Source organism: Semicossyphus pulcher, unplaced genomic scaffold (genome assembly GCF_022749685.1).
Source record: "Semicossyphus pulcher isolate SPU_LCO1_2020_fin unplaced genomic scaffold, fSemPul1.0.p SCAF_16, whole genome shotgun sequence".
NCBI lineage: Eukaryota > Metazoa > Chordata > Actinopteri > Labriformes > Labridae > Semicossyphus > Semicossyphus pulcher.
Window position 1 is genome coordinate 13,560,801 of NW_027211670.1, and position 143,222 is coordinate 13,704,022.

A 143,222-nucleotide genomic window follows, 5' to 3' on the forward strand; every position below is an offset into this window, starting at 1 on the left:
GGAAATATTTATCACCACTTTTTTAACAACTTTTAAATACCTACTTGTGTTTCTACTGTGCAGAATCCCATCTGCATTTCTTTGTTGGATTTGAGGACGTTATTTCACTCTTTATCAATTTAGTTTGTAAAAACTACTTTAAGCAACTGTAAGGAACATTCTTTTGTGCTGATTTTGGAGCCCCTTTTGAGAAAGTGGTATGGATGGATGGTCCTGTCTTATACAGGTGTGTGTTGTATTATTTCTACTTTCTATAAGCTTTTTAAAAAGGTACTGCTAACTGTGAATCTTTACAGTGGAAAATGTCAACAAAAGCTCTTTGAATCAGCGTGCTGTGAACCACTTCATAGGAATCCAACCCAGTGGCAGCAATGTCAGGCATTAAAATATCATCGTCAATCATTTTGAGGCATCAGTATTCATTTAAGTCTGTTTCATAACCAGTTAAAAACTCCTCTCAGTACATTTAAAATAAACACTTTGCTCGGTGTGTAGAGCAGGTGCCCCATGTATAGACGCTACAGTCCTCGATGCAGCGTCCGCAGGTTCGACTCCCGTCCTTGGCCCTTTGCTGCATGTCATCCCCCACTCTCTTCCTCCCATATTTCCTGTCTATCTCCAGCTTTCCTGTCAATACAGGCAAAAAAGGCCCAAAAATAATCTTAAATAAAGACTTTGGCGAAGCTTCTGTGAACTTAAGGTTCTACTAGGCTCAGTTTGAAGTTTTTATAAAGAAGTATCACTTTACACCTTACAAGGACTCACATTTTTTTCCCAAAACACAAATCATTAAAATCACCAACACACTCATATTTCCACACTGATAACGATAAGCAGCATGAGATATTCTGACAGGCAGTACAGGGTATCTGTTGGTGAATTCATTTCCTGCCAAATCAAATATTCCTCATGAAATGTTGTGTTCAGTGTCAGTGCTCAGTGTCCAGGAAGTGCACTCAGCTATCGGCCTGGATGTTGTCCCAGACTCTGACTACATCTGGACAGTCATTGAGGGCTTCTATCAGCGTTGAAGCAGCATCCAGCTGGTCCTGGTCAAGAGACGAGAGGGTCCGAGGAACAAACTCCAACCCTGCAGATGTGATCTGCATCCCCAGCTCTGCCAACGAGGCCCGCACCTTTCTCATGTCCGCCATGTCACAAATAAACTGCAAAGAGAGAAGATATAACCTTTAAAGCTGCAAATTTGTGCTTTTTTGCAAAACATAGTTGGATTATATTTTTGTTATTTTGTGCAATTAGACATCTAAATTTCATGATTTCATGATGCCTCTACACATGAAACTTTTCCATCACTGCTGCTATTTGCATCTACACATACTCTCATATGTCTGCTCTGCTCTCCTTTGACAACATGCTTCTTCATATCTGACCTGCAGGAGGGGCTGCTCCTCCTCATCCTCAGTCTCTTTGACGTCCTCTGCCCCCGCTTCGATGGCCAGCTCCAGGGCTCGCTCCATCGACATGTTCTGACCCGGCACCACCACCACCCCCCTCCTGTTGAAGTTGTGGCGAGCTCCGTCCGACAGCATCCCCCTGTGGAGGAGTGAAGAATTACACCTCTGTAGAATAATGTTCTTATGCAATAAACAAGATGTGTAGTGTAATGTACTCTACCACAAACAATAACACAAACTTTCAACTTGCAGGATTCTTCATGACAAGCTGATCAGACTGACCATCGGAAGATTACAGAAAGTCGGCCCCTACCCATTCCTACTAAGCAGACGTCTGATGTCTTGTTGGCTGCGTGAGTTGCTGTCGGTCAGGATCTCGATGAGCAGCAGACACCCACCTGGCCCCCGAGCTTCAACCATGTGCTGGGACGCTGGTTTCGCTTTTTCCTGCAGGGCCAAGAGAAATCATGAGTTGTAGCATCAAATTACATCAGCACAGAATTGCAAGTCTGAATCATGATACCATTCTTTTTATGAGTCATATGGTGATCTTAAGACCTGCTTCATGTGCAGAAAGGAGAATTAATAGATAGTTTTAGCAATCGGGTGTGTTTTGGTTGTAAAACACCTTACAAATAAACTTTATGTTGTCTTTTTACTCATTTGTCAGCCTTTTGTCTGTAACAGTGTGTTGTCAACCTACCGCACTCTTGACTGCAGCCTCTATGGCGGCTTTGGGCATGTTCTTGCCTCTGCACTGCTCCAGTATGTGTGCTAAGTTTAAATTCATTTCAGGGTTGGATCCACCCTCTGCAAATGAAAACACATTTTAAGTTAGCGGACAAGAAAACACCAACACTTAAAATAAAGTGGATGGTTTCATTGATCTCACCTTTCACAGCTATCCTTATCATCATACCAAACTTCATAAACATCCTGCCCCTCGCTTCATCCTTAGGTCCTTTAATGTTCTTCACCTTTGACCATTTGTTGTGTCCTGCACACAGGGCGCAGCTCAGCTGCAGCGTCCTCACAGGACAGGACCTCCACGGCGGGTACAACACACATGAAGCCGGTTGGAGGATGAACTCCACCGGGACCGGAAGCCTGCTTGAGGCCGGTGCCAGAGTCTGGGGGCGCAGGGTCCGGAGAGCCCTCAACACCGTCGCCCCCGCCATGCCCTTCATACACACAACCAGAGCGTTAATGGATACAGTGTTACAGTGACTTGCTGTCCATGTGGAGCAAAAAAGGTGTTAAAGCGTAAACCTCCGTCTGCAGGTGAGCGTTTTGACTTAACATATAAAAAAATCATTAATTTGCATATCGATAAATAAGTTAAACAGCCTTAAGTGGCCAAGCTTACAGTTTTGACAAGTCAGGAGAACACGCAGCTGCTACTGTCCTTGTTGTGAGACCGGCACTTCCTGGTTGCGATGACGTCGGGAAATTGACCTTTCAAAATAAAAGCTCAGTCGAGCCACTTGGAATGTACTGTATACAGCATACTGTAGTATTTTACTTGGTAACTTATGAGCCAAAGCGACTTTTTTTATTCTTAAAGTGTATGTTCGCTTTATTGGAATTTTGAATTAGAATTTCAATTTTTGCACAAATTTACAACACACAAAAAGACAAGGTAACATGTAACAATATACAGTGCAGGGAGACAAACCAGACCCAGTGGGGTTATTAAAAGTCTCCACCTAAATAATGCGAAACATTTCAAAATTTTATAGAGAACACCAAATGAACACAAGAAAAATAAAATAACAACAAAAAAGTGACGGCAAACCAAGAACAAATACAGTATTTACAACAACAATACAGTATCAAATTAAAAATGGTTAAAACCATTTTGAGTATAATGGTTTTAACCATTTGATTATAAAAAGCCAATTTTTTTAATGAAAAATGACTTGTTGCCTATCTCTGTTTTATATAATTAAATATACATTCAACAATACTACTTTATCATCCATTATATTTGAATGATATCTTAGGATTAGTATTTCCCTCTAAATTGTAATAATGAATCACATGATGGTTGATAAAGAAAAAGTAATGTATTAAAAAAATAGCTTGTCATTTACATCGATCTACAGGTTTATTCTCACACATTAATTTCTCACTATGAATTTTACTGAATGAGGAAATTGTGTCCTGAAACATGGGAACCTGGAATCTGATTCGGGACCCCTGGGTGTTTCTGGTTGAGATTTTGAAACCACTGCAGAATGTCAGCATCAACACAAGTTCAACAACTGGTCTAAAAAACAACAACATGCAGCAAAATATACATTTTCCCATTTATTGTGTGTACAATAACTGTGTGTCAGGGAGGTCAAAACTAGAGATAATAGCTGCTAGCTAATTGCCACAGACTGTAGACAGTGTGAGTCTGGTCTGTATCAAAATGTCCCAGCGTGGGAACTGAAAACATAACGCTGGTCTGCTGCCATGAGACCAAAGTTTATTAAGTCATACTGCTTCTATTTATGATGATGGGATATCATAATAATAGGCAGCTGAACCAGTTTTTTTAGAATCCAAAGAACATTTTGCAGATTATAAAAACTGGGTTAAAAACAGACAGATGACCACAGCAGAGGAGCACAAAGAGTTAAGTGAGATGTCAGCCGCAGCCAATCAGGTCCAACCCATCTCTGATACACACCAGTCCAAACAAGTGTGAAAGGAGGATCTCCTCCACAGTGCTCCTCTCTCTCTCTCTCTCTCTCTCCTCACAGCACACACTGACGGCTTCACAGTCTCTTAAACCTGATCAGTGATGTCTCCAGAAGAAGACTTGAGAGAGGAGACGTTTTTAAAGGAGCCAAAGCTCAAGGGCTGACGGGACAATAGAGAAGAAGAGTCCTTAACTTTGGGATACGAGTCTTTTCAATGCACCCCGAGGAGTATTAGAGGATAATTAAACGTCCTGTTTAAGTGGACAGTTTGAAAAACGACATGTTGTCTGCACAGGGAACTGCTGCTCTGGCTCTTTTCCATTGTGTTGTAATAGTGACTGCACTGGTAAGTCCACTCATCTTGAGTATGTTAATCATTGTAGTATTGTTTTTGTTTCATAGTTTTGGGGTAAAGAAGTTATTTTTACTTTAAGTGCCTTATAAATAAACAACAAAACCTGAGCAATTTTTCTACTTCATTTCATAGCTTGTGCAAACATGGGTTCCGCTTGGTTTTATTTCACTTCTATGATAATAAGCTTCTTCTATTTGTGCTGACGGGTTTGATTTTCTAACTTCAGTTGCACAAACTCAGCAGAAAAGTAAATTCTCAGTCTCTAAGCTTCGTGCGAACGCCAACAAAGGAAGCTTTTTATGTTCCAAATTTAAACTTTTCACACCTCTGCATCATATCTGACACTCTGATATGACCCCGAGTCAGAAATAACACTTCTGTCCTGCTGCACTTTGGGCCAAATATAGAAAATTTCATGTAGCTGTGACTCTCTTTGATAGTCTGAGCTTTGGACTTTGATTTATACCTGGTGCTTAGGGAAACATTCACCTGAGAAAACTGAGCGTAGACTTTTAAGTGCCGCTTACAAAGGTGTATTTTTCAATATTTATCTATTTTATTTCTTCTATTTTCTATTTTATTACAAGATGAAGTCAAATAATGTGACTCTGGCCTCTTCGTGTAGATTGAATGCAAAAGAAGAGGCATCAGAAGTAATTGTGTGAGAATAATTGCCTACAATTAAAGAATCAATTTAATCAGTTGGTTCAATCCAGCAAGAACCTTTATTAACAACGACAGCAAATAAACTATAATATTTTTAAAAAACTAATTACCAATTACTAACAAAATTATTTTGCTAATTTCCCTCCAAAATCCAACGACCAACAATGACTTTTATTTTGAAATAATGTTCGGAAATGCTCAAAAATATCTTACACTCAATAAGCAAAGAGTTAGTCCTTCTGAAAATAGTCAACACTTTCAAACCATCACAACAGCACAACAGCACAACAACACAGCAGGGACTTCAAAATAAAAGCCCTGAATCTCCACCATCACAAGTCACCTGTGGTCCAAACCTCCATCACCTCCGACCCGCTTGACCTTTCACCCACTGAAGCTCGACCCTCCTGCATCTCCGCCGCTGACCGGCTTCTTCATATTCCCCCTCGGGTCGATTTCTGAGCGTCGTCTTGTGGCAGACTTACAACCTCCTGCTCAGTCAGCCTGAAAATCACTTTTACATGAAGCGGAGGCCTCGGAGAGCAAATTCAATTACGAGACAAAGGGCGCGGAGACGTGCGAGGCTAATTGTTTTGCTAACACTTCCTGTCCGTCAGCAGAAAAACCCACCCCTACAAAGAACAAGTGAAAGACTTCTCAGTATTGAATTATGCTGCAAACTGATGAATCTCTGACTGTTTTGTGGGACTTTGTTTGACGTAAAACTTGATCATGTCTAATTATCCTGATCAATAATCAACATGTGTTTTCTTAAAAAGGGTTTCAGACAAAGAGCCAGAGACAAACACAGCAGGAGTGCGTCCACAGCTCACTCTGTCTGTGTTGACTCTGGCCGAGAGTCTCCTTCCAAAACAAGGGAATGATTGCCGTTCATAATTCTGAGAGCTACAATAGTGGGAACATTTATTTTAACGTCTCGTGCCAAGAATGTTAGTTATCACATATCTATTGACGTGGACGATTCCAGTCAGGCTTTTAGCCTGCTTAGGAAGAGGGAGAAGTTTTCTTTAGCTTTTGAATAGGATGAAGTGTTGGACTAAGTATAATCAAGTAAAAGTACCAATAAAAGGAGTTTCATTGGCCCCTTATCAAACAATATGAAAACACAGGCTGCACGGTGCTGTAGTGGTTAGCGCTGTGGCCTCACAGCTAGAAGGTCCTTGGTTTGAACCCCGTTTCGGACGTAGTGGGCCTTTGCATGTTCTCCGCGTGCATGCGTGGGTTCCCTCCGGGTACTCCGGCTTCCTTCCACAGTCCAAAGACATGCTGGTTAGATTCAATGGTGTGAATGTGAGTGTAAAAGGTCGTCTGTCTCTGTGTGTCAGCATTGACAGGCGATCAGTCCAGGGTGTACCCCGCCTCTCGCCCAATGACAGCTGGGATAGGGTCCAGCCCCCGTGACTCTGAACAGGATAAGCGGTATAGATAACGGATGGATGGAATTTGAAATCGCTTTCTTGCTCTGATAAAAACATCTGAAGTTCGTTCGGATTTAAATGTCTAGCGTGATAAAAAATTATGAACACATATTTAAGATCCTACTGAGTTTACTTTTCCTCTTGCGCAGTTTCCCTCTGTTTTTTGAAATGTCGCAACAGCTGCTTGAAGGATCGTCAGAACAAACATTTATTTTTCCTTCAAAATAAAATGCAACAACTTGTGTGTACCCCAGAAGTACAACCTTATAGATGTCCTCTCTTTACTGCAGACTCTGTGTCATGTCCATAAAGGGTTTCAGGCCATACAGTTTGCAAAAAGTATAGTTTGACTACGTAATTTATTTTATATGAGCGTTAACTACAGTATAAGTTTTGTCACTAATTTGGTGGAGAAAAAAGTATAATATTCCTCTTGGCTTTTGGCAAAGAATTACAAAATTGCTCAAAACAGACATATTAAAGTACAGCATTTGAGTAAGAGATTAAAAGCGTAACTCATTCCTCTGGTTGTGTTTCTCTCCCCTAACCCACGATTTCTCAGATATTTATGTCAAACCTTTCTGCCTTACCCTCTCTCTCTGTCAAACAATCCTCACGTGACTTTTCAAGTCGCTACTTTTCCTGCTGTGTTGTGAAATGCAGCAGGAAGACAAAGCTGCCTGTGTAGACTATAACTCTCACCAGCGTGGCTGAGGTCCTGAGTACAAGACCCCCATGTGGAAAGTGGTCGCCCCGCTTAGGAAACAAAAATAAATAAAAAGTGGGGGGGGGGGGCGTTGTTATAGAGGGATCATGACATACCACACCCTAATGCAACTATTTCACAACACAGAGAGGCAGCAAATCAGATCCTGGGAGTGTTTGATGACAGATCACTAAAGCTGGAAACTTCTGAGAGGCTTTTATTGTGAAATGTCTTAATGTCTGTGGCCACCTTTAAAGATTATGAAAATGCATGGAGAATAGCTGACCCAAAGCTGCCTTATGTGTCTTGGACAAATATCAAACACCACTATAGATACACTGTAGCTTAGTTTTTAAGCCATTTACTACAAAACATGGCTAGTTAGCATCATGGCTAACCGTTATGGTATTTTCAGATTCATTTCTTATGCCTGCGAATAAAATTTGACTAATAAAAAAATTACAGTGAAAAGTAAAATAAGACAAAATAAACTCCAGAGATAAAATACTGTAAAACACGGTCAGATAAAAATAGATAACAATGATGACATACTGTATAATATGTCTTATTTGACATCTCTCTTTTGTCCGCCTGCTGCAGATAGACTCTGATGATGTCATCACTCGAGATGAGCAGATCTACGTTCTGATTGGTGCTCATGCCAAGTGTGAAAGGAGCATCAAGGCACAAGCGGCCCTGGTTAAAGGTATGTGTGCTGCTTTTGATCATTTTATTCATTGAATCGGTTCCATGATTTTATTGTGTCATTGATCACAACGCCTGACCTATTCATCAATTAGAATATAAACCTTTACTTAAGTAAAAGTCAACATTGGCAATAATAAGAGGTCATGGAGGTCATTGGGTTCATGTCTGATTATTTAATCAGAAACAGTTTTTAATACATCAACTATTTATGAGGGATCAGATAGAACACCCATCTAATATCCTGCTGACCGCATCTCTGTCGTTACACAGCTGAATTCAGGTGCAGACAATAGAAGTGCATGTCTCATTCAGATGATGACACAGAGGCTGATAATAAATTGCTTCAGTGATCTATTCAAGGAGGAATTTTATAAGTCGCAGCCCCGGTCTGAAAACGAAAGAAGAGAGGCACAGTGAACAGCTCTGACATACGGTGCAGAAACCAAAGTTGAACTCTTTTATAAATACTTTATCATCATTTTTATAATGAACTAAAATGCGCTACACATTGCATACATTTTGAGTCTTCTTTCTGTGGTGTTTTGAAACACTGAAGTTCTGTTGTTGAAACTTTGCTGGAGTCAAAGAAAGACTTTCTAATATGTAAACCACATGCCACAGCAGATCCAAACTGCCACTGTACACAGATCACTTACAAAACACTTAATACTCTACTAGCATTCTGTATGATATATATCATTATTTAGATAGGAAACAATCAAAAGAAGCCTTTTAATTGCCTTCACTAATGTCAGTGTAAGGTTCAATTCTGATTAAGTTTATTTGCTTTATACGACGGAGTATAAGGGCTACATCAAAGGGAAAAAATAAGAGATTAGGAAAATAAAGTCATAATATTACGAGAATTAAGTTGGAAAAGAGGAAAGTCCTAATATTACAAGAATAAAGTTGTAATAATACGAGAAAAAAGTTGTTATTTTATGAGAATATAGTCTTTTTAGGCTATTGTCAGCCTTTATGTTATTATGAAGTGGAATATCAGAAGAGCAGCCAGCCGCCTGCCAGATTCAACCAAAACACATGATCAGTCTTTGATGATACACCATTACAGATTTAAAACACCAAATTTTAGTAAACCTTGACCTTGTACCACATTGACCAGTATTACAGTAAATAGCTAATCACACATTAAATGCCTCACACTCTGAATGGAGTCATTATGTATATGTATATATGTATACACCTTTAGTATATTTTGCTACTTATTTTATAAATCTATTCCTATGCCTATGTGGTGCAAAAAAGTATGAAAAAAGCTCAAACTATACTTTCAAATAGCAGCATAACAGTTGTTTTCTGTTATTTGTGTGAAGAAGGTGAGTGTAACCCGGAGTGGGACGGGATCATCTGCTGGCCTCGGAGCAGAGCGGGTCAGCTGGTGTCGGTGCTGTGTCCCGAGTACATCTACGACTTCAACCACAGAGGTGGGACAGCTCAGCCGTCACTAACAAAACATTAAATTTGTCCTCATGTGTAGTGTCTGTACATTTCTACTTTATCTGTTGTGCTAACACTGTAACTGTGTCCTTCTCTCCTGACCTTTAACCTAGGCCGAGCCTACCGGCAGTGTGATGCTTCAGGGAGCTGGGAGCAGGTTCCCAGTATCAACCGCACGTGGGCCAACTACACCGAGTGCACCACATACTTGACCTCCAACCACAGGAGACAGGAGGAGGTGCGTACATGTCTACAATGTGTGGTCTCTGGGTCTCTCTGTATCATGCCAATCTATTTTATACGATATGAATATTTTGTTGTATAAACCTGGTGTTTTTCAGATGAGCAAAGTCTCTCTGTGCATTGTGGCGCATACACACTCTTAGTATGTTTTTGTTTGTTTCAGAAGGTGTTTGAGAGGCTTCATCTCATGTACACCGTTGGCTACTCCATTTCTCTAGCGTCACTGTTGGTCGCCGTCTCCATCCTCTGCTATTTCAAGTAAGAAGCAAAAAAATAATTTGTCGAAAAACTTGAGAAAGGATTCATGGCATGGCAATAATTCAAAGAATGATTTGATGAGCATCAGTTGAAGACGATATGATTTTATTCTCTCACGTTTCAGACGTCTCCACTGCACACGCAATTACATCCACATCCACCTCTTCACCTCCTTCATCTGTCGAGCTGTCAGCATTTTCGTGAAGGACGCAGTGCTCTACACCATATCTGATGACAGCAACAGTGACCTGGACTTCACTGCAGAGAAGCCCCATATGGTAAACTCTATGCTGTTTTGTATTCAGTCGCATTCATCTACTTGTATTTTTGTTATCTTTGCAACAGTTAGCAAAGTAACAGTCAACATTTCTTTGCATTACTTTCTTGTGGGTTATGAAATTAAATTTAGAGTGCATCTTAGTGCAAAAGTTTATCAATAGCTTAGTTTAGCTTAGGATAAACACTGGAAACAGGGGGAAACAGCTAGCCTCGTTCTATCCAAAATGATCAAGGGAGCTGATAGACAAAGTAAAAGATCTAATTAAAGGTTAAAACTCAGCTGCTTTTCAAAAACAAAAGTGTAAAGGCAACAGGAAGCAGTAAGCTAACTTCCTGGGGCAACTAAACCTGCCATTGTCAAACGGCAAATTGTGACTTTAATATTTTGGTTTTAACAAAAGAGATATAATGTGCTAACTGTTGTTTTGAGATGCTGCTAGGCAGATTGTGGTACGTTTGGACAGTGCTAGCTGTTTTCATGTTTGTCCAGTCTGTATGCTAGTCTTAGCTAACTGGCTGCTAGCTCGTATCCACTGCATAGAAACTAACTTCTCATTCTTTTACAACATGTCGTCGTTATTTACACATAGCTTGTACACTCCCCGGCATTATAAGGCCTGTTTGAATATTTCCTTTGTCTCTGTGTCCTCAGGCCGGCTGTAAAGTTGCTGTCACTTTCTTCCTTTATTTCCTGGCGACAAATCATTACTGGATCCTGGTGGAGGGATTGTACCTACACAGTCTCATCTTCATGGCCTTCCTCTCTGACAAGAACTACCTGTGGGCCCTCACTATCATTGGCTGGGGTACGCAGCTAAGCACATGTCACATGCTAAGCTAACAGCTCATACACGGACTGACATTTCCCTCTGCTGATTTCAGGTGTTCCTGCTGTGTTTGTGTCCATCTGGGTCAGTGCACGAGCATCGCTTGCAGACACACAGTGAGTCATGTGATGCGTTCACCTGTCTAATAGTTACATGACACCTGTAACACACTTTAAGTCTTCTGTCTCTAACTTTCAGATGTTGGGATATCAGTGCAGGAAACCTTAAGTGGATATATCAAGTTCCCATTCTGGCAGCCATCGTTGTAAGAAGAGAAATTATCACATTTAAATACAAAACACAAAGAATGAAAATTTGACACTTTATAGCCTAACTATAAACCTGTGTCCCTGCAGGTGAATTTCCTCCTGTTCCTCAACATAATACGTGTTCTGGCCTCAAAACTGTGGGAAACAAACACTGGTAAATTGGATCCTCGGCAACAATACGGGTAACTGTTCATTAATCCCTTGTAGAATCATAAGCTTAAAATACGGGCTGTAACTTAAACGATATTACAATGTTTACATCATGTTGCGTTTGTCTGCAGGAAGCTCCTGAAGTCCACACTCGTCCTCATGCCGTTGTTTGGAGTTCACTACATGGTGTTCATGGCTCTGCCCTACACCGAGGTCACCGGGCTGCTGTGGCAGGTGCAGATGCATTATGAGATGTTCTTCAATTCATCACAGGTCAGAATACTTCACAAAAACCACAATTATTATAAACTTTTTTTAAGCACAAAATGTAGAAAAACATTTTCAGTGTACATAAATAGGAGTTGAAGATTGAAGACATGAATAGGAGAAGATTAATGAGGACAGCCGGGAAGGATGACAAAGAGATAGGAGCATAGTTAACTAGCTCTCCCTAGTCGGTTAAGATCAACCCCCAAAATATGAGCTGGGGGGAACAGGTGAAGTAGCTGGAAAAGCAAGACAAAGTTGAAGAACAAGTACCCGAACACAGGGCCTGATAACACGAGGATCACACCAAGACACTGAGAGTTGGGCATGCTACTATAAGCAAGCAAAATAAAGAGCTCAATCAAGACTTAGAACACAAACTAACTGACGAGAGAAGAGAGAGATGAGGGAAGACATTACTTTGATAGATTTGAAGATTGATACTCTCCTGTTTAAAGGCTAACTACGAGGCTAGCTTAAATATGAACAGCCAAGAGCCGGTTAGCTTAGCCTAGCTTAAAGACTTGAAACAGCTGCTAAACCACAACGGGTCATTTTTACACTTCTTTTCTTTGACAGATGAAATTAATGAGACTTCATATGTAAATTAAAGTGCTTTAGAGTGGATTGCTATTTATTAGCTTTTACAAAGCCAGGCTAGCTGTCTCCCCCTCTTCCCAGACTCTAGGCTAAGCTAAGTTAGCCATCAGCAAGGAAGCTAATAACCCTTTTTTTGAAGTGTTCTTTAATTGTTCTTCTAGGTGACAGAATACAGTTACTTTTTCACTTGATATACTAAATTTTAAATAATGTTGTGTATTTCTTTTTTACTGAATCTTCTTTTTTTCAGGGCTTTTTTGTGGCATTTATTTACTGTTTCTGCAATGGGGAGGTAAGAGAGCTAAAGTTAGTTATATCAGTGTTTTCTTGTCTGACAAATATAACATCATGTTTGTCTCCCTCTTCCTGTCCTCAGGTGCAGGCAGAGGTAAAGAAGGCGTGGTTAAGACGCAGCCTCGCTCTGGACCTAAAACAGAAAGCGAGGATGACCAGCAGCGGCGGCGGAGGCAGCTGCTACTACGGCGGCATGATGTCTCACACCACCACCTACAGCGTCAGCCTGTCTGCTGCCAACCCCAGAGCTCTCTCCTTCACTGGAGCAGTGGTGGGCTCAGGTGGAGTTACTGCTGGTGGAGGGTCAGGGGTCAGGCCGCCACGCCTCTGCTCTCTGCAACCACCACACAGCCTGCCTGGATATGTGCTCGGTGATGCTGAGACGTGTGGAGCAAAACAGGAGAAAGCTGTGAGGAAGCCAGGGGAGTGTGGAGTTATCGCCCGGCATGTCAGAGCCAGCAGGGGGAATGATGACTCCAAAAGTCATGGAGCATCTCCAGCCCACAGCTCGAAGCCAGAAGACCCAAAGAGCTGCTCGTCTCTGAAAGAGCTGGAGACCATCTTGTGACTGTTGTGTAGATGTTCAGAGGAGAATACAGACTTACATGACTCATGCAGAGTGAAGCAAACGGCAGAAATGTTAACCGTATCAAACCTCTATGGTGATTTGCATTTGCAGATGCAAGACTGAAGACCTTCCAAACAAGACATTTCAAGGATTTAGGATGTTGAGATCGGTTTTCAACTTCCTGCAAGGTTGAGAAAGAACTTTTAGTCTCAGCTTTTGAACCAACATGGACCATATTTTGGCAATGGGACCAACTCTGTCGGACGATTTCCTGATAGGTTCATTTTAGATGTATTTAATTTGTCAGTGTACACAAATTGTGCACATTCTGATGTACTTTAAATGTATATATGAGACATGTGAAGAGGTAAATGAGGCAAAATAATCTGTAAAGATGCTGCAGAGGATTTAGAAAAGTTTTAGTAGAGACCTGGATTGTCCACTGTGTGTAGTTTATGACCTACATTCATATTCGCCACTCTTTTACAAAGCTTAAAGCATGACCCAGTTGTTTTCTACCGAGCTAACAGTCAGACACATTGTCTAGACAGGTCGGACTTTTCCATGTACTTTTGTTTTTGTCCATGTTGTCTGCTCAGCCTGACAGGACCCTGAGGGCTGCAGACAAACCTTTTGCCCTCCTCTCTCCGTGTAACCTCTGCCCCCCGACCGTCCTCACAACACCATCCAGAATTTCACACGCTCCCCTCAGGCCTCGGCTCGGAGCCACAGACTCCTGAGCTGCTTGTGGACCTCGACCGTGAGTGACAAACCTGCAGCATAAGTCTCCAGTTTTTACAAGATAAACAGACAGGAAACTGTGCCTGTAAATGTTTCAGGGCTGTTTGTGTGACAAAGAGAAAACTGTTCTGTGTTTATAGTATTTGTACAGTGTGATATAACTCGGATTATTTAATAAACGTTTTGGGAGAAAGATCAAGTGAATCAAATAAAAAAAAAACTTTTTTTTAACCCGCTAAGTCTTATTGAAGTTTGAAACCACCTTTACGAAGACAGTCGGGTCAAAACAATCACATTATAAAAAATAAAACATCCTGAAAACAAATAATGATAATAATGATAATAATAACAATTTACTCAGACAACTCATGTCTGTAATAGTTTGAAATGTTTACTTCATAGCTTGTGTTTGGCGTCCAGGCTCCGACCTCATCGCTTGGAGCCTGCAGGTGGATGCTGGGGCTGAAAGTCAGAGCGCAGTACTGGTGCGAGGCAGCGGTGGCAATGACAGAGCAGAGGGAGAGACAGAACTCTTGGGAGGAAGAGTTTGACAGAAGATTGAGGAGAATGACACATGTCAAAAGCCTGAACTAGCTCGTTTAAATATAAGATTTAAAGTAGATTAAGCTATCCAATATTACATTTGGTTTTATACTTATGCTGTATTTATAATACTGCCTGTATAATGTACTACATGTTATCCCTTGAAAACACTCACAATACGCACATCATTTAATTTCATAATGCAAAAGAAGTTCTGAAATTATTTGCTTTTAAACTTGAGCAGAGCTATTTTATCACTACATACTATACTATATTACTATTTTTTTTATTTGTAATTTTTAAAAGGGGAATCCATTAATTGGACTACTAATCATAGTGTACTGTCAAAACAGGTGTATAATGTATTCTGTGGCTCCGCACTATAAAAAGCATCCTATAGAATCTACTCAATAAAATTGAGGTAAATTTGAGTTTGAGTCTTTTGAGTTAAGAGTCCCTAAATCTAACTATGACACACTAAATTTTACTTAACATTTCTCATTAGACACAACAAATTACGAAAAATTAGTAACAATAACTCTTGTCACATAGAGACAGACAACTTTTCACGCTCACACCCACACCCATGGGCAATTCAGAGTCACCAGTGAACCTAACGAGCATGTCTGTGGACTGTGGGAGGAAGCCGGAGTACCCGGAGAGAACCCACGCATGCACGGGGAGAACATGCAAACTCCACACAGAAAGGCCCACTTTGTCCAAACCGGGATTCGAACCAGGAACTTTCTAGCTGTGAGGCAACAGAACTAACCACTGCACCACCGTGCAGCCGTTTGCGAATTCAAGATGCTCAAGTAAAAATAAATTATAATCAACAACATTAGCCTGCTCGTTTAATTTACTTACTAATATTTAGGAAAGTCAGCCAGTGTAACCGCCAAGAGATTTAAATATGTCATAATCAGACACACCAACTACAAATCGTCTGGTATATCTAACTAATAAATATATAAACGCTTTCATTCATTCAATGATACACAGCAAAATGTTTAACAGGAATCTTCAACCCCAGTGGCACACCGACACTGGCCTGCAGCCAAGAAAAATCGTTTACACACTTTGCAGGACGGGCCCAAAATCTTTGGGTAGACTTTATCATGTTATTTTGGGTTGCACTGGTTACTGTTGGAAATTGGGTAATGCAGGTAAACGTCACACATTTCAATTAATTCACATGCTGACTTACATACCTTCCTTTTTTACAGTGTGGAGGAGCTATAACAATAAACCTGATGGTGTCTTTTGGGTTAAATTACAGGTGAGGGGAATCTGAAAGGTTTCAGGCTGCATCTGCTCTTCTTGTTAGTCCCTAAATGTAGTGAACTAAGTGAGCAGGACAGAAAAAACTCTGCCCCCTGCTGCAAAAATGAAAACACTGCAGGTTGACTCACTGGTCATTGCCTCATGGAAAGTCAAAGAAATGGAACTGATTATTAATCAATAGTCTGTCATTCTTGTGAGCTTAGTCTCGGACCATTAAGACTTTAAGAACACAGGGAGAAGTCCGGAGGAGAGAAAGAACAGTCAACTAAACAATCATCCAATAAAAAGTAATAAAACATAAAACAGTCTTGATCTTTAAGCTCCACTAAATCTAATTTAATGATCACTTTAAAGCTTTTTCTCTTTCAAATTATGAGGTATTGTTTTCTCTGCTGATTACATCTGTTTATTCGTAAATCTCAGTTTAAATAACGGAATATTTCACAGCCCTGATGTCGTCCAAACGGAAATATGAAGCATCCAAACATAAGGAGCAGTGGACACGGATATGCATGAGTGATTGCTCCGAAGCTGGACAAAAAACCTCAACCCCCACCCAGCAACGTATGGTGGCAACCAGCTGTCGCCTCATTAGAGAGAGGAAAGGTTGGAGACCAAAGTGTCGCCATCTGATGACACTTTACAGCTGATTCAGGCTCCTGATACATGGAAAAAGAAGAGAGGGAGGAGGGTGAAGAGGAGGCTGATCGGAAATTACACAAGGAGGAAATGAACCAGCATGATGACTGGGGTGATGATATCACTCTTATTGTAAAGCCTTCATTCAGCAGCTGATGTTGAATAGGAAATGTAATGACATTTCTGTCACATTTAACCAAACTGGACAGAGACACATGACCTTCATGATGTAAGTGCGGCATAAAAAAAACATTATGATCAATTTTAAAACAGTGAGGTTTATTGAAATATTAGCAATTTTCTTTCCAATACAGGGCAGTATATCATCATTATTTACGATTATTATTACGATAGCACCTATCGTCTTATATTTAGATAAATATTAACAATATAGAAAAATAAATAAAGCTTATCCTTAGAAATAGTAAGCAACCATAATTTGTGTATATACATTTTTTCGTTGTGACACACTGCCTTAGAGTAATTTATGTAATGTATCATGTGGTTTCAGTTCTTTATTGAAGATATATCCTGTGAAAAAAACACTTTTTTCTAAATTTAAATATTTTTTTGCATAATTTTATTCATTTTCCCGCAATAATTAGGAACAATTTAGTTGTTTATAAAAATTGGAGCTTTGGGTGCAGTTTTTTTGTCGTTAGTGGTTGTCAATAAAGTTTCAGGTTTTTTTTATAGTGGGTCAATTCAGCAAGGTAGTGCTAATTTTTAGCAGTTGGTTATTAAACGTAATGTCTTGGTCAATGTATTGGATGTTTATCAAAGCTATAAGTAACATATTATGATATATTATCTAATAGTTAATTCCCACAATATTGGAGTCCTTTTAGGCTCATTAAAAACGATAAAACCCCGTTGTAAAACAGGACACCGCTCATGTCACTCAGGCCGCTGAGGTGATTCGTCATGTTCAGTCTGCGTAATGAGAGCCGGTCCAGTGACGTCATGATGAAGTCCAAAAGTAGGCGGGGAGAGAAAGAAGGAGAGCGAGAGAGAGAGAGAGCAGATTTGATCCATTCCTCCTCTGTGTGTGTATAACAGTAATAATACAAACACCCCATCACTCCGCATGTTCCGGTGTGCCTGATGCCTCCTCCGCCCTGAGACGAAGCTCTGCTGCGGGCTGTCAGCGAGCTTTGATGCAGGGAGGCAGCATCCTCTCTCGGGCATCCAGAAGAAGTGAATGAGGAGGGCCGGTGGCCTGCAGGGAGGGGTCCTTTGATATCAGGGCTGCCTCCTCCTGGATGGAGCCCGGCTGTGTGCAGGCAGCGATGGCCATGGGAGATGTCTCGAAAAAAGCGTCGACTCGGAACGTGGCGGTGGAGCGAAAAAACCTCATCACCGTCTGCAGGTAGGTTTAAATGCTGTATGTATATGTATTTAAGTGCATGAGCTCTAATATAAGTGGATATTTTTAAGGCATAGATGCTGCATTCATTTTAAGTTATCTTGTTGTTATATTGGGTCTGTTTTATGACAACAAACTGGTCCTGGCAGCTTTATTATCAGGCTTCCACAAATATCCTACAGTCAGTCATATTTTGACATCCACGCTTACGTCATCCTCGTAATAAGTCCTTATTATGAACTCTGTGGGCCTGCACGGACACGAAGCCTGTCTGAGCATTAACGACCTTTCATTACTAATTTTCCAACACACAAAATCAGATGATCCTCAGACAGAATGGCTTCTCTGTGTGAGTTTAGCTTTGTCATCTTTGTCAGGACGATTTATTTTCACCCCGCTGATGGCGTGGTTGCTATGACGACAACCTTCCAAGGGGCAAGGACTAGCTGGCACCCCAGGGACTCGGGGCAGGGAGGTAGTATGAGGCCTGTACACCAGGTCCTGTTTGGACGAGGTGGGGGGTTTGGATGGAGGCTTGCACTTAAATACCCTTTGACTGAGCTTAAACACATACACACATATTATAGGATACATGCATGCATGTCTAGGCTACATGTATGTTGTACATGTGTAGGCTTCACAAATGCTAGTTACTGTTTATGAAGGGATTCAGAAGACATTAACTTATTTTCCATTTTTCTTGAAGCCCCTGATGCAATGAAAGATTCAATTTCCATTAATCCATAGTTGACTTTGACCTCTGTTTTACAATGTAAACACCCACAGTTACAGTTATTAGAAGCTAATTTAAAGCTGATACAATCAATATTTTAGAACAACTGACAATGTGACATGTGAAAGGAGACTTAACTGTTTTTGTTCACTTTAACAGTTCACTATTTTCAGCTTAAGAGCTCTAAAACCCGACTGTATAAACCTGTTTAGCACCAAATAGCAGACAAACTCAGCTAGCAATTAGCAACTAAACATAAAGTGTAACATTTAGCATCACAATGGCCAGATATTTCCCTTAGGGGTTGGTGGTGACCAAAACCTGAGCAAAAAGAATAGCAAATGACACCAGTCTCATGGTCAGAGACACTACTCTCTATTTTATGCTAGTAATTCGTATTTACTGGGTGCAGCTCTGTGCTAAAAAGTGTTCCATATACACTCAAAAGGTCTATGTTGTGTTTACAGCTCGTTTCTGCTGCCCCTTGCTTGGGTAGAAAACTTGCCTGGGTCTAAATAACCTTTCATCGTAAAAGTCATGAAATGAAGTAGAGCTATGCTTTTGTGCTACTGATCTTTGCACCAAAATACACACAGCATTTAACTCAGATTAAAATGCATCTTTGCATGTGACAATCATCAATGAAAGCAACTAAACAATCCCTGTCTTTTCCCTCTGCCCCTCTCTCCCTCTCTGTGCAGATTAACCGTCAGTATTTAATTAGATCTTGCCATGATGATATTATCACTCATTCAAAACACAGCACTCCATGTTAACGCCTGCTTCGTGACTACTCTGTGTTTGAATATGCGGCTTGTTCTGCCAAGACTCAAGTTATTGATGTTAAAGCCAAAGTCAAGTTGGAATCAGAGTCTAAAGACATCAAATATTTGTTTGATGGGTCTGTTTTGAACCCAGGCCATGTGACTACAGTCCACAGACATCCATCCGCAGTTATATTACTTGTCTTACAGATTGCCTATAATAACAAATCTCTGCAGGTGAACTAGGCTGCACCTCTGCTGAGCCGATGACAAGCCTATCTGGGTCATGTCATGTCCCGCTGTCCCTAATACAGTGAAAACACGGGGTCTGTGCTCGTTTTGAGGATAGTCAGCCAATTATTGTCCAGTATCTTGCCACAGTCAGAGCAGCTCAATGAGACATTGTTTATTTGGAACAATGGAGGGTGAAGTCACTTGCTTGATTGGCCTGTGTAAGGATACGCATTGTCTTTTGGATGCACTCGCTCCACACAAACTGACCGTGCATACTGTAAAATGCTCTGATATATTTGTTTTCTAAAATCAGTTTAGATTTGGCCCCTAAAACACAAATTCTGTGAATCCAGAGTCAGCAAAAACATGGCCGACATCCATCAGAAATTATTCCTCCCCATCTACTGCAGAGGCCTTGTTTACTAAGGCGTCTTTGGCCCATATGTCCCCTTTCACGCCACAGCATATCGCTGTGTCACTATACAAACAGCATGGCAGGTGTTGTTGCAGCAAATAGACCCGCTGAATTATTTAGTCTCCAGGAAAATATTTAGGGGTGGTCATTTCAGGAGAAGGTTAATGCAGCCTGAAATAAACTTAACACAGCTTCGGGGGGGTTAGCATGATCTGTGAGTGTTTGTATTATGTAAGAAAGTTACACTAGTTTAATCTTACATTGTCACACTAGAATCTATATAGGTTACGAAACAAATTTGCTATGCATTCATGGTACCCAGAGGATGAATCATTGATGACTTTTGGCTTAGTGCCATGGGTTTGACATGGTTTTAAGTGGACTGCCATAAAATCAGCTGGAGAAGCAATTTTATTGGCTAATGTACACATGCTCTTAACTTAACCCCCATTTGTCATAACTGGTTTGTGTACCCAACCAAACGCAAAATGCCTTCATGTTTAGAGCTAATTAAGACCTGTTAGCATGCTAACACACTAAACTAAGATAGCAAGCACGAACATTACCTGCTAACATTAGCTTCTTGGGGTTCCCAGGGTCCCAAGTTCACACTTGAAGTGATTGGTAAGAGCTTTCTTTGCAATTTAATTTCTAATAAAACCTAGTTTTAGGGAGTAAATTTCAAGGAGTATAACATCCGAATGCTACAAGCTGTAGGTGGTGAATTTCAACATGTTGACTCAGAGAAACATACATTTAAAGTTTGACAAAGAGAAAAAAACATCGCTAAGAACATTTTGAATGGTCTCCTTATTATGTAATATTGAGAAGATATTTTGCTGGGGAGGATAGCATTGAACTCTGGGAACATAGATAATCTCTCAACTTTTAGCACTGTCATTCTTAGCATGCTAGCATGAGCATGCTTAGCCCTTAGCTCAAAGCACTTATGTGCCTAAGCACAGCATCACAAACAAGCTAGCATGGTTGTTTTCTTTACTAGCTAAGTTTACGTTATTAGTTTTACTCAAAACATTTTGTAAACTTTTACCACCTAATTTCGTGCTGGAAATTACATGGATTTTTAACCCATAGTGCTTCTTTTACCTTCCTAATTTTTAATACCTATTTCCTGACTGCAGCTATGCTTAACAGTTTTCCCCGGGTATTTGGCTGAAATTATTTTCAAAATGTATTTACATACTCAGAATTTAGGTTTTACAGGCTACAGCCCATCGTGGACATCACAAGCAGGCCTCTTTTCAGAGCTAAATGTATTACATCAGACTAGAGACATAAATTTGAGCTGTCAAGTGGGAAGTAAATTGAGTTGTTGGAGCTTCCTGAAAGCTCTCCATAAATGTCTTCCTCTCAGTAATAGGGTGACATCAGGTGGGAGGGTGGAAATAAGAGTAAGCTAGAGAAATGTGTTCATGGAATATATGGGATGAGCATTTAGTGCATGATATCTTGTTTTTTTAACAAGTAGAGATTTCAAAAAGTCCCATTTTAATGTAACATATGACGTGTTCCACCGACAGTAAACTGTTACAAAGAAAGCAGTAATCCAATAATCTCCTGACTAATCTATTCCCATGATGACTTCATTACTGGCATCCAGACTCTGTCTTAAACTTCTCTTTCTCTTTCACACACAGGTTTTCAGTGAAGACGCTATTAGAGAAATACACAGCCGAGCCCATAGATGATTCATCTGAAGAGTTCATCAATTTCGCCGCCATCCTTGAACACATCCTCAGCCATCGTTTCAAAGGTAATGAGCCTACCAGGAATTGTCGTTATTGAGTGGATTTTCAGACATTACAAGTATGCCTCTGTTCACTGTTTAAATATACATTATGCATGACCCTTAAGTGAAGATATTGATGAGGAAAAAGCCTCCGATATTCATGTTACTCTCTCTTTCCAGGCTCAGGGAGCTGGTTTGATGGCCAGAGAAGTTTCTGGGACTACATCCGCCTGGCCTGTGCGAAAGTCCCCAACAGCTGCATCAGCAGCATCGAGAGCATGGAGAATATCAGCACATCAAGAGCAAAGGCAAGGCCCATAAACAGTTTATAATAATGGAAAACACACAAATATTTCATCAAGGTGGAGCAGACTTTTTTCCTTTATTTTTCTCTACTTTGTGCTTGTTGGTTTCTTGACATTTGAACATTAGTCTTTCATATTGATTGCACAGATTTCAAACACTTCTCCTTGTTAATATAAAAGCCAGTTATGAATCTGCACGTTCGTTTTCATAATTATCATAAAAGAAAAAGAGCCAATTTATCAGCTAATGAAGGAGAAAAAATAAAGAGTTGCGTTAAAGACTTTAGTCATGCCATTGAAAGCTCCACTGACTTTTCTGCTATTCTGATTTTGCATATTTTCCTCTTTAATGAGACTATTTTGTATTCATTTCTAAACCTTTGGTGACTCCTCCAGGGCCGAGCCTGGATGCGAGTAGCCCTGATGGAGAAGAGGCTGTCCGAATACCTCGCCACTGCTCTGAGGGACAGCAGAACGACCAGGTGAGAGGCCCCACACTCCTGACTATACAGTAGCATCAATCCAACCATACTAGAACTATGTTCTTACCTGGCTGTGTCTATTGTCCTTATTTTTAAGGAGGTTCTATGCAGAAGGAGCCATTGTGTTAAGAGAGGAAGCCACAGTGCTAACAGGGATGCTCATAGGACTTGGAGCCATAGACTTTAGGTGAGGAGCCTTGACCTTTCACATTTTATGAATCAAACAGACCAGTTTAGATGTGTGTATGTAAGTTTTTGTCTTATTTTTATGTTTTTTCTTCCTTAGTTTCTGTCTGAAAGGGGAGGCCTTTGATGGGAAATGTTCTGCCGTGATCGACTACACACCGTACTTGAAATTTACACAAAGGTATGTGCATTGACACGGTGTAAAGGAAGTTTTGTCACTGCAAAATTTGCCTCCTCACATCTCAAGCACTTTAAATAAACTGTAACATACATTAGTGTTGTTCTGTTACAGTTACCAGTATCAAAAATGCCTTCGATACAGCCTAAAACGTTGAATCGGGTATATCGGCAAGTAAGCTAGTCAGTGCATCAAGCTGATACCATCATTTATAAGTATCTTTAAAAGATCTGCTCGTTACTTCCCAGATAGACACCTACGTAACAATAATACATGTTAAGGCTGTCACTCATAACTACTGTTTGAAACAGCAGAGAACAACTGGTATATGATCATGTGGCGATAGAAAACAACAACATGCTAACGGAGAGGTTAGCTACAAAACTGTTAGCAACCATGTTTTCCTCTCATTGTTTTTAAAGTAAAGATAATTCAACCAGGTAGAATACAAAAGCAGTTTCACAACAAAAAACAGTGTCTTTCTGACTGACCCAGGGATTGATGGGCGATTGCTAGCCAAGATACTGCTAATGCTAGCTAAGCTTGTTTTTATGTGCTAAGCTTAGGTTTCTTTTAGTGTACTGGGAAGGCCATCCACAAAAAATAGTTATCATTTCATTGCTTTAGTATTGTTCAGATGTAAAGTAAAGCTGTGTTGTGTCGGTGCAGCTCTTTTCAGTCTATCACTTTAACATCATAGCTAAGTGTTGTGCCACACCAGAGACATGCTACATTTCTTTTGTGATCTTGCTTGTATGTCTCTTTCATAGCAGACAATTTGTGTTCTGGCTTGTGTTTACAGCTATGATTATCTGAGTGACGATGACGACAGACAGAGTGTTGACAGCAGCACGAGTGATGACAGCGTCCCCGAGCATCCCTACATCCCGCTGGTCACTGATGAGGAGAGCTGGAGCACAAAGTGTCGCAAGATGGAGCAGAGGTTTAAGATCGTCAACGCTCAAAAGGTGTGCAGCATTTTTGTTTTATTTTAAGGATTGTGTTAAGACATAATTTGTTTTGTTTTTTGCTTTGTGGCAAGAGTCATATCTGAAGTTTGATTCCACTAACAAATCTTGTAGTGGAAAATATCAAACTACAGCCAACAGCTGGTTAGCTTAGCTTAGAATGAAGACTGAAACAGAGGAAACAGCTTGCCTGGCTAAATTAAGCAAAATTAACAATATAAACAGGATGTAGTTTTTTTAAACAGACTGCTTCTTCCCTGGAGGTTTCTCATATTTAGAAAGACTCAAGCTAGCAGTTTCCCTGTGTTTCAAATGTTGCTGTATGCTAAGCTAATAGCTTGTGGTTAATGAGGGAGATATCACTGTTTTATTAGCTAGAAAATAAATTATTGTATTATTGTAAATCTATTGCTTTAAATATCAGCTGGTTTAAGTATTGCTGTGTAAAGCATTTTCAGCTTAAAGGGCCAGTTTTGCAGATTTTTAACCTCAGTCCTATAATGCTATTATGGGAAGCTAATGGTGTTATGGTAGGAAAAAAATGCAATTTCACTCTGAAACATGTCATCTGGCGGAGGCCAGGAGGCTTGCTAAACCACACTTCCTCAATCTAGGACGCCGCCTCCGATGTCACGTCTCATTCAAAATCGTCAGGTTTGAAATGTAGACTGCAGACCTGAAGATTTTGTAAACGATCCACTGGTATATTCTCATCGTATTTCGGATTCTGTACCGCTCTGAGCCATTGCCTGCAGCGATCAATGTCCTCGACGGCAGTATCTGACTCCAGCGTCTCTCGCTGGGCCGTTCCTTTTCGGAGGGAGGTGCGCAATGCATGCTGGGTGTTGTAGGAATGTAGAATGGGCGAAACCACGAGCTGTTTTTACAACTGTCTCCACAGCTATGGTGCCAATTTCAAATAATATTGCTTCTGTCAGCAGAGAACACCAGCTTTGACCGACTCTTTCATTAATAAAATAATATGCCATTTAAACTTTAAGTGTTTTTGTACCCCATATGGCTCATGTCTAATATGAATACTCAGTAGGGTTGATATATCCTTTCACTCATTGTTTTCAGGGTTACCTGGAGGAGCTTGTGCGTCTGCGTGAGTCCCAGCTGAAGAACACAGAAACAGAAAACAAGAAGCTGAAGGTCCGACTGGAGGAGCTACAGAACCACAGCCAACAGGAGAAGAAGGACCTGGAGGCCATCGTGCTCGAGCTTCAGGAGCAACTGTGAGTGACGTAGGCAGAATGTGGAGTCCAGGTTTCACACACATGACTCGGTATCACATTTTCAACCCCTAAAGGCGCTGACAGTCTTTTTTATTGTTTTAGTTGAAAGTTAAAATTTTGTTCAAAATGTATGAAAGTATTGTATCCTCATGTTCGACAGGACAAGCTTGATTCCATGTGACTCCAACCACCTGGCCAAAAACCTCTCAATCCCTTTGGTCAACCAGTGGCCGACGCTGCAGCCATACAACAGCCAGGACGACATCAAGCTGTTCCGCAGGTTTGACCGAGCGTTTACATGCTGCACCAGTTATTCTCTATATGGCAATACCTGAAAAGAGAAACACAAAAACATCAACAAGCAAGTGTCATAGATGAGAAAAATTTAATTACATTGACAATGACATGACATGCAATACTGGTAATCCCAGCACTTTTATAATTTATGAGTAGGAATTTAAACAAAGCAACCAAATGCAACTGATGTTTTTTTACTGATTAATCTGTAGACAGTTTTTCCATTTATTATTTAATTATTTTGTATACAAAATGTTGAAAACAGTTAAAAAATGCCCGTTACAATCAAAACCTGGCCTGCCTGAAGGCACTCTGTATTGTTAACTCTTATTTCCTGTTGACCCACAGGAGGAGCTTCCCCAGCACAGAGCTGCTGTCAGTGGAGATCAGCCTGGATTCAGACTCTCAAAGGGGGGAGGGGAAACAAAACGGAGGAGCCTGGTGCACAGGTGACTTTTTTACACACGTTCTTGAAATATAACAAGAGAGTAAACGCACCACATACTTGTATTGACGCTCCCTTTGCTTATCTACCCCGCCCCTCCAGAAAAGGACTACACCCCCTCCATGATGGGCCTCTGCGGGTCCTTGGCCTCCCTCCCGAGCTGCAAGTCTCTGGCCAGCCTCAAGTCCAGTGAGTGCCTGGTCAACATCAGCACAGAAAACAGTCCTGCCCTCTCTCCCAGCTAGGGGGCGCCAAAGAAACACTGCCAACCACTTCACAGAGACAATTCAACATGAAAACAGAAGAGACTACTTTTAGGAGGGGGAACAAATGCCCTCTTTCGTGGCCCTAACCCAAGTCCCTTTACGCTCGAGCCCTGCACTCTATCAACTTCCACCTTTTCAGCGTTTGTGAAAGAGGAATCTCCATGTCTGGGACTGTTTAACTAAGATGCAGGAATAGCTGCTGTACTGCCCGTCGGCCTCCTTCGGTTTCACTGTCTTTCATTGTCTTCATATTAAGCCTCCTGAAATGCAAACAACTGGTTCAAGTTTGACCTCTCATACGTCACATTGCTTGTTTTTGTGCGATTACAGTCATGTATCTGTACTGGTCACATTCATCCAAACTCATCGTAGGATTGTTCTGTATGTATTTGTCCATTCGTCTGTGTGTTATCAGTCTGTCAGTGTATCTTGTTCTGCCTCTTGCATAATCCTGGCAGTGCAGGATTGATGAGCTGTTATAACCTTTTGGGAACAAAACAATGTTTGCCATATTATTATATTACACTATTACAAGAGACATAAAAAGAGAGGCTCGATTAAAGAGGCAAGACAGTTTTATGATGAAGATTATTTAACAGATGCAGCGTCAAGATATAAGATGAATGAAGTTTGGGCCTCATTCAATCATAAAGTAGACTAGATACAGAGTTTAGGATGTTACATAAAAAGACCTGTCAGGCTACCAAGGTTTGCAGAGCCTACACAATGTGAACATAAAAAAACAGGCAAAGATCTAATGCATACAAATGCAGAGTGCATTTTGACTATGCAGAATGAATGTTTTCATTGTCCTTTTCTACAGACCTTGCTTGATAGAGAGTAGTTTGAGCAGAGAGAAATAGTGAATGTGTAAACGTGGGTATGTGTGTTATCTTTTTTTTTGCCTTTATTTTCATTTTCTTACGTTCTGTTCTTTTTATGTTTTAATTGATTTCATAATTTACTTAATTATATAATTTATCATCATGTAAATTGCAACCTCATGCAGTTTTGAGAGTTGGGATACATTGTGTTATTTACAATTGCAATAAAATTGCCTTTTCTTTTGAACATTAGTGCTTGTATGTAATGAATGTGTATTTCTTTATTTTTTTTGTATCATACAGTACATCCCCCAATTTGGTCAAGACTGAAACATCAACATCGCCATTAAATTTTGTCATTCAAGTTCCCCAAAGAACGTAGAATAAGGCTACTGACTTAATAGCAGGTTTTCACTTATCCAGTCATTAAACAAAAAATCTACAAGACAGATGGGTACAGAACTACAGAATTGTTTTGGTTCAAAATACCAATTAAATTTAGAACATCTCCATTATATCTAGCAACATTTTGCATGCAAATGCTTAACTATTATGGCAAGCACAGTAAAGATTATTGCTGTGTGTGTGCATGTTGGCACTGTCTGTGTGAGCATGTTAGCATGATGACATTAGCATTAAGTCATAAACACTGCCAGGCTTAACTACAGCCTCACAGAGCGGCTAGCTCGGCTAACGCTCACTTAATGTTCATATTGATAAGGAATTGCTTTCAAGTTTACATTCAAAAGAATCCCTTTTCTACAATCATGTTGGTTGCCATTTTTTATTCTCAGCCAAAGCTAACTCTGTAGCTACTGTAGGGCCTACAGTGTAGGCCCATAAACCCAACACATGCTCTTTTTCCTTGGCCTGTAGGTCACTTTTTGTTTTCATGTCTTCTCTTTGTAGCTTAACTTTGTGAAGCCTGACATCGTCTCTCTACAAATAGGTTTTCAATAGCCACTTAAGGTCATAGGTTAGGATCATTCATTCATTAACACAGACAAATACAAAGAGCTAAACAAACAGAAGCTGGAGGTCCTTTGGTAAACGTTAGAAAGGCATTATGGAGGAGATACATTCCAGATTGACATACAGTCCAATTAACTGCTTGGATGTAAAATTAATGGCTACCGAGGGGTCGAGAAAAGTTGGGTTTAGTTATCTGGCTTTGTCTTTGGCTGTTTGTCAAAGTGACATCAATTGTTGGGTGGAGTTGCACCCGATAGATGAGCAGGCTGCTGGATACATGGTTCAGCAGATCACCCTTGTGTGATAAAGCACATTCACTCCCATTGTTGGGGACCCGAGACACTGACACGTGTACGTTATCTAAGAGTGAGTTGGGGTCTCGTGTAAGAAAGTGTACATTTAGGTTCAGTTTGGTTTGGGTGAGATGACACTGGCAGCCTTATCACTAGTCTAGGATCTGCCCTTAAATTTGCATGCCATGTTATCTCTACCCCCTTGTCTTGTCCCACCATTGGCACTCCCTTTTACTCTGAGAAAGGACATTTATCTCCCACAATGCACACTTTCCAATCCACCCAAATTGCGCACACACACCCAGCTGGGCCGTATCAATAGCCCTCAGAAATGTAGAAGAAATAATAAGCCTAAAATAAACTAATGATTGGATAAAGAAGACCATACTAGTGGTTTTACATGTTAAAGTGTATGCCATATATTTTGCAGCTAACTATTCTGCAACCACAATGTTATTTATCCAATGGTTCACTTTAATTTTATAGCGACACTATGGGGTATTATTATTTAAAGGCCTCTTGGAGCTTGCTTTGTGTGATCCATCACAGTGAACATTTAATCTACATTAATATTTGTCAAATCACATTATTGGTACAATGAGGTAATGCAATGCAGACCTTTCAGATCAATCTGCTCTTATATTGCATCACCAATAAAAAAATATCAAAAATGAATGTGGACTGGGCGCTCACTAAGAAGGATTATAGACGTTTGAGGAGGAAAGTCCGCTATTGTACTTGTATGATTACAAACCATTGTGTTGACCAGGAAAGGTAGGAGAAATACATCCTAATTTTATACCGTGCATTTCCAAATTCTCATTCAAACATGGGCAGCAAGGACAGAATATGCCAGTACATGTAAAATGGTTCACTACAGTAACTTAAAGCATTAATGCAGTTTTAAAAAGAAGTAGAACTGCATGTATTTTTCAGTATAACAGTTAAAGGCTATCTCAATTTTCAGGCTTAAAAAGCTTAAATGCTGTATTTTAACTTTATTTAAACGTTTAAAAAGTAGTCCATGTATTTTTATTGGTTTATGACTCCATTCTTATACTTTCAGAAGCTTAAATGTAGTATTTCGACACGAGTTTAATGGCGAAAATCAGTTAATATGAGATATGAATTGTGGGCGGTGACAACAAACCTCATTGTTCAACGTTTGACGGATTGATGGTAGATTGTCCAATAACGTACAAGTCGAGGCCGCCACCAACCAATCAAAAGTGACATCTCGACTTTGGCCCGCCTACTACATAATTAAATCCACACCAGCGTGCGTCGTGGTTTAAGTGTTTGGAGTTTGCGTTAAAACAAGAACGCGGAGGTGGAAAATAACTCTGACCACCTCGAAACTTTCTGGGAGCTCCAAACACGCTCCAGCCCGAGAAAATATAATGAATCACACCTCCAGCTTTCCTCAGAAGACGCAAGAGTTGGCGTTAAAGTGACTTTTTGAAGCTGGAGCTGCTTCCTTGTTCGACAACGGGGTGAAATATCTGCACATCCTCACAAAGAAACTTTGCCTGCTAGGCTGCTAACTGGACCAAAACCAGACAAAAAGTATGATCACCGCTGACGAATTGATCTGCGGCTGAAATTCACGACTCATCTGTCGAGTTAAAAGTTGTTGGTACTTGTATTTACTTGGAAATGGCTGTCTAAATGACTCAAGACTGAATTTTGTAACGGTTTTGAGTAGTCATCATCATCATCACCACCAGTGGAGGAAGGGTTACAGCTGGTAACTCAGCCACACAGCGCCCCCAGACCTCCACCAGGCAGGACACCCACTGCTTCTGTAGAGTCCAGGGTCTGGAAAGATGTCAGGCCGGAGTGGAGTTGCTCAGATCCGGGGAGCTGCTTTGGGTCCACAGCCCTTAAAAGCCACTGTTCCCTACCAGCTGTCTAGCAAGCCAAGACCACAACGCAGAGATGGAAAATCAGGTATGAGTAACACCTGTCCCACTGTATGAAACATTTACCTATGTGTGTACACTTAAATATGATGCTGTGATAGAAAATATGCTCACTACTTATAGCCTAACAAGCTTTCAGACCAACTTTCACCATCATTACGTTTGTTAAGAAAGTACTTGCTTAGTTATTAACTCCTAAATTAAAACGTTTCATATTTTAGATGGCCCCATAAATCAAGAACGTTCAGGAAACTTAGCAAAATTAGCTTTTCAACTTAAAACAATGAAATATCCATTCATTGTTAAAGGGCTTAAATGTTCTGTTTCCTGTATATGAAGCTGTGTGTGTCTTCGCCTCTCATTGGATTTGAATAATGAAACTGTACTACACAAAATATAAATAATATTACAATATTATATAGATATAAGTTAATGTGAATTATACACCCTAGCATCTCCACTATATAAATGTTTATGGCTGTCAAAAAAAGCTTTTATGTTCTCTATTAATTGTGTTAATCAATTAATGAACTGTTTGATCAATGAAATATTATAATCTAGTGAACAATGAAAGTAATACGTATCCAAATCCTGAGATATTATTCTTAAATTGCAAGAAATAAGATCAAAGATAAAAAGTTCACAATAGCAACAGAGAAACTAAACAGGAAATGTTCATATTTAAAAGACTGTTGCCATCAAATAGTTGGTATTTTTTTAATAAAGAAATGATCAATACTATTAAGTTAATAACAATTTTGCCAGTGAATTTTCAGTCAATGTTGTAATCATAATAATCCATGAATTATTTCAGCTCTACGTGCTGTTAATGACATAGTGTAGCTTAAAGCTAGTACATCTGGTGTATGAGTCATTATTTACAAAAGCAGTATCATTGGTTGTTTCTGATATGTAGTTTATAATAATGATGTAAAATAGGAGCACAAAGCTTAAACATACTCCTAAGTCAACATTTCTTCCACCAACTGATGCAAACTCTAAAAAAAAAAACAGCAGGATAATTGAATGTTTAGCTGAAAGTCAAATAAAAAGTCGTCTACGTCTGACAGCTGGGAAGTCCAAACCGCAGCAGCTGAGCCCCGGCATGAGGCGGACGGTGTCTCTGGACGCCATCATTGGGCCGTACCTGCAGGGACACTGGCCGAAAGAACCCGAGGGCCAGAGCAGTCTGTGTCGCAAGGACAAATCCACCCAGGTCAGCTGCAGATCAACACTGTTACGAAGTGCGAACACAATAATGCAGAACAAGTTGGGCTGAAATGAAAGGAATGCATTAATTTCCCACAGATGTTTCCATATTAAGAGTGTTATATTTGAAATGTGTCTTTGCTGTTGTGTTTCGAGGGGCAGATGTGGTTGGTTCGTGTTAGGAGATTAGTTAGCAGTTTTTTGCAGATAGATACGTTTCTAGAAGACAGAGGGAGTGTCCTCTGCTTGCACAGTGAGAACCACAGCCATGAGAACAGTCCCTGAAGTCAGCTGATGAGGCCGTTTTGGCTGCACCCATCCTCTCTGCTCTGTGTGCAGACACTCGCCACTGCTCTTCGGTTGCCCACATCCTCCCCCCTCTCTCTCTTTGTTTTTCAGTTTCTCCTGCTCTTTCGCTCTTCTACAAGTGTGAAGAGAGAATCTGTGGGTGTGGAGGGTGTAATGTGTGTGCACATCAGCCTTTGAGCACGAAACCGTTGCGTTTTAGTGTGGAACTTTTAATAAATTATGTGTGAAGTCCTGATGTAATGCGTGGCTTAAACGTTTCCAGACTTTGATTTAGGCAACTTCAGGGTAAAACTTGAATGAATATGCTTATCTAAGAGTCAAATGTGATCTTATTTAAAGAGCACTGGCTCTTACGGTTGCTTTCCTTCTCCCCAGACCCCGGACTCATGGTCGGATAAATCCCAGAGCAGGAGAGGCAGCAGCAGCCACAAACGATCGGCGTCATGGGGCAGCGCTGAGCATCTGCGAGAGGTGAATCTCAGCCTGTGTTGCTCAACATGTGTGTTTGCTAAACTTTTTGTATTTGTATTTCTATCAGAACGCTTCTGATGAAGGTCTGACTCAATAAGTGTGACCGCATTGAGCAACAGGAGACCAAATGACCTCATCTGCAAAGAAACTTCCCTTTCCTGGCCAAAGCTCCCTCCTCATCATATCTTGTATCTAAACTGTCACAGAATCAGATTATCAGAGCTGACAAAAGCCCTCCACACGCCTCTGAAGGGTTGTTGCGTGTTTGTGTACATCTGTGTGTTTGTGTGCGTGAGCTGATTGACTGACAATATTATTCTGTTCGTTGCAGATCGCTAAACTCAAACAACAGCTGCAGCAGAGAAGCAAACCTGCAGTCTCAGGGGGGCATGACAAAGACCGCCAGCGTGGATATCCTCAGGGGAGCAGTAGCCTAGGAACCACTCAGGTACCCTAGCATCATCCTCTCACACAAACACACCACTGCTTACTTTATACACGCATGTGTGTGGGGACTTTAAAGGCAGTGGTGACAGCAGACAACAGGGCGTTCTCAGTCCTCAGAGTGAACTAAACTGTGCAGGAAGTGAGTGAACTAAAGCACTGAAGCAACAGGAAGACCACTACATCATGTCGGCTTCTGCTTTTCGGTGCAAAATACGTAGTTCTGCTTTTGAGCACAGCTGGTCTGCGCCTTCTCGTTGTGTGCGACACTCTGACGGGCTGAGGCGCTTCAAAGATCAGAGTGTGGTGACACAACAAACCAACACAAGCTGATTTAGACCTGCAGGTGTTAATACGATATGTTAATGAGGACCTGCACTCATTAATAACTTGATCTACAGCTCCTGTTGCTTTCATACTTGAAGAATGTATTTTGCATATATATCGTAAGTGCTTCAAAATAGAAGATTTGAATTTGAAGATGCAAATGGCACAATGCCAAACTTACGGTAACTCCACTTCTTCACAATAAGAGGAAATCAAAAAACTGACGAAGGAGCTCAGAATCTTGTTTTTCTCAACTGAGTGAAACCTGTGGCGTCTTCAGCACTCATTTCTTTGGATGTTTACAGCTGGCGCTTTATACACAGGCTGCAGAGATGTAAAGAACACTGAAATGTTCTACTCAGGTAAAAGTAAAAAGTAACTTGAAGGGGCCATATCTTTTTGAATGGATATTCTCATACAGTTTTTTAATGTTCACAGTAAAAAAAGCGTAAACTTTAAAAAGGGGGCCTCTGAAATGGGCCGTTCAGAACAGCTGCAGGTTTCTACGTACAACCTTGCTTTCGCTGAAATCGACCAATCGTCATTCACCGTCATTCTCCTCTGGCGGCCTTCTTGCACTCGCTTGTCGTTGTCAAGATTTCAGCCTACCATTCTGATACCTCCTGGTGATTCTGGCTCGTACACATAAGGCCGAATAACTGATCCTAGAGCAGCCATGTTTTCTACAACTTTGGAGTCACAGTGCAGTGCGGCCGCACCCCCACGTGGAGGGAGGGGCTAAGCAGTCACTCCAAATACTGTCAGCCAATCGTGGCTAAGGTCTAACTTTTGAATGCCGAAACGGCTTGTTGGTTTCAGGAGGAAGGAGACGCGCCGAGAAATAATAATAAAACAAACTCTACCAACATGATTCAAAAACACATTAGAACAATAGAAAATTGATTGCATAGCTAAAATACATGTATGACCCCTTTTTAAAGTAAAAGTTACTTTTTTATTTAATAAACTAATGTTGCCATGGTTACCTCACACATGCATCGTATGCAATGAACTACAAAGGCAGAGGGGAAATGATTGCACAGTTGGAACATTGTAAAGGTCTATGTAGTTAAAGTAATAGGTGTTCCAACTAATGCCATGAATGGCTTCATAAAGCAGGTTATGAAAGCTCATTGTGTGACCTGCAGCCCTCAGCTCCCAGTTATAATTAAAATGACACTTTGTTCTATTCCAACCTGGGCCCTGTGTTTACATGTTTTGGTGTCAAAAGGACGAGAGATGCACCTTTTGTCAAAGAGTAAGCTCCTTTGTTTAACCAGAAACAGCAGTTAGAAAGCTCTCTTCATTGCCACCAGACTCCATTGACAAAAACAGTCATTTCACCTCGCAGAAAGAACACAGGAGTTGCTGATGGTCTACCGCTGCCTCGATCAGTTAGTTTGTTTGTGTAATCAATAAATAATTTACTCTGTAACGGATGGATGTACAAATGTAGTAAATTACTTAATTTAAAACATACTTGAGTAAAAGTAAAATAACTACAAGTACATGAAAAAGCTACTCAATTACAGTAACATGTGTACCTCTGTATGCAGGGTTTAATACTACGCTCCCCTCATAAACCGCCAGCCAACTCGGTTGACCTATTTCCTGACATCTAAAGGTATTATGTCTAGCCTCTACAACCTGATTTCAAAGTTGCACTGCTTCTCAACTCTTTGCGACGTCACAAAGTGCAGCCTCAGCAGGCTTCAGAGAGCTGGCCAATCAGAAGAAAGTGGGCTTGTAGGGGCGGGGTTTCTTAAAGGCACAGAGCTGACTGAGTCGTTTCAGGCAAAGGCTGTATGAGGGCCTGCACAGAGCACCAGTGTTAGATTTTTTTAAACTGTAAATTATGCTAAGCTACTCCACAGGTATCACAGAGTGAAATATAAAGCATGAAATTAGCATAAATCCTGGACATTATTCTTCCAAACTATCTCAGAAATACGTCACCTGCATTTGAACCAAACCCTTTAACATATCTTTAGGGCGGGTTCACACCAGCCTCATGTAGTCCGATTGGACCGAACCGTGGAGCGTTTGTCCCCTCGGTGAGGCTCGTTTAGGTGATCTGAACGCTGGAATGAAGCTCTGGTGCGGTCCAGTTTGATTCTGGTGAGAACGTAAACGGACTTAAAGCAGGAAACAAACCATAGAACCGTGCGTTGTAGTATGTTTTTACGGGTGCTGACATTTCCAGAGGCACGCAGCGAGATGAGTAGAGGACAGACGTGGAGGAGCAATGAGGAAATAGAAATATGGGCTGAGCAAACAATTTCACAAATGCTTTTCAGTTTCCCCGCACATCAAAACTTTTGGTCCGCTGGTAAAAGCTGCCATGTGAACACAAACCAAACTCGAGGCAAACTGCAACTTTGTAACGATTTGGTCTTTGATTCGGACCAAACACACGGGCTTAGATTTGGACTCACCGAAAGCAAAAGTTGTGTTTGCTTTTATGTCTTTGCTGGCTCAGCGGGCCATCTTATCTAAGTGGAAGGATCCTTCCCCTCCCATCCTATTCTGCTACCTCAATACTACCGCTTGTTTTTCAGTTCCTATGAAGAAGTGTAGTCTCTTTGTAATGTTAACTTTACTACCCTTTTATAATTCAGAACATGTCTTCTGTCATCAGTTGTGGTTATCTGGTTTGTTTTATGTTCGGATGTTTTGTGACATGGAGTGTTGTTGTTTTTGGGCGGGTTTAAGTGTTTTTCTTTGCTGACTATCAACAAAAAGACCTTTTTGAAAGAAAGAAAACTGATGCAGCCTGAACTTGTTTTCGTGTCCTCAGACTCAGCCAATTCCCATCCCCCTCTCTCCCCTGTCTACGCTCGTCCCCCGACTGCGATGCAGCGTGGAGGGCCTCAACCAGGAGCTGGAAGGCATGTTCATCTGCCAGCCTCCTCATCCTCAGCCCAGGGTAACTCTCACCGACCCTCCACAAAGCACACACATGTGAAAAGACTCAAACGTTATGAGGAAAGGAAGGATTAACATTATAGTTTCTGTCTCGTCAGCTCCTCGAGGTTCCAGACGGTCACCGGGCTCCCGTCCCCCCGCAGAGCTGCAGCAGCGGATCTCAGAGCGACCCCACCACCACACCCCTGTCCACATCTTCCTCCTCCTCCTCACCCAGCTCCCCTCCCATCTACATCTCCACTTCTCCGACCATCTCTGAAGATGCGCTCACGGAGCTGCACCAGGGTTAGTATCATATATTGTCTCACAGTCTCTGTGAACTGTAGCAAGCCATGTGCCTTCAATCATGCACCTGGTAGTTCCTGTGTTAACCCACATGTCAACACATAACTCTAAAAACAGCTTGATTATTAGTTGCATGAAGAATTAGCAGAAAACAAAAGGGAAAGTCTTTGTGACAGTCACACTGGTCAGAAATCACAAAACCACTCACATGAGAAATCACACAGGCAACTGTCTGAGATGCACGCAAACACACTTCAGCTGCATCATGATGCTAAACGGGATTACATGTCTAAGATCCTTTTTGCAGTGGTCGTGTAGCAGTTCAAGACTGGATTACTTAGTCAAGCCATGACCATATATGGGCGCATTGAAAACACAGTTTGTAGAACTTAATCTATTTATTTATGATCTCCTTTAAACAACCTTCTTACTCTAGTGCGACCCGTTAAGGCAGAATAAGACTTTTTTGTGGTTTATTTTCTTCTGAGACCTATCACGCAAAAATCCAAAATGAACCCTCCCCCTCCCTAATCGTATCATATCAGAGGATTTATCAGTTGCTGTCGTGCATTTTCCTTCAGTATTTTTTCCAACTTTTTTGAAAATTTGCAAAAATCAATCCCGGGTCCCGTCTGCTACAGCCTGAGACGATACAGCCTCTAGGGAGACCGGTGAACGTGCCGCGCGGTAAGCGATGATCGACTTCCTGTCAAGACTTCCTTTTCCGCGCGCTGCATTGTTACAGAAAGAGACAACGTTTTCGTGTGATTCACTTGTTATTAACGGGTCTTAAGTTTGCCGAAATTTCGTTTAAAATGCTCGTTTGTTGAACGGAGGTCTGATCGATCTGATGCATTCGAGGAAGTCGGGAAATCTGAACGCTGACCAGCTTCGTGACACAGCGTCAAGGAAATTCATCTCAAGTAAAATTTGAGATCTAGAACAGATTGAACTTACTGTTTATAGAGATGAATAAGAAGCTAAATCGTCGTCAGATCACGCTGATGTCATTACGCCGCACACAGACTGTTTTTCCTGCATACGCCGCAGCTGCTGATACGTGATTGGTCAATATTACTTCGACTACAAGCGTAGTTCAAACAGAACACTTGCCTTCCCGGAAATCCACGTCCCTGCTTACAGATAATACCCATCTATGTAGAATTTGTAAATGGAGATTAAGCAAAAATCAAATTCGGCAAAAACAAATACCGTAAAATCAAGAATATAGGTCGCAGTTTTAGGGTGTACCCCACAGCGAAAAAGGTTTTCTATAGCTATTTATCAATAATACTAATAAGTTATTTCAACACTATTTCAATTTATTTTCATTTGAAACACATTCAAAACACACACAAATTACAGCCATCTGTTCTCTCCATGGCGAGTTTGCAGTCTTGCTAGCTACTGGTGCGGTAGTTAAGCTCAGCCTACAGTAACGTTGATTGTTGTGAGGGTGGCGGCTGCACTCGTGATCATGACGCCGCATGTTCATGACGAAGCTTTAGCTAGATTATAGCACCATCGTCTGAGTAACATAAAATACCTCTCACTGCATTGTATACTGGTATATATAGGCCACACTGGTATATAGGACGCAGCCCACTTTTTAGATGAAAAAAAAAATGCGTCTAATACACTTTAATCTTTTTTTAATCAAGGAAAAATCGAAATAAAACGGGGTGTACGTCTTTAACCAGGATTTTCTTTTTTTTATTATAAACAGCAGAGCATTCAAGCGGATACAGTTTAGTTCATGTTGACGGACTGCTAAACTTTAAGCACTGTTTAAGACTGCAGTAACACGTTACAACTACATGAAAAAGACGAATCTGAAAAATTGCGCTTCGACTTTTTAAATATTATCTGAAGTACATGAACTTTGAAAAGGATTAAATGTAATTTGATGATGGAGTCATATCTCAGCTGTGGATGTATTTTTGTGTTGAAATCAAACTTAGACTTCTAATGAAGCAAATCGCCATACTCTTGATGTAACTCCTGATTTTAATGCTTAAAAACAGGCGAAATTATTTCATTCATAAAGAACAATTGAGAACAACTAATCATCTCAAAAAGTAATCTTCGCACATTGCCTCAAATCTTATTAAAATAATTTTGTTCATACAATCTTTGACTATAATACCTTATTTTTCCAGGTTTGACGGACAGCGCAGAGATGTGCCTCCTGTCTCCGTTCTCGTCCCAGAACGAGGCCGACCTCCCCCTGCCTCTGCCGATGTCGTCCTCCCCGGGGCCGAACAAGAGCTGCTGCTTCCAGAGAGAGCCTCCGGAGGGCTGCGAGAAGGTCCGAGTGTGGGAAGAGACCAGGTTCGTCTGTAGTACCTTACTCTTTTATTCTACCCTACATAACCCACAATGCAAGTTGTTTGTCTAGACTACTTACCTAATCTATTTTTATTTTATGGTGCCTTTTTTTTTTACCTTTCTATGTATCATAATCATGTATAATAATAGTTTGTTTACGCCCCCTAGAGGTGATTTCCTAGTGTCCTCTTACAGCCAAGTATTCATTCTTGATTTATACTTTATTTAGACATTTCCAGACATTTAATTTATCTGCATTAGTTGACATTTAAAACTAACAACGTAAACAAATCAAGTTTTAAATCTTAAAGACGTACCACTTTTTCTGACAGGTTTAAGTTGTGTCATTAGTTTCTTACAGCCTCTCTCCTCTTATGTTTCTTAGCGTTTCACACCAGCTCAAACCGACCCTCATCTCCTCCTGCCCGGACCCCAACAAGGTAAACTTCACCCCCCACGGGGGCTCGGCCTTCTGCCCCGTCAGCCTCCTGAAGCCCCTGCTCCCCTCCATGGACCTGCTGTTCCGCAGCCTCGCCGTCTCTCCCGCGGGCAGCTGCTCGAGCCAGGGAACGAGCTCCTGCCAGGCGACGTCCTCCGGCAACCAGGCCGCTCCTCCCGATCCTCCTTCCTCCACCAACACGGCCGCTGTGGTGGGAGAAAGCTCGGGGGAGGGGCTGGCTTTCTGATCGCATATTTCTTCTGTGGAAATTTGGTTTATTTTAAGGAAGAATCATTCCTTTTCCGTACAGGTAAAAAAAAAAGTGCTTTGAATTTCAGTGCAGAGTGGCTTCAAATTTAAGGCCTTTTTTGGTTCTTTCATTTTACAATCCAAAGATGTATTCTGGGCCAAAGGGTGTGAGAGTCTTACGTCAGACTTCTCACTTTCTGCTCTCTTAACTCTATAAAACGCTGCACATTTGTTCCCCAAAGAAGCCATGACAAACACTTCTTTCTCAATATTGTTTTTCTTACTCGGCCCAAACTGTTCGGCGTCCGGGTCGAGTCAGAAAACACATCTGGAATAAGTTTGTTTTTAAAGTATTCAAAGATATTTATCAGCAACTCACCTTTAATTCTTCTTACCTAACCTGACCTCGCACCTGTTGCCGGTGTACAAAGCACGACAAATCAGTTGGGTACTTCTTATTTACCTGAAAACAAAAACATGACACAATGAATTAGATAATTGTAGACTGAAGGGAATTTTCCAGATGTTGGACTTGGGTAGCTTTAATACCTAAAGGCTTCAGCTCATTCATTCCTGCTTTAAACGTTGTACAGCTGTTCTATTTGTGTTGTCATCCTGTTTAATTTGTGCATGTAAATACAAACACTGCTCTGCCTTGATGTGTGCTCGATGGTATGTGTATAGTTTTGAGGTTTCACAGCCTAGTTTACTACCTAACCAGTTTTAGTGGTGTAGATTGTTTCTTCTGACAAGTTTGATGTTCAAATAGTTTTATTTTCTGGTAGACATGTTTGCACAAAATCGAACAGCTACTTTTGAGTCGCAATTATTTTTATATTCACTTTTTGTACTTTAAGAGTAGTAATGTGTATTTTCTACATCTTTTTTCAATTACCTGCAACATAAGCTAAAAAAAAAAAAGAACCTGTTACTTGTAGTTTTGTTCTGTCGGTGTAATCGAGGCAGGTGTTACATGAGATACTGTATCGGGTGGATTTTTATGCACTTCCAGGAGAGGGATTCTTCCGTACGTTGGTCCTGGGTTTATCGTTGCTGACAGGAGTTTTGTTTGTGTGTGTGCACGTGGATGGAAAGTTATCTAGTCTGATTTTTTTGACTTCTCATAGTTTTAGTATCCTGGTGAAAATACTGATGAACTGAAACATTGTTTTTTTTTTTCCAAATAAGCCTCAATTTCAATGTTTTAAGAGTCGGTGTGGATGCTGGGGACGTGCCGTTTTCTCAGGTTCTGTGTTCTGTCCACATAAATATATGATTGATAATATGATGTGTTTGTGATTCATTAAACTAGTCTCACTGTTGTATTCATGCTTAGGCTCTGGTTTGACTTTCTAATGCCTGCAGAAGGGCGCAAAAACTTTAGTTCGAAATTTGTATCGTTAAGACCCTAAAATGTCTTTGAAAAAACAGCAACATTTTTTCAATGTCTCCAAGTGCTGTCATGTCCTCTAGCCTTTATTTTCTCTTCTTCTGGGTCAGATTTTTAGTCATTACATCTGTCTTCTCTCCATTTTGCAATGTTATTTACTTTACTTATTTCTAAGTTGTCTTGTCAACAGTTAAAATAATCCAATCAATTACCCTGTTTGAGTCATTTAAAATGGGTTTCCTTCAAGAGCTATTTAGTTTTGAAGTTGCTAGAAGACAGAAACCAGGCTCCATTAGACCTGGAGGTAAATTTAGGCTAAGGTTCAGAACAGATGAACAGTCAAGATGTATTAAGTAGCTCTTCTACAGCTTTCGATCACAGCACATTTGCTTCATCAGTAGATAGTTTTTTTTTTACTGGACAATTATTTTGGAAAGTCTTCGACATGCTCAGTAATAACAGATTTTTACACCTACAACTTCAGGACAACTATGGTCGAAAGCTCCAGAACAGCGACATACTTAAAGCTCCTGTGAGGAACTTTACGTTTGTGTTGATTTTGGCACCCACTGTGGAAAAAGCTGCACCTCTTACCTCTTTGCTGATTTTGTCATGTACATGCTTAAGTGGTGGTTATTAACAACACATCTTCATCCTGCTGTCTTTAACAGCCATATGTATCACTCACTTTAATTTTTTTGGAGAATGTAAACAAAGGCAGCGGGCAGTTAATCACTTTGTCTGACACCTACCCCCAATCAGCAGTTTTAGGCATCAAAAATGGCTGCATAGAAATAATCAATCTTGTCGCTGATGATCTGGTTTGCTTTTTTAGGTCATATAGAGGCATCAGATTTAATTTCAGTCTTTTTCATAACCAGTTAAAAACTCCACAGGAGCTTTAATGGTCCTTTTGAAGCGAGTAGCGGGACAGTATTAGCTAAGTTTTAGATTGCACTAGCTAGGTTTATTTTGCTAGCTGAAGACTTAAATTAGCTAAATGACCCCTTTCTCCTTTTTCAAAATAGTGAATTAATATTTAAATATGTCTTGTTTCTTTTAATGTTAATCATTTATTTCTGGTTCATGAAGAATGTTATGTTTTCAGTTTTCTTTAAGACCTGCCCTCTCTCCCACACATGATGTACAGTACATTGGCAGGGTACAAATATACAGCTGTTGTCGTTGCATTGTGGGATTGGCTGTCAGCAGAGGGGGGGTGTGTGAACACTTCACTGTACGTGCAGGCCTGTAGGAAGCCCGCACGAGCTCCTCCAGAAGAAGAAGCGCGCATTTTTCCACCCGCAGTTTTTCTGCTTTAACGGACTCCGTCAGCGGGAGGATTGTTCAACATGTCCATGTTTGGGGTCGTCGCCAAACAGCTCAAGAGCCACCCAGCTGTAAGTAATTTACACTGTATTGTTTTAACGTGTGAACGACCCGGTGACATTGAAAGCGCTGAGGAGGACGCACGTTCACTAAAATTACACCCTAATAATGAGATGTGTTATCACTTGTATTTATGTCATTTATGAGAAGAAATCCAGTCTGTTTTCCCCCATTGAAGCAACGTTTTGTTAAATTTTTTTATGCGGAAACGGAAGATGAAATAAAAAATAACTGCTGGCATGTCTCATTGTGATAAAAAAAAAGGAAGAAAAAGGAATTTTAACGAGAATAAATGCGAATTATAGCCGAAATGTATCTTCCTCGTCCTCCCTTTCTCGTCACTATTTTGTTAGTTAGCTATTTTGTCACTGTTTTCATCCCTTCCTCTTTTAGCGGCTCCTTTCTGCTCCGTCAGCCTCCAAGCTTCGTGACTGGCTTATTTTCTTTCTCGGCAGCTCTTAACAATGAAGCCACCTGCTCCTCATATATGACAACGGTAGCAAAATATGATAAATAGGTTGTTTAAGGGGTGAAATCTGGATATTGATAGGGGAGAGAAAATAGCGTGGTATATTATAGCGTGCTCTCATGTCCTCAGCCATGTATGTAGGGCTCTGCAGCACGTACACTGTACAGTATGGTCTCCATACTGGCACAGAGATTGTGTTTATTCAAGGACGAGGGGGTGAGACAGTATGCTTTACGGCAGAGTCCATATTAATAGATCAGTGGGTAGGCTACCAATGTTTTTGTCCCCTACCAAACTGTGAAAGCTCTCCTTTAGCATATTTGTCTTTAAATGATCAATTATTGAGACATATAGTATATTGATATTGTTGTACTTATAGCCTACTGTAAATCCACTCATAAGCTACACACTGGCTCTACTTACCGGAATGAAATATGGAGTCGGGCCCCCAAGTAGGGGTCAAAACAAATGTGAAGGGTCAAAATATGATAAACTATATTATGATACTTTAAATTTAAATAGTTTTTACAAATTATCTTAATATTGATTTTTAAAATATTTTTCTCTGCTCTCTAGCTCATCCCCCTCTTCGTCTTCATCGGTGGAGGGGCGACCATGAGCATTATGTACTTGGGCCGGCTGGCTCTGAAGAACCCTGATGTCTCGTAAGTCACACATGAGAAAGTAGACACTCATAGACATGAGGCATCTAATCTTGTTAACCTTCTTTCAAAACTTTATTAAACCTCAGTTTTTGTTTGATTATTAAGTTTTATTTTAAAAACAAAGATATCCTCTAGTTTTTTCTTATTTTTTTTGTCCTCAGGTGGGATCGCAAGAACAACCCAGAGCCCTGGAACAAAATGGAGGTGGACCAGCAGTACAAAGTATGAGCCTTTATGAACATTTAAATTACACCATTCTGATGCTTGTTGATCATTTTTGATCTTTATAAGGCTGCTTAGTTAGATTTAAAAGGTAGCATGTTTCTGTTGAGGACATGCCATATCAGTCCTGTTATCTGGAATCAAGGTCCAAACTGATAATGTACATGTGTCTGTGTCTGTGTCTGTGTGTTTCCAGCTTTTCAAAGTTAACATGGACTACTCCAAGCTGAAGAAGGACCGGCCAGATTTCTAAATATCTTTACACCTCCGTCTCTGACGCTGTGGTCAGTGTGAGGAGCCTTTGCACTTTTTGTCAAACACAAAGAAGCCGCTGAACGAAGGTTGCATCAAACTCACCGTGCTCATTCAGTCTGTTCATTTCCAGTGTGAGGGGGAGAGGGATAATTCACTTATCTGTGAATGTACAAATAAAACAGGCAACCACCTGTTTTACTAATGAATGACTTTATTTTTGACTTTGTTGTAAATTATTAAATCCATATAAATCACACTTTTCACTCGTATGTGTCTTTTTTTTTTTTACAAAGTCAAACGTCAAATTTAAGTATTTGAGACTTAATAGAAGATCAAATGGCATAAAAGGTGTTTCTTAATATACGTACATAGCCTCCCAACAAAAGTTGGGAAAAAACAACCTGGTTGTATATCTGCTTGTCCACTTCTACATGTATATCCGTAGTGTGTCTAATTTATAATCATTAAACCTATGATAACATTTTATAACTAGTAATTATCCATGGAGGTTAGCAGAGAAATCAAGGAACATTTTTCAGATGGACTGATAACAAATAACAGTGAGTAGTAAAAGACAGTAAATCAGTAACGGTATGCTTCTGCGATTCAATAGAAAGCAAAGTGTGTATGTACAACGTAATATTGAGAAACCATTCTAGCAAATGAGCTCTGCACTCTGGGACATTGAGTCATTTCCTGTCACGTACTGATGTTCTTAAGTCATTAAAGAAAACATCCGTGATAGAGAGCACAGTCTGTTGTAGATGATTATTTAGTGCCCCCACAGCAGGTTTAGGAGGGGTAACAAAAAAAATTCCCTGTTACAATAAATTAATTTTGTTTCCCAAATTGCAAACACCCATACACACCAAGACACTACACCTTTAACAGGAAAAGCTTTATTGACAAGGATATAAAGTATCTTTTAGGAGATATATTCACATTTTATACATAATGACAATCCAGATTTTAAAAAGTTAAGCAGTGTTTTTATATTCTCCAGTCTTAAATGTTTTGAATTTCAGGTGGCTGTTGTTCATTTATTTTACCACCAGAGTGCGCTGTTACACCCACAAATGGATTATCTTGAGGGAAATACATTTACAGTATACTGCAGGGACATTAACTTACTTTGAATGGACAAGAAATTAAAAAATATATGCAAAACTATAAGATCAATTTTATGTTTTGTGTTATTCAAATAAATCTGGAGCATGACAAAATTTCCATTTATCAGAATCAGGATTTATTGCCAAGTAGGTTTACACATAAGAGGAATTTGTTTTGGTGCTTTGGTGCAGAACAATTGTAACAGAACTGGAATTAAAATAATTAAAAAACTTAAATAGAACAAGATTAAAAAAAAGGCAAAAAGAGTAAAAATGTAAAAAGCAATACGTATAATACATATAAAATATATGTATTTTAACATGTCAAAAGTAAAACTGGTCTTCGTTTCAGCACACGCCTGGGTCAGAAAAACGAGCAGGTTGTGAACTGCAAAACAGCACATATGATTCTCAATATAATTGCTAAGAACATTGAACTCCATGTTATCCCTAGACTTGTCAATAGGCGGTGGTAGTGCTTTGCTTTGTGGAAAACCGCGGTTTAATTAACACAAGAGAAGAAGAAACTCGTGTTCTCGCGAGATTTACTCAAAAATAATGCGGGACAGTTTGAGGTATGAATCCGTTGACGAAGAAGAAACATCCACGGCTAAAAAACACAGACAGTGGTAGAAAGTCAACAAAGGGTAAAGGATGTTAAACTAGAGGAAACGATATTAAATGTCCTCTGTTCTCATTTCAGTTGCGTGTTAGGCTCAAGAGGATCCGTTAAAATCGCTTTTTATAAAAAGCCGCACAGATTTAACTCCTCTGTTTACCGTTTGAAAGGTTTATCGGCTAGCTAACATCAGCTAACCAGCTGACTGTCTTCTGTCTGTCTAAATGGATCATACTGAGGATTTGTCTGCTCGGGTGCTGCTCAAACACATTCTCACAACCGAGCCACCGAGGACTCCCATCACCCGAAGGTACTTAAACATCACTTTAACCTTAATTTAGTTTTTCTGTCAAAAAAACTAGCTTGAATAGAGTCACATTTAGGTGATTCAAGCGTTAAATAACTAAAGTTAAAGCTAGCTATGGTCATGTTTAACTTTACCCATCCTCGATCTGGCTTTATGGTTGTTTGTGTTGAACAGTTAACTAATAAGCTTGAACAGAGTAACACGCCAATAATTATTTTCCACACACAAAAGTTAGCACACGTGACACAGAAAATGGGGCAAATTTGTAAAGTAACTTGATTTTCACATTGTTTACGTTACAAATGACTTGTATCCAATGTTGTTTTAAGTCTGACCGTGCGTAATTTCTTGTCTTTAGTGCCTCCGCAGCAGAAGTGAGTACCAGTGGGACCAGGCGCAGCAGTAGACTGGGCAACAAAGATGCTGGAGCCCAAACCCCTCAGAACATCCTGCGGCGCAGCCTCAAACATAAAATGCGTGAGGTGAGGAAGTTAAGCAGAGTTCATTGCTCAAAATGGACATATTTTTAATCTCCTAAAGTTGCTGTGAGGAACTTTCGGTTTGTGTTGATTTTGGCGCCCCCTGTGGACAAAGCCGTACCTCTCATCTCTTTTCCTGTTCATGCTTAAGTGGTGGTTTTTAACAAAAAACCTGCTTTCTTTAACAGTCATATGTAACACTCACTTTAAATGTTTGCCCTGGAAAATGTAAACAAAGGCAGCTTTCCTGACACCTCCGCCTGACACCTACCCCCTGCCAGCAGTTTTAGGCATTTAAAATAACTATATAGAAATAATCAATCATGTCGCTGATGGTTTGCTTTTGTAGGTGGTATAGACTAATAAGAATACATTTCAGTCTGTTCATAACCATCAAAAAACTCCTCACAGGGGCTTTAAAGCTCAACCATCTACCTTCTTTCCAGAGTATAACCAGGAAATCCCTGCCGGCTCCTAAAAGGAGGACTGCCTCAGTCGTGCTCAGAAGGATAGAGACGCCTGCCCCGGCCTCCATGCTGTTTGATGATGGAGACACACCGAGACATATACTCAGGAACATCCTGCTGACAGGTATGTGCCCCAGTTCTCTTTTATTCGCTGCAGCTGTTTGTTGTCCTTTTAACCGTGTCTTTTGTTATATGATTCAGAGCCCGCGAGGTCCCCTGTAGTTCATGAGAAAGCTGGGTCAGAAGAGCCGCAGCCGTTTTCAGCCAACTCCAGCATTGCCAGCAAGCGTCCAAGGTGAGCAGTTTCATGTTGAATACTCGAGCATGTTATCTGATGTTAATTATGAGGAATCAATTTATATATAATTCTTAGGCTTCTTCTGACTGTCTCTAAAGCAGTGTTTACTGTTAGTATTCATCTGACTTAATCATGTTATGTATTTTTGCTTTTTCTTTCAGCATTGAACTGTCAGGGTTTGACTTGCCTGATTTAACTATTAGCAATGCAGTAAGTACTGCAAAAGGACTGAGCAGAAAGAGGCCACGTCGGAGCCTGAATGTAACGGCTTTTGAAAAACGGCTTGCAGATGGAGATGGTAAGATTAAAGCCACTATTCCTAACACTTGTTTGATTTAGACACAATAACTTTGGCGTATTCTCAGTGCACTCCCACTCCTATTGTGTAAAAGCATGTGATCTGTATCAGTGAAAACCTGTCGTGTATATTTTGTTCATAAGCGTATGGATGCGTGTGCTTACAGATGTTGAAGAGCAAAATGAAGAATCCATACGTGACCAGTCGTCCCTTTCTTTGTCAAGGTAACTTGCAAAAAAACGACAATGTTTATTATTTTTTGTAAGATAAAGGATTGTCTCTGATTTGCAATGAGCAACCTTATTTAGTTAATCTCTTTTTACAACCACTGGATTGATGTTTACAATGTTAATGAGTTTATAGAAACCTCATTGGGCTGTCAAATCTGTTCTCCAGTTCCTCTTCTCTGAGCCTGAAAACCCCCTTTGCGGACGTTCGCACTGAGAAGAGAGGTCTGCAGAGACGCGTTCCCAACCGTCGAAAAATCTCGGAGGAAGAATTTGGAGCTGCTGTAAATAAAAGGCACATGGGAGGTAATTATGATTAAAATGCTCTTCGGAAACATACCTTTGTCCTTTTTGTTCCATGTCGATGAGATCACTGATTCAATTGTTTTTTATTTATTGATATTAACCATTTAAACTTTAATGTACCAAAAACACCGACTAGTATTCAGTTGAACATATATTTTTTTAATATGTCAGAGGAGAGTCATTTGCAGCCGCTCTATCTCGGATCCCATCAGCTGTAGTCTGAGGACGATATAGCCTCTGGGGACAACGCTGAACATGTCCCTTTAGCCAGCGGTTAGCAAACAGGACTTCCAGTCAAGACTTCCTTTTCCGTGTGCTGCATTGTTTACAGAAAAAGAACCCGCTTTTCCTGTGATTTACTTTAATTAACAGGTCTGACCTTTGCCGAAATTTCAACATCATGATGATTTGTAAAAAATAAAAATGAAGCTTTGTCAGGTCTGTCCTCAAGAGGAGAAGAAAACAACTTTTTAAATGCTCATTTATTGAACGGAGATCGGATCGTTCATTTCTGATGCATCCGAGAAATGTTTTAAAATTGACAAAAATAAGTACAAAGTATAAATATTATGTGAGTTACGCAAAGACGTCTTTTTTCTGCTTGAAATGAAATTCACATTTTTATAGAGAAGCTTTAAACTTAGATATTTAATTCCAGCCCAGCTGCATTAGCATGCATGTAGACAGAAGCAGATACAGTGGATACATCATAGAAGTGCAGAGAAAAACTAATGAACAATGTGTGAAAAGCATTGTGTCAATTGCTCCCTTAATGCTTCTCTCCTTCCTGTCCTGTCTCCCAGGAGTGAGCAGCTTTGTATTGGAGCGGGGTCACAATGAGACCGCCTTCTCTGAGGGCTTCACTTTGGGCCTGAGCAAACTCAGTGAGCCTGATATCACCGCTGACATCGTCCACTGTGACACAGCTCTGTACCCTCAGCCAGATGCAATGACCTCCAACATCTCCATTGTTGCGACTCAGGACAAACCCACAGTGATGGCATCTCAGCTGCAGAGACAGATATCAGAGATGGAGCAGAGCGAACTGGGGGAGGAGAAATCAATGTACGCTTTTCCAACTGAAGAAGAGGCTGTGGCAGAACCTCGGGACTCTCAGACAGCTGATGGTCAACATGAAGGTGCTGTAGCCACGTCGAAATCTGAGGAAGAGGAAGGTACTGCTGAATCTCAGACTAGTGTTGGAGGTGAATCAGCTGAGTCTGAGAAAGAGGAGAACAAAGTAGAAGCTCAAACAGAAGAGGAAGCAGCAGCTGATTCTCAAACTGAAGAAGAAGAAGATCCTGGTGAAGTTGATTCCAAGTGTGTGGAGAGTGTTGCAACCAGTTTTCAGTCTGAGGAAGAGGAGGTTCCACCAGAATCTGAAATCCAAGAAGAAGAAGAGGAAGCAGCTGACCCTCAAACTGAGGAAGACGCTGTTGATTCTTTGCCTGAGGAGGAAGAGGAGGCTCCAGACTCTCAAACCCGAGAAGAGGAAGATGAGGAGGCTGCTGACTCTCAAACTGAAGAAGAAGAGGAAGCAGCTGACTCTCAAACTGAAGAAGATGTCATTGATTCTGTGCCTGAGGAGGAAGTGGAGGACGAGGAGGAAGTTGCAGATGATGAAAGTGATCAAGAGGATCCTGCAGAGGTTGGTTTGTCTGATTCGAAACCTGAAGTTGAGCATGATGGAGAGCCGCAGGAGGAGGACAATGATGAGCAGGCCTCAGGTCAGCTGGAAGGTGACCTTGAACACATCAGTCGAAGGGCTCCTCGCTCTGAAGGTGGACTCGTTGTGCCGGTTATAGAAGCACAGGGAGATTTGTCCTCATCAGGTGAGGACATACAAATATAATCTCACTGTGGATTTAAGGGAAAGTACTGCTGATATTTTTAAGGACTGGCCTCATGGACCCTTACATTTGGTGGCCCTTGCAGATTTTTGGCAGCCCAAACATAAACTGTAAGCCGGAAAAAATACCAAAATGTGCAGATTTAATAAGTTCCTCCGATCAGAGGTGACATCACTACCTCAGTTCAAAGTGTCAATGATGGGGTCAGCTGTTGCACAAGCAGGAGCTCTTCAATGACCGAGTGTATCAGTGTCCACTGGCTCAGCTAATGCTAGCACCAAGGAAAAGGGATGTTTGTGGAACCTAAATGAGAAGGCTCGAGCAGTATGGGCACTAAATTACAAAGGGCCACATTTATTCAATATTTGGTAGCCAAAGAGCGACAATTTGTGGCCACCGTCCAATCAGGTCAAAGCCTGTTTTATTGTTGGTAAATCTGTAAACCTTCTTTTTTATATTGGCTGCTTTATAAGGCTAATAGTTCTTTAAAAAACGATGTAATTAATTATTAAAGGGTCTAAATTCCCACTTTTTTCAAGCTCTGATATGCGTCTGAAAGTTTTTCTTCTTTTCATAACTGGGTCTTTGTTTGTAGGGTGCTCCGACAGAAAGTCCAAAACACACGCTACTTTCGATCTACACAACAGCCTGGAGGTGGAAAGCCACGAGAGCGGTCCGCTTCCTGCCGGGCCCCCCGACTCGGCCGAGTCCTCAATCCGCGAACGGACCGATGATTCCCTCGAGGCTGAGCTTGATGACGATAAAGAAAACTCCTTTCATCTCCCAGAGGTGGCCGATGATACCGAAGAAGACGGACACCTGAATGACGAGCAGCCTGAAGAAGAAGCTGCCGCTGCTCAGGAGGAAGAGTGGGAGGATGAAGAAGATGATGATGAAGAGATTGAAGGTCTTGCAGCTGCGCTTATTATGTTTGAGATTTTAGAAATTTAGAATTAAGACTAAAATGTGTTTTGTTTTGTTTGCTTAAATCCTCAGAAGTCCCGAGCAAGACTCCAGCATTTGTCAGAGAGAAAAGGAACCTGTTTCGCCCCGATCCTCCGGCCTCGCCCTCTGTTTTTAAGAATATTCAAGCCAGGCAAGTTGCACTAAAACATCTCGTCCACTTTTAAGAAATACTTCCTGCATCTTCTACATCGTTTACATACATATTAAATGGTCCCCGGCTTACAAGCTATTGTCCTTCTGGTGCAGAATGTCAGACTTTAAATATAGTCTCTTTCTGGAAGGAATATGAAGTTAAATTTAGCGATGCACGTTATCGGTATCTGCAGATTATGGCTTGTAAATGACATATCGGCCTCGGCCGATATGTCATTTTTCTGCCGATATTTTCTGCCAATAAAACAAGACTTTAATTCTGCCTTAATGCTCGATGATTCCCAAAAAACGCTTGACGTAATGCTACGACATTAACTCTGCCTGCACCACACCTCTTCCATCTAAGGCGTGAAGAAGGGTGCAAGATGTCTCCGAAATGCGATGGTTGCTCAGTCATGCGAGGAGGGGCCAAATCTCATTCATTCAACACTACAAATATAATTGCATATAATTACAATCTGCCAGTGGGCCACGACAATAAGAGAAGGCATGACATCAGTTCCACTACAGGGGAGACTCGATGTTCTCTGCAATTAGGTGGGAAAAAAACGTGCCTAATATATCGATATCAAAATCCGCAATCGGAAAAAATGGTCGGAAAATATCGGCAAAAAATCTTGCTTGTTAAATTGAATATGCAGGTTTTATTGATGCGTCAATATGTTTTGCCAACAGTAGCACAAGTGATGGGGAAGGTTTGCCTGCATCTAAACCGAAGCAGGTGAGGAAGAAGAGAGCAGGGCCGACGAGAAAGCAAGGAAGCCTTCCTAAGAGCTACCTCATGGGCGTCTTCAAGCACTTTGCCAAAACAAAGGTCTCTGCAGATGTTTACCCTGTCCTGCAAGAAATGTAAGTAACTCTGAGAGAACTTTAGTTGGGCACAATAATATAGTGACAAGATTTCTCCTGTACAGTAAACACACTCACTTTATAAATACACTGGTTTTAACAGAATGGATAAATTCTTCGAGCGGGTGGCGGAGGACTTGGAGACGTTCGCCGTCCATGCAAAGAGAAAAACCATAGATGTTGAAGATGCTGAGCTCCTGTTGAGAAGGTAGGCGTGTTGTGTGCTACAGTGTTTGTGCACATAGTTTTCATCAGTCTAAACAAAAGTATTATAGAGCAGCTTCAATGCTGTTGGATATATAAACCAGAGTTGTATTGACCTCTAGATGGCAAGCTTGAGCTCCATGTTTAGAGATATGAAACGGTACCCATGAACCAGCCTGACACTTTTCTCACGTTTGACCTGACTGATGTGTTGCAGGCAGGGTCACGTGAGCGACAAGGTGCCGGTGGAAGTGCTGATCGAAAAATATCTTCGTATGGACCAGCGCAGGCTCCTGATCCCCATAGCAACCAGTGGGAATGTTGTTGTCCCTAAAAAGCGGAGATGAGCGTATGATGTTGTCTCCTCCACTGCTACACATTTAATGAACACTGCATTTGACTTGGGCAAGGGATTGACGCTAACCAGAATATAAAGGTTTCTGTAAATGTGTAAATATCTTTTAACATTCTTTAATATTGTCAAGTTTTTCATGTGATCTCTGTCTGTCTGTTTTCTGTCTTTATCTATTTCTGTGCAGCGTGTGAGATTATATCCGTGCTCAGTGTAAACTTTGGCTTATTGACATCATTGCTCTTTATCAGTTAAGATTACACGAGTACAACTACGTGTCAACTTTCTCCATTTATCTGTTTTTGTTTACTTTCTTTTCTGTCACTGTGACCCAAAGGAAAAGGGGCAGACTTCTGAAATTAACACATATTGAAATAAAGTTCTCTGTGTCATATTTCTGTTATGATTAGAACCTATTTGAAGATTTTACACCTTTTTAACTGCAGTATTTCTCCTGCTGAACTTAAAACAGCATTCCTCTCTACGACTTAACGGCCACCATGCTGTTCTTAACACTTGTAGGAGAGAAAGAAGAAGCACTTAAATCAACTTATGCAGTATGGAATTTGATTGTTATAAAATATTTGTGTTTCTATTGCCGCATTCTGTTCTCTTTGCAATTGTATATACACACACAGGGCCATCATATAATAAGCTTGTATAAATACTTAAATATAAATAAATATAGAGAACATTTTCTATGTCTAATTATAGTTGTTTCTATTGACACTAATAAAAAGGCTGCACAGACGCGAACATTAAATTACACTAAAACTTTTTCCCTCTTATTTACACACATATGGGGAGCAATAAGACAACTTTATTTATTCAATATTTTATGGGAAAATAATCATCCAACCTTCTGCACAATAACAGCTACAGTGATAACTTCACCACCCTAAATATAAAGCCTGCTCCCATAAGACCAGCTGTCTGTAATGTGATGCAAAATATGGTCTGGAAAATATTCTGAGAAGTATTTAATAGTATTTGAAGGGCAAATTCATAACAAACACAATCAGTCAAACTGGTGCAAGCTAATTATTGTAATGGCTTAGAATTAGCAGTTTGTTTTGCAGTTTATCTCAAAATAACCCTCACTACAAGGGTTGTGAACGATAGAGGTTAACGATGTATCAAAGACACCTTCAGGGTGAGACAATAAATCCAGAGATTAATTTGGTGCACATGTAATTAAATATCGCTTTTAACGGTTGGTATCCATTAATCTTGGACCCCTGTGTTAATAAACTTGGCAATATCTCAAACAGTCTGCTGATTAAATTAAGATAAATTATATTTTTATTTTCTATCTAACCCCCATCTTTTTTCTTCTTTCTTTCACAGTTATTCTTTGTTTAGTTTTTTGTTGTTTTGACCCATACTTGTATAGAGAACAACACACTTATTTTCTGAAAAACTGCTGAATACATAATGTATATATATATAAAAAATAAAAAATACAGATAAAACTAAAACTAAATTAAAACGGTGTTAAAATTTAACAGTTGCCCCTGAACCCACATGAATGAACCAGACAAATTCTCGTACAAATAGGCATCAAATAAAATCAAAGACAGATATATAGAGAAATGTAAACTTTGATCATACTATAGAAGTCATAGTGCTCGTGAGCCGTGAAATTCCTCCACGGCAGCAGGGGGCGCTCTGTTCGAGAGACTCAAGCTCTGCCACTTCTACAGAGAGCTAGCCTGTTAGCAAACAACAACAGAAGATCCCGGACAAGAAGCGTTATAATTATAACCCAACACTAAGGTAAGTCCACCGGTAAATTAAATAGAAAGCAGAAAAACGGACTTTGAATTCTTTAAATTAAACAATGAAGGCTATTTTGTCGTATTTTTAATCGGAGTTTTTCGTCAATTTCCCCGACCTTTTTGTTTGGCTTAGGTTAGCTGCTACATTGAGAGGGCTAGCTAATCAACTAGCTTCTTCGTGTTAGCTCTCCTGCTAACGTCAGATTGTCTGGATTATTTGTAGTTTATTTTTCAATTTTAACGGTATCAGACGTTGTGAATGGTTTATGGGATTTTTTTGTCTTTATGGAGACAACGGTGTTCACACGAGGCTACAGTAAAGAGCCAATTCAAAATAAAGATATAATTATCGGTTATCTGTATTAGCAGGTTAACTACCTGCTCCTGTCACCGCCTACATTAAAGTCCGAGCTTCAGCTCCCAACGTTAAATGCCACAATACAAAGCTTAGATAGTAGAATAATTTAACAGAAAAACCTTGAATATTTTTTTTTTTTAAGCCTCGGATCAAAGATAATAAATGTATTTGTGGGACTAAGATGAATAATGTCATGGGCCTTTATAATATTGTTTAATTAGAACAATTTAATGTTCTGTAGTGGATAATTTAATGTATAATGTTAAGCCTTAGAAAGTCTATTTTCTGTAGTATTTTTTTCCATGCTGCTCAGAAACTCATAGTTGACATGCTGTCGTTTATGATTGTTTGGGTAGAAAGGGATAAGATAGAGATTAGTATGACCCTGAGGATGTGGACAGTGTTATCCTTTAATACTGGTGTATCAGTTCATGCACGGAGCTGTGTGTGAGTCAGTGTCACTGGAACCAGACCAACACCAAGACACTTATATACTGGAAGGAGGTTTTGTGTATCTCTCATGTAGCCAGGCAGGTTGTAAAAACAATGACAGCATTGTTATCTTCATACAGATTTTTTGTTTGAAGGATGGGTTGGTTCGGCTTTACACAAAATCTTTTGGCCATAGTTTCTGATGTTGTAAGTGATAAATTGATATTGTAAGTAAGTATTCATCCTGGCTGTAGGCAAATACGAATATCCCTGACTAGGTAAAAATGTTTTAAAATGTAATATTGGAACACAAGTGTAACCAAGGGCTGGGCAATATGACAATATGCATTGTCAAAACGATATGAAAATGTCTATCGTATGTGTTTTTCTATATCTTCCCTATCATGATAAAAAACAGCAGCTGAACTGCTTTATGTTCTAATCCTTGCGCAGAGCGAACCATATAGGGAGGCGTTGTTTATTAACATGGACATTAACGTGCAGAAAAGGACTCAAGCGCAAACGGAAACTCAGTCAGTACTTTTTATTTGTTTTATTTGTTTTATTTCATTCACACAGGATTATCCAAAAATAGGCTTTACCATGTGGTTATTTCATATGGACTAATTATTTGTTAAATTACTAGAAAACATGATATATCATTATCAAGATATGAAAAATTCTGTATCGTAATATAGGATTTTGGCCCTAGTGTAACCTTTGAGATGAAGCTTTCTTGTAGTACTTTGGTCTAATTTTTGCTGCTTTTTGTCAAATGGAGTGAAGGTGCTGCCACACTGCAGATTTAAAATAGCCTCTAAGTGTTTCTTGAGGGTCTGAACCTCTTTGCTTTCTCGATAGACTGAGTGCTCATAACTCAGTTTAGCTGAGCTCACCTTCAGTGTCATGACTCACTGTGGTTGCACTCTCTATTTTCAAAAGTCCCAAAAAAAAGAAATGAAATTAGGAAAATGATGAAGTACGACTTTTAAGTTTCACCTCAACAATGCATGTGACCAAATTTCTGCGTCATGAAAGTGGATCACAAACTTTCCCTTGTATCAAATGTCTCATCCATGTTTTTCAGTCGTCATAAGACCTTTATTTTATTAGCTCTCTAGATTGGCCTTATCACGTTAACAATATAAAGAGCAATGTGATCGCTGCATAAACAAACCAGTGTTTGAGATGTCCTCTGTTGGGGCTGGCTTGTGTCAACATATTCACTTTTTAAACAGACTCCTCATTAGACTTTACCAATAAATTAGTGGATAAAGTGTCAGAGCCTTTTGTAATGTGGACATTGAAATGCTACAGCTGCTTCTTAAATTCCAAAAAAAGAAAGCCACAAGAAACGTTTCCTCTCCTGGTGTCACTACAGTAGTGTCTGCCACACACGGTAGATTCATGATTTTAAATCAAACATAGTAAAATGTTGTGTACTTTTTTATATTGCTGCTCAATTAATGGGCATGGATGCCTTGAAAATTTGGGCACACCAGATTATTTTCTAAGGTCAGTAAGCACTTGATTTAGGAAATAACAGCGCTTCTGTCAGTTTATTTATAATGTCTGTTTTCAGAAGCTAATTTTCCGTTGCAACTTCCAAGGAAAGTAAAAACCACCGCTTCATGAAAAAACGCTCAAATTCCCCCCAAAAAGTAGCTCCACTGCTCCTCGGATACCCTAATTAAACCTATGATAACTGGACTTCACGCTGTGCTCTGCAGCCTGCAGGAGTGTCTGCCCTTGGAGGTCAACATGTCAAATGTAGCTGTTGGTGAAGGTATGAACAAGGTGACAGGAGACATTAGATATGCATTGAGCTCCCTCCTCCCTCTAACCTCCCCTGCCTGGAGATGTGAGGAGGGTCTTAGCGAGGAAGTGCAGGCAGGAGGTGAAGCCTAGGTGCTAATGCTTTTTTAGCCCTGTCAAATCCCCCTCAGTGTAATTGTGGGTCTGCACAAAGCCAGGGATGAGAGCGAGGTGAGCCGATCGCTGTAGCGAAATCAATAGTTCATACCTCCCCGAGATTGAGTTTTTAGGAACGGAGGAGCCCCGTGACCGAGGGCAGAATATGAAATCGCTGCCACAGAGGCCCAACACGCGGCGTGCAATCGATCCCGGGTCCCTGTACCAATTATACTTTTAAGGTTTGTCTGTGGCTTACTGCAGTCCTCAAAGACCGCAGCTTTGGAAATAGACATTGTGTTCACTGACACTTCGACAAGGGTTGCAGTTTTTGTCATCCCCCTTGGATATTGCTGTCTGAAATGCCTCCATTCCTTCAGTCTTTAATTTAGCGCAGAGATTGATTTCTGGCTTTCCTCGTGGTGGTGGAGTGAAATGTCAGCAGAAACAGTGTGGTCACGATGCCGCCTTAGGTATCATATCTCCACAAATATACATTCATACAATTTAATTCTGTGTTTAAGATTTCATTCTAGGAAAAGCTTAACGTACTTCTCACTAAGACTGAAATTATTGAAAGGTTTGAAGGTTTAGCTGTTAAAGACTTTGCAATTATATTTCCAATAACTGCATTGATTGTCTGGTTAAATTCTGCTGACAACTGTTGTGATTTATCACCTTGCTTTGACTCCTGCTGGTGCCAGCTTGTGTTTTGTTCTTTGGAAACTGAAGAGTCTGTGATCGGTGCATGTTTGGGCAGCGTAGCTTAATGAGAAGTTTGAGGTGTGCAACCTGTCACTTTAAGCTAATCTGCTCACCATAAAGTGCAAAATATGACCCTAGTATCTTTTTCTGAGACACATTTTTGAGTAATGATCACAGTCAGAGCAAGTAGATTAAAGTAGATACAAGTATATTTTGTTCCTCTAGCTACTTCAAAAGAAAAGCCACCTCATGTTTTGCCTGTTAAAGTATTTCACTGTGGACCTGCTGCAGCATTATGAAATGTTCCGTTAGCGTTAGCTTGAAACAGCTCTGCAACAGTGTTACAGTATGCAGTGAAGCTGGATTAAATGCATGCATAGTTTTCCTGAACTATCCACCATGATAAAACAGTGCAGAACTCTTCAGCTTCCAAAAGAAACGCCTACATTTTGGTCAGATAATTACTGAACGGCTATAACAGAACCAATGCAGAACGTGAAATGTATTTTAAATGAGTTTGATGAGGAGGAAATTGGAGCACACAAACTGTGTAAAAGGCGCTGGGACAGTTTAAATGCAGCGTGCGTCTTCGTCTGCGTTCACCTGTCTGAGAGCCTGTATTTGATTCCTCTCTCATACCTCTGTTTGATTTTCTTTTGTCTCCATCTAACCGCTTTTTGTGGCAATTTATCTCTTCGACTGGTCCCGCAGACGGTGGCCTATCTTTCATTCCCCACCTGTTTTTCCATTTATCCTTCTCTATCACTTTACTTTTCATTTTCTCTCCCTGTACCCCCTTCCTTTATCTCCGTCTCACTCCATCTCACCAGATGCTGTTGTTTAAGAGTCAAGAAGATTGGTTGGCTCTTCTTCATTGGAACTGGGCTGAACCGAGCTCTTTATGTGGGAGCGTTTTTGTTGGCTTTACTTAGCAGCGTTATCGGAGCTGAGGAGTAAATCAGTAAGAAAGACGTAACTTTCTTCTGATATACTTCATTAGTTACACTCCCTTTTTTACCTCATAATAGAGTTTTAACAGGGTATTATTCATGCCACGAACATCTTGTCCAATCCAAAAAGGTGTTTTATTGGTTAGGACCTTTGCTGGCAATTATACTACTCTGTTACTGTGATGAACATATCACAGAAAAACAGACGTGTTCATACTTAATCACAGACGAGAAGCTTCGTACCAGATTGAAATTAAAGCTACTTTCCAGGGCGGGGGGGATTAAATTATTTATTTTAATTCATAAATCTGTCTTCAACGATTATGAAAGCAAAATAATAATGATAAAAACGTCATTCTGATTTGCACCCTTCTCTACAGCCGTGTGCTGAAAGTCCGAACCTCTGCATCCACACGAGTTAGACAGCAAACAGACACACCTTCTGGAAGGCAGAGGAAGAACCAACAGTTGGCAAAATCATTAGCTTTTTGATGCCAAGATTTCTTGTGCCAAGATCTCCTCTCCGCTATGTAACATCCGTCGTAAACTCCCTCACATAGAGGTCAACAAAATTATTTAAATCAGTGACTTAATGTGACGCTCTGCCGGCCTCAGCTGCTTTTTCTATCCTGCTCTTGTCCACTTAAGCGACATGTGTGCCGTCTGCCTGAGTTTATGTGAATGCAGAATCGCTCTCTGTGTGGATGCGGCATGTTTAGTTCAGCTAAAAGCTAGGGTGATAAATTAATCATGTTAAATTATCATGGTTTCAATATTGACCGAAGTATTTGTGTTGATGATTTCTGCCATCACAGAGCAGCCCTGCTACTTTCCACTCAGTGGGAAGGTCGATGTTCTTCTCCCAGTCGGTATCGATTAGGGAGTCCCAGGGTAACTCACGATACGTGATGTGTGACCCACGATAATATCCCGATACAGCGATTCTGCAATAATTGATATATTGCTTGACAATCACGATATCTGATTTACTGAAGAATCCAAAGGATTACTGTATTATTCACTGCAATTTGGCGTCAGTTTCACAGAATTTGACACAAATTGAGATAAAACCATGATGCAGTGACTCAAACTGGCAGGGAGATCTGTTCAGAGCGCTAAAAAATAAAAATATTGATATTTGGCTCCAGCAATACGATGATTCTATCACACCAGTCGGGAGGATGATATATTGCAATATCGATATTTTGTCCCCCCCTTAGTATCGATACATAACTTTTAAGTGTTGTAACAGAAATTAATTCAAGTCTTGTTTTGAAAAGGAGAAGAGGAAAACGTGGAGAAACCAAAATAAATATTATGCATATATATGATCCCTCTAAATGTTGTCCAGAGTTTAAATTATTGCGGCTTCTCCAAATTATTTGCATTAAATTGTGAGTTAAAGTTTGATCACCCTGCAATAGTCTACTTCAGCAGTTTACTCTTAAATCTTAAAACAATATAAACATTTTGTATCATGACTGTCACAGCAGCTTTTTTTGTTAGCGATAGACCGATTAATTACATTTTGACATAATCGGCGTCGGCCGATATCTGCGCTCACACGGCCGATTAAACAAAATATGTCTGCATACGCAGGCAGCCTCGTCTGTGTGACTGGCTTGAAGCATGCACCTCACGCAGTCGGCCGCAGGTACTTTCTCTACACAGTCTACACTCACTTCCCATAGCAAACCTGCCAGACGTCACATGTATCACACATACGGCCACCGTTCTTAAAGGGGAAGTCTCCACCGTTAAACAATAACTACAATAATGTTGTTAAATAATTTTTTAATTGTAATTTAAATTGTAAATTTTCGTTCTCTCCCAAGTGCACTAAAACTTTATTTTTCATTCACGTATACTAATTAATTTTTTTAAAATTTTTATTGTTAAGTGTACTGCAGAAGGAATGCAGATCTACTTGCAGATAATTCAGACAACAGTGTTAAACAAATGTTAAGTTTAGCAATTTTGTGTCAAATTTTTTTTGTATTTTATCAAATGCAAAAACAGGCAACAACATGATATCGGCCTCATATCGGCCATCGGCCGCCCTGCCCTCCAAATATTGGCATCAGCCATTGAAAAACCCATATCAGTCGACCACTAATTTTTGTATCCATAAAAAGTGACATTATTGGATTGTTAGCAGAAAGTAGAGAAGACAACATCCTCAGATTTCAGATGATGACATTTTGATTTAAGAGATTTGTGGTGGCTTTAAACATAAAAAATCAACATACCTCTACCAGTCTGTTATGCTGGGGTTAAGGATCTCTCTCTCTCTCAGGCCGGGCTGGGCTTTGAATTCTCCGCCATCAATCCCACACGGTAGTTGCTCCTTGTTTCAGCTAAAGGTAATTATTAACGTATCATGGTATTAAGTGATGTTGTGTGCATTGAAAGACGCTCCACAACCAAGAGAGTGCGCGAGAGGACATGCAAGAACACGCGAGAGCTTGCATAATTTTAATAATCAAATATTTGTATGTTTTTTTATTACATATCGGTTATAAATTCAAATTTAGAATATTTTGTCGACAGCCCTGTTGTGAAGTCTCATAGCCTTTGAGCAGCATCACTGTCCATGTACAGTATCACCTTCATTCAGTGTGATCAACAGGAGCAGAACGCTCAGCTCCCAGCTATCACAAATGTTACACTGTGTTTTTACCCAAACTGAATTGTGGATGAAAACATTAAACACTCTGAATGTGAGATGAAGGCTTATAGGCAACAGAAAATATTGAACCGTGGGAGGAAACAGCTACAGATGAATAGTTTGAGGGTCCTGGTCCCGAAGCTGACTTCTGTTATACAGCAGAGAAAACCCTGTTCAGCACTGACCTTGCAGCAAGATGACGAAAGCTTTTGAATCTGGCACCGAGTCAAGATTGGCTCCTGTGCCGCTCGGGTAATTTGTCCTTATCTTCTTCATTATGTGCAGAATTGAGGGCAGTACAATACCTGCACACCTTTATCACATAATTAACCACTCACACTGACCTGTGCGTCTCCTAGTCTGGTACGAACCACCGCGTTTGTCCTTGTTGTCGTCACTACCAATGAAAGCTTGTGTGCTCGGCTTTTTGCGGTGGTTTCATGTATTCTCTCCTTCACCAGGTTGTGACGCTTTACCCTGTACGAGTCGAGGAGAAGAGTCTGTTCATGCAGCTAATACAGGGTCACTACTTTCTTTAAATCAGTTAAATCAATTGGGTTGAACAAACCTTTTAGTTCAGCACCAGACTGTTTTCTGTGGTGGATTCATTCACTCTGATACTTGGGTGAAGACTACTGGAAGCAGGAAGGTGTATAAGAGAAGAGAGACAGGCTCATGTAACTCAGTGTGGCTCATTGTTTGTAGTCACTTTTGGTCAACAACAGAAGGATGTGGCAGAGAGGAGTAATCAGTTTTTGACTACACAGGATTATATTGTTTGTTTTGACTTTACATGGGATTAACTGACTCTAACAGTGATGTATTATATCAGCAGGCCTATCCTTTCCTTTCTGTGTGCTGCTTGCAGTTATGAGGTCTCAGTCATGCTAGACTACTTTAATTCCAAGTCGTAACCAATGGCTGTAGATATACATGGACGACGCGTCTCCATCTGCTCTCATTGTATGGAATTGATGTCAAAATAGCCCCTGTGATAGGCGCTGCCATCGTGCGATGGTGATGTCATTTGGAGCCAGAGTCTGCGCAGTAGCGAGCGGCGGCTGGAGCGGCCGTAGCCACTTCCACTAACCAGAACACGCACGTAACTTACCAAATAAACAGCAAAGATCCCGCACGTCGGTGTGTTTAACAGCAGAACAGCTTCTTGTGTTGGTCTGAAGCAGACACAGAAACTTCAATGACCTCTCCTCTCACCGTTCCTCCTCTACTCTGCCAATCCGGACAGATCGGCTGCAGGAGCCGTATTTGTCAACAGAGCTGTCAATCATCCTCTTTACAGCATAAAATAACTAATTAAAACTAAACTTGTAAGAAAAATGAACACTTCAGCAAGATAAGAACTTACTATAATGACAGAAACCATGTTTGAGAAAAATGTATTTGATGTGTATTTTGATTTTATAGTTTGACTCATGTCCCTGTCGTGTCATAAGGGCCTGATGAGGCCTGGGCCTCTCCAAACACTGACAATTTAAAGTCTGTACGCATCTAAAATCTGGATACAAAAACCTATTAAAAGTAACTGAAGTCCCTCCAAAATGAGATGAGAAAAAACAGGATCTGATGCAACAAGGTTTATTGAGTCCAAAAACAGACCCACAATACAACCAGAATCTAAGGCCGAGCAACAGAGACTGAATAAAAATTCACAGAGCACGATCTTATGTTCCCGAAGGATGCCCCGCCTGATGCAGAAACTCCCATTTTTTATTATTACGTCTCATCTCTGATTATTTTTAACCGTGTAAACGAAACTGACCTTTTAGCCATTAGCTGGTTGGTTTCGGTGTAAAAAACCCTGCTATCTGGAAAACAGCTAACTCGTGACAGTTATCTCTGATCTCAAAGGTCAGAGTGTATTTTTAAAACAATAAGTAAAACAAATCACTTTTTAGCATAAAGCACATCGATGTCTAACATTCATTCTACTTGATATATGTTCCTCACACAGGTTTGAAGTTTTTCATTCTGGTAATATAGTTCACTTTCACCCTCAAGATGGTTATACAGGCTCCAACATCCCATCTGTTAACATGGAGGAGGCGGGCTTTATGACCTATACAGCAGTAATTGTTTTGGCTTCACTTTCAGGGAGCTGTCATGTCATCCATCTTTTCATACAGTGTATAGTCGAAGCCATGACCAGACTTTTCCTTTATTTTTTATTTCAAAGACCAAAAAAACAAATGTCTGCCGACGCCAACTTTCCCTTTCACAAATCTTTATTCAAATGTTTAAAGTCCTACGCTATCCTGCGATTTGATGCTGTTTGAATTAAAGTTAAAGATGCTGTATTGCAGATGTGGACTGCAAAGGAGATGAAAAAAGTCTTTAGGAATAAGTTGAATCGCCTTCATGCAGTATGCGATCATGCTGGTAAAGTTAGTTAGAGTCTGTATTTGGAGGAGGAGCAGGAGTGCACACAAATCTGCCACACATGTGCCTTAAAGCTAATTGTGGGAACTTGTATTTTGGCCTCTCAGTAGCTCCGACCCCCGCCACAGTCCCGAGAGGCAGCTTGTTTATTTACAGTTCATTTTTGAGACTTAATTGCGATTGCGGCGGGTATTGATCTCAGAACAGACTCGGGCCATCGATCTCCTGCTGTCCCCCAGTGGGTCAGGGACAATTCATCGTGCCCCCAACAGCACCACAGACCAGGCAGCGTGGCCGCATGCATGAAACGATATTCAATCTTAACCGGATCAGTGAAAGAATCAGAGCCTGTGTTGCATCCAAATGAGCTGAGCTCTGTTGTAAAAATGGCTTCCTGTGTAATGTGTGTGATTCCTGCATCTTTGTAAGAAATTCAAGGAGGATTTAATTTCTCATCTGATCAATTATCACTCTCACATTGTGTCCGCTTCTAGGGGGCAAACTGCTTCCATCTGGCGTGCACTGATGCAGATGGACGTCAGGACTGAACATTGACGAGTGGCAGCGACAGATTCCTCCGCCTCCTCACCCTCTTGCCCCCGACACCTTCTGTCACGCTGGCAATGTCAAGAGTCCCGAGTCCCCCTCCCCCTGCGGAAATGTCCAGCGGGCCTGTGGCCGAGAGCTGGTGTTACACTCAGGTACAATGAGCAGAACAGACTCCGTAACGCTCTGATCAGTCAAATGAATCAAGTTCTTTACTGAATATGTTTCCTTCGTCAGATCAAAGTGGTGAAGTTCTCTTACATGTGGACCATCAACAACTTCAGCTTCTGTCGTGAGGAGATGGGTGAGGTCATCAAGAGCTCCACCTTCTCTTCTGGGGCCAATGACAAGCTGAAATGGTGGGTTTAAGTTGTTACTGCATTGTTCAGGAGACTCTTCAGAAACATCTAGAAAGTCCAACATGAAGGTTATGACTGGCCCTCTTTTCTACTTTCTACATAGATCTTGTTAATCTACATTTTTCATCCCTTTATCAACCAAAAAACTAAGAAATCAGACCCACAATGCAACATTTCACTTAGTGTGATCCTCAAACACGGGCGTATTTATTATACAGTATCCCAACAATAATAAAAATGCAGATTTCTACCTGCACTGGTCATGAATTCATCGAAAAAAAGTGCAAAAGCTAACATAACAGCTCTACAAGTGTATTAAAGGAGCAGTTCGCCCCTGGATGGAGCCAGACTGTCAATCACAGCTGGTGTTCTCTGTAAGCGACAGAAGCAATAACATTTGAAACTGGCGCCACAGCTGTGGAGAAAGTTGAACAAACAGCTCGTGGTTTCGCCCATTCTGCATTCCTACAACACCCAGCATGCATTGCGCCCCTCCCTCTGAAAGGAACGGTCCAGCGAGAGACGCTGGAGTGAAATACTACCGTTTTCGCTGCAGGCGATGTCTCAGAGCGGTACAGAATCCGAAATACGACGAGAATATACCGGTGGATCGTCTAAAAAATCTTCAGGTCTGCAGGCTACATTTCAAACCTGACGATTTTGAGCGAGACATGACATCGGAGGCGGCGTCTTAGATTGAGGAAGTGTAGATTAACAAGCTCCCATACTACGTAAAACGCTTCATCTGGAGGAGGTTTTCCAGGGCCCGCTTGGGAAGAGGATGGCGTCCTTCAAAGGCACAGAGCCAAATTGCATTTTTTCTACCATAATGGCATTAGCTCCCCTTTATAGCATGATAGGACTGAGGTTTAAAATCGGTGAACTGGCCCTTTAACACTATTAATGATTATTAAATACATTATGACCTCCATCCCCTTTACTAGAGAGCTTAACTGTTTAACCCTCCTCCACCTCCAGGTGTTTGCGAGTGAATCCGAAGGGCCTGGATGAGGAGAGCAAAGACTACCTGTCTCTCTACCTGCTGCTGGTCAGCTGTCCGAAGGCCGAGGTGCGCGCCAAGTTCAAGTTCTCCATCCTCAACGCCAAGGGAGAGGAGACTAAAGCCATGGGTGAGTCAGCCGGGTCACACAAACTATTAACTGCAGCAGAAAAGAGTCCAATGCTGGATGTTACATCGTAAATTGGAGTGTGTTTTAAAGCTCTTGTGACTTTGTGTCCTGCAGAAAGCCAGAGGGCGTATCGCTTCGTCCAGGGGAAAGACTGGGGCTTTAAGAAGTTCATCCGGAGAGACTTCCTCCTAGATGAGGCCAACGGTCTTCTACCTGACGACAAGCTCACGCTCTTCTGCGAGGTAAGCCGCCTGCTCTTCTTGGCTCGTACCTTTTCAGATTACAGAGTGAAGTGAAGCACACGCTTTTGGAGTATTTCAGTCCATTCAATTTCCGTCCCTCAGGTGAGTGTGGTGCAGGACTCGGTCAACATATCCGGGCAGAACACCATGAACATGGTGAAGGTGCCTGACTGCAGGCTAGCAGATGAGCTGGGAGGTCTGTGGGAGAACTCGCGCTTCACGGACTGTTCGCTGTGCGTGGCCGGTCAGGAGTTTCAGGCCCACAAAGCCATCCTTGCAGGTACGGATATGAGACTGTGGACAGTATTTTTGTTCTTCCACATTTTAAGGTCTTTGTATTTAGTCGTTCGCCCTCTGTCTGTTTGATCTGCTTGATTATTGCCATATTATCTCTGCTGTCCTCCTGATCTCTCTCTGCGTCTCTGTTCCAGCACGGTCCCCTGTATTCAGCGCCATGTTCGAGCACGAGATGGAGGAGAGCAAAAAGGTGAGCCGAAGCTCCCAGAGCTGTTTTTTTCCTTCTTAGTAATAAATTCATTTTGTTCCTCGGTGGTTTTCCCTGCCGTGTGGAAGCTTAAAGTGAGTGAGGGATTGTGTGCTGTCAAACGGCTGCAGCACTGTTTGGTGAAACTGAACGATAGCGCACCTGAAATGAAATTGTCCTGCCGTACTTGAGGGTCAGGATTCATCCTTCACTGACAAAGCTGCAGAAGCAGAGAATTGCTTTTTTTTTTCATTCGTGCACGTGACTGTGAGAAATGAAATTGTGGGAGAGGCTGCCCAGATGTTGCTTTTTTTAAACCAAGGCCATTTGAGATTTCATGTTGGAAACTTTTCAGATCTGATATTTCACTCATCAACATTTAAATGGAAAGATAAAATACAGGGCGTTTGCTGCAGAGTCTTGACTCAGAAGCATTAATCATGTAGTTTAACTTTCATTTCCGTCACATTGTTGGCACTAAAGGTTGACCGTGTTACTTTTCCCAACAAGTCTCTGCATATCGCACTCCTAAAATCTTGCAAGGTGATCTTGTTTGCAGGCCTGACAGCCGCCACAAATACCCTAAAGGAAGTGAAGCTGCATGATGAACAGGGAAGCTCACATAAAAAAAGATTTGATCCTGTTTGAATAAGGATACGATTCAGAATCAGGTTTATTGCCAAGTGATTATTACATCACAAAGAATTTGTCTTTATCTGATGGTGCTCCGAATAAAGAGAAACACGTGAAGTAAACATTGAAATTATAGAGACAGCGTGATTTCACCTCTGCAGCTGAAACCTACAGCGCGATAAAAAGAAGATTCCAACATTATCCTGAGGATTCACATTTTTTAACCATAAACAAATGTTTTTATGGCATTGGGAAAAAACCTGATTAGATTATTGACAGGCATTAAAAAGAATTAGAAAAAGCAGTGACTGTATATAAAGATGGAAGCGTCTCCGTCTGCTCTCACTGTACCAAGTTGAAGCCAAAACAGCCCCTGTGATAGGCGCTTCCGTCTTGCAATGGTGACGTCATTTGGAGCCAGAGCTGCGCAGAAGAGATCGGCGGGTGGAGCCGCCGTAGCCACTTCCGCTAACCAAAACACACACTTCACTTACCAGAAAAAAAACAGCAAAGATCCCGAACATCGGCGTGTTTAACAGCAGAACAGCTTCTTTGTGTTGGTCTGAAGCAGACGTAGACGTCTTCGTTACGTCTCCTCTCACCGTTCCTCCTCTTCTCTGCTGATCAGGAACAGATCGGCTGCAGGAGCCGGATTTGTCAACAGAGCTGTCAATCATCATTTTGACAGCATCAAATAGCTGATTAAAAATAAACTTGTCAGAAAAATGAACACTTGGACATAAATCAGCTTGATAAGAACTAACTATAATGACAGAAACCGTGTTTGAGAAACATTTATTTGACGTGTATTTTAGAGCTTCTGTTTTGAAAATCATTAATGCGACCTTATTCCTCGTCTGTTTTACATCAGAACCGCGTGGAGATCAATGACGTGGAGCCCGAGGTTTTCAAAGAGATGATGTGCTTCATCTACACAGACAAAGCTCCCAACCTGGACAAGATGGCTGACGACCTGCTGGCAGCAGCAGACAAGGTGAATATAACAAAAGAGACTTAAGTTCATCAATATCTTTGGACATTTTGAGACATGGCTGCCTGATGAATCGGCAGGTTTCCTGTTTGTTGAAGTATTTAAAATCTGTTGATTTGAGCAGTTTAGGGATTTTAATTTAACTGATTATTGGCTTATACTGGCTGTTTTTAATGTGATTAGAATTATTTTGTTGCAGAATGTACCTTCAGATGTTTTCACAGGTAAAGGTAATGAGATGCATTATAACCTGAGACGACACAACTGCACAGTTTCCATTAGCACAGTAAGCCAACGGGATTTGTAGAGACAGTTGGATGATTTCACGCTGATGTTGCTCCTACATGACACAAAATTGGAAACTTGACTTTGGGAAACAGTTTTTCTTTGAGGTCGAGCAGCGAAATGTTTATTTAACGTTGGTTTTATCGTATTTATATCTTAAAGAACGGATGAATTGTCGTCTTTCTTTAGTCTTTGTTTGAGGCTTGACATCGCAGACTGATGTTTCAGTGTACTTTGTAACGCTGAAATCATCATCACTGAAATGTGGCAGCGGGTTCCTCATGAATACTGATGCTGTGTCCTCTCTTGTCAGTACGCTCTGGAGAGACTGAAGGTCATGTGCGAGGACGCTCTGTGCACCAGTCTGTCCGTGGAAAACGCAGCCGAGATCCTCATCCTGGCTGACCTGCACAGCGCCGACCAGCTCAAAACGCAGGCCGTCGACTTCATCAACTAGTGAGTTCACACGCAGACAAAAGGCTTGTCGTCACTTATAATTAGGTCTCACACGTCCCGAAGAGTCGACTGAACATTTTGTCTCTGTTGTTGTGTTACTTTACCACTTTGTGTGTCAGCCTCTCGCCTCATCTCGTGGTGTGACAGTCAGTAATTTAATTTCACATGTCCCCTAATGTAGAGGTCTGTCTGATACACGCTGAGGCTTTCAGAGGGATCGGGGCAGCCTGACTCCTCACCATGTGTGCTGTCACCTCCTGTTCACGGGGATAAAAGTGTGATGATAAGTGCAGTTTGTCTGCACTGATGTTCAGCCTGAATATATTCCTTCTGACTTTTCTGTAAGCGTCGCACAATTCATCATTTTGACTTTTGGAAGTGAAACAAAGAGTTGATTATTAATTATTAGAGATTCAGATTTAGCTTTAAGTCATAATCTCAGATTTTCATGTAAATAAATGTCTGTTAAGTCCCTGTCTATCGCAGAATGAGGTAACACAATGGTTACTGAGCCTATGGCCCGCTGATGAAAGCCTTTGCATTCGCAGTATTACAGACTGTGTCAGTGGCGACTTTCGCAGACAAAAATCCCAAGCGGCGCCCCGTTAGTGACGCCTTTTCCATCACCCAGCAGTGGTTGGTCTGTCTGAGAGGGTAGGCGGAGCTAAGCGGCTGCTTTTCCGGTCTCTGCGAGTGTTGCGGGTAAACAGTAATCTACTATGGCTGAACAAACAAAGAAAAGATCGATGACTACAGATACAACTTCAAAAATAAGTGAAAACCCAAAGAAAAAGAAACAAATTCGAAGCTCAGATGAAGGAAAACAGTCTAAAAAGGAAAGCGACCGTCAGCGAGGAAAATCAAGAGTTACAACCGGAGCCAACCGTGGACGTCTCGTTAAATTGGGAAGTGTGCTCCCGCAATTATCGTTTATCGCCATTAGGTGCCGCTAAAGAGAACGAAACTCAAATCTTCACTTTCGGTTTTGCCTTACTCGCAATGATGCTCTCGTTTTGTAATGTTTCATAAATCCAGTGCATCCTTTTTCATTCACCCCTCCCCAAAAGCTACACGACTGCATTTACATGAGTTCAGGCAGACAGATGACGCCTTCTGCAAAGGATACAGACAGCAATCATCTGTATTTCCATTGCAGAGGACCCAAAAAGTTAAAATGCTTTCTAATAACATGTATTATTTTTGCCATAATAGAGCAGCCATAGGTCAGGAAGAAAGAAAGTCCTGCTACACAGATTAGATAAGCAAATATTAGAGATTAAAAACAAATCTAAGTTTGACCTCTCTGAGCTGTGAAATTTGTTGAAATTGGACATCAAGTTCTGAAGGTCAAAACTCGTGACTCAAACTTGCGATACAAGACGACACAACTTCACATAAAAGTCTAACTGAAGTTACATTTTTACAATGTTACAATTTCATTTGTCCAATTTGTGGGAGAAGCTAGCCGGCTGTTCCATTTGAGATTTTATGTCGGAAAGTTTCAAGATTAAATTTCAACATCGAAGTGGGAGATGTGAGAGTTAGAAAGTCACACATCAAACACAGGGAATGATGTGGGGTGGATTTTTTTCCTTGAGTCTTGAATCAGAAGCATTAATCATGTAGTTTAACTTTCGTTTTCGTCACATTGTTGGCACTAAAGGTTGATCGTGTTACTTTTCCCAACAAGTCTCTGCATATCGCACTCCTAAAATCTTGCAAGGTGATCTTGTTTGCAGGCCTGACAGCCGCCACAAATACGCTAAAGGAAGTGAAGCTGCATGACGAGATGAACAGGGAAGCTCACAGATAAAACAGATTTTATCCTATTTGAATAAGGATACGATTCAGAATCAGGTTTATCGCTAAGTGATTATTACATCACAAAGAATTTGTCTTTATCTGATGGTGCTCAGAATAAACCAAGAGAGACACATGAAGCCTCCCTATCCTCGCAGCAACAAGGCTACATGCAAACCATAAAGCAACACTCTCTTGAGTCCTCTCTTACACTGATGGTCTCTCCTTTCAAGAACAATATTTGAAATCCTACTTTTTCAAGAAATTCCAGACAAAACAAAAGATAAACTGACTGCATATAGCTCTTTTCTAGTCTTCAGACCGCTTGAAGCGCTTCTACACTCGCATTCACACACTGATGGCTGTGCCTTCAGGAGCAACTTGGGGTTCAGTGTCTTGGTAAGGACGCTGCAGCAGTCAGGGATCAAATCGCAACCACTGAGCCATAGTCGCCCAAAATAGCCAAAATACTGACTTATATTCTGGCCAATAATATCCTCAAGAAAACACTCATGACATTAACGGATTAATGTAGTTGTTATTTACAGCCTGGTGTAATAATGATATAGAAATCAATTTTCTTTGAACTAATGTGTTTTTATTTGTCTCTCCAGTCACGCTGCAGAGGTGATGGAGACAGCAGGCTGGAAGTCCATGGTGGCGTCTCATCCTCACCTGGTGGCCGAAGCGTACCGCTCGCTGGCTTCGGCGCAGTGCCCTTTCCTCGGACCCCCACGCAAGCGCCTCAAACAATCCTAACAGCCTCACAGCGAGGCGTCTACACTCTCTAAAACACACAACACATGCATACACACAAAAACACACAGACCCCCCCTCCCCCTCCCTCAAAAACAGGGACAACCTTTCCCTTTTGCTGTTACCTACCACACTACCTACAGCCTCCCCCGAATCTCCCCCTTCTGCCCCATCCAAACCTGCTGTATTAGTCTGTAAAGACGGAGGGAAGAAGAAGGAGGAAGAGGAGGAGGAGATGGAAGAGAGAGGGGGCAGGTGGGCTCATGAAGTGGATGTTTGTCGTTTACAAAAAAAAAAAACACCCCTCCCTCTTTTCTTCTCGGCTCTGGCTTAGTGAGGTCTGACATTGTGCTCTCTCCCGTGTGTGAAGTTTAAACCTTCGACATCCTGCTAGTTCCTGATTTGGAATCCGTTCAGAAGGAAAAACTGGACACAACAATCCATAAAGAGCCGACTGTCTGCAAATGTGGAGGCTGAAAGGACGGATAAATATGAGTCTTTAACTGGCTATTTTATCATACGGCTTCTTTTTGCTCTGTAGGAGAAGCCCCCAAACTAAAGGACCCGTGGGCCTGAGAGGGACTGAAGAAGAAGAAATGGGCCTGTTTGTTTCAAACTAGAAGCCCCCTGAGAAAGACAACCAAGGGCTAGTTTAAAAAAAGCAGATAACACAAATCATCAAAATAACTCTCCCAAAGAAAGTTGGGAAACATTGCACTAAAGTCACCCCTCGTCAAACTGTACCAGCAGTGAAGTAGAAATACTGAAGGCAAGCACACATGGACTAAAGAGCCCGCTGGACCACATAGAACAAACACCCTTTAAGAAGATTGATCAGAAAGTGACAAACGACGACATGTACTCCCATATCTCTGCTTCATCTGCGTCCCTGTTCATTTTTTAAAAACCCAGTGAAGAGAGAAACAGAAAATAGCAACGCACAGCTGGATGTCATTCTTGGGGATGTAGTGTTTTGTCTGTGGATCTGTCTTTGTAGCCCTTGAGAGAAAATACAATCCAAGGCATCAACGGACAAACCGACCAGGAGACAACAAGCAAGAGGGAAACAAAAGTCAAAATAACATTAGGCTTCAATCAGGCATGTAAATGTTCTTTTATGATGGATTTCTTATTTGTTTTTTTTTCCTCAGAAGTGTCATTTCTATTTTTTTCATAGGAATTTGTACAGACACAAGTGTTTTTGAAGCTGTGTAAACAAAAAAGCATTTTCAACCGTGAAATTAAAAGCGGACGGATGTTTTCTTTGCAGGCATGAAGACTGAGGGGAAATGAAATTGAAATGAACACGTTTTAATGTTCAGAATAGACCGAATGTGAATAAAATGCACACCGAGGCAAACCACATGACAAACATTTGAAGTTATCATTTTAAACCTGGTGGGAAATGGTAATCGATAGAAGGAACCGTTGTTGTTTCTTTCCTGTAGATATCGCTGGTTATGAGAAGTGACACTTAGTTGTTGCCATTTTTTGTTCCTAAAAGAATAAACCACAACTATTTTGTATTGAATGCAACGCAAAGTTTGTCCGGCTATTATTGTGTGAATTATGTGTTTGTATCAGGCATTGTTATATACCAAACAGCCGTAACATTATGACCACATGCCTGATATCGTGTACGTCCCCTTTTTCTCGCCACAACAGCCATGACCCTGTTAGCCCTGTTGGCAGCAGATCCTTTAAGTCCTGTAAGTTGCGAGGTGAGGCCTCCACGGATCGGGCTTGTTTGTCCAACACGTCCCACAGATGTTCCTCAAACCATTGTTGCAGTGTGGCAGGGCGCATGATCCTGCTGAAAGAGGCCACTGCCATTAGGGAATATTGTGTCAATGAAGGGGTGTAACGTGGTCTGCAACAATGTTTAGGTAGGTGGTTCATCCACGTGAATGGCAGGACCCAATGTTTCCCAGCAGAACCCAAGGACCACGGTTTCCCAGAATCACACTGCCTCCACTGGAGGCTTCCCCAGGTAAGCGACGTATACACACCCGGCCATCCACATGATGCCACCTTCTTCTATTGCTCTGTGGTCCCGTTCTGATGCTCGTGTCCATTGTAAGCGCTTTCAGCGGTGGATGAGTCAACATGGGAACCCTGACAGGTTTGCAGCTACACAGCCCGGATCGGACCACATGGGCCAACCTTCACTCACCACTCACATCAATGAGTCTTGGCCGCCCATGACCCTGACGCCGGTTCATGGGTTTTCTGTCCTAGGACCACTTTTGGTTCTGACCACTGCAGACTGGGAACACCCCACAAGCGCTGCAGTTTTGGAGATGCTCTGACCCAGTCGTCTAGCCATCACAATTTAGCCCTTGTCAAAGTTGCTCACATCCTTACACTTCACCTGTCAGTGGTCATAATGTTATGCCTGATCGGTGTATAATGTAATGATCACAAAATATTGTAATAAGGGCCTCTGAGAAATGTTGATATTGTTGCGTTCATTTTTTATATTTATTCATGGTAGCATGAATAATAATATAACAAGGAAAACAATCATTCCTTTGTAAGTTAAACACCTGAATATGAACAAATCAGGGTGTTTTGCATGTTTGTATTATCTTTTATGCCTAAGTTTCTGCAGGTTCACTATTTAAACATTTTTAGGTTTTGCACCATCTAACAAACTATTTACAATTTTTTCAACGTGACAGACGAAGGAGGAATAGTCCATTTGTTAGTGTCGAATGAAGATTTACACAAGTGCTATACTTAAGTACAAATCTGACGTACGTCCGCTTCATATTTCTACTCCACAACTTTTTTTTGGTAAGTATTGTACTTTTTGTTTTACAGATGTATTTAAAAGTAAATTCATGGATTAAGACTTTCTGTACAGAACAGGATAAGAGTTTAAATGATAACACTACCTAACAGCATATAAAGTAAAAATCTACACCTTAAACTAAAACACTAAAATGCTACTTAAACATAAGCATTACTTTAACGTCAGTAATAATAATGTAGTGATAATACTTAAGCTTCATCATTTTTGCTTTTGATACTACATGCTACAGTTATACTCAACATATTAACTGCAGGACTTCTTGTAATGGAGTATTTGTTTTAAATTCACTATTCTACTTTTTATTAAAGTGGCTAAATGCTCACTCCTCCTCTTCCCCCAAGATTTCAATATTTTGTTCAGCTGCTATTGAACCAGACCAACCAAAATAATGATGACTAAAGTTTAGCTTGTGAAGCCTTTATTTATGGGACAAAACCGACCCCTAATAATTGCATACCAGCGGTGGATTTAAAATCAAGCATATTTGCATTTTGTTTTTCAGATTTGCAAGGAATTAACATGAAATTGTTTGACCTGCAGCTCCCATCTTCATATACAGGTACTGTTTATTGTATGTTGTTTATTAACATTCTTAAACCGTCAGTTGGAGCGTTTTACTCTGTTAAAAGGAATGAGAGCGACACGTGCTCAGTCGTGTCCCAGTTTGAGCCCCATTCTGGTTTCTGTAATATGATGTTTGCATGGAACATGGGAAACCTGGTTATTCACATTCCTGTACACGTTATCATCACAGTAGCTAGGTTTCTGATCATCTGTGTGCAGTTGTGTCTTGATTTCTCATCATCTCAATCAACAAGTTATGTATTAACACAGAACGTTCGGGAACCTGGAAAAGGTGCTACAGTATCCTGGTATCCGGATTACTCAAATCATACGGCGGCCACTTTCTTCTGACTTCACACCCAAATGCTGTATAGTGCCGTAGTGCTGTGCTCCATGTTTTAAGTTGTATGAAGGGAGTCTGAAAAATCATTATCATTCAAATGCTTCAAGATTTATCAGCAACTGAACAAACAAAACTCCAGAGGGAGCGTCTTTCAAGTTATAAACATCTATTTGATAAACCCGTTATCTATATTCAGACAACAGCTAATGTTAGCAATTTAGCTACTTTCTAGCTTATATTGCTGTAAACTGGGATCTGGCTAAATGTTAACATTATTCCTTGATAGTGTCACAAGATATGATATATGGGGTAATTCCCTAGCTAACGGAAATGTTGGCTTGGAAGTGGTCAAATGCTAACATCATCTGTTTGATTATGTTACACAAAACGATAAGAGATGCATATAATTCTAGTTAATGGCAATTACCCATTAAGTAACTTAATGCTAACATTACTGTTTGATACTGTTATACTATACAATAAGAAAGACAAACATTTCTAGCTAATGAAAATGTTAGCTAGAAAGTGATTAAATGCTAACACCATCTGTTTGTGTTATACAAAACAATAAAAGAAGCATGTAATTCTAGTTAATTGGTAACTCGCAAGGAAGTGACTTAATGCTAACATTACTGTTTGATACTGTTATACGTCACAATAACGAAGGCATACATTTCTAGCTAATGAAAATGTTAGCTAGGAAGTAGAAGAATGCTAACGTTAGCTGTTATCTGATGGTTGCTAACGGGGTATAAAAATGCTGTTTTAACTTAATACAGTATGTGCCCTCCTAATGCCCCTCCAGATGATCACTTTCTGTTGTGTTTTCAGTTGCTGATCAATGGGGAAGCAGCGAAATTTTAACAATTTGTCAGGTTTCCTAAGATTATACAACTTGAATCCTAGAAGGGATTATTAGAAAATTATAACAGTAGGCTATTTTATCTTCCCACCCTAAACATGACATCAGAGAAAAATGGCTGCCTTGGGAATATGGTGAATGGGAAACCACATTTAAAAGGTTTAATTGCTGTCAAAGATTAACTGAATGGGTCTCTTTACTTTTAAATGAAGAAACTTTGCTTGCACAGCTGTTTTTATTGCATTGACAGTAAACACTACATACTACATCAGATGCACCATTGGTAAGTTCATGGATATCATCATGGAAATAATGTTAATTTGTAACAGTATCTGTTGGCCTATATGAGGTCTAAACTAATGAGTGAGTGAGTTTATATCTTTCATCAGCTTTGTACCAAGCACTGGTCTTACACCACACTGCACTAATGTTGAAATCTAGGTCTAATAAAGTTGTTGGTGATGGTGTAAAAGACATGTTCACTAAAATGTACAAGATACAAAATAAGACATATCTTTACTTGTACAACCCAAAAAATATTGGAGATATATTAGCCCTACTATTGTTTAGCTTCAGCAAAGCATCGTGAGAGGTCTTATGTGCAAGGCTAAAAGGTGAAGTTAAAATGTTCCATTGGTTGAAAACCTTTTATTTTATATCGCCAAACAATTCATTGATTAACATTCTCAAAAATAAACGTTGCATAAATCGATAATGGAAAGAAATGCAAGCTGCAGTCCTGATGGTATGCATTTTATAAAAGCTGTCCAATACAACAAGCAAGATATTGCACTAAAAACATTTACTTTGTAGTTTTTGGGAAAATGTCATAAAATCCTACATGGTTTATTCCCTTTAAAAACTTTTAGAAGGGTCTGTCTATCTCACAAGTTCTCAAACAGAATTTATTGAAACATTATTATTGTCCTTGACTCGACCTCTGGTTAACCTTTGGGCAGGTATGCTTCTGGACTCTGGTAGTTGTAGTCCGGACAGACTTTTTGAACTAGTCTGTAGTCCGTGCTGTAGAAGGACACGTAGATGCAGATGATCTGGAAAGGTTTGGAGCACATCCAGGTGACGTGGCTTTGCGTCTGCTCTTGAGCGCACGTCTTGGACGGGTCGTAGTTGCACAGCATCACCTTTTTGTTGCGTTCTGTTTTCTCGTAGTCCACTCTGCAGTTGAACGTCTTTGAGTCTTTTGGGTTGACCACACTTTGGCGCTCCAGATCAAACTCCAGCTCTTTCATGGGCGGGACAAGACTGACTGACACGTTGCCCACACCTGTGGAGTTGTGGCGGAAGTAGACTCCGAGAGAGCCGTTCCCGTGATTCACGATCTTGCCCATTATCAGTAAATTCAGTTTGACCGTTTTGATATTTGAGTAAAAGTCGCCCCAACTGAACGTTCTGGAGAATTTAGGCTTTCCATGGGGGACGGGATGCAGCTTTATCTTTAAGGAAGGGTTGGAGTGTGACGGGGGGGTTTCTTCAAGTATTTCCAGAAGGCCCTGCTTTGAAAGGGGAAAAATGGGTAGTTTTGGGTTCTGACTCAAACTCCTAATTTGGTAAGCCCAATTCTTCTGTGAAGACTGGTGTTGGTCTTTGTTGAGCTCAGGTGAAACTCCTTTGCTGGCGGTGTTGCCATGATGTTCCCCAAGAACCAGCTAGATGAAAAATCAGAACATTTGGACATTAAGTACGATTGGAAACAAATCAGTTAAATCTATAAAGAGCTTGAGTAAATACTTCCCTGAATTCACTGAATAGATTATATATGTTAAACCACTGCTAAAAACCTTGGATATGTTTTAAAGTCGCATACTGAACAAAAGTTACACCTGAAACTTTTTGAAAAACACCACTATTTTTTGTCAGTACCATTAAAATGTTCCCAAACACAAAATATCAAACAACTTAGCCTGCCAAGAGCGTAACATGAGCTCATTAAACCTAACACTAGTTCATTGTGCATTTTGGCAACTTATCATTAAAAAGCACTGTATGGTTTAAGATAAAAGCATTACCTCTATTTAAAAGATAGGGTAAAAACAACACTGTTGAATAAATTCACTGTGCTTTTAATGTGAAGTGCATCTCTTGTTTGAACTTACCAAACAACATGTTCCTTTCAGAAGTATCCAAACAAAGCTTTGCCTGGCAAACATCTCCATAGTTCATATATTCCTGTGTGAAGATCCATCCGCTCTCACCTCCTGAGGTTCATTGTGGCTGAGTTCATGTCCAGAAGTTGAACAGCCATGTCCACATTGAGCGCTCTGCAGCTTCCTCACACAGCAAAAACACACTGGGAGGCTTTCTCAGATCTCTCCAGATTTTCAACCGTTTTTGCTGTGTCTGCTCTCTCTCACTCTCTCTTTCATCACCCCTCTCTTTCACTCTCACACCCACCCATCCAATCAAGAGAACCCTCTTCAAAGATATGCAGTGTGACCGATGTAACACTGCATCTCCCGCCTGCATTGCTCCTCCCCTCCTCTCGCTCTAAAACAGCGTGTTGTTTTATTTACTGTGAAATGAAATGATAAATAGACACTTTTAAGAATGTATTTTCATTCATGGTTTTTAGAAGGCAAACAAGTCCAAGGCAATGTGATACTGCCATCTTGTGGCCTCAGAGAAGAGTGCAAAGGGCATTGGATTGGTGCATTGACTTGCAGATCCCTGTATCGGAATCAGTAAGTACCAACATTTTACTTGACTGTAGCCTTTATGACTACTTACAATGTTCCAATGTTTCAATTTAATTTTATTATTAGTGGGCTGTGCAGCACAGCCCACAATGGCCCCCTCTATAGCAAAGCTATAGGGGTCCATTGTGGGCTGTGCGAAGCACAGCCCACTATTGTTATTGCTCGCGCCTCTTTTTATTATTCTTCCTCCCTGATTTTCGGCACCTAACTTGCCCCGCAGCTTTGAGCGCACACAAACAAAAAATACATCAAAACGTGCGGCTCGTTCGGACTCGGTGTGCTATTATTTTTATCTCCAGAATATTAATTTTTCGCGTCGTAAGACGCGAAAAACTGCCACAAATTTCCCATCTGGAATGAATGGGACGAGGTCCAAAAAACGCACAAATCTGCCACGTTTTTCAAACATCTCCTGCTCTGGCCTACGTTCACCTAGAAACACCATTCAAACTTTAAAATGTAGGCACGGGTCTTGTCTATTTAAGTTGTATTTGAACTTTTTTCCTACCATGTTTCGTTTTTGAACGGTGACCCTTTAAAGATGGTGAGTTATTTTGGGAAAAATCAGGATTTATAATGGGTGTGTATTGCGGAATGTTCGTGCAGAGCTAATTGACAGAGTGCGGAGACTCAAAAAAAACTCTCAGAAATTCTCTCTCTCTCTCGCGACCCCAGTCACAAATTACACAGTAGAACTGTGATTTTTTCACAGAGTTGTAGCCACACTTGTCTTCTTTCTCCCAATGTGTCTACTTTATCAGTAGAATTTACGGTTTTTGATTTATCTGCCCCTAACCGACAAGAGTAGCTCTCAACTGCTCCATTTACTCCAATGTTAATCGGGAGGAGGATTTTCCAGGATTTTCGAAAGTGCACCTGTTTTTAACTCGCTCCTATTACCACATTTTAGAAGCTAGGACCACAAAAACTTATGTCTGTGTTCTTTAAGGCCTTTCTGGCTTGATGGTGAAGAAATTTTGCCGATATCATGTTTGGTTTAGAAGAAATGGCAGTAGTTTGACGTCCTAAATGTGAGCCAGAAATCACGCTCAGATCAGCTGCCACAGACACCAGCTTTGGTCGTTGCTAGGGAGTAACGACAACCATCACCGCGGCAACCGAGCTCAGCTGGGCCAATTCATTCTTCAGACTCCAAAAAACTCTCAGAAATTCTCTCTTTCCGTGACTCACCCCAGCCACAAATTACACAGTAGAACAGTGATTTTTCACAAAGTTGTAGCCACACTTGTCTTCTTTCTCCCAATCTGTCTACTTTATCAGTAGGACTTATGGTTTTTGATTGATCTGACTGTAACCGACAAGAGTAGCGCTCAACTGCTCCATTCACTCCAATGTAAATCACACAGACAGACAGACTGCAGCAGAGTATGATCGTCCGGCGTCTGTGTCAAGTGCACAGATATCAGCCATCTCATTGGACAAATCACCTCGGATACAGATGACAGACAACACAGGAGGACTCTGATTGGACAGTTGTGTGTGTGTGGTTTTTTCTGCCATGATATAACCTTCTGCTCCGCGCTGATCGATCTCATTGGACAAATCACCTCGGATACAGATGACAGACAACACAGGAGGACTCTGATTGGACAGTTGTGTGTGTGTGGTTTTTCATATTTCACGTGTATGACAAGAGTCCCAGCCTGAACACAATTACATGAAAATATTTCCCATCAGGCCTAGCGCCCGCTACTGGCAACAGGAAGTGACATATTTTACTCTACAAGCCCCTCCTCCAAGGTGGTAAAACATGTTAACCTCAAATTCATGTCAGGAAACTCTGAAGACCTTGATTAAGGTCTGTGACAAAACTTGTTCAGGTTACAACAGAGGGCGTGACCCTGGCGGCGCGGCGCATATAACCTTCGCCATGATGCCTCGCCATGACATTTAGGCTGCGATAACTCGCCTGTACTTCATCCTGTCTGCACCAAATTTCACATGCTTGATCAGAGTCCCGCCCTGAACAGATCTACACACTCCTTTCCTTACCAATACTATAGCGCCACCCACTGGTGACAGCCTGTATCAACTCTCATATACATTGTCTGATTTGCTCCAGATTTCACAAGTTTGATGAGGGTACCGCCCTGAACACATCTACATATACATTTCTCACTCATAGTCATAGCGCCACCTACTGGGCAGAGCCTGTATAAACTGTCATATACATTGTCCAATCTCCACCAAATTTCACAGGTTTGACGAGGGTACTGCCCTGAACACATCTACAGATACATTTTTCACTCATACTGATGGCGCCACCTACTGGGCAGAGCCTGTATCAACTCTCATATACATTGTCTGATTTGCTCCAAATTTCACAGGTTTCATGAGGGTACTGCCCTGAACACATCTGCATATTCATTTTTCACTCATAGTCACAGCGCCACCTACTGGTAAGAGCCAGTAGTAACTCTCATATACAATGTTCAATCAGCTTGAAATTTCCCATGTATGATCACAGTGTCGGACTGAACAGTTCTACAGAATCATTTTTCGCTCATACTCTTAGCGCCACCTACTGGCGAGAGCCAGTACTACCTGTTACATACAATGTTATATCAGCTTCAAATTTCACATGCATGATTATAGTCTCGGCCTGAACAGATCTCCATAGGAAATTTCCCAACAGGGGTTAGCAAAGCTATAGGCTATCCATAAGTACAGAATGTGTCTGTCTAGACTGTTAGCTAAATGTTATCATATTATCAATGTACGCACACAGACATGCAGCGCAGCACAGCCCACTCTCGCGATTTCCCAACGGGGAATTGTCTAGTTATTATTATTATTTATTGTTTTTACCAAAATACACATACACAAACAAACAAACAGTATATACATACATATCTACATACATTTGAATACATACAAAAGAAATAGCTGTACCTTAATTCAGGTTGAAAGTTTCTTCACTCTTTGAACATCAGAAGAAACCTAAAATGATTACATTATAGATAGCATAAGATTATCACAAGAATCATTCCTCTGTATCCCAGGCTTTCGATAATGTCAGGATATCCCATTTGTTTTTATTGCATTTTTTACTATTCAAAATCAGTTTTTCCTGAAGATAATAATCCTTAATCCTTAAAATAAAGGTTCTCAAAGACAACTTTTGAACTGACTTCATTATATAAACTTTTCCAAGCACTACGCTGATATTCAAAAACATGTTTTGATCATCTTGAAAGCCCCAAATGACATTAAATTAACTGCTCAGTCAGCCAGTCTGCCACCTGCTGCCAGAAAGATGCAACAACGGGACAATACCAAAATATATGCACAATATCCTCTTCTTCATCATGACAAAATCTACAACTATTATCATCGGCCATGTTCCATATTTCTAACATTTTTCTTGTTGGAAATATTTTGTAAAATAATTTTAACTGAAACGGCCATAAAAAGGTAGAACATGATGACTGATAGACAAAGTGATACAGATGTTTTCATGTTCAAGTAGCTGTTGTCTGGCCTCTACCCCATTCTTCGGTGACACAGTCTGAAGCTGACACCATAAGGACAAAGAATTCATAAAAAAGTGAGAAAGATTTGGAAAAAAGGTGAGTACATTTTTTGTTGAGAGGGCAGATTGTTGAAAAAAGGGAAAAAAATGTTCCTGCAAATGAATCACTGCAGGAAAGAAATAAAATGAAAACCAGTCGGGATTATTATCTCTGTGCCCATGACGCTTTTAGACTGCGATCCAGAGCGGAACGATTTATTAAACCAAGGCCACCATTCTCACGTGTATTATACAATAGCTACGTGTAATTGCACGTGTATGTGTTTTTACACGTGTTTGTTTGTTTGTAAACGTGTTTACTAGTGGTTGAGGCTCCTCAAAGGGCATTGGCTAATTACATTAATTCCTATGGGCCCATTAGCATGGAAGCCCTGTTGGAAACGCCTGGTTTTAAAGCTACATTTCTCTTCATTTCTTCCTAAAAGTGAATTAGAAAATATCTTTTAGGATTAATTCTTACTTGAGTCTATCTGGTCTTTAAGTGCATGAGAGTTTTTGAACATGTGATCACAGGAACCTGTATTTCCAGTGTTTGTTTTTTTAATCTCAACAAACCTGGCTAGCCTTGTGTCTATCAACTAAAAATAGTATGTCACTGAAATGGCTGTGTGAAGATCCATCCGCTCTCACCTCCTGAGGTTCATTGTGGCTGAGTTCATGTCCAGAAGTTGAACAGCCATGTCCACATTGAGCGCTCTGCAGCTTCCTCTCACAGCAAAAACACACTGGGAGGCTTTCTCAGATCTCTCCAGATTTTCAACCGTTTTTGCTGTGTCTGCTCTCTCTCACTCTCTCTTTCATCACCCCTCTCTTTCACTCTCACACCCACCCATCCAATCAAGAGAACCCACTTTAAAGATATGCAGTGTGACCGATGTAACACTGTATCTCCCGCCTGCAGTGCTCCTCCCCTTCTCTCTCTCTAAAACAGCGTGTTGTTTTATTTACTGTGAAATGAAATGATAAATTGACACTTTAAATTGGGAACTGTATTAAGATGAAAGGAAGCATCATCTACATAAAACGAGGCTTTTGACTCCATTTGATTCATCACTAAACCTGTAATATTTGAGTTATTTCTTAATTTTATGGCCAATAATTCGATAAGGAGGACAAACAAATATGGTGAAAGAGGATGGCCTTGCCTTACCCCTCTAGAAAGTTTAACTGAGTCGGAAATGTGCACATTATTAATAATTCTGCTGGAAGGAATTTGATATAATGTATGTATCCATTCATTAAAACAATCATCAAAATTATAGTAGTGTAGGCAGTGATATAAAAACTCCCACCTGATTGTATCAAAGGCTTTTTCAAAGTAAGCTGTAAAAATCAAACCAGGCAACCGATTCTTATCATAATATTCAATTACTTCAAGAAGACGGCGGATATTATCTCCTATGAATCGACCCTCCAGAAAAGCAGTTTGATCAAAGTCTATTAAATGTTGAATGACCTTCTTTAATCTAAGAGCAATACATTCAGCTAATATACGAGCATCACAGCACAAAAGTGTCAGGGGTCTCATTATTTCATTCCACAGGATTTTGCCAGGCCATCTGCCATCATGTTTTAGCTTAAGAGAGATTAACCCATCTCTGTTGTCTGATTTCAAAGGAAAAATTAAAACAGGCTAACAAAGCCGGAAAAAAACGTTTTATAGACCTCCACAGGTATCCCATCTAATCCAGGAGACTTTCCATTCTGAAAAGACTGTACCAATAAGACCCTCACATAAAACCCGTTGTTCATCTGTAAGTTCAGGATGAGGGCAGGATTTCATAACATCCAGCAAAGAGAGATGTACTGATCGGGTTTCTTCATCATTAAAAATATTAGCATAAAAGTTTGTTAATGTTTTAAGAATATCATTTGTACTGGTAACTTCTGTTTTATTTTCAACCAAAATTATATTCATGTTTTTTCCTGGATATATTCCTTTTTTTCAAGTTGCAGAAAATATTTCAATTTCATTTAGTAGTTGCTTTTCAACACAAGCAACGATCAAGACAGGAGGGAAGAAAGTCAGTAAGTGCCAACAAACAGCTTCAAGTGCGATCGGACAAAGGCGCCGACAGGCAGCGCACAGGGCGAGGTCATCATCATCAATATCTTCAATATGATTAAGTGCGGAGGTGTTCATGAAAGAGCTGGGTATTTTGCTTTTTCTTAAGGGTGGAAATGTTTTACTTGTTATGGTGTTGGGCTATCAAAAGTCATAACCTGACATGTATCCAAGAGCTCTCAGAGACGTTATCAGACTGCTCTTACCGCATCTTAGAGAGTATAAAAGACATGTAAGAGTAAAAGACATTGGATTTCAAAAATTTAGCTAAAAAGAAAAGTTCCTGCAAAAATTAATAACAAAAGCTGCCAAAAATGATCGCCAAATCAAAAAGAAAAGTAGAGAAAAATGTACAAAAATGCCCGAAGAGGGCATAAGGTGTGGAAATGTTTTACTTGTTATGGTGTTGGGCTATCAAAAGTCATAACCTGACATGTATCCAAGAGCTCTCAGAGACGTTATCAGACCGCTCTTTCCGCATCTTTTACATATTTTTACAATGACTGACATTGTTTATTATTACAGCTGACATGCAAGCCAATGTTACATGATGTTTATCAAAATAAGACTTAGAGACAGAAGGGTTATGAAACATAGCTCACTAGCTAGTATTAATAATATGTAATAGCTCATAAAGTGGCTACTGAAAGTTAGAAGCAACATTATTGTAAAGTAATCTGTTTTCAAGTATATTACACAGTAAAATCCAATTTAAAGTTCAGTGAAAGATACATTTCTCAAGTAAACAGCATTGAGAGGGGCCCAGATTTGAGCATTCCCTGACACTTCATAATTTGATGTATTCACCTGCAATCTTAATACATTCTATGCAAAATTTGTATGCATGTTAATTTTGACCCTTATCAAACATATCATCCCTGCCACCTAAGACCAGCACCAGTTTTCCTATCGGGCTCATAGATCACAGAAGGCCTAATCTGTGTTGCCCTCCACACTGCCCTTGATCACCTAGAAAGACCTGACGCATATATGTCAGGATACTTTTCTTGGGCTTTAGATTAGCCTTTGACACCGTCATTCCCTAGTGTCCAAACTTCACACACTGGGCCTAAATACAACTATCTGCAACTGGACTCTGGACTTCCAGAGTCTTTACTTTAGCCAAACGCAGTGGTTCTGTTATTGACAGTAGTGCGGTTTTGGTAGAGTGGCCCCGCTTGAAGTCAGATTGATTTGGTTCAGGAATTAAAATTTTCACTGGGCACTGAACCAACAACCAGATTAGATCTCCTCCCCACCTGAGTATTTTCTTTGTCGAAGAGAAGAAGGAATGTTCAGATGTCCATCACTTTTGAGCCACCAAGACTTCAAGTCACTCATTTCCCAACTGAAAACTCTGATGCACTTCATAAAGTTAAAGATACGGATATTGATAATGCAATTCAATCATGTGCTGTTGATTCAAAGTTTGTGTCATGTCTTGTGTAGATAAGTTCTCGTCAGTATCAGTTTTTGTGTTTCCAGTTTTATTTTGAAAGTCCCTTGTCCGTTCTGTTATGTCCTGTCAAGTTCCCTTGTCTGATTACCTGCCCCTGCCTTTATGTGTTTCACCTGCGTCTTGTTAACGTCTGTGTCTCTCCCTATTTAAACCCCTCGTGTCTGTTCCCCTGTGCCAGATTTTCGAGCTTTCTAGTGAGATATTCCAGCATTCCTTCCTCCTGTTTCCAGTGTTTTGTGTATGATCTATTTTGCCTTTTGACCAGCCTTTTGCCTGCCGTTTTTGATCCAGTTGCCTATTACTATTTTTGATCACCTGTGTTTTTGACCTCGGACCGAATAAAGACCCTGAACTTGCCTTACGTCTCATCTGCTCTGTGAGTCCATCAGTTGACTTAGCCTGGCAGTTTGTAGGATTAACTTGCAACTGCCTGACTTTGAATTTGACGTCAACCCAACGTGGGGTTTTGACAACTGATGACGATATAACCTCTAGGAATGATGTCCAATTTTCCGGGCATTCCAGAGTAGCCAGCAGTTAGCGATAAAGGACTTCCAGCCAAGACTTCCTTTTACGTGCGCTGCATTGTTTACAGTTTACTGAAGCAATATCGTGTTCAGATCAAAAGCACATTGAAATTCGTCCCTCTAGTTGTGTCTGCAAAATAAATACTAACTTCTTGGTTCGCTACATTCCCCCGAGGAGCGCCCACTGATCTGTTTCTGTTGAGTCTCAGTCAGTGACGTGCGGTGAGGTCAGCAACAGGAAAGGCATTGGGTAGTGACATGAAATTGAAATTCGTCCCTCTAGTTGTGTCTGTAAAATAAATACTAAAGGCATTGGGTAGTGACAGCTATAGATTGCGTTATGAATGCCACATTACAACGATCTCTCCTTGTTAACAAATCAGTTGTGGAGTAGTAAAAGTCTTCCTTACGGGCCTGTAGTTTACTTTGGTATCAGCATTATGCGACTGACTGATGATGTAAAGCCAAAAACTGTGGACAGGTTGTTCAGGTCGCAGGAGCCGCCTTTCATCCTCACGGCAGGAAGAGCAGGACAGCTGCTGACTTCCAGCACAGCCACATAGCAGCGCCACTCCTTTCTCTGCTACCAGTCAACTTTTCGGTCCCTTTCGTTTATGTAGGTTGCTTAACTTCGGGGTAAATCCTCCCTCTTGCTATAAATCCCCCTTTTCCTCTTAAAATTATATTTGAGTTAAAGTCATAATCTCGAAGATTTTCATTTAAATAAATGTCTGTTAAGTCGAACGAGGTAACACAATGGTGATTGAGCCTATGGCCCACTGATGAAAGCCTTTGCATTTGCAGTATTACAGACTGGGTGTCTGTGGTGACCTTCGCAGAAAAAATCACTAGCGACGCCCAGTTAGTGACGCGTTTTCCATCAGCCAGCAGTGGTTGGTCTGCCAGAGAGGGTAGGCGGAGCTAAGCGGCTGCTTTTCTGGTCTCTGCAAGTGTTGCGAGTAAACAGTAATCTACTATGGCTGAACAAATGAAGAAAAGTTGGATGACTACAGATACAACTTCAAAAATAAGTGAAAATCCAAAGAAAAAGAAACAAACCCGACGCTCAGATGAAGCAAACAGTCTAAAAAGGAAAGCGACCGTCAGCGAGGAAAATCAAGAGTTACAGCCGGAGCCAACCGTGGACGTCACACCTGCGACACTGTCTGGATATCTGGGAAGTGTGCTCCCACCGTTTATCACCATAGGTGCCGCCAAAGAGAACGAAACTGAGATCTTTCGAGATTATAACTTTAATGAATAAGTCTCGAGATGTCTGCAGGCGCTGCCATGATATTGATTGTGTGGGCTCTAATGTTTACGTAGTGCCATTCAAATCCAACTGTGCTAAAAACTTAACGGAAGCTAATGTTGGCATAACATGTATACGTCGAAAGGCACAGAAGATCCCTGCCTTTTGATGTACATCTTGTAGAATGCAGGATCGAAGTTGTGAATTGGCAGTAAAAGCACTGCTTATTCTCCCGGTTATTTCTAATCCATACCTCGTTAATGCTTAATTTAAACATAGAAATCAGAAGAATACATATATCTATATCTAGAAGGTTTAAAATCTTAGAATACCCTGTAGTCTAGTAGGAAGGAGGGGTCCCAATGTCCCCGAGACAAACATTTTTGAAACATGGTTTTTTAGGACCCTTAAGGTGTCTACTTAAGATTTTTGCTTGTTGCCCGGGTCAACTAATGTCCCATGGGGGTTTTTTGGTGGCCATTTTGAATTTATGTCCGCATGAATGGCGAAAACACCAATAAAACGCCAATTTTCATAACTCCTAAACCGGACATGATACAAAGACAAATGAACACACTTTTTCTGATCATTTTGACACAAGGAATCAAATGGAAAGGTCGCTGAGATGGTAGAACCACTCTTTATTAGAGAAAAATGAACTCTGAGTAGTATTATAGCAAATAATACTACCTAATTGACAGCCAAAACGGGTCATTATAGTCTTGTAGAGTATATAGGGTCCCCATGCACCCCATGGATATATTTTTTTAAGTTAGATTTTTGTAATCCTCAAGGTGTCTAGTTCACAAATTTTAATAATTTTTAATGTTTTCATAAACGTGTAACACTAGCTATTCGATTGAGTTGAAACCAAAAACTTTTACATTTTATGAAAGTTATTTCTTAATTTTATGGCCAATAATTCGATAAGGAGGACAAACAAATATGGTGAAAGAGGATGGCCTTGCCTTACCCCTCTAGAAAGTTTAACTGAGTCGGAAATGTGCACATTATTAATAATTCTGCTGGAAGGAATTTGATATAATGTACGTATCCATTCATTAAAACAATCATCAAAATTATAGTAGTGTAGGCAGTGATATAAAAACTCCCACCTGATTGTATCAAATGCTTTTTCAAAGTAAGCTGTAAAAATCAAACCAGGCAACCGATTCTTATCATAATATTCAATTACTTCAAGAAGACGGCGGATATTATCTCCTATGAATCGACCCTCCAGAAAACCAGTTTGATCAAAGTCTATTAAATGTTGAATGACCTTCTTTAATCTAAGAGCAATACATTCATCTAATAGACGAGCATCACAGCACAAAAGTGTCAGGGGTCTCATTATTTCATTCCACAGGATTTTGCCAGGCCATCTGCCATCATGTTTTAGCTTAAGAGAGATTAACCCATCTCTGTTGTCTGATTTCAAAGGAAAAATTAAAACAGGCTAACAAAGCCGGAAAAAAACATTTTATAGACCTCCACAGGTATCCCATCTAATCCAGGAGACTTTCCATTCTGAAAAGACTGTACCAATAAGACCCTCACATAAAACCCGTTGTTCATCTGTAAGTTCAGGATGAGGGCAGGATTTCATAACATCCAGCAAAGAGAGATGTACTGATCGGGTTTCTTCATCATTAAAAATATTAGCATAAAAGTTTGTTAATGTTTTAAGAATATCATTTGTACTGGTAACTTCTGTTTTATTTTCAACCAAAATTGTATTCATGTTTTTTCCTGGATATATTCCTTTTTTTCAAGTTGCAGAAAATATTTCAATTTCATTTAGTAGTTGCTTTTCAACACAAGCAACGATCAAGACAGGAGGGAAGAAAGTCAGTAAGTGCCAACAAACAGCTTCAAGTGCGATCGGACAAATGCGCCGACAGGCAGCGCACAGGGCGAGGTCATCATCATCAATATCTTCAATATGATTAAGTGCAGAGGTGTTCATGAAAGAGCTGGGTATTTTGCTTTTTCTTAAGGGTGGAAATGTTTTACTTGTTATGGTGTTGGGCTATCAAAAGTCATAACCTGACATGTATCCAAGAGCTCTCAGAGACGTTATCAGACTGCTCTTACCGCATCTTAGAGAGTATAAAAGACATGTAAGAGTAAAAGACATTGGATTTCAAAAATTTAGCTAAAAAGAAAAGTTCCTGCAAAAATTAATAACAAAAGCTGCCAAAAATGATCGCCAAATCAAAAAGAAAAGTAGAGAAAAATGTACAAAAATGCCCGAAGAGGGCATAAGGTGTGGAAATGTTTTACTTGTTATGGTGTTGGGCTATCATAAGTCATAACCTGACATGTATCCAAGAGCTCTCAGAGACGTTATCAGACCGCTCTTATCGCATCTTTTACATATTTTTACAATGACTGACATTGTTTATTATTACAGCTGACATGCAAGCGAATGTTACATGATGTTTATCAAAATAAGACTTAGAGACAGAAGGGTTATGAAACATAGCTCACTAGCTAGTATTAATAATATGTAATAGCTCATAAAGTGGCTACTGAAAGTTAGAAGCAACATTATTGTAAAGTAATCTGTTTTCAAGTATATTACACAGTAAAATCCAATTTAAAGTTCAGTGAAAGATACATTTCTCAAGTAAACAGCATTGAGAGGGGCCCAGATTTGAGCATTCCCTGACACTTCATAATTTGATGTATTCACCTGCAATCTTAATACATTCTATACAAAATTTGTATGCATGTTAATTTTGACCCTTATCAAACATATCATCCCTGCCACCTAAGACCAGCACCAGTTTTCCTATCGGGCTCATAGATCACAGAAGGCCTAATCTGTGTTGCCCTCCACACTGCCCTTGATCACCTAGAAAGACCTGACGCATATATGTCAGGATACTTTTCTTGGGCTTTAGATTAGCCTTTGACACCGTCATTCCCTAGTGTCCAAACTTCACACACTGGGCCTAAATACAACTATCTGCAACTGGACTCTGGACTTCCAGAGTATTTACTTTAGCCAAACGCAGTGGTTCTGTTATTGACAGTAGTGCGGTTTCGGTAGAGTGGCCCCGCTTGAAGCCAGATTGATTTGGTTCGTATTGTTGTCTTGAACATCAGTAAAATTATTTATTTTCATGTGTACAGGAATTCAATTTTACTGGGCACTGAACCAACAACCAGATTAGATCTCCTCCCCACCTGAATGTTTTCTTTGTCGAAGAGAAGAAGGAATGTGTCACGGTTTCAATTGAACAAAAAAGGTGTGGACCCAGATGCAGACTTAGATGCTTGGTTTAATAAACAAAAGACAAAAAGGAAAATCAAAAGGCACAGCAATAAACTCAAACAAAACCAGGAACAGGTTATCCAAGAGACACGAGGAAATCACGGCACGAAGACAATCCAGAGTAAGGTCATGGACATAGACTAACACACGTTGGATGACATAGACTCACGTACGATGGATGACAATGAACAGGCAACAAGACAGGGGAGCACAAAGACTAAATAAACTTAGGAGGTGAGGCTAATCAGACACAGGTGAGACAATCAAGGGGCAGGTGAAAACAATCAGGGCAGGGCACAGAATCAAACAGGCGGGAAAACACACAAAGGCAGGAAGTGGACCAACACGAGAGACAAGGTGACAAAGTAAAACAGGAAATGATCTAACCAAAGAGACACAAGTGAAATACTTAACTAAACAAGACTAAACATTGACAAGAACACAGAATAAACTAAATACAAAACTAAACAATAAGAACTCATGACAGGGAGACAAAGAGACAAGGTAAAACAAGAAATGATAACTGAACACTGAAATACAAGACAAAAACATAACTAAACTAGATTGGCTCATGACAGAATGTTCAGATGTCCATCACTTTTGAGCCACCAAGACTTCAAGTCACTCATTTCCCAACTGAAAATTCAATTATGTGCTGTTGATTCAAAGTTTGTGTCATGTCTTGTGTAGTTAAGTTCTTGTCAGTATCAGTTTTTGTGTTTCCTGTTTTATTTTGAAAGTCCCTTGTCCGTTCTGTTATGTCCTGTCAAGTTCCCGTAACGTCTGTGTCTCTCCCTATTTAAACCCCTCGTGTCTGTTCCCCTGTGCCAGATTTTCGAGCTTTCTAGTGAGATATTCCAGCATTCCTTCCTCCTGTTTCCAGTGTTTTGTGTATGATCTATTTTGCCTTTTGACCAGCCTTTTGCCTGCCGTTTTTGATCCAGTTGCCTATTACTATTTTTGATCACCTGTGTTTTTGACCTCGGACCGAATAAAGACCCTGAACTTGCCTTACGTCTCATCTGCTCTGTGAGTCCGTCAGTTGACTTAGCCTGGCAGTTTGTAGGATTAACTTGCAACTGCCTGACTTTGAATTTGACGTCAACCCAACGTGGGGTTTTGACAACTGATGACGATATAAACCTCTAGGAATGATGTCCAATTTTCCGGGCATTCCAGAGTAGCCAGCAGTTAGCGATAAAGGACTTCCAGCCAAGACTTCCTTTTACGTGCGCTGCATTGTTTACAGTTTACTGAAGCAATATCGTGTTCAGATCAAAAGCACATTGAAATTCGTCCCTCTAGTTGTGTCTGCAAAATAAATACTAACTTCTTGGTTCGCTACATTCCCCCGAGGAGCGCCCACTGATCTGTTTCTGTTGAGTCTCAGTCAGTGACGTGCGGTGAGGTCAGCAACAGGAAAGGCATTGGGTAGTGACATGAAATTGAAATTCGTCCCTCTAGTTGTGTCTGTAAAATAAATACTAAAGGCATTGGGTAGTGACAGCTATAGATTGCGTTATGAATGCCACATTACAACGTTCTCCCCTTTTTAACAAATCAGTTGTGGAGTAGTAAAAGTCTTCCTTACGGACGTGTAGTTTACGTTGGTATCAGCATTATGCGACTGACTGATGATGTAAAGCCAAAAACTGTGGACAGGTTGTTCAGGTCGCAGTAGCCGCCTTTCATCCTCACGGCAGGAAGAGCAGGACAGCTGCTGACTTCCAGCACAGCCACATAGCAGCGCCACTCCTCTCTCTGCTACCAGTCAACTTTTCGGTCCCTTTCTTTTATGTAGGTTGCTTAACTGCGGGGTTATTCCTCCCTCTTGCTATAAATCCCCCTTTTCCTCTTAAAATTCAATTTTAGTTAAAGTCATAATCTCGAAGATTTTCATTTAAATAAATGTCTGTTAAGTCGAATGAGGTAACACAATGTTGATTGAGCCTATGGCCCACTGATGAAAGCCTTTGCATTTGCAGTATTACAGACTGGGTGTCTGTGGTGACCTTCGCAGAAAAAATCACTAGCGACGCCCAGTTAGTGACGCGTTTTCCATCAGTCAGCAGTGGTTGGTCTGCGAGAGAGGGTAGACGGAGCTAAGCGGCTGCTTTTCTGGTCTCTGCAAGTGTTGCAAGTAAACAGTAATCTACTATGGCTGAACAAACAAAGAAAAGATCGATGACTACAGATACAACTTCAAAAATAAGTGAAAATCCAAAGAAAAAGAAACAAATCCGACGCTCAGATGAAGCAAACAGTCTAAAAAGGAAAGCGACCGTCAGCGAGGAAAATCAAGAGTTACAGCCGGAGCCAACCGTGGACGTCACACCTGCGACACTGTCTGGATATCTGGGAAGTGTGCTCCCACCGTTTATCACCATAGGTGCCGCCAAAGAGAACGAAACTGAGATCTTTCGAGATTATAACTTTAATGAATAAGTCTCGAGATGTCTGCAGGCGCTGCCATGATATTGATTGTGTGGGCTCTAATGTTTACGTAGTGCCATTCAAATCCAACTGCGCTAAAAACCTAGCGGAAGCTAATGTTGGCATAACATGTATACGTTGAAAGGCACAGAAGATCCCTGCCTTTTGATGTACATCTTGTAGAATGCAGGATCAAAGTTTGCATGCACAAAGTGTTTTTGAATTGGAAGTAAAAGCACTGTTTATTCTCCCGATTATTTCTAATCCATACCTCGTTAATGCTTAATTTAAACATAGAACTCAGAAGAATACATATATCTATATCTATAAGGTTTAAAATCTTAGAATACCCTGACCCCACGTCACTGGTCTCAGTTTCACTGTCAATAGTAAGTTAAGCTGTGGCTGCACTCTGGCTTACAACAGCAGTATGAACCTGTATATTAAATTTGCCAAAATAACAACATGATGCAAATTTGATGTTGACTGCATTTATAGAGGTAGTAGTCAATTTCCATTGATATTTTCTACCTGACAGAATGAGTTACCCTCCATGACAGAATGAGCTACCCAACATTGGGTATTGACGTCAGCCTAACGTCCGGTTTGTACGTCCACGCAACATGGGATTTTGACGTCAACCAAATGTCCAGTTTTGACATCAGCCCAAGGTGAAGTCGACTTTGGATCCTACCTATGAACTTGTACAGTACATGCTCAGTTATTGTCATGATTGTTTCTGGCAGCAGGAAATGGAAAAGGTATGAAACGACCACAGGTGACATGCAAGATAATACACCTGCAACAGAAAGCAGGGAAAGTAGGCCAGCTGGAAGGTAGCAATATTTGGTGAATGGCCATGTATGCAAATACTTGACTTAAGTCAATTACTTGACCCTCGCCCCACCAAACTTTTGAAGGAGATAATGGACACCATCGCATGTCATCTTCTCAATATTGTAAACAGTTCCCTTTCCTCTGGTTCTGCCAATTTTCTAAGCTGTCATTCATCTCAAAAATATTAAAGAGAACAGTTCTCATACAACTTTTAGAGGCACTAAGGAACAACAACACATTTGAAAAATTCCAGAGTGGTTTTATGAAAACCACACAGCTGTCCTTCGCGTGACAAATGGTCACTGCTCTGTCCTGGTGCTGCTGGACTTAAGTGCAGCTTTCGACACCACAGAGCATTGGTCGCACTGGAATGGTTGTCCTCTAACCTGAATCTCAATTCAGGATTTAAAATCATCAACAGCTACCATCATCTGTGGACTGCCCCAAGGATCTATTCTAGGACCAATTTTATTCTCACTGTACATCTTACCCCTTGGACGTATCATTTGGCAACACAACATCTCGTTCCACTGATACGCTGATGATACACAGTTATACCTCTCATTCAGACCACATGAACTCAACAATCTAACCACACTTGTTTATCCAGTGTGAAGGACTGGGTGGCAGCTAACTTCCTACAATTCAACAGCAATAAAACAGAGGTCTTGATCTTTGGTCCAGAGCATCACAAACTTCCGATACAGTCTTCCCTTGGTTCACTAGTCGTCAATGTTAATTCTGTGGCAAAGAATCTTGAGGTAAGACATAATTAGAAGTGCTCATTAATCCGTTTGTAGTTGACGTTGAAAGAGGACCTGTAAACATCAAAACAAATGGAGCCGATAGAACTCCAAAACGATGCCCAGTCTCCGCCTACAAGCTGCTCGAGTGCTCTGCATGTTTGGAAGCATATACCTGTGTAAGCCCTCACTCCAGCCTGAGAGCGTCCACAGCTCAGAACCTAACCCCAAACAATCATGAACCTGCAGCCAAGAAAAGATGCAAAGCATCAGACTCAGACAAACAAGCATTAGAGCAGAGTGCACTTAAATATATCTTTTCTTTTTGCACCTTTCCTGTAATCACAATTAAATCAAATCAAATCAAATTTTATTTGTATAGCGCCAAATCATAACCAGAGTTATCTTGAGACACTTTACAAAAAGAGCAGGTCTAGACCGACTCTTTGTTATGTTATTTAAAGAGAGGCCCAACATGAATCACCATGAGTAGCACTTAGCAATATTCGACACATTGGCAGAAAAACGTCCTTTAACAGGCAGAAACCTCGAGCAGAACCAGACTCATGTTGAACAGCCATCTGCCTCGACTGGATGGGCCGAAAATGGGATAGAAGGAGATGCAGGATAGAGACAGGCAAAGAGAGCAACAACAACATATGTTCTTGTTACCACAACAACATATGTCCTTGTTACATGAAAAACAACAGACACATACTTATGGTTACAATGCCAAAAATAGTGGTAGACTAGGGTGAAGATTAGCAAAATAAATAAATAAATAAATTAGCGAGAGAAGCAGAGTAATGATAAAGGCTGACATAATCGTAATTGTAACAGTTGAAGTCAACAGGTCTACTATTAGCATTAGCAGCAACAATAATGATACTATGGGGAAGACTGATGTTAGTAGTTGTTGCAGTCGAGCAGGTCAACAGCAGCAGGTGGTCTGCAGCAACGACCCCAGGAACCTACAGGACAAGGGAGCACGAGAACTCCCGGGAAGATATATGGTTAGTAATGTTAATGAGACCAGAAGATACAGTTAATGAGCTGCATTAATATGACAGAGAGAGAGAGAGAGGGGGAGAGAGAGAGAGAGAGAGAGAGAGAGAGAGAGAGAGAGAGAGAGGGGCTTGGTGTGTCAGATCCCCCCGGCAGTCTAAACCTATAGCCGCATAACTATGGACTAGTCCAAGCCTGAGCCAGAGGAAAGTTTTAAGTCTACTCTTAAAAGAAGAGAGGGTGTCTGCCTCCCGGACCTTGACTGGTAGATTGTTCCAGAGGAGGGGGGCCTGGTAATTGAAGGCTCTACCTCCAACACTACTCTTAGAGACTTTAGGTACCACAAGCAGGCCTGCATCCTGGGAGCGCAATGTTCTAGAGGGGTAATATGGCACTATGAGTTCTTTAAGATATGATGGTGCCTGACCTTTAAGAGCTTTGTAAGTAAGAAGAAGGATTTTAAATTCTATTCTAGATTTTACAGGAAGCCAGTGCAGAGAGGCTAATACAGGAGAGATGTGATCTCTCTTCCTAGTTCTTGTCAGCACACGTGCTGCAGCATTTTGTACCAGCTGCAGAGTTTTTAGTGACTTATTAGGGCAGCCTGATAGTAACGAGTTACAATAATCCAACCTGGAAGTAACGAATGCATGGACTAGTTTTTCTGCATCGTTTTGAGACAAGATGTGTCTGATTTTTGCTATGTTGTGAAGATGAAAGAAGGCTGTCCTTGATATTTGTTTTATGTGGGAGATGAAGGACATATCCTGATCAAATAGAACTCCCAGATTCCTAACAGTAGTACTGGATGCCAGGCCGATGCCATCTAGGGCAGCTATATCATTAGAGAAAGAATCTCTAAGGTGTTTGGGGCCGAACACAATAACTTCAGTTTTGTCTGAATTAAGTAGCAGAAAGTTTCTAGTCATCCAGATCTTTATGTCCTTAAGGCATGCTTCTAGTTTAGATAGCTGATTGGTTTCGTCTGGCTTCATTGATAAGTATAATTGAGTATCATCTGCATAACAATGAAAATGTGTTTCCTCGTGATATTACCAAGAGGAAGCATATATAAGGTAAAAAGAATCGGTCCGAGCACAGAACCTTGTGGAACTCCATGACTAACTTTGGTGTGCATAGAGGACATATCATGAACATTAACAAACTGAGATCGATCTGAGTACAGAGAGAAGTCCTCTGTCTGAAGCAGTAAGTAGATCATTTGAAACTTGCACAAGTGCTGTCTCAGTGCTGTAGTGGACTCTAAATCCTGACTGAAAGTCCTCAAATAAACTGTTGTTATGAAGAAAGTCACATAATTGATTAGTGACTGCTTTCTCAAGGATCTTTGAGATAAAAGGAAGGTTAGATATAGGTCTATAGTTAGCTTAGGTGCCTGAATCAAGGGTAGGCTTTTTAAGAAGTGGCTTAATTACAGCTAGTTTAAAAGACTGGGGTACAAAGCCAGTCGATAAAGACATATTGATCATATCTAGTAAAGAAGTGCTAATTGAGGGAAAGACTTCCTTAAGCAGCTTGGTTGGAATCGGGTCTAAAAGACAGGTTGATGGTTTAGACGAAGATATCAGAGAATTTAGCTCAGGAAGGTCAATTGGAGAAAAACAGTCAAGGTAAATATTAGGTTTCCAGGAGCAGTTTCCAAAGATACATCTGCACCAGTTAACGGCAGGAGGTTACAAATTTTGTCTCTAATCTTTAGGATTTTGTCATTAAAGAAGCTCATGAAATCATCACTGCTCAGGGCTATAGGAATACTTGGCTCAATGGAGCTGTGACTCTCTGTCAGCCTGGTGTCACAGCCCGGCTCTTAGACTGCGACAAAAACGGGAGACACATGGGTATACTAATCAAAGAATTAATTTATTTACAACATAAATAATCAAAACCAACAAAAACATGTAGATATGAATAATCTGTAAAGTCAGTCGTGTGGGGTGTGGATGGGTGTAAATGTGTTGCATGGATGTTGTTGTGTAAAAACAAAGAAGAACAAACAAAAGAGCAACGCAGAGGTGTGTGGTGATAGGAGGTCTGCCCAGAGACTGGCTGCTGCTGCTGCTCTGGCTTAAATACATGAGACACACCGGGCCCAGGTGTGTCCCATTCTCCTGATTAGCCTGCCACCAGGTCTGCAGTCCTGGAGACAGAGGGCAAAACAGCAGTAGAGCCTACCAAGTAGAGGGGCCGTGACACCCCCCCCATAAGAACGGGGTCCTACCGGAACCCGGCAGGAAACAACCAAAACCTTAGAGTAAACAAATAACTTTATAATAACGATAAGCAAATATTACCATTAATAAATTGTGCTCAAAATAAATTGAGTAAATAAACTGTTACCACGCTCCTGGGTCTCTCCAACACGGCCACTCTGCTCTACCCTTTACTCAGCAACTCCTGGCGCCTGGAGAAGCAAATTTAAGAGCTTGAAGGGAAAGCAAGAGGAGAAGGGAGGAGACCAGCAAGTTGGAAACAGAAAATCAAAAAACAAATTCAAAAGCATCGGGTTCTAAACCAGACGTGAGCAAACAAATATTTAAACTTTAAGAGCAATTCTTTTTTTTTTTTTTTTTAATGCTCTGACATATGGTCATGCCAGCAATACGCTCTCTTTTTAGGCTTACTGAATGATGTTTGTGCCATTTTGCCTCTTCCTGTGGTCCTCGCAACAGTACCTGTTGAGGCCATGGAATATGCCTGAAAACATTCAGCCTGTTCTGAAAGACAAGGTGGGAAGGTTAGCACAGGCAATGAAGGAACATCAGCCCAGACACAGCTACCTGCCAAATCATTTCCCAGAATGACTGCAATACCCTCAACGGGCAGTGCGGGGCGCAAACCCATCTTGACCTCACCCCTCACCAAACCACAGTCTAGCACCAACTTATGCAGTGGAACTGGAAAAACTTCCATACCCATACCACGGACAGAGACAAAGTCACCTGTTTTACTTTTGTTGGAAAATGGCAGAACTGAAGCCAAAACAAATGAATCCGAGGAACCAGTATCCCTCAGGATCTTAACTGGCACCTTTGCCGAACCACCAACCAACGACAGGAAACCATCAGACACAAACGGAAGGTAATCTGAAAGCTTACCCTTACTACCCGTTTTCACATCTACCTGGCCACAAGACAGAGCAGAACTTGGGACAGTTCGAACAGACGCAGCCAGCGCTGGAGGTTTCACATACCCATCCCCGGTACGCTTGCTTTTAGCCCTTAAAACAGGACATTCTGCTTTCCAGTGCCCATATTCCTTACAATAGTTACACATTCCATCAGACTGACCTCCTGGAAGTCTTTCTGACCTAGCAGCCAGATCACCTGACCACTTTCTTGAATGAACCTTGACACCAGCATCAAAAGCCTTGGACTCAAAGTCAACCTTATGCGTCAGGACATACTCATCTGCAAGTGCAGCAGCCACTGCAGCAGTTTTGACCTTGCGCTCATTTATATAGGTAGCAACATTGCTTGGCAGAGTATTTTTAAACTGTTCCAAAACCACAAGACTACACAAGTCATCAAATGTTTGTACCTCTAGAGCCATACACCACCGATTAAAATGAGTTACTAACTCCCTAGCAAACTCCATATTAGTCTGCTGACTTGACTTTTCAGACATCCTAAACCTTTGCCTGTAAGCCTCCGGCACCAACTCATATGCCTTCAACACAGCATTTTTAACCGAAGAATAACTTTGGCTTTCACTCACAGGAAGGGAACAGTAAGCTTCTTGAGCCTTGCCAGTTAACACACATTGTAATAAGAGAGTACGCTCAGAATAAGGCCACTTTCTACTGTCAGCTACACGCTCAAACAATGAAAAGAAAGTGTCTGGATCATTCTCACAGAACTTTGGGACCAAACGCAAATTGCTCGACACATCAAACTGTGGTGACAACTCAGGAGATACGGATGAAACATTAAATATAGAGTCCGCTGTGACCCTACCATCACGAATCAGACTTAGTTTATACTGCTCCAACTCGAGTGTTTTAAGTTCTGTCTCATGCCTCAGTTTTTCCACCGCCCATTTTTCATTCTCAACCTGTTGCTGAATCCTACTGTGCTCCATCTGCAACAACAGAAGTTCCTTTTGCTGCTCGAAAGTTAAGCTAGAACTCAAACCAGCAACACCAGAAACAGAACCAACAGGAGGCGCAATCACTTTGAGAACTCCATCTTCAAACAAATTAGCCTTCAAGATGGATTTTATGTTCTCCTTCATACGTTTATCACCAACATCCATTCTGAAGTGCTCTGCAATTTTCAGAAGCTGCTCTCGACTACAATGCTCCAAAACCTCCTCTGAAGGTCCTCAACCCCTGCCATAACAAAACCAAGATGCTTAACCAAAAGAAAAACTATTACACTGCACAACACTTACAAGCAAAAGTATGCTATATAACATGAGCATTCAGACAGCCAAATTCACATCAAACAAAGTCAGAGCCATTCCCACTAACTAACAAAAAACTAGCTAAACTCCCCCCCTAGTCTTCAGGTAGCTAATTTCGGTGGGTACTCATGTACTGATAGCCCGCTGGACGTCAAGGCAACCAGAAACTGGCAACCTGTCAGTTACCACGGATGTGCTCCCGAGACAACTGCTCTAGCCACGTTCGCTACCACACTACAAATCCCCCCAAACGAGTTCCAAAGGGAAAACGTACTTCAGCCTAACCAGGGAAGAAGCTCTGACAAAACTTACTTCAATGTGTAATGGCTAACCTGTACTCAAAAGTTACCTAATTCACCAAAGTACATACACACTACCCAAAATCAAACAACCTATAGTTCCAAATCACAAAAACAACACTGACAACCTATAGGCTTAATTACTTACAGCACATTATACCCATTTAAAGTGTCTCCCTGTAGTGCTTTCAACATTTTCTTACAAACAGCAAACTCTGGACATGTGGTACCAACACACCAGAGACAAATCTCCACTGATTACACAGTTCAAATAACAAACTCACAAAGGGAAAACAGTGGACAAAAGCACTACCCAAACTTACCAGGAACACTTCAGCAAAAAGGACGAGCCCCCATTTGTCACAGCCCGGCTCTTAGACTGCGACAAAAACGGGAGACACATGGGTATACTAATCAAAGAATTAATTTATTTACAACATAAATAATCAAAACCAACAAAAACATGTAGATATGAATAATCTGTAAAGTCAGTCGGGCCCAGGTGTGTCCCATTCTCCTGATTAGCCTGCCACCAGGTCTGCAGTCCTGGAGATAGAGGGCAAAACAGCAGTAGAGCCTACCAAGTAGAGGGGCCGTGACACTGGCTACAGTGCTGAAAAGGTACCTGGGATTGTTTTTATGTTCTTCTATGAGAGAGGAGTAGTAGACACCTCGAGCATGCCGTAGGGCCTTCCTGTATTTATTAAGACTATTTTGCCAGATTAAACGAGACTCTTCTGTTTTGACAGAATTATTAAGACTTCTAAAGGTTGAAACAGGCTAATTGCACATTTTCCTCAGATTGATCACATTTGAAAGAGTCTTATTTTCTTGATGGTGTTGAGAAAAATATAGTTTTCTGGCTGTTTTTGTTAAAACTTTTTTAGGAAATGACTCAAAACTGAAAAACTGCTGATAGAGAGGAAGACATGAACAAACAAATGATGCTGATGTGTCTTTTATTTTAAATTTGATCATTCATTCTTTGATACCCTTGGTTTGTTCTGAATTGTATGAGATGTATTTGGAGCAGTAAAGTTCATATTACTGTATGACTAATTTGTCATAATGCCTCTGATAAAAATGTGGTTTATTTATGTCTGTTATCCAAATAATGTTGACCAAGTTCGGCCCTCGTGTTAGACCCAGTTTTTAATTTGGCTCTAAGTAGTTAACATATAACAATTTTCTGTTTATGCGGAGTCAGGTGATTATTACCCATACACAATGAAATGCATGGTTCACTTGTTAGGAGGAAGCAATTACATTTTAATCACATGACACACCTGTAACTGGATAAACCACAGATTTTGGGGGCTGTGCCAGATTTTACTATATAAAGCCTTGTCATACAGTCCTGCATCACATTGCTAAGACAAAAGGACCAGAGAAGAACATATTGACAGGTAACTAATACATTTTGTAGAAGTTATTTTGAAACTTATGTGATGCACAATTCTACATTATATTTATAACTTTATTTGAATATGTTAATTTTATTGAATGCAAAAAAGAAATCGGCACATAAATCAATATCAAAGTTTCAATTTCAAAGACTTTGTTGCGTTGTTCTTTTTGTTACCTTCTTACCCTTTTATTATTTATTGCCTCAGACACACAGACAATGTTACGGCCACTTTCCCCGTTTGCTTACCATTTTGCAGGATGTAAGTTATATTTTACATAATAACATTTTAATGAAATACTGCAGAAGGTCAGGCTAAGTTACAGAACAAGTTAGGGTTTTTAGTGAGGATCTTGATTTTTCAATTTTTCAATTTCTTTTTTTTATTTTACAAATTGTGTCATTTTGTTTGTTGTTTTGTGTATAAAACACATCATATCTGGTAATATATAATAGATTTATTACATTTGAACAGGTTTTAAATTTGGGCTTTGAAGAATGGCGACTCAGCTCATGTTACCGGTGTTGCTTTTGGGAATGATAAGTAAGTATTCAGTGAAATCAAATGTATTTCATAAACTTTTATTCTGCTGATACATTTATCTAAATTCAATTGTTAATTGTTGTGTTACATCATCACGTCTTCTAATTAATAGTGCTGCACATGTACGGTGAGGTGGTAATCAAAGGATTACATATTACCACTGGATTACAGCCAATACACTGTTGATTTTTGTTTTTTGTTAGCAGGAAAATGTTATTACCACATATAGTGCCTTAAAACTAAAAGTACACAACCTAAATCTTATACATGAATATTGTAAATAAAGAATTAAAAAAAAAACTACGATAAATATAATACATTTATATTCACTGGCCACATCAGATGGCAGGGTTTGTCTCATTATTCAATCGTTTTCATGCATGTGTTTCAGGTACGGTGACTCTTCAGACAACTCCTCCCCAAATGAATGGAGGTAAGTTGAACCTTAGATAGTAGGCCAGACATGCAGCTATACCACAAATTATTATTATGGTTATTATAACTGGCTTAAAGCTAATCACAAAAGTGTATGATTACATGATTGTTATAGCATGAATGAGTAGCTCGGAACAAAAATGCTACCTGCCTCTTCTGTCAAATGAAATTTGAAATCATGTCTTTTTATGGTTTAGAAATACAAATATAGAGCATGGGATTTCACATGTACTACAGACATAACAAAGCAAAGTGACTAAAAACAGCACAAACCATTTTCCAGAACCTTTGAAGTAGCTTTATTAGGAGTAGTATTTTCACATTTAACCCAAGATTTAGTTTCTCCTTTATCGTAATGCAGGCCTCATAAAGACGTGTATCAGGTTCATTACAGGAAATGCGTCACCCATACCTAATAACTGTACAGTACAGTTTTGCAGCCTCTTTTTTGTTTGACACAATCAGCACTGGAATGAATTATAGTTATTTATGTTAATATACACTTTACATCCAATGCTAGTGTGTAGTGCCACTGGATGAAAAAGCGTGACATTAATATGGCAAAGCTAAAGGTGTGGAGGTTGGAGAGGTTTGACACCAGAGGAAAGGGTTGCTTTGTCAGCCGTTCATTTTTTGTCCTACTTGAGGAGTGGCTTCTTTACAGTCTGAAAAACAGTGTTTCACTGCCCCCCTGTGGTTGTACCTGGCACTGATAAAAATAAGTGAACTCTGCACCAGTATTCACACCCATCAGTGATGTCATGATGCACTGACACACTGACGTCTCCAGACCAGAATCCTGAATCAACCAGTTCACTTTTGATTTCCAAGTGCCATTATCAACAGGTGCAGACATAAATGCCTCTGGACACACTTTGATAGACCTATACAACCGGGAAATAGAACATGTGACATAGTGGTATGCTGCTAGGTTAATTAACTAGTTCTAACATCCAACTTATGTTGCTTCTACCTAAACATAATAAACGTTTTGCATGACAGTATTCAGTAGAAAATATTAATATTAGTGTCTGACGAGAAATGACATTCAAATAACATTTGAATTCACGTGTACTAAGAATGTACTGACAGCAGACATAACAGGGCTCCCATTCTTTAGAAGAAATACTTTACAGGAAATTTCTCAGGGTTTTACTAGCCAACAAAAATGGCAATATAGTTTACCTGTAGGCCTGGTATTTGCACATTTAGCCCCAGTTTGAATTCTCCTGGGAGGGAGCACCTGGTGCATCTGTGAGAGGAAATAAAGTGCACAGATTAGTCTGGTTACCAGGTTAGTAAACGAGGTCTTCAGGTAGTGTTCCCTAACTGCCCTTCTGTCCATTCACATTAGCAGGCTCAGGTTTTTTAGCCAATTATATATAATTACATCGTTTGTTTTGTAGGTACAGTGACTCCTCAGGCAACAACAACAACTCAGGCGACTTCGCAGGTTATTGGAGGTAATTTCTTACACAGTGATAATATGCAAACTACTCATCTCTGGCTTTACTGAAGAGCATGTATTTAGGCTTGTTTAAAAAAAACACTTCAAAGTTGTTGGAAATCCTAACAAAACAAATAATGCAAAATTATCTCTAAAAGAAACTTAAAAGTAACTTTGTTTATTCCCTGTTTATTCAATATTTTAAGAAATGTCTACTGTATTTCAACTGTCAAATGTCTCAAGCCCTGTGTGTCTTTGCTGTGTAAAATATAAATGTAACCCGTATAACCTTTCCCTCGTAGCAGGGAATCTATTGTTAGGGCACAGTATGATTACAGGTTCACTAAGACTTTTAAGTTCTGCAATATCACTAAGTTCAGTAAGGAGATTGTCTGTAGCAAGCTCAAAAAGAGAGAAGACCTCCAGTCCACACAAGAACACACACAACCACTGACTTAAGAGTAATTAGGAAAAATATATTTAGTGAAGCATTCTCTTATTCAACTTTTTTTCTTACTTCAAATACCAAATTTCCCTGTTAAACAAAGACAAAATCCACAAAAAGAACAAAACAAAAGCCCTTGTTAGGTGCAAAACTTAAATGACCAAATACAAAAAAAAAAAAAAAAAAAGTCTAGTATTCAGTAAATGTACCCAAAATGGCAGTAAATTAGGACTTAGGAAGGGTCACACAAATTAAATGTATCAATGTTAGACCAAAATGCTTTAATTAGCAGTCCTTTGCACTTCTATTTCTCACTTTAAGTTCCTTCTTTTTAATTGTAAGTCAACTCAAGTCCCCTTTTGAAATCAGTTCCAGTTTTTTTGTCTGTCCTGGGCCCAAGAACAAAAATAAATTCTGAGATCTCAGGAAAAAATAAAGAAAATCGAGAAAGATTCCCTTAATGGCTCCTAGCGCCCCTTGAAACAGCACACGCTGTCCTCCACACATCAGCGTCCCGACAAGATGAAGGCATAGAAGATGACAGTCCAGGTGGTAGGTAAACAGCTCCACAAGAGCACTGAAGATTCGTCCCTCATGAAAAAACCAGTCTGCACACAAGTGTGCAGAACAGTTACCATACAGTCCAAATGTCTCTTTTCTCATTGTCCCTCTTTTTAAAAATTTTTTTTTTTTAAAGTAATCAACATTATATCTGCAACACATGAAATTAAACTTTTTAAAATAACTATTACCATTTGAACTAAACTGTCACATTTTTTTTATTTTTATTTTTATTTTTACATGTAGCCAACATATTAAATGAACTTATACATATTTGGCCTTTCATATTTTATAATCACACACACATTTGCATTAACCCTTGTTTTAACATATGCATGAATTAGCTTTAACCTTGTATTAATATAAACACAAAATTAGCTTAAAACGGAACTAAAACTTCAGCTAGTTTCTCCTCACACACTTTTCACATCACACATTACATCCTGACTGGTTTTTGTTGTTTATCACACATATCAAGGTAAAACGCAGCTCATTAATATTACACAGGCAAATAATGCTTATTGCCCACATGAGGTGGCTAACTCACCAGGATAATTCACAAGTTTAGGACGAAATCGCGGCCGGAGTTCCTCCCAGAGACTCTATTTTCGACAGCTACTTCTTAACTTGTCCGTTTCCTGTCTTTTCCTCTGGCTACAAACCAGTCAACTTTGTCTTAAACAACGTAAAACATTATAATTCCTTGCCAACATTAGAATTGTCGCGCTGCACTGGCAAGGGGAGACGCTCTGTGCAGGGGTGCAGAAGCCTCGTGTCTGTGTACGATGCATTTTGGGACCCCAGGTAAATTCTAGCGCTAGAGGCGTTTAGGCAACACATGTAAATTTAAGCACTAGCAAATAACCTGGGTTACATAAACAAAAAAAATGCTATTTCAGCAAATTGCTTTGAAATGATTCATGTGTAAATCATGTGTAAACTAAATAAATAGTCAAGATATCTCCTCACTGATGGTCTCGTCTGCTTTTGAGCTTGAAAAAACATACATCAGTATTAATGTCAGCATGTTTAAAGTCGAGCTGAAGCGGCATTTTGAGACTATCTAGCTTCTGTATCGTGACGTATTTCCGAGTGAAACAGGACGTATATCAATAGAGGGATTTGTTCTCCACAGCGCAGTAGCTAGCTAACTGACCGAGCATTCTTGGTGATCTGCGGCTAAATGTTGCAGATTGATTGGTTGAAATTGTTTGGTGCTAACTTACGTAAGCACGTGTGAAATTTAGTTTTACCGGAAGAAAAAATGATGATGATGATGATTTGGATCTAAGAATACGAAGAAATTGATTTTCTGTTTTTTTTTGGCCTATATTGTCAAATAAATGCACAATATTACCGCGAATGTGATCTAAAAGGATTAAAATGACACTTTTCATTTCACCTCGATTTTAACAATCAGCTAAAAACTCCTCACAGGAGCTTTAAAATATTGTTGCACAACATTAGAAGCAATCAATTCAATATGACGTTTTTCTGTTGCACTCAATGAGACTTATGTGCCTGTTAACAGGTAGTTCGGCTTTCTCTTCCTGAAAAAACTGCTCCAGCTGTTTCATGTTTGATGGGTACATTTATGGCCTCACTCAAAGTCTACTGACAACTTCCAACAACTTTTAAGAGGGAATATGTTCTTGCATTCTACTTAAAGAGTTTTAGTTGAGAATCAATCTGCACACTTCAATGTCATAACGACACCTTTAACCATTCCAATTATATTCATGCACTTATTTTATAGGTCCAACTACTCCTCAGCCAACTTCTCCATCGAATCCTCAGGTGACTGGAGGTAAGTTGAAAGTGAAACTTCTTAGTTTTCATTTGTTCATTCTCTTTACAAGCCAGGCATGCAGCCATGTTAATATGAGTAGCTTAAAGTAATTACTTAAGGATCACACTTTTTTTTTTTTTTTTTTTTTTTAAAGATTATTTTTTGGCCTTTGGCTTTATTTATAGGACAGTTGAAGATAGACAGGAAATGTTGGGAGTAGAAAGTGGGGGATGACATGCATCAAATGATCGGCAGACCGGGAGTCGAACCTGCGATCGGTGCGACAAGGACTGCAGCCTCTGTACATGGGGCGCCTGCTCTACCAACTGAGCTAAACAGCGCCCCCACACTTATTTTCACTGGGTTACAGTTAGTACCTCTGATGTGTGACTGTGTGCTTGTTAGCAAAATTGAGCAGCTTTGAAAGGGAGACATTAGCTGCAGTTGTCAATTCAAATTTAATTTAGTTTTTCTTTTAAAGTTGATCTAGAAATTTTAAATGGCAAAGACACTTGGCAAAAATTGCCTAAAAGACCAACATGGAGGCTCATGGTATATTTATTGTTCAATGTCTATTGTTCCTTTTAGGACCCCTCTACCCAATTGCTGGAACAACGACCAATCGAGTACTTCATGGAAGCTCTCCTCTGATTCACCTGCAACAGCCTTTTGTGTACTTCGGACAGTCATATAATCAGATTTATGTACGTAAAAACTATTTTAACAAACTAGAAAACCATGTGTTTAAAAAGGTTAAAAAACAGTTTTCATCCACTGTTTCAGATTCTTGAAAAGAATTACACACAGAAAAACAAACATCTATGATTGGGTGATTAAGTACGACAGGGTTTCAAGGGGTTTATCAAAAACTAAGTTAAGTCTCACTAGTTCTTCTGTAAAATCTCTTTTTGTTTCTAGGTGAACAACAATGGATACCTGACCTTCAACTATCCATGGTACAGTAACAATCCTCAAATGTTTCCAATGCATGGATCCAGAGACATCATCGCTCCATTCTGGACAGACTTTGACAACAGACAAACTGGTTGGGTCTACTACAACCAATACACCAATGGCAGTGTTCTTCATCAAGCTACACAAGACATTAATAACTACTTCCCAGAGTTGAACTTTAACGCCAGCTGGGTCTTTGTTGCAACATGGTATGAGGTGGCCTACTTTTCAAACACTGGAACAGTAAGTCACCCTGTTCTAAATGAGGAAATACATCAGACATGTTTGTGTGTTTTACATGTGACTATATTTACTATAAAAACCATAATTCTGTCCCCCCCCCCCCCCCAGAAAACTACAGTTCAAGCGGTCTTGATCTCTGGTGGCCAGTACTCATTTGTGCTGATGAACTATGGGATAATAGCCCCACCAGTTCACAATGTGCAGGTTAGAGCCATACAGATTATATGCATTGTACTACGAAATATGTTTTTAAGTTTCCACACCTACATCTGAATGCAGAGATAGAAATATACAAATACAGTGAACATGAGTCTTATTATTGTTTTGATTGCATTTCAGGCAGGATATGACACAGTCAATTCCCAGTACCATTTCAGCGTCCCAGGATCATTCTCCAACAACATAACAGGCAACAACTCGAGTGTCCAGCAGAGCAGCAATGTCAACGAACTCGGTCGCTGGGCTTTCAGGATAGACAATGGATCCAGAGGTTGCGTATTCAATTGTAAGTCCATAACCTGAGGGGGGTGCTCATTAAAAAACTTCAGTTGTTGGAAGCCAACAAAACAAATAATGCACAATTATCTCTGCAATAAGGTAAAAGTAACAAAAGTAACTGGTATCTCTCATTGTTTATTCCATGTTTAAGAAATCATTCTTAGGTTTGTTTTTTTATCCAACATATTTTAAATATTTCAAAATAAATTAAATGCCATGAACAAAACTATGGGACCTTTAACTTAAAGCTACAGTGAAGAACATTCATTTGGCGACCCCTGTAGACAAAGTGGTAAATCTTATGTCTTTACCAATCTCATCCTGCGTACATGCGTTAGTCGTGATTTCTGATGAAAAATGTAAAAAAAAAAAATGCTGTTTCAGCAGATTGCTTTGAAATGATTCATGTGACACCTACCTAGTCAAGATATCTCCTCACTGATGGTCTCGTTTGCTTTTGAGCTTGAAAAAAAGATATCAGTATTAATCTCAGCATGTTTAACAATCAGCTAAAAACTCCTCACAGGAGCTTTAAAATGCAATATGACGTTTTTCTGTTGCACTCAATGAGACTTATGTGCCTGTTAACAGGTAGTTCGGCTTTCTCTTCCTGAAAAAACTGCTCCAGCTGTTTCATGTTTGATGGGTACATTTATGGCCTCACTCAAAGTCTACTGACAACTTCCAACAACTTTTAAGAGGGAATATTTTCTTGCATGCTACTTAAAGAGTTTTGGTTGAGAATCAATCTGCACACTTCAATGTCATAACGACACCTTTAACCATTCCAATTATATTCATGCACTTATTTTATAGGTCCAACTACTCCTCAGCCAACTCCTCCGTCGAATCCTCAGGTGACTGGAGGTAAGTTGAAAGTGAAACTTCTTAGTTTTCATTTGTTCATTCTCTTTACAAGCCAGGCATGCAGCCATGTTAATATGAGTAGCTTAAAGTAATTACTTAAGGATCACACTTATTTTCACTGGGTTACAGTTAGTACCTCTGATGTGTGACTGTGTGCTTGTTAGCAAAATTGAGCAGCTTTGAAAGGGAGACATTAGCTGCAGATGTCGAGTCAAATTTAATTTAGTTTTTCTTTTAAAGTTGATCTAGAAATTTTAAATGGCAAAGACACTTGGCAAAAATTGCCTAAAAGACCAACATGGAGGCTCATGGTATATTTATTGTTCAATGTCTATTGTTCCTTTCAGGACCCCTCTACCCAATTGCTGGAACCACGACCAATCGAGTACTTCATGGAAGCTCTCCTCTGATTCACCTGCAACAGCCTTTTGTGTACTTCGGACAGTCATATAATCAGATTTATGTACGTAAAAACTATTTTAACAAACTAGAAAACCATGTGTTTAAAAAGGTTAAAAAACAGTTTTCATCCACTGTTTCAGATTCTTGAAAAGAACTACACACAGAAAAACAAACATCTATGATTGGGTGATTAAGTACAACAGGGTTTCAAGGGGTTTATCAAAAACTAAGTTAAGTCTCACTAGTTCTTCTGTAAAATCTCTTTTTGTTTCTAGGTGAACAACAATGGATACCTGACCTTCAACTATCCATGGTACAGTAACATACCTCAAATGTTTCCAATGCATGGATCCAGAGACATCATCGCTCCATTCTGGACAGACTTTGACAACAGACAAACTGGTTGGGTCTACTACAACCAATACACCAATGGCAGTGTTCTTCATCAAGCTACACAAGACATTAATAACTACTTCCCAGAGTTGAACTTTAACGCCAGCTGGGTCTTTGTTGCAACATGGTATGAGGTGGCCTACTATTCAAACACTGGAACAGTAAGTCACCCTGTTCTAAATGAGGAAATACATCAGACATGTTTGTGTGTTTTACATGTGACTATATTTACTATAAAAACCATAATTCTGTCCCCCCCCCCAGAAAACTACAGTTCAAGCGGTCTTGATCTCTGGTGGCCAGTACTCATTTGTGCTGATGAACTATGGGATAATAGCCCCACCAGTTCACAATGTGCAGGTTAGAGCCATACAGATTATATGCATTGTACTACGAAATATGTTTTTAAGTTTCCATACCTACATCTGAATGCAGAGATAGAAATATACAAATACAGTGAACATGAGTCTTATTATTGTTGTGATTGTATTTCAGGCAGGATATGACACAGTCAATTCCCCGTACCATTTCAGCGTCCCAGGATCATTCTCCAACAACTCAACAGGCAACAACTCGAGTGTCCAGCAGAGCAGCAATGTCAACAAACTCGGTCGCTGGGCTTTCAGGATAGACAATGGATCCAGAGGTTGCGTATTCAATTGTAAGTCCATAACCTGAGGGGGGTGCTCATTAAAAAACTTCAGTTGTTTGAAGCCAACAAAACAAATAATGCACAATTATCTCTGCAATAAGGTAAAAGTAACAAAAGTAACTGGTATCTCTCATTGTTTATTCCATGTTTAAGAAATCATTCTTAGGTTTGTTTTTTTATCCAACATATTTTAAATATTTAAATGTGCTATATATAACTTTCAGAAAAACCTTATTCTTAGCTGTCAGTTGTTGAGAGAACTGCAGTCAACCTTCTTGTACCCGCTCGCACCGACACTCACATGCATGACCGATCATCTGGGGTTTTGCCGAAGACACATGAAACTGAGCATGCTCAATTTCGGAATTCACCGGCTCTGTTTACTTTTCACTGACGAGACGTGTTCATTGACCGCTATCATGTTGACCGGCATCATGTTGTCCAAAATCAACACTGTTTGTCATAATACCTAAGTTAATAACATGTAAGGTGGCGAAGTTATTTGTCAAGCTAGATTGACAACACTGACTTACACACTCGGATAGTATTTTGGTTGTCATAACTTTAGCGAGCATGCTAAGGATAGCCATCTAGCTCTAACATAAATACACTGCATGGATCTGGCATTGTGCTTCGTAACCAAACGGCAAATTATTCAATTACCAGCCAAACCCCCCCCACTCTGTGTGAGTTAGCTGATGTTATCTACTTGACGGTATTTTGCTACTTTGCCTAACTGGCAAATTGTCTGCAATAGCAGACAAGCCAACGGTAGCTTTTTGCCAGCCTACAGCTGGCTGGATAACCTTAGCCTAGACAGGTAATGCAATGATATTGGCTAACAGAAAACAATCGGTAGTTATACACATTTTCATTGTTCTGCTACATAATTTACAAAATCAACATCGTTTGTCACGTTAGCTGGCGAAGTTATGTGTCAAGCAAGATAACTGACATGCACACTCAGATAGTATTTTGGTAGCCATAACGTTAGCGAGCATGCTAAGGTTAGCCAACTAGCTCTAACATAAATACACTGCATGACTCAGGCATTGTGTTTCGTAACCTAACGGCAAATTACGCCGGCGAACCAGCAAATCATCACAAACATTAGCGAACATTCACCAGGCGGGGCAGGGCGGCTGGAGAGAGCTGGGATGAAGCACTTGTGCTGTTAGAGAAGAAACACTGCACCCTGTGAGAGAATGCTGCACGCGGGTTTTGTTTCTATGACAACAATAAGTTGTATGTCTGTTTTTATCCCCAAAAGCAATCGATGGTCTCCATGATTCGCATGCCCTGCCGATGTTGACTCTAGTTTTCCCCCTGGTGTCGGTCACAGTCCTGTTTGGTCAGACGGGCTTCACCAGATTAAACTTTTTTGTTTTTTATTCTTGTGTGTACTTTGTGTTGGTGTTGTTGTGGGTGCCGGTCATTATCCATCTCCATTTCACAGCTTGTGTTGTCTAGTGTTGCACACTGTTGACTGTAGTGGAGTAGAATGAGCTCTTGGCAGAGGTACTCGCAAACGCGCAGATACATCACATCCTCTTGTTTCCCGGAAAAACCATCCCGAGTGCTTTACATAAAAATCAGCCCAAAGGTTGATATGGCCAATGGAGGAATTTGGGGAAGGTCTCAATTTATCAGTTCCTCTATTATCCCTTCACACATTGGCAATAAAAAATGATATTTGATTGATGAATATATGTAAAATCTTACACATAGCCCCTTTAAAAAAAATGGAATGCCATGAACAAAACCATGGGACCTTCAACTTAAAGCTACAGTGAAGAACATTCATTGGGCGACCCCTGTAGACAAAGTGGTAAATCTTATGTCTTTGCCAATTCCATTCTGTGTACATGCGTTAGTCGTGATTTCTTACGAAAAAACTAATTCTGCTGTCTTTCAACTGTCAAATGTCTCAAGCCCCGTGAGTCTTTGCTGTGGAAAACGTAAAAAAAATTCAGTTTCAGCAGCATGCTTTGAAACGCTTCATCTGATACCTACCAGCTGTCAGCAGTGACGTGCATTAAAAATAACTATAAATAAAAAGTTGAGATATCTCCTTGCTGATGGTCTCGTTTGCTTTTACAGGTCATATAGAGACATCAGTATTAATCTCAGTATGTTTCACAATCAGCTAAAAACTCCTCACTGGAGCTTTAAAATATTATTGCACAACCTTTAGAAGGAATCAATGCAATGCAACGTTTTTCTGTAGTGCTCAGTGAGACTTGTGTTCACAGGTAGTTTGGCTTTCTCTTCCTGAGAAAACTGCTCTAGCTGTTTCATGTTTGATGGGTACATTTATGGCCTCACTTAAAGTCTACTGATAGCTACTATTAGCGGAAATGTTTTTGTGCATGCTACACAATGAAAAAGTTTTTGTTGAGAATCAAGCTGCACACTTCAATGTCCGTATATATGAACTTTGACCATTCCAATTATTCTGATACATTTAATTTATAGGTCCTCCGCCAACTCCTCCATCGAATCCTCAGGTGACTGGAGGTAAGTTGAAACTTAATTCAATTCCAACAATTTTTTTATCCCTCTAGGAGCAATTGATTTGGGACAGCTTGTACATAAAAGACATGAAAATCACAGCAACACGCAGACAACAATAAATTATACATGACGGCTAAAGATATGAAATACCATCTTAGTTTTCGTTGGTTAATTCTCTTAAAAGCCAGGCAGCAATAATGTCAAAATCGGTGGCTTCAATTAGTCATTACTTTAGGATCATACTTATTTTCACTGGGTTACAGTTAATACTTCTGTTTTTTGACTGTATGTTTGTTAGAAAAAATGAGGAGCTTTGATAAGGAGCCTTTAGCTGCACATCTCAAGTCTAAATTAGAATTAGTTTTACCTTTAGAGCTGATTGAGAAATGTTAAATGACAAAAACATGACTGAACAATTGTCTAAAGGCTAATATGAATGCTCATTTTATATTTCTAAAATGTTATGTCTATTGTTCCTTTCAGGACCCCTCTACCCAATTGCTGGAAACACGACCAATCGAGTAGATGATGGAAGCTCTCCTCTGATTCACCTGCAACAGCCTTTTGTGTACTTCGGACGGTCATATAATCAGATTTATGTACGTACAAATTATTTTAACAAACTAGAATGCCATGTGTTTAAAAAGCTTAAAAGACATGTTTGTTTTTAGGAGGAATCCAGTTTTCATCCACTGTTTCAGATTCTTAAAAATAATTGCTCTAAATAAATTATATCTGTAGATGGGTAATAAAATACTGCAGGATTTCCAGGGGTTTATCAAAAACTAAGTTAAGTCTCACTAGTTCTTCTGTAAAATCTCTTTTTGTTTCTAGGTGAACAACAATGGACACCTGACCTTCAACTCACAATGGCACAGTTACACACCTCAAATGTTTCCAATGCATGGATCCAGAGACATCATCGCTCCATTCTGGACAGACTTTGACAACAGACAAACTGGTTGGGTCTACTACAACCAATACACCAATGGCAGTGTTCTTCATCAAGCTACACAAGACATTAATAACTACTTCCCAGAGTTGAACTTTAACGCCAGCTGGGTCTTTGTTGCAACATGGTATGAGGTGGCCTACTTTTCAAACACTGGAACAGTAAGTCACCCTGTTCTAAATGAGGAAATACATCAGACATGTTTGTGTGTTTTACATGTGACTATATTTACTATAAAAACCATAATTCTGTCCCCCCCCCCCCCAGAAAACTACAGTTCAAGCGGTCTTGATCTCTGGTGGCCAGTACTCATTTGTGCTGATGAACTATGGGATAATAGCCCCACCAGTTCACAATGTGCAGGTTAGAGCCATACAGATTATATGCATTGTACTACGAAATATGTTTTTAAGTTTCCACACCTACATCTGAATGCAGAGATAGAAATATACAAATACAGTGAACATGAGTCTTATTATTGTTTTGATTGTATTTCAGGCAGGATATGACACAGTCAATTCCCAGTACCATTTCAGCGTCCCAGGATCATTCTCCAACAACTCAACAGGCAACAACTCGAGTGTCCAGCAGAGCAGCAATGTCAACAAACTCGGTCGCTGGGCTTTCAGGATAGACAATGGATCTAGAGGTTGCGTATTCAATTGTAAGTCCATAACCTGAGGGGGGTGCTCATTAAAAAACTTCAGTTGTTGGAAGCCAACAAAGCAAATAATGCACAATTATCTCTGCAATAAGGTAAAAGTAACAAAAGTAACTGGTATCTCTCATTGTTTATTCCATGTTTAAGAAATCATTCTTAGGTTTGTTTTTTTATCCAACATATTTTAAATATTTCAAAATAAATTAAATGCCATGAACAAAACTATGGGACCTTTAACTTAAAGCTACAGTGAAGAACATTCATTTGGCGACCCCTGTAGACAAAGTGGTAAATCTTATGTCTTTACCAATCTCATCCTGCGTACATGCGTTAGTCGTGATTTCTGATGAAAAATGTAAAAAAAAAAAATGCTGTTTCAGCAGATTGCTTTGAAATGATTCATGTGACACCTACCTAGTCAAGATATCTCCTCACTGATGGTCTCGTTTGCTTTTGAGCTTGAAAAAAAGATATCAGTATTAATCTCAGCATGTTTAACAATCAGCTAAAAACTCCTCACAGGAGCTTTAAAATGCAATATGACGTTTTTCTGTTGCACTCAATGAGACTTATGTGCCTGTTAACAGGTAGTTCGGCTTTCTCTTCCTGAAAAAACTGCTCCAGCTGTTTCATGTTTGATGGGTACATTTATGGCCTCACTCAAAGTCTACTGACAACTTCCAACAACTTTTAAGAGGGAATATTTTCTTGCATGCTACTTAAAGAGTTTTGGTTGAGAATCAATCTGCACACTTCAATGTCATAACGACACCTTTAACCATTCCAATTATATTCATGCACTTATTTTATAGGTCCAACTACTCCTCAGCCAACTCCTCCGTCGAATCCTCAGGTGACTGGAGGTAAGTTGAAAGTGAAACTTCTTAGTTTTCATTTGTTCATTCTCTTTACAAGCCAGGCATGCAGCCATGTTAATATGAGTAGCTTAAAGTAATTACTTAAGGATCACACTTATTTTCACTGGGTTACAGTTAGTACCTCTGATGTGTGACTGTGTGCTTGTTAGCAAAATTGAGCAGCTTTGAAAGGGAGACATTAGCTGCAGTTGTCAAGTCAAATTTAATTTAGTTTTTCTTTTAAAGTTGATCTAGAAATTTTAAATGGCAAAGACACTTGGCAAAAATTGCCTAAAAGACCAACATGGAGGCTCATGGTATATTTATTGTTCAATGTCTATTGTTCCTTTTAGGACCCCTCTACCCAATTGCTGGAACCACGACCAATCGAGTACTTCATGGAAGCTCTCCTCTGATTCACCTGCAACAGCCTTTTGTGTACTTCGGACAGTCATATAATCAGATTTATGTACGTAAAAACTATTTTAACAAACTAGAAAACCATGTGTTTAAAAAGGTTAAAAAACAGTTTTCATCCACTGTTTCAGATTCTTGAAAAGAATTACACACAGAAAAACAAACATCTATGATTGGGTGATTAAGTACGACAGGGTTTCAAGGGGTTTATCAAAAACTAAGTTAAGTCTCACTAGTTCTTCTGTAAAATCTCTTTTTGTTTCTAGGTGAACAACAATGGATACCTGACCTTCAACTATCCATGGTACAGTAACAATCCTCAAATGTTTCCAATGCATGGATCCACAGACATCATCGCTCCATTCTGGACAGACTTTGACAACAGACAAACTGGTTGGGTCTACTACAACCAATACACCAATGGCAGTGTTCTTCATCAAGCTACACAAGACATTAATAACTACTTCCCAGAGTTGAACTTTAACGCCAGCTGGGTCTTTGTTGCAACATGGTATGAGGTGGCCTACTATTCAAACACTGGAACAGTAAGTCACCCTGTTCTAAATGAGGAAATACATCAGACATGTTTGTGTGTTTTACATGTGACTATATTTACTATAAAAACCATAATTCTGTTTCCCCCCCCAGAAAACTACAGTTCAAGCGGTCTTGATCTCTGGTGGCCAGTACTCATTTGTGCTGATGAACTATGGGATAATAGCCCCACCAGTTCACAATGTGCAGGTTAGAGCCATACAGATTATATGCATTGTACTACAAAATATGTTTTTAAGTTTTTGTACTTTCTTGATTTATCTGCAGAAATGGAAATGTACAGAAAATTTGAATTGTATCTTTCTGTGTTTCAGGCAGGATATGACACAGCCCATTCCCCGTACCATTTCAGCGTCCCAGGATCATTCTCTCACAATGCAACAAGCAACAACTCAAGCAATGTCCATGTACCCGGTCGCTGGGCTTTCCGGATAGACAATGGATCTAGGACCTGCACTTTCAATGGTAAGACCGGAACCAGAGGGTGGTCACAATATTTTTTAATTATTGCAGATATGTGACCACTGCTCTATAAGGTTAACCACAAGTCTATTTATAAAGCTGTACTACTTTCTGAATCGTAAAATAATGTTATATATATTTTTCAAATCATCATAAAATATGGTGACATATACATAAACTTAGCTGCAAGCAGAAGTTTTTACCTTTTTTTAATTTAAATCTTATAAAAGTCTGATAGGTCCAAGTAATTCTCAAAAGTAAGATGGTTCAGTAATGTTGGCGTCCTACAAGTTAAAGAAACATACTTTGGTTCTAGAAAGCGAAGAACATTTCCTGCAAGTCATCCTCCCCTCTGTTACCTTGTTTATTGTCCCTACTCTACTGTTAATCAGAAATCCATTAAGTTTTGGGGGCATTTCATAAGCAACTTTTCTTTCTTTTCTTTTCAAAGGACAACCAGTTCAGCTTGGTGAGTCATTCTGGAGCGACAGTACCTGTGCACAGAAGTGCACCTGCACCTCAGCAGGCCTACAGTGTCACAGCCAACCTTGCTCTTTTTCCCAAATCTGCCAACCTACCATCTTTCAGTTCTCCTGCCAGACAGTGCAGAAACAGACCTGCACCATAAGTGGTGATCCACATTACTATACCTTCGATGGCAAAGTCTTTCACTTTCAGGGAACCTGCACTTATGTTCTTTCTGAGCAATGTGGACCAACGCTGCCCTACTTTAGAGTAGAAGGCAAGAACGAGCACCGGGGAAGCACTCATGTTTCCTGGACCCGACTAGTCAAAGTATTTGTCTACAATGAAACTATTGAGCTTGTGAAGGGACATCCTGGTGAGGCAAAGGTTAGTAATAAGGACTTGGTCTTGTTTCATTGTAATATTTGTAATTTGTTCATTTTCTTACAACTATGTCTTTGCTTTCTGGTGTGCCAACAGGTTAATGGACATTTTGCAGCCACTCCAATCTCCATCAATAATGGCACTATCCAGGTTTATGAGTCAGGTTTTTCTGTAATCATCAGCACTGACTTTGGCTTGGAGGTATCCTATGACACCAACCATTATGCCAGGATCAGTCTGCCCAACACTTACCAAAATGCAACATGTGGCCTGTGTGGAAACTTAAACAATAACCCTGGAGATGACTTTCGAACACGCCAAGGCAAAGTTGTTAGCTCTGATGTGGTTTTTGCCAACAGCTGGCAAGCAGCATCAGATGATGAGCCTGGTTGTGAGGTGCAATGTGGAGGTCTGGGCTGTGCTGCTTGTACTGAGGATCAAACAGCGTTATACAGCAATGCTGACCACTGCGGTATCCTCAAGAACAGTTCTGGCCCTTTTACTGCATGCCATCAACAACTTCCCCCAGAGGACTTTTTGGAGAGCTGTGTTTATGATCTCTGTGTAGGAGGAGGGTACCAGCCCATTTTGTGCCATGCCCTTAATGCCTATGCAAGTCAGTGCCAACAGTTTGGAATACAGCTGCCAAGCTGGAGGAGTCAAGGATTCTGTGGTATGTCTCTTTGTCTTTCAACATCAAAATAATCGTTTGGATAAGATGTTTTGATATCAAGATCAATTTTGTTCTCGTTTTTAGAAATCCAATGCCCCTCCAACAGCCACTTTGAGTCCCAAGGCACAGGATGTCCAGCTACATGTGTAAATCCCAATTCTACCCACAACTGCCCTCTCCCTGACCAGGAGAGCTGCATCTGCGATTCAGGCTACATCCTCAGTGGTGGGGTCTGCGTTCCTCATGCTGAGTGTGGCTGCAGCTTTGAGGGTCGCTACTATCGCTCTGGAGAAACTGTAATACTAGATGAGGACTGTGGGAGACTTTGCAGCTGCAGTTATGGCTTCATGACCTGCAGTTACCATAGCTGTGGTCCACTCGAGTCTTGCAGTGTGGTGGATGGAGAAAGAGGATGCAGACCTAACAGCTATGCAACATGCTGGCTAAAGGGGACTGGGTCATATCATACATTTGATGGAAAGACATACCAGTACCCTGGGGCCTGTCGATTGACCCTTGCCAAAGTAATGGGATTGTCTAATCACCCACACTTTATGGTTACAACAGAAAAGGTGCCCAGAGGCCAGCAGGGTTTTGCCAGTGTGCTATCGTTTGAGGCAGAGGGAACACAAATCTCCATTGAAATGACAGGCAGCAGCAGAGTTCAGGTATGCAACTTTGAAATATTTCAATCACTCATGAAAACAAATGTGATACAATTACGATGTTACAATCTATCTCTGTTACAACACATGAATGATTATCTGTCTGTTTTAATGCCCATTTAGGTTGATGGTCAGCTGATCAGACTACCCTTCAGCTCAGCATCCAAACGAATCCAGATCTACCACAGCAGCATTCACAGTATCATCCTTCGCACCTCATTCGGTGTAACTGCGCAGACGGTCTGGCCGAACTATGTGCGTGTCACCGCACCTGGTATCTACAATGGCTCACTAGGTGGACTCTGTGGTAATTACAATGGTCACTTGCATGATGATTTCCGCACACCCAATGGCAACCTGGTCAACAGCGCTCAGGTCTTTGGGGAAAGTTGGCGAGATGGCTCCCTTGCAGCTCACTGTGTGGAAAGTATAAATCATAATTCTACAACAAATAAGTCTAGTCAGGACTGTGGCATCCTTGGCTCACCACATGGGCCATTTGCCCAGTGTTGGGCAATGGAACCCACACAACAGCATTTGGATGCCTGTGTGGATATCATTGAGGCCTCTCCAGATCCAGCATCAGAGCTATGCAATGTCCTACAAGATTATGCACTAATGTGTCAACAAAAGGGTGTCTCCCTAGGACACTGGAGGAATGCAACTGACTGTGGTATGAACTTTGCCTACATTTGGTATAGTTGGCTTTAAAATAAATACATTCAAAGACTTTGCTGACTAACTTTTTGTTTTTCCTTAGCGCAAATTTGCCCTCTGAACAGCCATTATGAACTCTGCGGAAGCTCCTGTCCTGCCGCTTGCCCCAGTCTCTCATTCCCCTTCTCCTGTGACACTGTGTGCCAGGAGGGGTGCCAATGTGATGATGGTTTTGTCCTCAATGGCAACCAATGTGTGCTCCCAACAGACTGTGGATGTTATCATCAAGGACGCTATCGACAAGGTGGTGAACAGTTCTGGGATGGTGAGGAGTGTCAGAGCTTGTGTAGCTGTAGTGGCAGTACTGGAGTAGTCCACTGTATACCCAACTCCTGTGGTGCCCAGGAGTCCTGTCGCGTGGTGGAGGGTGAATTTGGCTGCCACCCCAACCCGCATGGCATCTGCTCTGCCTCAGGTGACCCCCACTACTTCAGCTTTGATGGCAAGACGTTTGACTTCCAGGGAACCTGCCGGTATGTTCTGGCTACACTCTGTAATGCCACTGATGGACATCAATTTTCAGTGGAAGCTAAGAATGAGCCATGGAATGGGTTTCCAGTTTCAATCACAGCTGAAGTTTTTGTGGATGTGTGGGGCCATGAAGTGCATATGTCAGGGAACAATAACGGCATGGTAGAGGTGAGTGAACTGTTTGTTAACTGCTTGTGATATTTTTGATCTTAAAGAAATGGATATACATTTTTAAAGCTCTATATAGCAACAAAAAAAACCAGACTAGTTTAGCCAAGACTCTGATATCTCATAACAAATTCATTGATATATGATGACAAAAAATGGCAGTATAGTATTTTATTGAAAATTGCCTGTAGGAGTTGAGAAACAGTATTGACACTACATACTTTGTTCATCTGGGAAATGTCCGACTCTTGTACGCAATGTGCTACACATAATTTCTGGGTCTATTATTCCACTGAAGGGATCCTTGTAAAAATATCTTTGTTAACAACCAATATAATGCCATTCAGATTTGTTGAACTTAGGGCTGCAACAACTATTCGATTAAATTGATTAAAATCAATGATTAAACTAGTTGGCAACAAATTTCATCATCGATTAGTTGGGTCTTTTTAAAAAACAAACATAAGGGACTGAAATATCGTCTATTTTCTCTCCTCTCTGTTTTGTGATGGGCTGCTGTAGCCGGGCTGCTGATAAAGCAGCAGATATACCGTGGTAATAAAGCTGTTAATAAGCTCACACTACTGGTAGAGCTAATTTAACGCAAACTCTTCATAAAGCTAATGCCCGGCTTCATTAAGCATCACAAAATGGAGAGAAAACTGAGGCAATGTATTTCTGCCCGTCACGTTGTGTTTAAATTAACTTTTAATCGTGCGTTTGTCCGTCAGAACGGACACCAATCTATTGGAGGCTTTTAATATTTTGAGCCATTAGTCAGAGACAGATTAAAGTGAATCTTTTATTTATTCACAACAAAAACTTGAGCAATATCTGATTAAATATATATTGGTTAGTTACATTTCCCTGTTATACTCAGTTCATGGCTGCATGTCCATTTTTTTTATTGTTGTGGCCTTGTCTGTACTTTCCTTTTTCATGTGAAATTATTAAGTAAACCAACAAGATATTAATTGAGTTACATAACTGATATTTTACATTGCATTGTACAAGAAAACAAGATATATTTTTTGTGTTTTGAATTTAATCGACAGATTCATCGATTATGAAAATAGTTGTTAGTTGCAGCCCTAGTTGAATTCTTACATATCATTATTGGTATCACAATAATACTATCTTGATTAGTCCATAATCATCAGATTTTGTTTTTTCCAATGGTATAGGTAAACGGAATAACTACTAATTTACCAGTTTTCTTGAATGGAGGTCAAGTGTCAATCTATGCAAGTGGATCTCGCACTTTTGTCACTGCTGATTTTGGGCTGAGTGTCACATATGATGGATGGAGTACAGTGACAATCTCCGTGCCTTCGAATTACAGGTATCTGCTACTCACCGCAGCTTAAATTTCAGGGTTAATTATTCAGGTATACACAATTGCAACCAACCACAGTTTCAAGGAACTCTGCATTCTGAGTGCTAACAAGAACCAAAAACAGAGAACACATTCCAACTGTTCTATAGTCGTAAGATTGGTTACCTTTTCATATACATTTTTACATTTTCTTACTTGTTTTCAAATGTATCATCGTCTAAAAACAGGCTTCTTGTCTCACATGCTTGCAATGAATTAACAAGAATGGCCCTCAGGTCCTCTGGAGAAAGTTTTGTAGTTGTTCCAAAGCACAGGACAAAGTTTTGATGAGAAGGCTAAAAGAATTTGAAGCTCAGAGTTAGCTGAGAGCTCTGTTCCAAAGTAAACTTCAAAACTTCGACTTTAACCTGGCTTTAAAATGGAATATATTATGGTCATAATAATTGAATTTCATCTCTGTCTCTCTCTTCTTTTTTTATATTTACGTTAATGCCTGATATATTTAACGTCTACTGTTTTAATGTATTTTAGTTTTTTTACAATTTGATATTTTTTCCCGATTCCACATTAGTCAAAAGAAGTACAAAACATGCCATGCATTGCATTAAAGACTGAATGGTTCTTTCAATTTAACAACTGATTGATGAGACTCAATTTTTCACTAATTATCAACAATAGCGGTCAAACATGTGGACTTTGTGGAAACTTCAACGGAGATCCAAACGATGACTACAAGACCCCATCTGGAATGATGGTCGCTACTCCAGATGAGTTTGGGAAAGCTTGGAAAGTGGCAGGGAACTACACCTGCAGTGATGGGTGTGGTTCCTCCTGCCCAAAATGTTCCAATGAGCAGCCTGCTAGAGCCCAATGTGAGGTGATTCAGGCAGCTGATGGCCCCTTCAGCTTCTGCCATGGGCAGGTGGACCCAGCGCCATATTTCAATGACTGTGTGTTTGATGTTTGTGTGTCTGGTGATGAGGGCCAAGATCTTCTGTGTAGGGACATCCAGGCATATGTCACTGCCTGTCAGTCTGCTAATGTTCGGATCTACCCTTGGAGAGAGAACACCACCTGCAGTAAGCCAACAAACAACCAAAGATGGTTTTTCAAAAATACAAAAATGTTTCTTTACCTTCTTCATGTACATACAAGCTTCAGTTATTGATTGAAGTTATTTGTTTATTTTACCACCTCACATCTATCATTTGTTTCCTTAATTATTCAGAACTTGAATGTCCAGACAACAGCCATTATGAGCTGTGTGGTACCGACTGTGGCCACACCTGTGCCAGCAGCATTGATGCCACCTGTGAGCAGGTTTGCTCTGAGGGATGTTTCTGTGACAAAGGCTTTGTCAGGAGTGGGACAAAATGTGTCCCTGTGGAAACCTGTGGGTGCCAATACGATGGCTACTACTATAATGTAAGTCATTAACCTTGACATTAAAAAAGAGTTTCTATATAAATGCCTGTCTGTGCCCATACAACCATTTGGTGCCACATCATTTGCAATACTGAAACGATGGCTTACTGTAGCCTCAGGTTGTGCTTCAGAAATATAGCTTTCGAGCCAGATATTCGCCCTCAAAGAAAAAACATTTTACAACAGTGACAGCAATCACAACACAGAACACACACAGATAAGTGCTCTTTATCCAGAGCTTAACAAGAAATTCAGAGCTGCAAAAGTTTACTGTAATAGCAGGGCTACAACTATATACTAGGACAAACACACACTGCGGCTGTGGTCACTAATGGTTTAACACTACATCTATGACAAATCACATCAATACCCATGTATGACACATGACCTCTCATTATGCCATTTGTCATTCCACTCAGATGCCTAAAGTTGCCTTTTTAATCCAGCATATATGCAAAATTGTATACATTTTCATGTGTCTCTTTTTGACATGCTACAGGCTGGTGAGTCCTTCTGGACAGAGGGTTGCTCCCAGCATTGTAAGTGTCATGCTCCCAACGACCTGCGCTGTTCTGCTGCATCTTGCACTCCTGCAGAAGAGTGCACCATCAGAAATGGCCATCTGGGCTGTTTTAACGCAATGTCTGCAATGTCTACTTGCACTGTGTGGGGGGACCCGCACTACTCCTGCTTTGATGGGGCACTGGCTCATTTCCAGGGCACATGCTCTTATATCATTACTGAGAGTGTGAGCCATGGCATCAATGAAACCCAGTTTCAGGTAGTAGCCACCAATAATCACCGTGGCAACAACCGTGTGTCATTTGTGTCAGCAGTGGATGTATACCTCTCAAATGAACCAGAGAGTGAACACATCAGGATTGGACCAAACAAAATAGTGAAGGTAAACTGTTTCTACATATTTCTACATATGTTTAGTCCAAACATAAGAAGCAACAAGTGCTTCCTTACTTCTTCTCCATCTCATTTAATCTGTCATCCTTCCAGGTGAATGGAAGTCGGGTCTCTCTTCCGACAACAGCAGGAACCTTAGCTCAGGTGACAAGGGAGGGAAGCTTCATTGAGGTCAATGCCGGTGACCTGATAGTCCAGTTTGATGGCCACAGTACTTTACTGGTGAGAATTGGCAAAAACCTCTACAGCAAAGTCAAAGGCCTGTGTGGAAACTTCAATGGTGACCCTTCAGATGACAAAGTCTTGCCCAATGGAACATTGGCACAAAATGATTATCACTTTGGACACAGCTGGAAGTCAATCACAAGCCAACCAGGGTGAGCTTTTGTGAAAAAAAAGAAAAGAAAACTAGTGTAGGACATTCCACTCACAAAGTGGCATCACCGTATCACTGTCAGTTGATTTCCTTTGATTACATAAAAGAAACAGGTCTTCAGCTTCAGCTTGACCACCATGTACTGATTACTTCTTGTACATCTCAAAGAATTAGGGGAAGAGTCCAATACAATTGCAGTTGACTATAATTATGTCAGACGTCCATATGACATACTATGTTAAATGTCTTCTCTAGATGTGGATCCACAGATGATGTCATTGGTGATGGATTGGACGACTGCCCCTTGATGCAAAAATACTCTGAGCTCTGCAGTGTCATCACCAACACTAGCGGCCCATTCAGTGCCTGTCACCCACACTCTGACCCCCAGACATTTTTCAGCTCCTGTGTCTACGATCTCTGCCTCTACACTCCAGCTTATGGCCTGCTGTGTTCTGCTGTCTCTGCCTATGAGGCAACATGCTCAACTTTGGGGTTGGACATCCCAGAATGGCGCTCCACTTTGCATTGTGGTAAGTTTGCAATGAGCGTAATGACAGCCAGGACAATGAATGAAGAATTAAATTCTTAGGTGATAAGTGCTTGCCATTTGTGCTACATGTGATATTTCAGTTTCATCACTTCTTGTCCCATTCTTTCCCCACTTTTCCATAGCTGAGTCAGACCCCTGTGATTTGCTGGACTGCACAGAGGACGAATGGTGTGGTGAGAAGCATGGTGTTTATGGCTGCTTCTGTGATGAGGACCACCATCGGCCAAACAGTGAGAGCTATGGTGAGTTCAGCTCCTCACAAAACAGCGCTTTTTGTTGTAAATCACTGATTTGTTGTGTGTAAGACAAAGAAGTAGACACTGCAGAGTACATGACCGCTTTTATTAGAACGCTTTAGTATGGTCTAATTTTTCCACATTAACTACACTTTTAAATCCACGTCAATGCATTTTTAGAGAATTGGGGGCAGCACAACAAAATACTAAAAAGAACACTGAAGTTGCTGATAGTAAAAGTAAAGCAATGAGCTGACAGACATGAAAATGCTCCATAGCAGGGGAGGGGATCATATCAGGATGGAGTTAATAGATTTGCAAGGTGGGAGGAACGATTAAAGGCAGGTTCCACATGTTAAAGTCGCATTAATTTATCCCACAGATCATAAAATATAACGTATAATTGAAGCACTTCTGCAGAGTACAATTGAACTGAGACTCACAATGTGTATTTTGACACAAATCAATTCCATCCTGGGTTGTTGTGGTCCTACCAATGATGAGACCAGACATCAGCTCTAGGTTTGTAACTGGGTGCATCAATATCAAACTATAAACAGAAGTCAGCTGTTTAATTTGTAATAAAGAATACTGATGTAATTATGTGTTATTCTATACAAAAACATTTTAATGCTTGTATTTCTGTTTCTCTTTTACAGACTCGTCCATCACTTGTGTCAGCAGCTCAGCCACCATGTCTTTGTCGCGCTGCCAGCTGTTTGAAGCTGGCTTCCACCCCAGCACCCTCCACCTCAGAGATCACTCCTGCAACGGGACAATCCAGAACGGACGGCTGGTGTTCAACTTTAACAATGAAGACCACCTGTGTGGGACAAATCTCAGGGTACACTCCGTTGACTGTAATCTAACAACACAGACTGAATGACTGAAGATGATCGACATCACTTGAGCTCCATGATTTATGTATAATTAAATGTTCTCCATTTTCAGCTATAATCAACTTCTACGATTTTGTCATTTCCAATTTCAGAGCAACGGGACCCATATCATCTATGAGAACACCATCAGGGGAAATGTGGACACCCATGGAGGTGTAATCAGTCGTGAAAAGAACCTTGATCTGGCTTTCTGCTGTAATTACCCTCTGTCCCAGGCCCTGTCTATGGGTATTGGCATCAACCCTGTAGAGAGGTAACAATAACTTCTCTGTTTTATTTGACCAGTTTTTTACTGTTCTGCTCACTAAATCATAATAAGAACTTTTCTTTTTCTATTGGGAACATCTGTCCATCGTGATATTTCAAAACATGTTCTGCTACCAGGGTTTTAACATTTGCATATTCAAAAAACAATATATTTAACAATGCTGCTTTTCCACCTCAAACCTTCTTGAGAATTATTAATGCCCTGGTGCTTAATGATGACGGTGGTAATTATAATAATAAAGGGTGAAAATAGGTTCATTTGGTGTTACTGCCCACCAGCCAAACACTCCTACTTCACTAATACAACTACTAATTTAACAAGCAATACAAAAGAAATTTAGCAGTCTGTCTCTGTTCAGTAGGTGAAATGTAAAGATTTCCAAACAGAAATTGTCAAGCAAATTTTATAATTGAATTTACTGCACAACTGTTAAATCTTTATCAATGAGCAACTATTGTCCTTATCTTATATAGTCACATGAATGTGTTTTTTTTAGCATCGTGAACAGGAAGCTTCATGCTGGGGTCGGGCAGTATAAAATCAGAATAATCCCCTACCGGGACGCTGGTTATCACTCCCCCCTGACCGGTCACAACATCACAGAGATGGAAATCGACCAGAAGATTTACGTGGAGGTGCGGACTGAAGGAGTTGACAAGCGGCAGATCTCCACTGTTCTAGACTCTTGTTGGGCCACACCAGTCAACATCGCCAACTTCCCTGTCCGCTGGGACCTCATCATTGCAGAGTAAAGCAACTATTGCAACTTCAACTTTAAACTCTTAGTTTTTGTTCTTGATTGCTAAAGTCTTTACCTGTTCCACCTGTTCTCTCCTTTAAAAAGTAAATCATGGCCTGCCTGATAACATAGAAAACACTTACATTTTTCCTGTCTTCCAGGTGTCCTAATCCAGAAGATGGTACAGTGGAGATGGTTCAGAACGGCATCTCCACTGTGTCCCGATTCTCTTTCAGGATGTTCACCTTTACCAACTTTACATCCGTCTACCTGCACTGCCAGGTCCACCTCTGTCTTTTGAAAGACAACAACTGCTCCACTGTAAGTACCACTGTGTTTGTTTGTGTTTGGAGTCGGATTATATAGATCAGCCAATCTAAAACCTAATAATTCTGCAGCCCAATTTGAAATCAAAACACATTCTGGGGTCCGCCCAACCTTTGATCAAAAAATCTAATCAATATGTCAAACTAAGATTAAGTATTTCACAATTTAGCTTTATTAAATAAACAGAAAATTCTGTGTAAAATGGGCCAATGGCAATGGATTGCAAAAAAAATCCACTTCTTCACAAAAATATGTGAATTGTAAAAATCAAAAATTTGAAACTTTTTATTTTTTTCCTCTGTTGTAAATAACTTCTCGCTGCCCACCTGCAGAACCTTTAGGGCCCCCATGAGGCCTGGTCCACTCTTTGGGAATTACTGATTATCAACAGGTGCATCATCAATTGACTTGATGTTGTTTTTCTTCAGCACTGCTCCCCAGGTCACCACTTGATAGGTAAAAGGGACGTGTCCTACCATGACACCACAGACATCTCAGTCGGACCCATTGTCCTGAGGCAGGAAAGATCCATTAGACGAGGTAAATCTCTCTCATCTTTACATTTTAGTTGACATAGAGCTGGAATGATACTTAATGTAAACTTTGGTTATTCTCTTGCAGGCAGAAGAGCGCCTAGGAACAGTGCTTCAGGCCAATTGACCTCCATGGTGACCCTACTTGTCAGTTTGCTGACTGCCAAAGCTCTGATCTAGCCAGATGAAAGATAGTCCCACGGACAGTAAACAGATATAAAAACATATTACACCACAGTTGTATCAGTTGTATCCTCAGGGTTTTGCTGTAATTAGCATTAAATCAAGGTGTTAATCATTACTAATGAAGAAAATGGGGTTAATTAAGTTTTTTATGTGTAAAATATGAGCCCTCAACAAATCACTTAACAAATGTTTATGTATATTTGGTTTTGGACAGTATTTACATTTGAGAGGCCTTGTTCTTCAGTTGTCTCTTCCTATTTTTCTGTCAGTTGAAAAGGAGTTGCTTTATAATAGTAAGGGACATTTATGTGTAGTGTCGTAGTGTTGTATCATGTTTTTTGATTATATCTGTTGTCGGGTTTTTTTTGTGACTCTGAAATCTGTCATATATGAAGTAATCATTCATAATAAAGCTAAATTGTATTCTTATGTATGGAGTACGGATCATACTGGATAAGGATTTGCTTTTTTATATTGTAAATATTAGAGGGTTCTTTAATTTGCTGTAACAAACACAACCACAGTCAGTCAGGTATAATCATTTTGTGTCCAAATATCTGCAGTTAAATGAAAATTACTGTTAAAAAGACAACTCAAGTCACATAAATGTATACAGCCTGGGTTGGCCAAAAGTGCTTCCCAGTCGAGGCCATTGTGTTAGAGATGCTGCCTCAATATGTAAACAGGATCAGAGGAATAATACAATAAAAGGCAATAATAAATAGTGTAATACAATAATGCAGGAATCACTCTTAAGTCAATTCATAATGTCCAATGTGAACATTGGGTACATTTTTTGCCCACTTCCTCTTAAAAATATTGGTAGAATACTTTCACCATTTCTGGATTCACACAATACAGTTCCATTAACACTTTAACACCCGGTTAAAATCTTAACAGAACAACAGAGGGAGCAAGAAAGTTGAAAACATCCAGCCAGAACAAACAGACAAACATAACCAACTGACATGTAAAGCTGAGTCACATCACATAATGGCCAAAACAGTTGCTCAGTTACAGCTTTAAAAAAAATCCTTTTCACCATGAATCTTGCCCTTTTCATGCGACAATTAAGAGGTGTGTAGTGCTGCTCTGAAACACAGAATAGACACAATCATACAATATTTGTTTTGTGAAATGTTAGAAGTGCAACCCTGATGTCAGGTTTGAAAGGCTGTGTTTGTTAATGTCTGAGCAGAACAAGCACTGGAAGACGGAAAATTACCACCCTGAAAACCTCCACGTTGTGCAACAGAAAGCAGCAACCTCATACACATAGCTAATGTCAATATTTAAATATTATATAATATTCAGCTAATAAACAACAGGTAAGACACTACATAACCCACTGATGTCTGAATCTTCAAAACAAGTTGTTTTTAAAATGCTTCTGTACAAGTGCACTCCAGCTGCATTAGTGATCTAATCAATATCTTTGAAGTGTTCTTAAAATATCATGATTATGTTATCTGATGGAGAGCTTTCTGCTCGGCATTTCTGTTTTTTCCATGAGGCAGTGCAAAGCATGTCTGGCCTCATGACAGGTTTGAGAGGCTGCCTCTGTCTGTGTTTGTTCATGTCTGAGCAGAACAAGCACTGGAAGACTGAAAATTACCACCCTGAAAAGCTCCACGTTGTGCAACAGAAAGCAGCAACACACATACACACAGCTTATGTCAATAATCATTTTGAGCATAAAATGTTTTACACAAATAGTCCAGAGGATAATTTATGATAAGCAGTCCAGGGATAACTGTTTTTATAAAAGACAAAATATATTTTCAAGATGTAACTCCTGATCTGTGACACATAAATGCATACATCAGTCCAAAGAAGCCCACAAAAATGCAAATGAATCATTTTCTCAGTGTCCACATTCTCTGTGACTTCTCTCATGACCTGAAGTCTGAATCTTTCCCTGTCTGTGGGGATTTTTGTAAAAATATTGTAATGAAATTTGGTGCCCCATTTAGAACTGGATCTGTCATCAGACCAAAATTTGATATTAACTTGCCCAATACTTTTGTCCGTATTCCTATTCCATGAGCCTTACACCTGTAAAACTAATGATGTCCCCAATGACCTCAGATCTACTTTGTTTGATGCTAACTACCAAATCTTAGCATGCAACATCTAAAATAGAATAGAATGCTAACACTAGCATTAAAAAAACAAATACTGTGTGTAGGTACAGCCTCACTGAATAGCTAGCCAGCCTTTCTGTACACTAGTGTTGTTTATATTCCTTATTTAAAGTTGTGTAACATTCTGTTTTAGCGAGTTATGCAAAAAAAAATGTGTTAAGTGACTTTTCCGTACCAGCACTGTGTGAAGGTAGCAAAAAACAAGAAAATGAACTTGAAAAAATTGTTTTGAAAAAGAATTGTACTATAGCCGAAACTTGGCAGCAAGAGAAGAGCAAACCAAAGAATTGGTTGGAACTGAATATTTGTTTTGAGGTCAATTACAATTGACAGATACTGCAATAGTGATACTCAGTGCCAACTCTGTAATTGTCGCAACATGGTAAGAGGTGACCTACCTACCAAATTCAGGAACAGTAAGTTAGTCATTCTTAATGTAAAAAAGACATCTCAAATCGTTGGGTACTATGAACAGTTTTTTCCGGCATGCAACGCCCCAAGCAGTCTTAATCTCTGGTGGCAAAAAATTATGCTGATTTACTATAAGAAAATAGCCCCAACAATAAAAAGTGCAGTCTGATCAGTTAAGAAATAGTAAAATAAGTTTTTCTGTTGTTTTAATCAAATGATTGCAGTATATATATAATGCTCGGGACAACCGTTTCATGGACAACAACCAGAACCTCTGTTTTATCAGCACTGAGCTGTTAATATTTTTGAGTAGTCTGGTCCCCTCTCATAGATTTAAAAAGTTGACTTTTATGTCATCAGCATATTGATGATATGCTATCCTCATATAATGATCTACCCTAGAAGCAGCAGATAGAGGGAGAATAACAAGGGCACCAGGATCAAGCCCTGTGGGACCCCACAAGCCAGTGGAGAGGAGTAACTGTGCGTTCACAACGAACCTGAAGCGAATATTCGCCTTGCGTTACTCACGCGAGTTAGACCGCGGGATCAAAATTAGCGTTTAAATAACAGGTGAATATTCGCCCTTCACTTCCGGAATGGAAGAGAGGAAGCGGGGCTGATCTCCATGGTTACCAACGGCATCAGGAGAATCTCGATGTTGATAGGCTTTCGCTACACCATGTGACGCGAATTCGCCAAGGAAGTTAAAATTTTTCAACTCACGCAAATTTGCGTCACAATCATTCTACTCGCATCATTGCATTGACTTTGTATGGAATCTCGCCGCAGTTTTGCATCTATTCACATTCGGTGCGAGCGCACACTAAGACAGAAAGTTGCCAATTGAGGCAGTGAAACTTCTGGCAGCAAGGTGAGATGAAACCCCTTTAATGCCCCTTCAATGTCATATGCCCATCCAATCACGCAGCCTCCTAATAAGGCTTTGTTGGTCTTAGGGGTTGGCAATATGACCTAAAAATTAAATCACAGTATTTTTTGCAATAACAGTACGATACACAAAAGCAGACTCAAACCTCTACTCAAAACATGATTCTGCCTCTTTTTGCTCTAGTGTCAATGTAAGGGAACATATCTTAGCAGAAAAAGAATGATTGACTGAATTTATGATTTGAAAGACAGGAATGTGTTCATTAATAGGGGTAAAGGCCTGGCTTCCATGTGTTTTGGGAGGAGTAGCCTGCCCTGTTTCAAGCTGTGAGTGAACTGCATTGGTGAGCAACCTGGGTCTGAGCAATAAAGAATATTTTGATATTGATAGGGCATTAGTGAAATCTTGGATGGGCTGTGGCTCAGTGGTAGAGTCGGTCGTCTTTCAATCGGAAGGTTGGTGGTCTGTTTCTCTCTCCCTATCTGTGTCTGCTCTCTTGGCGTTCATCATGATCTGTGCGTGTACAAATTCGCCAAAACTACACAACTTGCGTTTTGATTTTTTAACCCGTGATCTTGTGGTTATAAATGCCACCTTAACTACACAGCTACACTTAAAAGCCTTTAAAATAGTGGCATTAGAAGGCTCATATTTAACACGGATGCACAAGAAGTCCTTTCTGTATGAGTAGTCCTCTGACAAGCATTTGTGGAGACGCTGCTCGTGACAGAGACGGCAGTGGCAGAGCATGAGGGGAGGATTTGCTGTATTCATTCAATCATGGATGAAGATCTTGGACAGATAAAATGGGAAACATGATAGGGCGGGACATACCAGGGCAGCCTGCCCAGGTATAGTCTATATCTGGGAAACACTGTTTTGAGTATTAATTAGGTCATCTGTGTTGGGGGAAGTAAATCTCCATTTCTAGACTGAAACCAAAATGTGTGTATAGGAAAACCAAAACGAATGTGTTTATCTCGGTAATGACAGTGTTGCAAAATCCATGGCGTGGCAGAACATGTCAGCGGTGTCTGTATTGAAACCGGTATACCGCCCACCCCTAGTTGGTCTACCATGTTGAACACAGTACGTAGACCAAGGAGTCCTAACACAAAAAAATATTATGAAATGAACAATGAAAATTATGATAGATGTTTTGTCTCTCTATCTCAGATATGAGTTAAATGGCCACAATCTTCTTTAAAACCTTTTGACAGGAAAAGGAGTTTAGATAGATACTTTAATTAATGGTAAAAGCAGGATCTAAACTTGATTTCTTTAAAGTACCAGTAGATGTAAAAAATAGATCGTTTCTGATTTATAATTGCAAGACATAATCATGATGAGTGAAGTCTTTATCATCATCAAATCTATATAGTCTTTCATTTCAGGTTTTCACAGCTTTGCCAAATGATTAATTTTTGGCGTTGCATTATGTAGAAAACTGGTACTGCTAGTACATCTCATGCTAAGTTTTATCCGTCAGGCATACAGCCAAATATCAGGCCACTTGACCACTCCCATCATCATTTCAGACAATTGTCACATTGTCTCATAAGTAAATTTGTTTACCTAAGCAAATCCCAGCATGTTCTCTTTGCAGAGCATTGTCTTTTAGTGACACAGTTTCATTTTACATTTAATAACTTTCGTACACGCCTACTACAAACATTTCTCGCTTATTACTTTTAGCCACAATAGCAGATTAAAGAATACTGCCTGGGAACCTGGCATCAGATATATAGTTAAATGAAAGGTCATGAAGTTTCTTAAAAGTCAAAAGTTACATCTTAAAATAATTTAAACAGTCCCAATTTGCAAGTTAGTCTCCTATTTAAGACTAAAGACGACAAGGCAGCAAGACATACATAAAATATCTAATTGGTGCATTTACTGGCATACTTGCTGATAACAGATACTGTATTTTAGGCAGTATTGGAAGCGGATCTGGATGAGGAACTAACCTCATTGCACTTCATGTGTTTGATTTTATCAGAATGTAAAATCTGAAAAAGACTGTCTTAAGACAGCTCAGATTAATTTTTATGACAACCACACAAAAAGATCTAGTTGATGCAATTCCAGCAAAACAGTCCTGATTTTTATTCATATTATAGAAAACTGTACGCCAGAATGAAATCGCATGAAAATTGTTTTGCTGTTCAGTGGGCATAAGATTATTGTCCAGCCCAGCATCCTAAACTTGTTTTATATCAGGGAACCAGGGAACTCATTATATGAGCTTTACATAGACAGAAGACGCATACACTGTGTGTTCAGAAACGGGAGACCGAAAAGTACAGAGTATGGTGAAGGTGTGTCTTGATATATGACAGTTAGGGCTGCACAGTTATGGCCAAAATGACAATCATGTTTATTTTGATCAATATTAAGATCACAATTATTTATAAATTTTTTCACATTTAAATAAACAAAGCAACACTTTCATTTCCATTTTGTGCTACATCCAGCTCATGTACAAATCAGACTAAGACTTTATTATGTTCTTTACCTGAATTTGGTGCGTCTTCTAGAGGAAAAATGTAATGCAAATTGCATTGGTAATTTCTGTCAGTCTTAGAGTTGGATAGGGTGTCGCACTATACAGCAGCACTGTTATGGATGTCTGAATTGATGATGGACAAGGAGGGGGAGTAGCAACATTATTCTTCTTGGCCTTCATGCAGTCATCAAACTGCACTTTGTGGGGTTTTATCAGGTGGAGGAACAAGTAAGTTGTGTTGCTTTGTGACTTTGCATGCATTTAAAACGTCAATATAGCTGTCAATCAATTATCTAATCGTGGGAAGCCAAAATGTGATCATGATTAATATTTGATTAATTTTGCAGCCCTATCAGCATTGACAAGATGCAAGTTCTTGTGCCTTTTAAATTCATATTCTATTCAATTTCGAAATGAACATAGAAATTAACACATGTAGTAATGCACATGCTTATACTGTAATTGTTGCACATACATTTTTGTCTACTCATCTACTGCAGATGTGACCTCTATTCAGTGTGAATGCACTTAATCTAATGTAATGCACATTATAAATTGCTTCACTTCATGAATTGTACTGTGTAATAAATTATTGGTTTGCGTGTCAATGCTATTGATTTACAAGCATTACATTACAGCTATTAAGTACAAGCTTACAAACAAACACACTGTATTATTATAAATAATTATCCACTAGCAGAACTAGGAAGGCAGGGTTTAGTTTGTTTCCAGTTGTCCATCTGTCACTGCTGGATTTATTACCTGACAAGTTATGGTACTGACTTTTGTAGAATTTAGATGAGTGAACTGCTCAGGTGAAGGTTTGCTTAAATTGTTTAATACCAAATCAACAAAACCCAAGAATTTCATTTGCATTTCGCCCAGATAAATAGTGGCATTGTGTCCAGGAGGTTGAATTTATTAAATGTAATTGTCAATGTTGGAATAACGACAAAGGAAATTCTACAAAAGCCGATAATTGACAAAATCCAGCCAAACCAGCCTTTTCAGTACTTTTTGAGATACCCTGTTCAATGACAAACGTGTGACAAACAGCATACGTAGCAAAATTTGAGTTAAAAATTTGTTTTCGTGACTTACTGGAATCTAACCGGATTATTCAGGGGTAAATTAGTAGCATTTCTACAGCAGTTTTAATAAACACAATTATAAACATCTTACTTTCAATATACTTGCCTCAAAACAACCTGGGTTAAAACTTCTATTAAGATATGGATTTTTGTACTCGACGTGGCACAATAACCCACCAATAAAGCAATTATCACCAAATAATCAAACAAGGAACAGACTGATGAACTGTGGTAGCTCTGTATGACGTTGTTTCTGCTGAAGTCAGATAATCTTCATTACCAATACACAATGAAATGAATGGTTCACTTGTCAGGAGGAGGCAATTACATATTATCCACATGATACACCAACTGGTTAAACCACAAATTTATGGGGCTGTGCCAGCTTTTACCGTATAAAGCCTTGTTCTACAGTCCTGCACCAGGTAGCTGAGGCAAAAGGACCAGAGAACAACTTCTTGACAGGTAACTAATATATTTTATAGAAGTGAGAAATTATTCTTAAACTTCTGTGATGCGTATTGATACTTTTTCTTCAAAAAGGGTTCTTAATTCCAAATAGATTATAGTTATAGCTTTATTAAGATATTTGAATTTTATTGAATCCAGTTTTGAAAAAAAAAAAAAAAATCAGCACACTCACTCACAGCTTAAATGAATATTTTTTTAAGTTTCAAAGACTTGTGTTGTTCTTTTTGTTACCTTATTACCCTTTTATTATTTATTGTGTCAGACACACAGATAATGTAAGGCCCCGTGTCCACATAGCGCTTTTTTCTGGCAGAAAAAAACGCTGGCAGGGCGCTGGGGAGAGCTGCAAAGAAACGCTTGTGTGGTGAGAGAAAAAATGCTGCACGGTGTGAGAGAAAAATTGCCGTACGCGGGTTCTGTTTCTATGACAACGATAAGTTTAACTTACTACACAGCTAACAACAAGCTTACAACACGTAGCGTGATAAAAGCACAACACTTTCCAGCAACATTTAGTGCCCGGCCGATCTGCTCCCACAAATGGGCTTTTAGGCTTCTATTGTGATATTGTTTGTTTGTCATATCGTACAGCTCGGATAGACAGAAACAGTCAAAACAAGTTGAACCTCTATGTTTGGTGGTAATCCGGGTGACGAGTGGCGCCCCATTAGAGATATCTTCCACTCAAAGCGCCAGGAGGGGCTGCACAAAACAGGAGAGCTCTGAAAAAAATTGGGAACTATTGAACAAAGATGCTGAAAAAGGCGCTGTGGCAATGGGGCATTGAGGCTACATTCCCGTTCGCTTGCCAATTTGAAGGTTGTATGTTATATTTAATATAATAAAATGTCAATAAAAATATCGCAGGAAGTAAGGCTAAGCCAAAGAATGAGTTGCCTTTTTTTGGTGTGGATCTTGATTAAGTTGCAAATCAATTATTTTTAACAGGTTTTTTTTTCAATTTTGCAAGATCTCTTTTTTTTTTTTAAACAAATGTGTCATTTTTATCTGAGACTCTTTCAATTACAATTGAATGCCTCGGTGGATTAACATACATGAAAATGCCTAAACATCTACAGAAACCATACAACAGAACTGTGTTTTGTGTTTGTCTGTTTTTGGTCTTCTTTTTGTGTAATTTAACACACTATATCTGGTCAACAGGTTCTAAATTTGGGCTTTGGAAAATGGCATCTAAAATCATGTTACTTGTGCTCCTTTTGGGAATTATAAGTAAGTATTTAATTAAATCAAATTCAATCTATTTAACTTTTGTTCTGTTAAAACATGTATGTAAATGAACATAGCTTTTGTATATTATTGTACCACTAACACATTTTGTAATTAGATGATTGCATTTGTATGGTGAGCGCTAAGGTGACTTTAAGGAACGTTTAAGCTTTGAAAAAGGCTTGGTGTGCATTTGTTTATACTCTGAGCAAGCCAGATACATAATAATGTCAAAGTGTTATATGTATTAACACTGGATTACAGCTCATACGATAGCTCATATGTCAGCTCTTACGATTTTTTCTGTTTGTTAGCAGGAATGAGTAGCTGAATAGAAAATGTCAGCTGCAGCTATTTTTGAAGAAAAAAAACTATGAACTGCCACGTTTGTTGAGTGAAATTCAAATTATTTCAAAATGAACTTCACATGTACTGAAGATGATGAAAATAAACAGACATCCTTTAGTCTTTTGGGGAAATACATTTCTAGGGCATTTCCAAGGGTTTTACATGATGATGCAGGACAGCACTAGCTTAAAAAATGGCAATATAGTTTACCTGTAGGCCTAATATTTGCACATTTAACCCAGAATTGAAGTCACCTGGGAGGGAGCATCTCAAAGGAGAAATAAAACATTAGCACAAGTTAGTCTGGTTACCAGGTATGTAAAGCACAATCAGCAAAAACAAGGTCTTAAGGTAGTGTTCCCTAACTTGCTTTCTGTACGATTGCCTTTGATGGATCAGATTTTTACCCAACTATATTCATACATTGTTTTCTAGGTACAGTGACTCAGGCCAGGATTAAGACTCCGGTTACTGAAGGTAAGTTGAACTTTAAATAACATCTTAGTTTTAATTTGTTCACTCTCAGAAAGCCTTAAGAATTTTTTGCCTGTTATGTCTCACTGTTAGAGATGCCCAGATTAACTTTTCACACAGGCAGCCATGATGAGTAGAATAACTGTCAGCAGTAAGAAATCTAAGGGTGGAAAGATAAACTGAATATGTTGTGTAAGAGTGGAGGCATGTCTAATGATGGCTTCAGGTATCTGATTCCTACTGGGTAGAAGAAAATGATTATTATTTTTTGAGTGAGTGAGTGTCATCATGAAACTTAAACATACATTTGTGATCAAGCAAGATAATAAGAAAGACTCAGAGACTCTCTAAATACTGTGACCTTATAAAGCGCTACAAACTTCCCATCTCCAGCTTTCGAGCAACTATTCAGTCTTGTTTGCATTCAGAACTGAATTCAAATTCTAAATGTTATAGTAATTTGAGGACTTCAGTGGCTTACTGCACAGCGTGAAGAAAGAAATCATTTAACTGTAGGTCTAGTATTTGCACGTTTGACCCCCATTTTAATCCTCCTGGAGGAGGACAGAGAGCAACTGCAAGAGGAAATAAAACACGAGTGCACATGAGTTTAGTTACCAGGTTAGTAAAGTACATTAAAGCAAAAACAATCTTCAGCTAGTGTTCCGTTAGACTCTCTATCTACTTCTTTTAGCAGGCTCAGGCTTTTTTCCGATTCTCTTCATGCATTGTTTTTTCGTCACAGAGACATCTCAGACCACAATTGAGGCCACAAGTGAGACCACAACTGAGGCCAAAACTGAGATCACAACTGAGATCACAACTGAGATCACAACTGAGATCACAACTGAGGATGCAGCTATTAACAATCCTCCTGTGATTGGCTCAAATTAAAGAAGGTAAGTTGAAGTTTAAATAACATCTTAGTTTTAATCTGTTCACTCTCAGTTATGTCTTACTGTTAGAGATGCCCAAATCAATGATAAGTAGAATAACTGCCACCAATAAAAGATCTAAGGGTGTAAACATATACTGAGTATCTCTTGTAAGAGGGGAGGCAGAGGCAAGTCTAATGACTGCTTCAATTATCCTATTCCTACTGGATTGAAGACAATTAGAAAATGATTAATGCTATATAGCAAATCTTTAGGAGCAGGACCACTGCGTTTCCAGCATTCCCATAAATTCAAACCTACCCCTCTCCTCCTCTTTCGCTTTAGCATTCTGCACCCCTCCCTCTCACCCCTGCTCTTTTTCTGTTTTTGTTTTTTTCCCTATCTGTAGGGCGCTGAGGGAGTTCTTCATGCCCAGATGCTACGGCGGATCCTCAGTGAAGCTTCCCCAAAATGTCGACCGCGAGAAGTTTGACCCCTACAAGTCCGAGCATCATTAATCTCAATCAATAAATTGTTAAATTGCATCCTGTTGATGGTGTGGTCCTTGCTAGTGAATTTCTTTATAAACATTACTTTTTTGTGTTAGCTTGAGTATGTCATCATGAAATATAAACATGTTTGATCCAGCAAGATAACAAGATACTTATACTCAGAGAGCCTCTTAATAGTATGACCTTAACGAGTGGTAATATGAAAACAATATGAAAACTACTTTTCTCTGGCTCCAGTTAAGACCATGTATTTAGTCTTGTTTGTATTCAGGACTAAATTCAAATTTACAATTGCAACTTTTTAGGATACTTTTTTCACATTTTACTCAAGTTTGAATTCTCCTGTGAGGGAACATGTGGTTTATCTGCCAGAAGAAATAAAACATGGTTCATGGATTAGTCTAGTAGTCCAGCGCTTGCCCTATTTAGAGTAGGTTTATTGCATGAACACCGGGGCAGCATGACAGTTTCCTGGACCAGAATTGTCAAAATGTTTGTCTATAATGAAACTATTGAACTTTTTTCATTATGATCTCAAAATATACTTATGTGTTACCTCTTTGAAATGTCGTTTGTGCAAACGCGTCATGGAGGCTACACTAAAACAGGCAAAGAGCCAGTCACTTGTTAAACCGAAACACCGGTCACCCTGAAACGGCTCTTCATGGATTGTTGTTGGCGGTATTTCAGATTAAGGGCAAGTGAGTGCATGAAACCTGTGTCTGTGCTGCAAAGCAACACAACTTACTTGTTCAACCTCCTGAAAAAAAAACACTAAGTGTAGTATAATGAGTGTATGAACGCCAATAATACTATATTGATTAGTCTATAATCCTCAGATCTGTTTTTTCCAATGGTAAAAGTAAACGGAATAACTACAAATTTACCAGTTCTCTTGAATGGAGGTCAAGTCTCTATCTCTCTATCTCTATCAATACAAGTGGAGATTGTCACTTGTATTGATAGAGATAGAGATAGAGATTGATGTACTCCATACGATGGATGGAGTACAGTGACAACCTCCGTGCCTTCAAATTAGGTATCTGCCACTCACCGCAGCTCAAATTTCAGGGCTAATTATTCAGGTACACACAATCACCACCAACCACAGCATCAAGGAACAACAAGAGAACACATTAAAACTAAAATGTACCAATGAGCAGCCTGTTAGAGCCCAATGTGAAATGATTCAGGGATCTAATGGCCCCTCCAGCTTCTGCCATGGGCAGGTGGACCCAGCGTCATATATGACTGTGTGTTTGATGTTTGTGTGTCTGGTGATGACGGCCGAGATCTTCTTTGAAGGGACATCCAGGCATATGTCACTGCCTGGAATAAATGTTTTTATAAAAGACACAATATTTTCTAACTCTTGATCTGAGATACTAATAAAAGCATAGTGGAAGGAAGCCCACAAAAATGCAAATACATTTTCTATGTGTCCACATTCTCTGTGACTCCTCTCATGACCTGAAGTCTGAATCTTTCCCCGACTGTGGGGCTCCTTGGCTCATGGTTTACCATCCTTCACTGATGCAGGAGAGGTTTTACAACAACTACCTAGCCTGGACCCAGAATAATTAGGGAAATTATGAGGAAAAATCTGGGAACAGCTTCGGACCTGGCTGTGGACCAACCACAGCCTCTGCAGGCTCAATCTGTCCTTTGAACTCTCATGATAAAGTTACAAAAAATCTTAAATATTAATTTATTTCCCCACACTCAAACAAAAACATACCCTGAGAAAACCTTAAAGGTTTTGAGATTCATTTATTCCAAGTCAAATTCACCAAGCGTACCATCTTAATAACTTCGCGAAACAACTTGTCTAATAAGACTCTAAATATCCTACACAAAACTTGGAAGTCTTCCCACTCTTGTATCCTCTCACCACAACTGTCCTCATAAAGTCTTACAGAGCAACATAGCTTCTTTCACTACATGGTAAGGGCCATAAGAAGGGCAGTAATGCTGGAGCATGAATCTGGTTGGATCTGGCATCTAGCTTACTTTCTAACAAGCTGCTGGATCAGTCTAAGGATTTACTTTTAAGCAAAAAAAAACATAATTCAAATGTATAGTATTCAATTACTGACAGACATAACTGTTATATTGATAATAATGATCATGTTGGACTGTAATTGTTACAAATGATGGTAATGCCTGTTGTGTTGTAAAGGCGTGGTTCTAGAAATTGCAGTGTTAGTTGCACAGTTAGTCAACAAAAAAGATGGATTGCAATTAAATTTTGCACTAAAATCAAAGGTCCAAGGATAATGAATCCCAGTGACTTTGGTGGTGCTCTGACTTTTCATCAAGAGCCACAGGAAGGTCACAGTTACTTATCCAAGTTAGAATCTTTAAATCTTGTATTGACAAGCAGTTACCAACATAAATCCTTTGCCAGATGTGAGGTTGACAGTTTTTTTTCAACAACTGTAAAAAGATTGGCATTAAATTTGATGGCCAACTTTGAACTTATTGTTTGAAGTTGGAGCTATCATCAGACCAAAATTTTATATTAATTGCCCAATACATATTCCTATTCCATGACCATACTGCTAAACTAATGATGTCCCCAACATCATTTTCACCGTTTTTGCACTTAAGACGCTGAGCACTGAAAATGCTGAACTGCATTGGTTTTGTATAGAAAATAGGCACTGCCAGTGCAACAAACTCCATTAGTGGACAGAGGCCCTAAACTGTAATAATCCTGCGCATGTGTTGTGGGGAAAGTTTCAACAAAAACTAAAATCATCTTCATGAATGTCAAATCTATTACACAAGTTGTATTAGACTGTCTTAGTTCTTTGATATAGAAGGCACTAGAGATGCCAAAAATACATTAAGTTAACAGTAATATTTTTTTTTATTCAAAATCAACACCCTCAGTCAGTAACCTCCCTTTCTTTGTTTATATCTTTTCACCTCTAGGTCATCTGTATAACTTTGTATAATAACTGGAAATTTGATTACTGCAGTTAAAGTTAATATAAAAATTTTTTTTTCTTTCTAGAGCCTAAGCGTCTTTGAACCAAGGAATAAACCAAGGTAAAAGCCTGGCCTACATGCGTTTTGGGAGGAGTAGCCTGCCCTGTTTTGATCTTTGAGTGAACTGTATTGGTTAGCAACTTAGGTCTGAGCAATATAGAATATTTTGATATTGACAGGGTATTAGTAAAATCTTGGAGGGCTGTTGTGATTTAGTTTACAGGAAACCCACTGACACAGACCAGTACCTACTTTTTGATTCTCACCACCCACAAGAACACAAAGAAACACAACTTCAACAAATGACACAGCATTGCTATTCCCTACTCACATCTAAAGGATAAAGGGCACTCATTTGGTGGCCTGGGACACCACCAATCTCTCTCATACAATGTAACGTTGAATTATGTGCCCAAATAGCTGAAATCACACTCACATTCGGGATCATGCAGGCCTTATGACCCATCAACACCAGACGCTACTAATGACACTAGGTCAACAGACCAGGTTAACGACTCACCCTTGATTACATATCTATTTGCATACTTATGACCTACAGAGGCTTATATTTCTGGCTCTGTCCACCAGACAGTTTAGAACTGAAGAGGCCTTTCTCTTGAGGATGAGAGGTGAAACGTCAAACAAGTCCAGTTGCCTTTTGGATTAAGATTAGAATTACCATGACCTGTATGACTGAGAACCTTCACAGACACGTCTGTTAAAAAGCTAGAATTACGATTTTTCATTTTAGGTTTTCACAGCTTCGCCAAGAGATTAATTGTTGGCACTGCATTAGGTGGAAAAATTGGTAGCCTTCTGCAAGTACATCTCATGCAAGTTTGATCCATCAGGCGAACTATCAAAAAACAATTATCACCAAATAATCAAACAGTGACTAGACTGATGAACTGTGGTAGCTCTGTATGACTTTGTG

At 40.1% G+C, this 143,222-nt stretch overlaps 9 protein-coding genes across 13 annotated transcripts; 7 read left to right on the forward strand and 2 right to left on the reverse strand.

The window, feature by feature from the left end:
- Positions 1-461: 461 nt before the first annotated feature.
- On the reverse strand, positions 462-2,839 carry taco1 (translational activator of mitochondrially encoded cytochrome c oxidase I). The gene is made up of 6 exons (XM_069664927.1): positions 2,782-2,839; positions 2,308-2,596; positions 2,119-2,225; positions 1,729-1,862; positions 1,392-1,554; positions 462-1,166 (listed from the first exon to the last, which is right to left on the reverse strand). The coding sequence occupies exons 2-6, from the start codon at positions 2,591-2,593 to the stop codon at positions 957-959; spliced, it is 900 nt and encodes a 299-aa protein (XP_069521028.1). The 5' UTR covers positions 2,594-2,596; positions 2,782-2,839; the 3' UTR covers positions 462-956.
- A 1,546-nt stretch (positions 2,840-4,385) lies between these two features.
- Positions 4,386-13,192, forward strand: pth3r (parathyroid hormone 3 receptor). The gene is made up of 13 exons (XM_069664777.1): positions 4,386-4,451; positions 7,872-7,977; positions 9,314-9,424; positions 9,551-9,675; positions 9,844-9,938; positions 10,063-10,216; positions 10,870-11,023; positions 11,100-11,160; positions 11,243-11,309; positions 11,401-11,495; positions 11,595-11,736; positions 12,581-12,622; positions 12,707-13,192. Exons 1-13 carry the CDS (start codon positions 4,386-4,388, stop codon positions 13,190-13,192), a joined length of 1,704 nt encoding a protein of 567 aa, XP_069520878.1.
- A 4,222-nt stretch (positions 13,193-17,414) lies between these two features.
- On the forward strand, positions 17,415-27,102 carry rundc3ab (RUN domain containing 3Ab). Its single transcript, XM_069664429.1, has 11 exons — positions 17,415-17,768; positions 21,570-21,685; positions 21,842-21,969; positions 22,363-22,448; positions 22,546-22,635; positions 22,735-22,815; positions 23,615-23,780; positions 24,861-25,018; positions 25,179-25,298; positions 25,664-25,764; positions 25,863-27,102. The coding sequence occupies exons 1-11, from the start codon at positions 17,662-17,664 to the stop codon at positions 26,003-26,005; spliced, it is 1,296 nt and encodes a 431-aa protein (XP_069520530.1). The 5' UTR covers positions 17,415-17,661; the 3' UTR covers positions 26,006-27,102.
- Positions 27,103-29,418: 2,316 nt separating this feature from the next.
- On the forward strand, positions 29,419-40,311 carry fam117ab (family with sequence similarity 117 member Ab). The gene is made up of 8 exons (XM_069664658.1): positions 29,419-30,065; positions 31,108-31,253; positions 31,931-32,026; positions 32,358-32,474; positions 35,595-35,723; positions 35,821-36,007; positions 38,167-38,338; positions 38,721-40,311. The coding sequence occupies exons 1-8, from the start codon at positions 29,942-29,944 to the stop codon at positions 39,019-39,021; spliced, it is 1,272 nt and encodes a 423-aa protein (XP_069520759.1). The 5' UTR covers positions 29,419-29,941; the 3' UTR covers positions 39,022-40,311.
- Positions 40,312-41,644: 1,333 nt separating this feature from the next.
- Positions 41,645-43,669, forward strand: ndufa4b (NDUFA4 mitochondrial complex associated b). Its single transcript, XM_069664799.1, has 4 exons — positions 41,645-41,813; positions 42,848-42,936; positions 43,098-43,158; positions 43,355-43,669. Exons 1-4 carry the CDS (start codon positions 41,766-41,768, stop codon positions 43,409-43,411), a joined length of 255 nt encoding a protein of 84 aa, XP_069520900.1. The 5' UTR covers positions 41,645-41,765; the 3' UTR covers positions 43,412-43,669.
- A 1,696-nt stretch (positions 43,670-45,365) lies between these two features.
- On the forward strand, positions 45,366-52,387 carry cenpt (centromere protein T). The gene is made up of 13 exons (XM_069664785.1): positions 45,366-45,451; positions 45,807-45,930; positions 46,374-46,518; positions 46,596-46,689; positions 46,854-46,990; positions 47,157-47,214; positions 47,387-47,523; positions 48,327-49,355; positions 49,969-50,280; positions 50,373-50,469; positions 51,168-51,341; positions 51,445-51,549; positions 51,763-52,387. Exons 1-13 carry the CDS (start codon positions 45,366-45,368, stop codon positions 51,890-51,892), a joined length of 2,628 nt encoding a protein of 875 aa, XP_069520886.1. The 3' UTR covers positions 51,893-52,387.
- A 1,213-nt stretch (positions 52,388-53,600) lies between these two features.
- Positions 53,601-72,304, forward strand: LOC138593334 (speckle-type POZ protein). The gene is made up of 10 exons (XM_069664307.1): positions 53,601-53,673; positions 63,591-63,797; positions 63,880-64,001; positions 64,980-65,131; positions 65,246-65,373; positions 65,476-65,653; positions 65,805-65,860; positions 67,362-67,484; positions 68,080-68,222; positions 70,637-72,304. The coding sequence occupies exons 2-10, from the start codon at positions 63,720-63,722 to the stop codon at positions 70,779-70,781; spliced, it is 1,125 nt and encodes a 374-aa protein (XP_069520408.1). The 5' UTR covers positions 53,601-53,673; positions 63,591-63,719; the 3' UTR covers positions 70,782-72,304.
- Positions 72,305-75,706: 3,402 nt separating this feature from the next.
- LOC138593731 (neurexophilin-1-like) lies at positions 75,707-77,646 on the reverse strand. Its single transcript, XM_069664821.1, has 2 exons — positions 77,477-77,646; positions 75,707-77,029 (listed from the first exon to the last, which is right to left on the reverse strand). The coding sequence occupies exons 1-2, from the start codon at positions 77,534-77,536 to the stop codon at positions 76,307-76,309; spliced, it is 783 nt and encodes a 260-aa protein (XP_069520922.1). The 5' UTR covers positions 77,537-77,646; the 3' UTR covers positions 75,707-76,306.
- A 23,679-nt stretch (positions 77,647-101,325) lies between these two features.
- Positions 101,326-128,769, forward strand: LOC138593054 (alpha-tectorin-like). Of its 5 annotated transcripts, XM_069663890.1 has the most exons (43): positions 101,343-101,357; positions 101,565-101,618; positions 101,832-101,900; positions 102,292-102,333; positions 103,742-103,798; positions 106,545-106,595; positions 107,166-107,281; positions 107,496-107,774; positions 107,883-107,978; positions 108,114-108,279; positions 109,089-109,139; positions 109,487-109,602; positions 109,817-110,095; positions 110,199-110,294; positions 110,430-110,595; positions 113,062-113,103; positions 113,584-113,699; positions 113,935-114,213; positions 114,320-114,415; positions 114,551-114,716; positions 115,526-115,576; positions 115,924-116,039; positions 116,254-116,532; positions 116,636-116,731; positions 116,857-117,007; positions 117,456-117,856; positions 117,950-118,526; positions 118,611-119,194; positions 119,315-119,864; positions 119,952-120,547; positions 121,732-121,889; positions 122,562-122,962; positions 123,112-123,308; positions 123,808-124,212; positions 124,317-124,600; positions 124,855-125,132; positions 125,275-125,394; positions 126,048-126,232; positions 126,380-126,540; positions 127,052-127,303; positions 127,456-127,615; positions 128,050-128,161; positions 128,243-128,769. In XM_069663890.1, exons 3-43 carry the CDS (start codon positions 101,855-101,857, stop codon positions 128,332-128,334), a joined length of 8,466 nt encoding a protein of 2,821 aa, XP_069519991.1. In that variant the 5' UTR covers positions 101,343-101,357; positions 101,565-101,618; positions 101,832-101,854; the 3' UTR covers positions 128,335-128,769. The 5 variants fall into 5 exon arrangements, with proteins under 5 accessions (XP_069519990.1, XP_069519994.1, XP_069519992.1 ...); XM_069663889.1 differs by lacking the exon at positions 101,565-101,618 and having other exon boundaries at positions 101,326-101,357; XM_069663893.1 differs by lacking the exons at positions 101,565-101,618; positions 113,584-113,699; positions 113,935-114,213; ... (1 more) ...; positions 114,551-114,716; positions 115,526-115,576 and having other exon boundaries at positions 101,326-101,357.
- The last annotated feature ends 14,453 nt before the right edge of the window (positions 128,770-143,222 follow it).

Coding starts and splice junctions, on each gene's coding strand:
- taco1 (XM_069664927.1), bottom strand. CDS start 2,593: ATGGCGGGGGCGACGGTGTTGAGGGCTCTCCGGACCCTGCGCCCCCAG. Junction 2,226..2,307: donor GATAAGGATAGCTGTGAAAG/GTGAGATCAATG, acceptor TTTCATTTGCAG/AGGGTGGATCCAACCCTGAA. Junction 1,555..1,728: donor CGTCTGCTTAGTAGGAATGG/GTAGGGGCCGAC, acceptor ACTCCTCCACAG/GGGGATGCTGTCGGACGGAG.
- pth3r (XM_069664777.1), top strand. CDS start 4,386: ATGTTGTCTGCACAGGGAACTGCTGCTCTGGCTCTTTTCCATTGTGTT. Junction 9,425..9,550: donor CTACGACTTCAACCACAGAG/GTGGGACAGCTC, acceptor CCTTTAACCTAG/GCCGAGCCTACCGGCAGTGT. Junction 11,024..11,099: donor CCTCACTATCATTGGCTGGG/GTACGCAGCTAA, acceptor TGCTGATTTCAG/GTGTTCCTGCTGTGTTTGTG.
- rundc3ab (XM_069664429.1), top strand. CDS start 17,662: ATGGAGCCCGGCTGTGTGCAGGCAGCGATGGCCATGGGAGATGTCTCG. Junction 21,686..21,841: donor CCTCAGCCATCGTTTCAAAG/GTAATGAGCCTA, acceptor CTCTCTTTCCAG/GCTCAGGGAGCTGGTTTGAT. Junction 25,765..25,862: donor CGGAGGAGCCTGGTGCACAG/GTGACTTTTTTA, acceptor CCGCCCCTCCAG/AAAAGGACTACACCCCCTCC.
- fam117ab (XM_069664658.1), top strand. CDS start 29,942: ATGTCAGGCCGGAGTGGAGTTGCTCAGATCCGGGGAGCTGCTTTGGGT. Junction 36,008..38,166: donor GCTCACGGAGCTGCACCAGG/GTTAGTATCATA, acceptor TTATTTTTCCAG/GTTTGACGGACAGCGCAGAG. Junction 38,339..38,720: donor CGAGTGTGGGAAGAGACCAG/GTTCGTCTGTAG, acceptor TATGTTTCTTAG/CGTTTCACACCAGCTCAAAC.
- ndufa4b (XM_069664799.1), top strand. CDS start 41,766: ATGTCCATGTTTGGGGTCGTCGCCAAACAGCTCAAGAGCCACCCAGCT. Junction 42,937..43,097: donor CTGAAGAACCCTGATGTCTC/GTAAGTCACACA, acceptor TTTTGTCCTCAG/GTGGGATCGCAAGAACAACC. Junction 43,159..43,354: donor AGGTGGACCAGCAGTACAAA/GTATGAGCCTTT, acceptor GTGTGTTTCCAG/CTTTTCAAAGTTAACATGGA.
- cenpt (XM_069664785.1), top strand. CDS start 45,366: ATGGATCATACTGAGGATTTGTCTGCTCGGGTGCTGCTCAAACACATT. Junction 45,452..45,806: donor AGGACTCCCATCACCCGAAG/GTACTTAAACAT, acceptor TCTTGTCTTTAG/TGCCTCCGCAGCAGAAGTGA. Junction 47,524..48,326: donor AAATAAAAGGCACATGGGAG/GTAATTATGATT, acceptor CCTGTCTCCCAG/GAGTGAGCAGCTTTGTATTG.
- LOC138593334 (XM_069664307.1), top strand. CDS start 63,720: ATGTCAAGAGTCCCGAGTCCCCCTCCCCCTGCGGAAATGTCCAGCGGG. Junction 65,374..65,475: donor AGCTCACGCTCTTCTGCGAG/GTAAGCCGCCTG, acceptor TCCGTCCCTCAG/GTGAGTGTGGTGCAGGACTC. Junction 67,485..68,079: donor TGCTGGCAGCAGCAGACAAG/GTGAATATAACA, acceptor CTCTCTTGTCAG/TACGCTCTGGAGAGACTGAA.
- LOC138593731 (XM_069664821.1), bottom strand. CDS start 77,536: ATGGAGATGTTTGCCAGGCAAAGCTTTGTTTGGATACTTCTGAAAGGA. Junction 77,030..77,476: donor TGAAAGGAACATGTTGTTTG/GTAAGTTCAAAC, acceptor TTTTTCATCTAG/CTGGTTCTTGGGGAACATCA.
- LOC138593054 (XM_069663889.1), top strand. CDS start 101,855: ATGGCGACTCAGCTCATGTTACCGGTGTTGCTTTTGGGAATGATAA. Junction 109,140..109,486: donor GAATCCTCAGGTGACTGGAG/GTAAGTTGAAAG, acceptor TGTTCCTTTCAG/GACCCCTCTACCCAATTGCT. Junction 117,857..117,949: donor GACATCCTGGTGAGGCAAAG/GTTAGTAATAAG, acceptor GTGTGCCAACAG/GTTAATGGACATTTTGCAGC.